This window comes from Apium graveolens, chromosome 2, assembly GCF_009905375.1.
Source record: "Apium graveolens cultivar Ventura chromosome 2, ASM990537v1, whole genome shotgun sequence".
NCBI classification, from domain to species: Eukaryota; Viridiplantae; Streptophyta; class Magnoliopsida; order Apiales; family Apiaceae; genus Apium; species Apium graveolens.
Window position 1 is genome coordinate 293,982,971 of NC_133648.1, and position 144,179 is coordinate 294,127,149.

The window sequence follows — 144,179 nt, forward strand, 5'->3', positions numbered from 1 at the left end:
CCCCTTGATCCATGAATTTTCTGTTATTTCTTTTATTAGTACCACTATTATTTCCTGATGCTCCCCCTGAATCAGTGTTCCCATTGTTATCAGTATTTGACTCATCAGAGTTTGAGGAAAATGAGTCTGATGATATTTCTACTGATGTTTCTTAAGTTGAATCACTTGTAGTAGTCTATGGATTTGAGTCATGTTGCTCCCCCTCAACATATGCTTCAGCGTTAAAAGAATTTCCATTATTTTGTGGAACATCAGAGCTTTGAGTGATATCAGGATTTATTGTATCAGGGTCAGGATTTAAAAGTTCAGCATGAGGTACTTCATTTTCAAATCTTAATTTGTCATGGTGATCTGCATCTTCTAGACTTGTTATCTTCTTGTCATCAAAAGATACATGTATAGATTCCATGACTGTTTTTGTTCTTTGACTGTAAACTCTGAAGGCTTTTGTGGACAATGGATATCCCACAAAAATTCCTTCATAAGCTTTTAGATCAAACTTGGTCAGTTGCTTCTGATGAGTTTTGAGAACAAAACACTTACAAAAAAAATATGAAAGTACTTCAAATTTGGCTTCTTTCCCTTCACCATCTCAAATGATGTTTTTCCATGCTTGTTGATCAAGGTTGCATTTTGTGTAAAGCAAGCAGTTTGCACAGCCTCAACCCAGAAGAAGGTAGGGAATTTTGCTTTTTCTAGCATGGTTTTTGCAGCTTCTATAAGAGTTCTATTCTTTCTTTCAATAACTCCATTTTGTTATGGAGTTCCAGGAGCATAAAACTCTTGTTTTATCCCCTTGAGTTTGTAGAACTCTTCCATAGAGCTATTCTTCAATTTATTTCCATTATCACTTCTGATGATCTTTACTTTGTATGTTGATCCTTTTTCTAGCCCCCTCACATGATCATGAAGAATGGATGGATATTCATCCTTGGTGTGCAGAAAATACACCCATGTGTTTCTTGTATATTCATCAACAATTACGAGTGCATACCTCTTCTTGGAAATTGACAAAACATTCACTGGACCAAAGAGATCAATATGAAGTAGATGATATGGTTCAAGAATGGAGGATTCAGTTTTAATCTTGAAAGATGTTATCTTTTTCTTGGCTTTCTGGCATGAATCACATAAGCCATCAATACTTGTGGAGACCCTGGCTTCATATAAACTACCATGTCTTACACCAGTCATTGCAATCTTTCCATTAGACTTACTGACAATTTCACAATGCTCCTCATAAAAATTGACATTGTAACCTCTATCACAGATTTGACTCACACTGATCAGATTATGCTTAAGTCTGTTAGGGCGAAAACACGCGCTAAAATTACACGCAAGTATACGCGTTCACAAGTAGTATAAGATATCAATCAGATTCATTCCCACAGAGACCGATTTAGGTTAACTTCAATTTATGCACTCATGCAACAATGGTATGGTTATCGCTCAATGCTAAGACAATAACAAGTTGAGATGTTTATAACTAAGATTAAACTAACATGCAATTAACTAAGAATAAGAGTGATTGAATTAACTATATGAGACACACATGGGATTCTAACTTCATTACTACTTCATTCAAAGTCATTGTTCTTAACCTTAGCATGTGATGGTGATGATAACTAATCAGATAACACGAAACTAGTAAACGCCAACTTTCGTTGCACGAATACCCTACTACTAGATATTCACAAAAGAGATGGAAGCTGAATAGATACCAATTATGTTGATCCTATATGTCTATAGAATTTGACAACATAAAGGTTTAATGAACAAGTTATCTATTATGATTACATAGGGCAAGTAAGATGGTTAAAATTATCTACGAATCATGCATAATAAATACATGAACCTATGCTAGCATGGCAAGTTTTAAATCTTTATATTCACTATCGCTTCAATAGAGATTAACACGCTATTTTATATGTTAGCTACACACATAAGACAGATAAACACAACCAATACTAGGATATCAATCAATCACCACACACCAAGATATTGAAACAAATTAACTATAGAAATCCATAGGTAAATCCGTTAGAACCCCACGATAACGATTAGTTCATAATCGAACTCATCATCACCATGGGTTCCAATGAAAACATGATATAAAATAATATAAGAGTATTAGGGTTCAAAGACAAATTGAAAACAAGCATCCAAGTATCATCTATATTAAAGAAAACAAAAGTCTTCTTCTCCGTAGCCATCTCGTGCTCTCTAGGTCTTCTTATTGTTCTCCCCCCGCTCCTTGTTGTTAAAAACTTCTTTTTATTGATATATATATAGGCTCCAGGATGACCAGGACTCTCAAAATCTTCAATTTCGACTAAAATCAGGATTCTGGTGCAGAAATGGGCGGGGACGCGCTACTTTAGCGCGGCTGCGCTGGAATAGTGATTTTTGGAGCGCAGGCGCGCTGGTTCTGGTGCGGCCGCGCTGGCCTTCAGGAAATTTTCTGACAATTCTTCTTTTGGCCGTATCTTGAGTTCTGCTCGTCAGAATTAGGCGATTCAACTGCCCACGCGAAGCTAAAAAGATTCTATACAACTTGAGAATGGCCTAGGCTTCCAATTATGATCTCTTTTCAGCATATTTCTTTGAAAAGCTCATTTCTTCATTAACTGATTCCTGAAATGTAATAACACAAGAACATATCAAAAATACCAACAACTTGTGTACAAAACACCAACTTAAGCTTGTAATGAAGCATTCTAAGTAGATATTAAATCCACTAATCACACCCCCAAACTTGAATCGATGCTTTTCCTCAAGCATCAACAGACTCAAAAACTATAAAACAAACCTAATGCATGAATGCAACTACGTGAATGCAACTAAATGATAATGCAATCGATCCCCTCAGAATAACCATAACCAACCAACAAGATAATGCCTTTGAGAATGCAATGACTCTAAACAGAGTTTGAATAAACTCCACAAACAAACTCACAAACCAGAATCGTGCGTGTATGGATGCTTAACATATATACTCTCGAAACTAGATCAATAATCATAACTTATCTTTCATCAAAACAATCACAAGTTTAAAAACAGAATAGACGTTAAACGCATAATGACTCTCAACAACTTATTTCTACTAGAGTTATACATGGATTCATGCTATTATTGAACACATAACAACATGCTTATTTCACCATGCAATGAGTGAGGTCCCACAAGACTTATGCAATAATACCCATGTAGCGAGCGTTAGGTTAGCGGATCCCAGAATATCAAAGCCTTAGGTCACTAGGCACAAAGTCCCCTAGAACTTAATTGCTCAAGTATTAAAGAGCTCACTCTTGATCAATTATGCATAAACACATATTTTTTTCTTTTTATTCTTTTTCTTTTTTCTTTTCAATGATTTCTGAATGAGTGTGTTTCGCTCCATCTCATTGAACCCTAGACTACTTATAAAAGTATGAGTTGACTACTAGCCATTTAACGCCTAGCCTTATTCACATTAGCAATGAAATCCAAGTTTTTCTCCAGTTTAAAAATTCAGTATTTTTTTTGTCATTAAGAGAATACCAAAAATTCTAAATATAACCAAGCGATTAAATCTCAACAAATAACAAATATGATCATGATCTAGCTCAAAAGAAATCCTATAAGACTTTGTGAAATTTTTTTCGGCATGCAAATCATTTCATTAGAACTTAAACAACCCTCTATTCATCATCAGTACACTCAAATCAACATCACCAATAAATCAGAAACAGCTTAACCTAAGGGATCATGTTATATGCATGCACATGCAACTATACGAACTCACATAAAAATAAACAAAAATGCAAACAAACATAATCTATATGAACAATCATGCAAAAATATGAATGAAATACAACTAAAAGTGCTACATGAATCTACATAAACACACACAAACTAATCATTATATTATCACCCCCAAACCTAAAATTTTCAATGTCCTCATTGAAGGTAATAATAAGGATACAAGGCATACCTAGTTAGCAGAAGGATCACCCTCTTCGGGTGGAGGATCAGGTGGCCAATCAACCTCGACACCAGTGTCTCAAAAAATAATATCAAGAGCATGTGTCAAATCTTTAGCAAAACGTCGGTGGATGTCATGCATGGCCTTAATACGCCGAATCTAGCAGTGGGTTGAGCTCAAGTGTGGGAGCTTCTTCAATCGAAGGTTCGAGACGCTCCTGAGAAATTTTCATCTCTGCTAACCCAAGAGAATCGAATGGCATATCCAACTTCCTCTTCCACGTTGGTGGATTCAAAACCCGCAGTTGCTCTGCTCCTTCTTCATCTTCAATAACTGATTCCCCTATGAAAGATCTCTCTAAGTTATATGACTTTGGCAATTGCTCAAGCTCCGAATTCACGACAGAGTCAACCCGCTCTACTTTAAAGCACCGCTCTTTATCTGTGGGTACCTTGAACACACTAAAAGTGACCTTCTGATCTTGAACCTTCATCGTAAGCTCTCCTTTTTGCACATCGATCATAGTTCGGCCTATAGCCAAGAATGGTCTTCCCAAGAAAATGGGAATCTTCTTATCTTCCTCAAAGTATAGAATGATAAAATCAGCAGGGAAGATGAGCTTATCCACCTTAACCAAGATATCCTCCACTACTTCTCGCGGATAAGTGATGGAACGATCAGGAAACTGCAAAGACATGTTCACGGGTTTTGGATCAGGTAGTCCAAGTTTCTTGAAAACTGACAAGGGCATCAGATTGATGCTAGCTCCCAAGTCACACAAACACTTGTCGAACGGCAGATTGCCAATGGTGCAAGGTATCGTGAAGGTCGCTGGATCTTTAAGCTTAGGGGGTAGTTTCTATTGCAACACAACACTACACTCTTCCGTTAGAGCAACGGTTTCCAACTTCTCAAGTTTTAGCTTCTGAGATAGAATACCCTTGAACTTAGCATAGCTCGACATCTGTTCTAGAGCTTCAGCAAAAGGTATGTTGATATGCAGCTTCTTGAAAACTTCCAAAAACTTGGTAAATTGCTTGTCAAACTTATGCTTTTGAAGCCTTTTAGGAAATAGAAGAGGTGGGTAAACCTGTTTATCCCCTGTATTACCCTCAGGAGGATTGCTTTCAACAGCTTTCTTCTTCTGTTCCACCTCAGCATCCTTTTGTACAACTTTTTCAGCTACAATCTCATTTTCGATTTGGCAAAGGTGCAGATGCACCTGCATTCTGGACAGAATTTTCAGACTCTTCTTCTCGCTGAATTTGGGGGCTTGTGATCTTTCCGGACCTCAAGGTGATGGCGTTCACCTGTTCGTTAACTTCCCTCTTTCCTGGATTGGCTTCTGTATCACTAGGAAGCGTTCCTGATGGTCAATTCAATAAGGCGTTAGCAATTTGCCCTATCTGGTTCTCCAGAGTCTTGATAAAAACAACCTGGTTTTGGCATATTTGAGCCTGGTTTTTGCACATAAGCCTCAACTCCTTCAATTCAGATTTTTAATTCGAAGATAGACCTGCACCTCTATGAGTTTGTTGTTGAAGTTGGAGTTGTTATCTTGGTGCATCTTGCGGTTGTTGAAAACCAGGAGGGTTGTAACATCCGGGACATAGCGTATAATTATCTTTATCAATAAATGATTATTATGTGATTATAATGTGAATTTTTGGTGAATTATCTAATGATTGATAATAATATTTGGATGTTTGTATATAATAAAATGTGAGTATGTTAATTTTGATTTGTCCAGAATAAAATATAGATAGTTGAGGTATTTTTCAAGTAACTTTTGGAGTGTTATATGATTTTATAATGATTTATGAATTTATTAATTATTTTCTAGAATAATTACAAAAATCTTTTATAATGCCGGGAATTGTCCAACTTCAACCATTTTTACGTTTTTACAACCCGAAACTCTTCCGAAAACTCCTTCCTAACCTATTATGGTAATTCCAGACATTTTCCGGGTTTTAACTTTTTCGATCGGATTACAGTTTAATCCGTGCGCGGCCCGGCGCAAGATTTTCGATATGATAATAATTTCGATAAATCAACAAAATCCGTATTTTCGAAAGACGGGATATTATTACATTATTTTCATATAAAGTGTTTTATTAGAAGCTCGGTTTGGATAATTATCCAATACGGGTATCAAATCGGTGCGTTTATGTAGTTACTTAGCGGCTAAGTAACCTATTTTTCGATCCAATACGATCCAACGGGTATTTTATAAAACTGTGGGACTATCAATTATTCAATATTTTTGCATTTTTTGGATTATTCATAATTTTTGGGAATTTTTGACATAATTTTTATATTTATTGGTTTAAAAATTATTCCCCGTTAATCAATAATTTTGGGCTAATTATTTTTATTAAATGATATAATTAGGCCCTAAATAATTTTGGGAGTATTATTTTTATAAATATAAATATCACTTATTTATTATTTAATTATAATTTTATTATATAAAAATCAGAAAAATAAACAAAAAAATCTGAAAAATTCTCTATAATTGTTCTTGGTGTTCTTGAGAATCAAAGCATGATTTTGAAGTAATCTGAAGAACTCGCGAATACAAGTATTTAATATAAGCTGACAATGTTAGCATCTAAACTAAAGAGGGAGATGTTTTGATTATGCAGGAAAGACGATGTATAGAGGGCATAAACCTCAATAATCTTTAACATATCTTCAATGCAAAGAAGCCAAAGATGTGACAGAGGATAGTTGGAGTTGATTAAAAATGAAAGTTATGCGATTAGCAATTATGTGAGTAAGGCTAAGGAAGTAGCTGTCAATGGGTTTTGATAGTTCGGTCGATAAGAATTCAAATAATTATAGAAAGCTTTTATTCCAGTATTAGCCTCAGAATAACTTATCTAGTAATAACCAATTCAGTACAATTAGAAAGCAGGAATCACTTATGTTAAGAAGAGACAATGAGTCATGAGAATGGAGAACTTGACTAGAAAGGAAAGTGGAATCAAAAGGATGATAAAGAAATTTTATAAGATTGTCCAGGATATAAGAAAGTTATGAACGCCAGGGTGCCAGAGCTAATGTAAGGCATAGAGTGAGACACCTATATTTGGAGATAGGAAATTCATTCAAATATTGTGATTAAATATGGAAATTTAAATGAAGGTATTGATTGACATGGCATAAGAATGGAAATAGACGGATATATAAGTAAATGTCATATTTATTGAAGAATCAAAGCCAACATGAGAGGGTGAACCTATTACTGCAACCTTTTCAAAAATGAGTATAGCTCATTAAGGAGCAATATAGAGAATCACTTGAAAACCAGAGATGAAGCAAGCGTTATTTAAATTATTAAGGATAGGTTAACTAAACCTAACCATCCTTTTATTAACGAATATGTTATCTAAGGAATAAGTTGATGTTGCTACAAGGATATTGTGGTGCGCTATCAGATTCAAGTATAGATTGGAATTGATCGATATTATTACTTAATCTAATATTGCTGGACATCAATAAAGTGAAGAATTTGAAGAAACATTTGTAAATTGAGATTGGAAATACATCCCAGGAATATTATTAAGGGGAAAAATCTCAAATTGGTCACTGAAGTGAAGCTATAATATCAAAAAATTGATTAATCTTAACGGGGTCTCAACCGTACCACTCTAGTAACCGATAATGACATCTCTGTTAGTTTGACCGGTTGACCAGACGGGAAGGTGACGTGGCTAACGTTTCTTGGACAGAATGGTTGTTAACGGCTCTTTCAGCAGCTGAGGTGGATTGTAACGTTATAATTAATTAAACACAGTTGTGTTCTCTTCTCTAACCCAATATATATATATATGTATATAACTACTTCTTCCTAATATCACAAGTTTTATTATAATAAACATGAGTACTTCTACCATGGAATCGAGCCAGAAAAGGGAGCAGAAATGGTGTTGGTGTGGTAAAAGAGCTAGGGTGAATACCTCATGGACTCACAATAACCCAGGAAGACGATTTTATACATGTGGTACAGTGAAGGTAATTGGAAAATTAATTAGAAATTATTCTTGTTTGTATACGTTTTTGTTCTTGAAATTTATATTTTTTGTTACTTCGAATTTTTTTAGGAAGTTGGTGCTGGATGCCATTTTTTCGAATGGTTTGATCAAGATTTCAGTGGAAGGGCATTTGATGTGATTACCCATTTAAATCACAGAAGATTATATTTGGAGGAAAAATTGAAGCTTGTGGAGGAAAATCTTGTAGAAAATGTTGAAAAAAAGAAGGCATTGAAAGAAGATGTCGTGATCTAATGGTGGAGAATAATAGCTTGAAGACACAGTTGAAAATTTGTGTGATTGTTTGTGTATTAATGTTTGCAGTGGTGTTAATGTGCAAGTAGATTAGTAGATGTAGAAGATGTGGTTGATGACTGGTAGGTGGATAAAATGAATGTGGTTGGTAGATGAATTTGATGAATGACTGCAAATGTCATGTATGTAATGAATATTTGAATGAACTCAAATGTGGTTTAATGAATATATGCCCCCTGTTTAATCATAAGTGCAAATGAACATGTGTAATATAAAAGCAGTAGCCCCTTTAAATTGCATAAGAAATGTCTTACAAAAGCATTTGGAACATAATCTCCAAAATAAAAGCATTTAGCTTACAAATTACCAAATAAATGGATTTAGCTTACAAATTACCATAATCTCCAAAAGACTTAAGGATGCAAGGGGTTCATAATACTAGTAATGATCCATAAATCACCTTATCTAACTCATAATGATCCACATACAAATCAATTCGACCTAAACCTCTATGTATCTCAACCATCTCTCTCACTGAAGTATCATCAAACAATAACCTTGTACCATTTTTCCATGTTTTTCCATCAGTTTTGAAGTACACTAACTCACTAGGGTGATACCTAAATTTACCAGCAAACTCATCCAAATGTCTAAAAGACAACAAATCAGTATCAAAATCCTCTAGGACATCAACTTCACCACCAACATACTTGACATTAGGAATAGGTGCAAAATCACCATGGTGGTGTATGTATAAATGCACCTTCGACATTGAACTGTAACATGCAAATAAATACAACAACTGAGCACGAAATGCATAATTTCAGATTAATCAAATTAAATAAGACAACATTACTTACAGATTCAGATTAAACTCAACAACATATATACGAACATTGTAAATCAAATATCAAAATGATATTACACATATATACCCAGATAACACAACAATCGAAGTTCAATATGCATACATAAGTGTTGTTGAGATTCGATTGAACATACCTCTTCAGTTTGAGACGATTTGAACCAACTCCGGGGGGTTTTCGCACTCGATTCTATATTTAGGGTTTCTCTCACACCTCAATTAAACTTCGATTGAACATATTAATCCCTAATTTGGTAATTTATGGGTCAATATAGTTTTATTTTTAATTGTTATTTTGTTATTTATTTTTCTTTTGTTTAATTTTTTAATTGTCGGCTCTGACTCACATTCCACGTAACACCACCGAGCCACTCTGTCCAAGAAACGTTAGCCACGTCACCTTCCCGTTTGGTCAACCGGTCAAACTAACAGAGATATCATTATCGGTTACTAGAGTGGTACGGTTGAGACCCCGATAAGATTAATCAATTTTTTGATACTATAGCTTCACTTCAGTGACCAATTTGAGATTTTTCCCTATTATTAAGTGACGAGGGCTAAACGAAATATCTAGTTACCCGACATGAAGAGAAAATGGGGGAAAATGCCAATTGAATCATTATTGATAGGTTATCCCAAATCTAGTCATTCTCTTTTATTAATGAACATCTTGTCCAATAAGTGGGTTAGTTGCTGCTTGAAGAAATGATGGTATGTCATCAGATCCAGGAATTGATTGTGAATGATCAATACTATTTGATTGGAGATTTGACAGAAATATTTAGAATACGGTGAATTATGTCGAACCAGTACAGTATATACCACTCCTAGATGAACGAGCATTAAGTAAGGCAGAACTAAAAAGGAAGAATTTGGCTAAACATTATTAAGTCAAGGGAGTCAAGTTATTTCAAGAATATGAGGCAAGACATAGATGTCAAAGACTTTCTGATAATATGACAAATAAATGAATAGACGTTATATATGACTAGACGTCAAGGAAGAGCATTGCAGTTAGCTTTGTATGAGAACTCCTCAGAACCAAAATAAATGATAATATGCGTTAGAATATGCGGGTGATACCTCCAGGTTAATAAATTTTCTCTATTCGATTGTGATTCAAGGAATTAAGATACGATGATACATTTATGCGTCAATCATATCCAGCCGAGATTCTCTCGTTAATTTTAATTCTGGAGTAATTTTGAAAATGTCAGAAATCAAATACATCAAGGCCTCAGTATATCATTTGCAAATGGAGAAGAAGAATAAGAGAACGATTAAAGAGCCTCGAATGCGATTGGAAGCGATTATAAACTAGGGTAATTGAACAAAGAAATATATGGGAATGAAGTTCAACAACCAGTAACTATTGGAAAGGGTTATGAGCATGAATTACTAGAATTAGAAAGAAAAGAAAATTTATATGCGTTATGTTGGTCCTTTTGAGACAGTAAAATAGGCAGGGTAAGTGTAAGGGAGTTGGCTTCACCGCCATATGTATAGCAGATTCATAGGATATTTATATGTGTATACTCAGGAAGAGTAATTTAGCTCCATTATATATAGAAGATGGAGATTTGAGTTGAGTTATACGGGCAACAAATAGAATATGATGTTAGCGAGAGGATGTTGAGGAATGATTGATATTGTACGTTACAGTTATGAAAAGTTGTAAGGTTGAAAGATTCACCTGAGAAAATGAAAGTGAGATACTTGAAAAGTATTAGTATTATTCTTTATTGTGATTCTGAGGATATAATCCTTTTAAGGGGAAAAATGTAAGATCCGGGACATAGCGTATAATTATCTTTATCAATAAATGATTATTGTGTGATTATAATGTGATTTTTTGGTAAATTATCTGATGATTGATAATAATATTTTGATGTTTTTATATAATAAAATGCGAGTATGTTAATTTTGATATGTCCATAATAAAATATAGATAGTTAAGGTATTTTTCTGGTAATTTTTGGAGTGTTATATGATTTTATAATGATTTATGAATTTATTAATTATTTTCCGAATAATTACAAAAATGTTTTATAAAGCTGGGAATTGTCCAACTTCAACCACTTTTACGTTTTTACAACCCAAAACTCTTCCGAAAACTCCTTCCTAACCGAATCTGGTAATTCCGGACATTTTCCGTGTTTTAACTTTTTCGATCCGGATTATAGTTTGATCTGTGCGCGGCTCGACGCAAAATTTTCGATATGATAATCATTTCGATAAATCAACAAAACCCGTATTTTTGAAAGACGGGATATTATTACATTATTTTCATATAAAGTATTTTATTAGAAGTCCAGTTTGGATAATTATCCAATACGGGTATCAAATCGGTTCATTTATGTAGTTACTTAGAGGCTAAGTAACCTATTTTTCGATCCAATACGATCCAACGGGTATTTTTATAAAACTGTGGGACTATCAAATATTCAATATTTTTGCATTTTTTGGATTACTCGTAAATTTTGGGATTTTTTGACATAATTTTTGTATTTATTGGATTAAAAATTATTTCCCGTTAATCAATAATTTTGGGCTAATTATTTTTATTAAATGATATAATTAGGCCCTAAATTATTTTGGGAGTATTATTTTTATAACTATAAATACCACTTATTTATTATTTAATTATTATTTTATTATATAAAAATCATAAAAATAAACAAAAAAATCTGAAAAATTCTCTGAAATTGTTCTTGGTGTTCTTGAGAATCAAAGCATGATTTTGAAGTGATCTAGAAAGTAAAATCATTGATGTTTGTAACCAAATCGAAGCTCTCGAGGAGCTCTACAAGATTATATCATCAAAAGGTACCTCAAATCAATAATTTTTAAAATTCGATTTTAGGGATTATGTTCGAAATTGGGGGTTTTTGATTTACGAATCGTTTGATGGTTTTGATACTTAAATAAGCTTTATTATTGAATTTGCAATCGTTTGGTATATAGAATTGATGATTATAACCCCTGAATGTACTAAATCGAGTTCTTGCTTTTAACCATTTTTAGTTTTTGATTTTCTGAGTCTTATGTTGTCTGTTAGATGAATATAATTATGTGAATGGATTGTAGATGTTAAGAGCTTAATTTTGGTACCAGAAACGTTCAATTTTGTAACACCCCCAGATCCGGGGTCGGGGATCCGAGTCGTCACGGTCTTTCATTCCACAATACCACTTCACTTACTTAATAAAAATAACCTTATGCTGTGACCCCACACTAACACACACCACAACCCGTTATAGTCTCAGAGATGAACATCAAAAAAAAAAATATAACCACAAGTAATTATATTCCACAATTATCTGCCAATACACCTTAAAAGGTTTTCTGAATAGATTTACATTTTATTTGCCATTATTACAATTCATATTATACATAAGTCTGGTACATCAAAAGTTGAAAGCCTAGCCTATTGGTAGTTCCTACCTCAGCTACAGCAGCATCAACGCTTCCAGAAGACTGCTGAACGTTTTCTAACCTCTTGCGAATCGGGAGCTTGGTCCGGTTCATCTTGTCTATCTGATGTTGTGTGATGAAAGAAAAAAGCAAGGGTGAGCAGCAAGCCCACCAAAATAATATGCATAATTATTTACAGTATATGAGTCTACTCATAATACTCATGAAAGTCTTGGTCAAAAGAAATGAACCAAGTTGATAACTTAATGCGATGAAGTCGCAAAATATTCAGTATATATATATATACATATATACTTTTCAAAATATTGGAAGTCCTCTTCCATGCATAATATACACAAAGTCCCAGTGTATGACTGTATATAAAAAATATCGTTGCAAGGTGATCTCATATATCTAACCTTGTCTCAACGTTTTTCTGAAAATCTTTGTCATTCATAAGACAATTATTAATTAGATATAAGTTTAAAAGATGAAGTTACCAAATACTTCACTACACTTATATCATTCCCAAATACTACTTGAACTACCACCGTTCAAGTTATAATCAATTTCAAAAGTTCATCCCACTGATGAGACCACAAGATAAGACTTGAATAGATTCAATCTTTGAAATATTATTGAATGAAAAAGTTATGAGATACTTTATTTAGTCCCGATATATATATCCACATATATATATCCCTTTAAACATTTCCTGGAACCTCTGTTATGCAAAGTATGAACGGAGTTTGAAACATCCAATGAATTTTGGAAAGGAAAAGAATTTTGGCATAAACCCGATATCTTGCTGATCAGGCAAAGATACCAATAAGTAACCTTTTCTACTAGTAGATGGACGAATTCCCCACTGGTCATCACCCTGGTCATAATTAAGACCTATGCTGGACTGCCACTCAGCCACTTATGCATTTGATGGACTCCCACTGAGCCACTTACACAATAATAGACCGTACCCCGGCCTGTCGCTTATGCCGACTCAATGAGAGGGGCTTACTTCCCGAACGTTGGGCAAGTAATCAATTCATTTACCAAATCTGCAACCTTGTTGCGAATATAAAATACACCACAGAGCCGGATTCCCCAGGTTTTGAGCGAGTATTTAAATCCCCTTTAAAAAGGAAGATCTTAAATATAAAAATGAGTTTTGGGATCCGCTCTGACTTTTAAAAATCATTTTGAAGACTCGAAAACACTTTAAAGAGTGTTTGGAGTAAGGCTGATTTAATGAAGTAAATCAGTCCCCAGAATATTAGAAAATATCTGAATATTATTAATTAAATAATATTCCCATAAAGAATAGTCTTTATAAAAATAATTGAAGTAGAAGTATTAAAATTTATACTTGAAACGAGTATTAAATAACCAAAGATATACTTATATGAAAGTATTATCTTTATTTGAATAATCGAAAATAAGTTTGATTATTGACATCTTATTCTTTAATAAAATAAAGAATATATCTCAGCAAATAATCGGAGTCATAGATCCTCAAATGAATATTCAATAATATTCAATAAATAAAATAAGCTGAGTCATAATACCTCGAATGAATATTATAAATAATATTCATTAAATAAAATAAAGGAGTCATACATCCTCAAATGAATATTCAAATAATATTCAATAAATAATATAAAAGAGTCATAAGCCCTCGAATAATATTCGAAATAATATTCAATAATAAAATAAAGTTTAAAATTATCGAATAAACCTTATTCGATTAATAGTTTGGAAAACTATAACCATATATATATATATATATATATATATATATATCCATATCCATATATACAAGATTACTCGGGATCCTCGACTCCCGGTTTTAGAAAATATTTTCACCTTTGGGTCCCTATACTAAGGGTATATGCTAGATACCGCTATCCTCTAGCATAGGTATCATCAACTGAACCAACAGATATATATTTCAAGAATATGAAACAGGCATGCATATATACCATATCACATGCTACAATATATCGCAAGAATTTGCTAAATAACCAACATGCATCTATCGCAAGATAATGCATATACAAGTGTATACATCACAACAACAGTATAACTGGTAGAAAACTTGCCTGAGCGACTGGGGTTACGAATGGCTCGGGACGAGTCTGATAACCTATAAACAACAAGTAAGTTGGAATTAAACCAAAGTCACTTGTTGTAACACCCCCAAATCCAAGGTCGTGAATTCGGGTCGTTACGATCACTTATTAATTAAATAATTCTCTTTTCACAATATTACTCGACCTTTTATTCAAACTCACATACACACAGGTTATATGCTTGGAAACATTATCAAATAAATCATTTCCACTTATCTACCTGACGGGGCTGGCGCACAAAAAGCCTACGGAACTCACGAGCGTTCCTTACCCGCCTACGGACAGCAGTCCTGGTCTGATCCATGCTGGTAGTCTGTTGTGATATGATATATAAAAGCAAGGGTGAGCATTAAAGCTCAGCAAGGTATATATCCCCATAATTAAGTATGTAAGGATAAATAAAACCAATAATTATACTTTGTATCTCCAAAGCGTTCTAAAAGTTTATATGCTTATCAAATTTATAATATTCTCAAAATCAACTACAATAGTATATCCACTGAATACTTGTATTCATCTCTTTCTCAAAATCATTTTATACTCGTACTCATTTTATTTCAAAATCTCAAGATGTTACTCGAACCAAGATTCTCAAATGGGTGTGATATATATTCATCAACATCCCAATTTAAAACTCAGCCTTATTGGCAGATTTCTCAAATGGATTTGATATATAATCATCAACATCCTTATTTAAACTCAGCCTTATCGGCAGATTTCTCAAATGGATTTGATATATAATCATCAACATCCTTATTTAAACTCAGCCTTATCAGCAGATTTCTCAAATGGATTTGATATATATTCATCAATATCCTTGTTTAAAACTCAGCCTTATCGGCTATCTGTTGTATATTTCACAATAGTTTTTCCAAAATGGAAGAAAGGGACTATACTGGAATAAACCACGTATCGGTGATCAGCCGAATACGAAATTTTCTCTACTAGTAGAAGGAATACAAACCTAGCCACCTTTGGGCTCATCAAGACACTACACGGTGGTTGCCCATTGTCGTGCAAGTCCGAAAGTCAATGGTCACATAGACCATATAACCGTACAATGCGCCACTCCGCGCTTGCATAATGCGCCACTCCGCGCCTGGTCACTGCCCGATACCACTCTGTGCCGGGCAGGCCACATTCCAGTCCCAAAACAGTTATATCTTTTGCTCAAAATCCTTTTTCGAAGGAATAGGTCGTTAAAAGTTGACCTGAAAATAAGATGTTTTATTCATCACTTTTAACTCAATTGATCTTTGGGAGTTGTCGGATCTTTGAATTTAAAATCATTTTCAAATCCCTATCTGTAGTAGGGTGACACGTATATTACTCACTTGTTCTTTATTGAACGAGGAAGCAAAACTCTTATGCTTCAAGACTAAGTTCCCTAAGGTTTTGATACGTTTCAAATGATTAATCTCTTTCAAGAGTTTTGAATAATTTAGAAAGTACCTTTGGAAATTATGTCTATTTTTAAATAAGTTTTTAGAAGTCCGAAGATATTAAAAATCTAAGGTCTCATAATTATATAAGAGGGATTTAATGAATTGATAAAATCTTAAGTACAAAGTATTTCTAATTAAGGTTCAATGAATTAATAAAAATCTTAAATACAAAATATTTTGTGAATAAGGTCCAACGAATGGAGACACCTTAATCAAATAATCAAAACATGATTTGGTATCCTATAATTGCTCTTTGAATAGTTAAATCTTTATTAAATAACGTGAAATTATTTATAAACTATTCAGTATATTTTTAAATACTTTTTGGATATTTAATAATCCCTTAAATATCGCTTTATAAAATAATCAATCAAGTAAGGGTGTCCCTTAAATGAATAAACCAATATTTCTCGAAGTTTAAGTCAAAATCTCAATCGTTCGCTTGATATATATATTACGCGAACGTACTTTATTTATCGAAATAGAAATCTTTCGCGTCCGGCTCTCTCCGGAATTAAATCGTTATTAAAATATCTTCAACTTCCATTATCATATATTATATTTGAAATACGTTTCAACTTCTCATACTCGTGTAAAACGAAATTTATTTTCGTAAACAATCGCATAATTCGTATGCATTGATATCATAGACAAGCATATATATATTTGAACTGTAAATCATGGCATCAATATCACAACAGTATATATATACCATGGATAGTATGAGATAGGGTTTCGAAAACTTGCCTCGAGTAATCGAAGTGGTATGGTCTCTGGTGTTTGGTTGGCGATCTATAAACAAAAACCAACGGTCTAAGTTAGTACGCGATTAACGTCTCGCTTTTATTAAGCAACTTTCGCAACTACTCAAGTATAACGAATCTCCGATCGTCACATTCTCAACACTTATATTCTCACTTTATAACATGGTCAGGTTTTGAAATCGATCGTTCGCTTTATAAAGTCCATTTCAAGTTTTAAGCTCGAACGTGAGAAAATGTTCGTCAAAACTAGGTTTTTTATGCGTTTCTCGCTTGCGCTCGCTTTACCAAAATATTTTTATAAAATCGAAAAATTAATATTTTCCCAAGATTCTTTTTGGACAGTCTTCTCTACTGTCATATCCATTTTTCATAATTTTTCCAGAATCTCAAAATTATTTTAAGTCCTTCAAAATCACCATGCAAGTGGACTTAAGTGCAGTTGGCTAATCGCAGAAATGTTTTACACTAAAACGACCATAACTCCTAAACCGTAAATCTCCTCATGATGATCTACACATGTATAGAAACTATAAAACAATATCTATCTAGTCATGGCCAGTGGTTTTCAAATTTTAACCATTTTCATGGCCGAATGTCTTGCAGAAAACAGATCAAGTACAAGAATGCCCAAACTCAATTTCTACTACTTGATCTTAACACAATCACTACCTATAACCATCATAAACACAAGTACTTCTCAAGATCCACCCACATGAACCTTATATGCTCTATCTAGTACCACATACATGGATTACAACTCAACATCTCAAGTCTTTAGCAAGAACATAATCAATACAAACTCAAACAAACACAATCCTTTGGATCTTAACACTACAACAAACATAACTCTTAAATCCAACCATAAAACCTTAAAGGGTTGAAAGTTATACCTTCTTGGATACTAGGAAGGTTAGTGCTAGGATTATTGAGGCATGGTTTTCTTAGAAAACACTTAGAAGGGCTAGATCCTTAAGAAACAAAACCAAGAAACAAGTTAAAATTTCGGAGTTACCTTTCAGCACCTCATTCAAACATTTTTATAAAATTGAAAAATATTAATTTGAGGCTGAAATTTGGTACGAAGCTTACCCATGATATAGAGAAGCTATGGTAAACATTTCATGATATTTGAATGAGTATATTTTGAGTTATGAATTTTTCTTTCTCCCTTGCTCAGAAAATCCGAACTGCTGGAATGAAAAATGGGAGAGCTTTAAGTGAGGGAAAAGTGGTTGTTTTCTTTTGTGGCTAAAGTGTGGGAGTGTATAATGAATATATGGGATGTATGCAGCAGATTTGACAATAATTTGGCAAAGGTATGGGTTGGTTTGATTGTGTGGTGAAGTGAGAAAAGGGAGAAGTATGGCTTGTGTACTTGTTTGTCTCCCATCACTATTCAACACTATTCCACTAACTATTCTAGTTAGCTTCTAATCATCTAGTTACACTCCTAACTACTAGTTAGGACTTGGTTATGCATGGCCAACTTGCATGGGATTTAATTTCTCATTCATTTATTTATCGTAAATGCAATCATCGTTCCATTCCGATAGTTTCCACGTATAACGACTTGTTTCGTAGCGATTTCTTTTATCGCTTATAATCCTATAACCAATTCCATTCCTTCTTTTGATCATAGAAATACCTTGATATATTATTTATTTCACGTAGTATTCCCGGTTCTACGACATTCTTTACGGATACGAAAACACGTAGTATAATTGTGAATCTTCGAATTCCGTCGGCTTTTACATTCACTTATTTTCCTCGATAAACAAGAATATGATCTCGGATTCTCAAAATTCCACTATTCATTTAATGATGATCCCCATACGTATTACTTAATTAGCTCAAGTTACTATTCACAAAAGTTTTAAAATATTACAAAAATCAGGGTTCTTACAGTCTCCCCCCCTTAAAAGGATTCCGTCCCGGAATCAACTCACAAATAGATGGGGGTACCTTTCTCGCAGGTGGCTCTCTAATTCCCAAGTCGACTCCTCGACCTTGGGATGTCTCAATAAGAATCTGAATAGCTTGACACTCTTGTCCCTGAGTATTTGCTCTTTTCAACCAATGATTTCAACTGGTTGCTCAATGTAGGACAGATCTAGTACTTACTCATGTTTCACTATATTCTTGGTATCCGCATTATACTTTCTCAACATTGGCACATGAAAAACACTATGAACCTGTTCAAGGTTTAGAGGTAAAGCCAATTCGTATGCCACGGTTCTATTTGTCACAAAATCTCAAAGGATCCATATATCGGGAACTCAACTTTCCTTTCTTTCCAAATCTCATCAGTCCTTCCCATGGTGACACTTTCAAAAATACCTGGTCACCCACTTCATACTCTCTGTCTTTTCGTGCTAAGTCGGCATATTTACGTTGTCGGTCTTGGGCTGCCGCTAAGCATCCTCTGATCAACTCAACTATGTCCCTCGTTCTTTACACCAAGTCGGGACCTAGTAACTTTCTTTCACCAACTTCATCCCAGTACAAGGGTGAATGGCACCTCCGACCATACAGCGCCTCATGTGGGGGCATTTCTATACTCGCATGATAACTATGATTGTAGGCAAACTCTATCAAAGATAGGTGTTCATCTCAATAACCTTAAAAATCAATTACAAAATTTCTCAACATGTACTCCAATGTCTGAATGATTCACTCACTTTGTCCATCGGTTTGGGGATGGTATACAATACTCACATTCAGTTTGGTTCATAAGCATTCCTGAAAGCTCCTCAAAAAAATCTGGAGTTGAATCGGGGATCTCTGTCAGATATGATAGCTACAGAGACTCCATGTCTTATCATAATTTCCTTGATGTATAGCTCTGCTAATCTATCCACCATGTAGGTTTTCTTGATTGGAAGAAAGTATGCTGACTTGGTCAGTCGATATATAATTACTCATATTGCATCACGGTTAGCCTTAGCTCGGGGAAATCCTACCACAGAATCCATGGCTATTTGTTCCCACTTTCACATAGGAATTCCTAAGGGTTGTAGGAGTCCCTTCGGTCGCTGATGTTCCACCTTCACTCTTTAACAGGTCAAACACTTACTGACCCAATTGGCCACGTCTCTTTTCATGTTGGGTCATCAATAATATTCCTTTGGATCTCGGTACATCTTGGTACCTCCAGGATGAATTGAATATCTAGAATTATGTCCTTCGCGTAAAATTTCATCTTTTAATTCTCGAACATTCAGAATCCAAATCCGGTTCGCATACCTCATAATTCCCTTCTCATCTTTCTCATATTTGACTTCTTCTCAGTCAAAGATTCTCGCTCTTCATTCGTCTTCTCTTCCTGATAATGTCCCATCTTTTCTAACAATTCCAGTTCTAATTTGATCTCAATTAGTCCATCAGTCCCTTTACCAGTGACTTCACCTCTATCTCCATCTCCTCGAGTTCTCTCACTAGTTCCTCCGGTGTTGTCAACATCTTGAGTCTCTCTTTACTACTAAGGGCATCGGCCACCACATTGGCCTTCCCTGGGTGATATAAAATCTCACCGACATAGTCTTTCATTAACTCTAACCATCTCCTCTATCTCCTGTTGAGTTCTTTCTGAGTAAATATATACTTAAGGCTCTTATGGTCAGTGTAGATCTCACAATTTTCTCTGTATGGATATTGTCTCCAATTTTTCAAAGCAAAACTATTACTGCTAATTCTAATTCATGAGTAGGGTATCTTACTTCATATTCCTTCAGCTGCCGTGAGGCATAAGCAACCATTTTCCCATGCCACATGAGCATGCATCATAATCCTTTATGTGACGCATCACTATAGATCACAAAATCACCCTTTCCATCGGGCAATGCCAGCACGAGGGTTGATACCAAACTTCTTTTCAATTCCTGAAAACTTTCCTCACATTTTTCATTCCACACAACCTTTTCCGTTTTGCAAGTAGGCCTAATCAAAGGTCCTGATATCTTAGCAAAATCCCGTACGAACCTCTCATAAAACTGGTTAATTCCCAAAAAGTTCCTACTTCCGTAGGTGTGGTTATTCTTTCTCATTGGAATACTGCCTCAACATTGGTAGGGTCAACTAACACTCCTTCACTGCTCATCAATTGTCCTAAGATCTGAACTTCATTTTTCCAGAATTTGTACCTTGAGAATTTGGCAAACAACTTTTCTCTTCTCAATGCTTCTACCACTATCCTCAGATATTCCGCATGTTCTTCTTCCGTTTTAGAATAGACTAAAATATTATCAATAAAAAAATAATGACGCACACGTCCAAATACTTTTTAAACACTCGATTCACAAAGTCCATGAAAGCTACTGGGGCATTCTTTAGCCCGAACGACGTCACCAAGAACTCATAATGTCCATACCTCGTGCGAAATACGGTATTTCTCCCCTGTTTTAATCTTCAGTTGGTGATATCCCATTCTTAGATCGATTTTCAAAAAGTGTACCACTCCTTCAAGTTGGTCAAATGAATCGTCAATTCTAGAGAGAGGGTATCTGTTCTTAATAGTCAGCTTATTCAGTTCCCTATACTATGTGCACAATCGCATACTACCGTCCTTCTTTTTGACAAACAACATTGGTGTGCCTCATGGTGACACATTAGGTCTCATCATTCCTTTATTCAACAGTTCTTGCAACTGTGAAGTCAATTCTTTCATTTCAACCGGGGCTAGCCTATATGGGGCTTTTTGAAACTGATGCCGTTCCTGATGCTAATTCGATAGCGAACTCTATCTCTCGGTCAGGTGATAATCCTGAAAGGTCTTTGGAAAACACATCCTCAAACTCGTGAAGAACTGGTATGTCACATACATCGGGGCTTCTCTCTTGGTACCCACCACGTATGCTAAATACGCTTTGCTATCTTTCCTTAATAATTGCTTTGCTTGAGCAATATTAAAAAATTTCTGGGTCTGACGCTAACCCTTAATCACAATTTTCTTGCCGTTAGGCATTCAGATTTTAACTTTCTTTCCTTTATAATCAATCTGAGCACCATTGCTCGACAACCAATCCTTTTTTAAGACCACACCAAATTCTCTCAGCCTAAAAGGAATTAAGTCCAACTTAAAGTCCTTCCCTCCTAGTTCCCACTTGCAGATTAGATGAATCTCATTAATTGGAACAACCTCTCGATTCACTATTTCTATTCGCAATAATTCTCGCGTTGGAATCACATTAAGTTTTAACTTGGCCAAAAATCTCGCAATATAAAATACTTAGTTGCTTCAGAATTAAACAGAATATTTGCAATAACCAAATTGAGTAAAAGGTTACCTGCTATCACGCCCTAGCTGGGTTGGGGCAGTTGCTAGAATAATGTCCTAGTTGGTTGCAATTAAAGCACCTCAGTAGCTATTTTCCCAATTACATACCCCAGGATGTTTCTCCCCACATGACTTATGATCCGGTAGGGGTGACCGAAACTGGTTATGAAACGTAGTCTTATATTGACCACCTCCCTGGACGATACTCTTGCTTACCGGTTCGCTAAAGCTATTTCCGCCAGCTACGGTAGTGGCGAACCTGGTACCCACTGCGGGTTGGGACACCACTCCCCTCTCAGTCCTAATCGGAAACTTCTGTTTATCGCTCTGCCGCCTTGGCTTCCGAACTCCTCTTCTTGCTCTCTTCCTCTTTTTGACTTTGCTCACTCTCTGCCTCTACAATCGAGGCCTTTTTGCACATAGTCTGTTATCTCAAGTAATGACACTCGATCCTGAATCCATTGTTTCAGCCCTTGCTGAAATCTCCTCGCCTTTTTCTCTTTCGTGTTCACAAACTCCGGCACGAATCTCGACAGTTCAATAAATTTGGCTTTGTACACAGCCACTGACATCTTATCTTACTTAATCTCTAGAAACTTCAACTCCATCTGAGCCTCCATAAACCTGGGAAATACTTTTCCCCATGTGATAATCACATCAGTCTCCAAGGTTCCTTTAGGTTCCCACTAATAATTTGCTTCTCCTTTTAACATATAACTGGTGAACACAGTCTTTTGCGTCTCTTCTATGGGCACTATCTCAAAGCTCTTTTCCATTTCTTTCAGCCAAGCTCTGGACTTAATAGGTTAGCAGTCCCTTGAAATTTCTGGGGGTTTTAACCACTTAAAGGCCTTAAAGACATTAGTAACTGGAACATGATCCACCTGGGTTGAGGGTGACAATTTAAATTCTCTCGAAGAAGATTCATAATTTGGTCCATGGGGTTTCCTCTCTGGCCTTCCCCCTCGTTAGTATCCATAGTTTCTTCTTCATTGTAATCCTCTAAGCCGAATTCATTATATTCGACTTCCTCGTGTTCTTGGTTATTTTGGTTTACCAATTCAGCAGGGTTTGCTCTAGTTTCCCAATATGTCGCGGTGGCATCGTTATGCTATTATAAAAGATCACCAATATAACATTATTCGCGTCTCTACTCATTATGTTAAAGTCGCTTAATAACTCACTTTGTCACAAATACATTCTTCATTCCTCTTTAGTTACTCGCAACGTTGTGCCCACGCACCTGATTTGATGCGTTAACAAAAGACGACATCCTGTCGAGAATATACACGTAGCTCCTAGTGACATCCCACTCTTGGAATTCTGCGTCAGACTTATTGGTCTTCTCCTCCAGTAGTTCGGAGCTTGCTGCGTTGATTGCAGGAGCATGAAACTTTTCAGAAATTATTCTGTCGATTCTCGCTTTCCGTGTCGAACCATAATGGCTTAACGGACGAAATGATTTCGTATTATCGCATAGCATTCTCATCATGGGACACGCTAAAATCTTCCTTATAGGACATAGATTCCTCAATGGTATAGCGAATACCCTTCTTGGTAGAATCGCTGTTCGTCATGTATTGAACCCTTATTATCGGAACAATACTTTCAACCAATTCAGGTAATGTAATAACCTTAATAGTAAAAGAATTAAGCATCTTGATTCTTGCCTAATATGTCTCCTCAAGGACACTCTATAAAGAGCTATGAGTGGCAAGACTCGGGTTTTCCAATCAACCTATGGTATTGGGGTATCGTCTTCATCCCGCTTTCTCCGGAGACTTAGCTCCACTTCTATATCAACATTATAAAAAAATCATGTACAATTTTCTCCTTTCCTCATTATGTCGATCTTAAACGATTCCATCAATTTCCGTATAACACTTCACATAAACACTTCAACATAACTCCTGGTAGTCCATCAACAAACTCTATTGGCTCAACCAATGGACTCTCTTTCGCATATAACTCTTAGCAATCTTTTCTCTGAGTGCTACAACTCATTCTCTTCCCTTAATGTTGGCTTTTCAATCGACTGTTAATAACTCAACCAATGCCTCAACTCTTAAGGCTAAGGTCCCCTTGGGTACTACCGTCGCGACTACTCCATAGTAATCCGACTACGAACTCGATGAGAGTTTTTGTTAACTTTTAGATCCTCAGTCTACCCATTTTACTCTTACTGCTTCCAAAACTTATAACCTTTGGCTCTGATACCATTTCTGTAACACCCCCAAATCCAAGGTCGTGAATTCGGGTCGTTACGATCACTTATTAATTAAATAATTCTCTTTTCACAATATTACTCGACCTTTTATTCAAACTCACATACACACAGGTTATATGCTTGGAAACATTATCAAATAAATCATTTCCACTTATCTACCTGACGGGGCTGGCGCACAAAAAGCCTACGGAACTCACGAGCGTTCCTTACCCGCCTACGGACAGCAGTCCTGGTCTGATCCATGCTGGTAGTCTGTTGTGATATGATATATAAAAGCAAGGGTGAGCATTAAAGCTCAGCAAGGTATATATCCCCATAATTAAGTATGTAAGGATAAATAAAACCAATAATTATACTTTGTATCTCCAAAGCGTTCTAAAAGTTTATATGCTTATCAAATTTATAATATTCTCAAAATCAACTACAATAGTATATCCACTGAATACTTGTATTCATCTCTTTCTCAAAATCATTTTATACTCGTACTCATTTTATTTCAAAATCTCAAGATGTTACTCGAACCAAGATTCTCAAATGGGTGTGATATATATTCATCAACATCCCAATTTAAAACTCAGCCTTATTGGCAGATTTCTCAAATGGATTTGATATATAATCATCAACATCCTTATTTAAACTCAGCCTTATCGGCAGATTTCTCAAATGGATTTGATATATAATCATCAACATCCTTATTTAAACTCAGCCTTATCAGCAGATTTCTCAAATGGATTTGATATATATTCATCAATATCCTTGTTTAAAACTCAGCCTTATCGGCTATCTGTTGTATATTTCACAATAGTTTTTCCAAAATGGAAGAAAGGGACTATACTGGAATAAACCACGTATCGGTGATCAGCCGAATACGAAATTTTCTCTACTAGTAGAAGGAATACAAACCTAGCCACCTTTGGGCTCATCAAGACACTACACGGTGGTTGCCCATTGTCGTGCAAGTCCGAAAGTCAATGGTCACATAGACCATATAACCGTACAATGCGCCACTCCGCGCTTGCATAATGCGCCACTCCGCGCCTGGTCACTGCCCGATACCACTCTGTGCCGGGCAGGCCACATTCCAGTCCCAAAACAGTTATATCTTTTGCTCAAAATCCTTTTTCGAAGGAATAGGTCGTTAAAAGTTGACCTGAAAATAAGATGTTTTATTCATCACTTTTAACTCAATTGATCTTTGGGAGTTGTCGGATCTTTGAATTTAAAATCATTTTCAAATCCCTATCTGTAGTAGGGTGACACGTATATTACTCACTTGTTCTTTATTGAACGAGGAAGCAAAACTCTTATGCTTCAAGACTAAGTTCCCTAAGGTTTTGATACGTTTCAAATGATTAATCTCTTTCAAGAGTTTTGAATAATTTAGAAAGTACCTTTGGAAATTATGTCTATTTTTAAATAAGTTTTTAGAAGTCCGAAGATATTAAAAATCTAAGGTCTCATAATTATATAAGAGGGATTTAATGAATTGATAAAATCTTAAGTACAAAGTATTTCTAATTAAGGTTCAATGAATTAATAAAAATCTTAAATACAAAATATTTTGTGAATAAGGTCCAACGAATGGAGACACCTTAATCAAATAATCAAAACATGATTTGGTATCCTATAATTGCTCTTTGAATAGTTAAATCTTTATTAAATAACGTGAAATTATTTATAAACTATTCAGTATATTTTTAAATACTTTTTGGATATTTAATAATCCCTTAAATATCGCTTTATAAAATAATCAATCAAGTAAGGGTGTCCCTTAAATGAATAAACCAATATTTCTCGAAGTTTAAGTCAAAATCTCAATCGTTCGCTTGATATATATATTACGCGAACGTACTTTATTTATCGAAATAGAAATCTTTCGCGTCCGGCTCTCTCCGGAATTAAATCGTTATTAAAATATCTTCAACTTCCATTATCATATATTATATTTGAAATACGTTTCAACTTCTCATACTCGTGTAAAACGAAATTTATTTTCGTAAACAATCGCATAATTCGTATGCATTGATATCATAGACAAGCATATATATATTTGAACTGTAAATCATGGCATCAATATCACAACAGTATATATATACCATGGATAGTATGAGATAGGGTTTCGAAAACTTGCCTCGAGTAATCGAAGTGGTATGGTCTCTGGTGTTTGGTTGGCGATCTATAAACAAAAACCAACGGTCTAAGTTAGTACGCGATTAACGTCTCGCTTTTATTAAGCAACTTTCGCAACTACTCAAGTATAACGAATCTCCGATCGTCACATTCTCAACACTTATATTCTCACTTTATAACATGGTCAGGTTTTGAAATCGATCGTTCGCTTTATAAAGTCCATTTCAAGTTTTAAGCTCGAACGTGAGAAAATGTTCGTCAAAACTAGGTTTTTTATGCGTTTCTCGCTTGCGCTCGCTTTACCAAAATATTTTTATAAAATCGAAAAATTAATATTTTCCCAAGATTCTTTTTGGACAGTCTTCTCTACTGTCATATCCATTTTTCATAATTTTTCCAGAATCTCAAAATTATTTTAAGTCCTTCAAAATCACCATGCAAGTGGACTTAAGTGCAGTTGGCTAATCGCAGAAATGTTTTACACTAAAACGACCATAACTCCTAAACCGTAAATCTCCTCATGATGATCTACACATGTATAGAAACTATAAAACAATATCTATCTAGTCATGGCCAGTGGTTTTCAAATTTTAACCATTTTCATGGCCGAAGGTCTTGCAGAAAACAGATCAAGTACAAGAATGCCCAAACTCAATTTCTACTACTTGATCTTAACACAATCACTACCTATAACCATCATAAACACAAGTACTTCTCAAGATCCACCCACATGAACCTTATATGCTCTATCTAGTACCACATACATGGATTACAACTCAACATCTCAAGTCTTTAGCAAGAACATAATCAATACAAACTCAAACAAACACAATCCTTTGGATCTTAACACTACAACAAACATAACTCTTAAATCCAACCATAAAACCTTAAAGGGTTGAAAGTTATACCTTCTTGGATACTAGGAAGGTTAGTGCTAGGATTATTGAGGCATGGTTTTCTTAGAAAACACTTAGAAGGGCTAGATCCTTAAGAAACAAAACCAAGAAACAAGTTAAAATTTCGGAGTTACCTTTCAGCACCTCATTCAAACATTTTTATAAAATTGAAAAATATTAATTTGAGGCTGAAATTTGGTACGAAGCTTACCCATGATATAGAGAAGCTATGGTAAACATTTCATGATATTTGAATGAGTATATTTTGAGTTATGAATTTTTCTTTCTCCCTTGCTCAGAAAATCCGAACTGCTGGAATGAAAAATGGGAGAGCTTTAAGTGAGGGAAAAGTGGTTGTTTTCTTTTGTGGCTAAAGTGTGGGAGTGTATAATGAATATATGGGATGTATGCAGCAGATTTGACAATAATTTGGCAAAGGTATGGGTTGGTTTGATTGTGTGGTGAAGTGAGAAAAGGGAGAAGTATGGCTTGTGTACTTGTTTGTCTCCCATCACTATTCAACACTATTCCACTAACTATTCTAGTTAGCTTCTAATCATCTAGTTACACTCCTAACTACTAGTTAGGACTTGGTTATGCATGGCCAACTTGCATGGGATTTAATTTCTCATTCATTTATTTATCGTAAATGCAATCATCGTTCCATTCCGATAGTTTCCACGTATAACGACTTGTTTCGTAGCGATTTCTTTTATCGCTTATAATCCTATAACCAATTCCATTCCTTCTTTTGATCATAGAAATACCTTGATATATTATTTATTTCACGTAGTATTCCCGGTTCTACGACATTCTTTACGGATACGAAAACACGTAGTATAATTGTGAATCTTCGAATTCCGTCGGCTTTTACATTCACTTATTTTCCTCGATAAACAAGAATATGATCTCGGATTCTCAAAATTCCACTATTCATTTAATGATGATCCCCATACGTATTACTTAATTAGCTCAAGTTACTATTCACAAAAGTTTTAAAATATTACAAAAATCAGGGTTCTTACACTTGTGAATCTATACTTTAACTAACTTAGACTCTAACGCTTGTTTTGCGCTCACTGATTCGCTTAAGTCACTCGGGTACCCTCGGCTCCACCATTTTTAATAATTTAACCTTTATGAGTTTTAAAGCGATTCCTTCGCGAGTGACTTACCAACTGCCTAAAACACTTACCATAAATGTTTCATGCATTAATTAACCCATTTTGGTCTTTAACCTACATTTCAAAGTAAGGCGAGGGAAAAAGTTTCGTTCGCGAAACGCCGTTACTTGAAACGGTCGTTTCTCCTAAACCGTAAATCGGAATCGAACGAACTACATATCAAAACGAAGCTCGTAACATGAGCTATCTAAACATGGCAGTGGTCACAATCTAGCAGGGGGTTCTCGGGTCCTAATGCTATGCACAAAAACAGTCCAAAGAAAATCGGACATTACGACGGCTATGTTTACGCGATTACCAATATTTATACCACTCCAATTCTTTACCAATTCACTACAAACCACCCAACCATCATCAATACATCAAACACAACTTATATCAAGGCAAAGTCAGTCCATAATCTCAAGGTTTTCCAACTTATTCAACCACAAACATGATCTACTAATCCATAACTTAAGATTCATTAACCATTAACCAAGATTCATATCCAAAATCACCACAAATCCAACCCAACTATCTAACATACATGGATCTTGCTATACATACATGGATATTTCTATATAGACATTAATCCATCCATAAACTCATCAAAACTCAAAGTTCAAACTATAAGTTAAAGGTGAAAGTTGTTTATACCTCCTTGAAGCTTCCTAACACAACCCAAGAGCTTTGAATGCCTAAAAGAACCTTGATCCTTGCTTGTATAACCTTAATCTTTCATAAAAATCCAAGAAAACTAAAGTTATTTCTTGAAGGTTACTATTCACCATCTTCTTCCTTGATTTATAGAAAAAGATTGGCTTGGAATTAGAAGTTTAAACTTATAGGAAGTATGTAACTATCCATGGGGAAGCTTAGATAATTACCTTGCTAAATAGTAAGTGGTGGAGCTTGGATCTTCAAATTTTAAGAAATGGGCCGAGAGCTAGCTTGGGAAGAAGATATTTTTGTGTTTTGTTTGATGAAAATGAAATGATTTGCTTGGTTGGTTGATTTTTGTGTTGTTTTTGGTTAATGACTTAATTAACCTTGATTTTGTGTGGTTATAATTCAACCACACTTCCTTCCCTTCTATGTCATGCTTGTGTCACCTTGCACATGTCATTATGCTCCCACTTGTCCACACCTTGTGGTTTGATGATGTCACAATCCCTGGCTTCTTGTACAAGCTTGTCTCTTGGTCACTTATTTGTTTTACGGTTCGCTTATCTTTCGTTCTCGTTTATCGTTTGAGGGATCATACCCGGGATCTTATTACTTAGGTTCCCTTAACCTTTCTCAATATATTATATTCCTTTTATGATCCTCTCCTATAATCCTTTAATTTCAATCCTTTTTATCATGTTACCTTATACTCAATTCTCTCCGTATCTTGTGGATTTCCGGGAAAAATCAAAGTGTTCGGAATTGGATTCTGACGATCTTTACATACACTTATATACCACATAGAGTACTAATAATATCCCATAAGATCAATAACAGAACCCCTACATAGCGTGGCATGAAAAGTTTTCTCGTTCAGCAAAAACACTATTCATAAGGGTTTCAAAATTTCTCAAAAATTGGGGTTATTACAGTCTCCCCTCCTTAAAAGGATTCCGTCCCGGAATCAGATAGAAAACAAATGGGGATACTCTCTTAGCATTGCACTTTCTAACTCTCGAGTAAATTTTCCCACATTGTGGTTCTACCATCAAACTCTTACTAGTTTGATAACCCTTCTCCTAAGCACTCGTTCCTTTTTACTCTATACCCTTCCTGGTTGCTCCATATAGGTTACGTCTAGTTGCATGTCTATGCGCTCATATGCCCCTATTTGTCTGGCATCCGAATTACACTTCCTTAACATTGATACGTGGAACACGTTATGAACTTGCTACAGGTTCGGGGTTAGGGCTAGCTCATATGCTAACTTCCCAAACGTCTTAATATATCCAAGGGTCCAACAAATTGTAGACTTAGCTTTCCTTTCTTTCCGAACCTCATCAATCCTTTCCAAGGGATACCTATATCATTACTAGGTCCCCTATTTCATACTCTTTATCCTTTCGTGTCAAATCAACATACTTATCATGTCCATCTTGGGCTACTACCAGCCGTCCTCTGATTAGATCTATCATATCCTTGGTCCTTTGGACTACTGCGGGTCCGAGCATCTTGCGCTCTACAACTTCATCCTAACATAAGGGAGATCGACATTGTCTTCCCTCAAGGATCTCATAAGGCGACATCTCGATAATGACATATGATCTATTGTCGTAAGATAACTCAATCCGAATTAAGTGATCATTCCAAATTCTTTCAAGTCTATTGCACAGACTCTCATTATTGCTTTTATCATTAGAACTTTTGCTTCTCAATACCCATTCTTTTCCAGTTCGTAATCGCTACTACCTTCCGTTCCTAATATTATACGGGTTATACTTTTGCTCGTTAGCGTTCTATAACCTTTTAATAACCACGTCAACCTTAGTATCACGAATGTGTTCCCATTCCGCATACTACCACCACTTTATTACTCCTTTTTCAGTTATTTCTATTTTCCAAAGTTTTGATCAATCAAATAGAAGTAAAGGAATTTGTTGAGAGATCACTATGATCATGAACACTTGTTATATTGCATAGTTAGTACAGAAGGTGGCCAGCCTTTAGTACTTGACAAGCAATTAAACAATAGCTGGTATCCTACTCGGCTTCTATCACACAGATAGATAGTCATTCGGCAATACCTCCCCTTTTGGAAGGGTTGTTCTTCTCAGCTTACATGAAATGAAAAGAAGAGAAAAGAACGAACTGAAGAGAATTGTATATATGAAAAAAATATACTGCCACAAAATATCTGGCTTGGAACCTACCTCTGAACTATAGAGGTTTGTCATAGGAGAACAAAACATATACGTATTTATATCAGCATCAAGCATTATAGCCTCGTATTTCCCATGCCTAAATATTTTCGCTATCCCGTCCATCATTCTATGGACCCACACTCTTCCTTGAGCTTATACATAATCACCTTTGAAACTCCCTCGACATCGAAAATCGAATCTGGGATCTCATTCTAGACATCATCGTTACTTGAATTTCTATGCTTGCACCGCAACCTTCCTCGTATAATAATACGACTCTCTATTGATAAGAAAGAATAATTATTCACTAGGTAGATACTCTACTTAATTAGTCTATCAATGATAACTTATACACTACCACTACCCGATTAGTGGTACTCAATCTCAACACCCATTCCAATACAACTCTCACGGTTGTAATCAACTCATTAATCGCAGAATCATTACTGCCTTACTATGGTCCACCACTGACCTACTGTAGTCATTCATTTTCCATGAAGTCTTAATAACTAACCATACGGAGTCCATACATCTCGTATCTAATTCTCCTAAGGAGTTAACATAACCACCAATCACAATTCATGAAGAACACTCCAAACTCTGACGTACTTTCATGACATGAAGCAGATAAAATTTGCAGAAGAGTTTCGCTCAAAGCAATGATAGCAGGTTAATACCATTCTTAATCATATGCCTTCAATAGAAGACTTAACTCAAAGGTTTGTTTAGTCCTTTTTGAACTATGGTCCTGGCTTATCTCAAGATAGTATCTTCTGAGATAGATAGCCCGCTCATGGCGATTACACGAATTAAACCTTTACTAACTACTATTACGGTTGGGTATTACACAGTCATCAGAAGGAATGTCAATCTTCCAAACCATAATACAACCTTCACAGTTTTAACCATCATCACTGTATTCCTTTGGCACAAGTGCCTATAATTATCCTCTTACCTTTAAAGTGTCGGCCACCTCTTTGGCCTTTCCTGATAGTACAATTTCCTTACAGTCAATGTCATTTTAACCACCTCCAAATAATTTTCTACCTCATTTCAATCACAGCTTATGTGAAGATGTATTCCTTAAAATCTGATGAGTAAAAAAAAAAATCACCATTTTTCCATAAGTTATTGCCTCAGTCTTTAGAGGTTAATCACTGTCACGACTGACTCTCAACTATACTTAGAACATCTTTTATCTTAAGTCCTAATTGCCTAGAACAATTTCAACCTTTACTGGTTTGATCCATACTTTCTCGTGGTTTAACACGTGCCCCACTTGGCATCATTATAATTACGTCATATTTCCTTTATCCCCATTTCCATTCTTGAGAATTTTGAATATTACCTTTTTCCTTATAAAACCTCTAAGGTTATCCTTCAATCGTTCCTCCTGTATTCCCTAGATACAGGGCATATCACAATACCATTTACTAATAGTAGAACCATTGTTTATATACTTCTGAAGAATTTCTCCACTGATCCTTAAAGGTTATTATTACCTTAATCCTTTCCAATTCATACTGTCAAAACTCATACTATCCCTATTAAGGGTGAAATGCCAACCTTTATGCATTCCCCTAGGATTCGTTTTAAGTTACCGATGTTCTATCCTTAATTCCACCTTTAAAAAGGTACAAGCATCCTTCCATGGATAAATAAAGTCATATATCCCTGATATGGGTATCTTATTCAATCATTCCCACCTCGATAGTAAATGCCTAATTTCACAATAACATCTGTATACAAAATGAGGTTAATCAAAATGGCCTCCAAAAGATAACAACGGTTATCCGCTTTTCTTGCCTAATCTGGTAACGATAACATGGATGTTCTGGAAGATATTGGTCGTGTTCAACGTGAACTTCTTCTTAATAATTCCTTATTTACTTTTGTTGTTTATCTCAACAGTCACCTCAATGTTGGGATATCTTTCATATCTGGCGTCTCCCTTTCTGGGTATCATGCCACCGGTCTTACATTTCACATTATTGAAGGTCACTTCCTTCATCCAATTTTTCCTGATTTCTTACTTTCTTGTCTCCTCAGTCTATCCGTGTCTCAATATTTATCCTTCGAACTATCTCAAGGTTTCCTCGAATCCTCCCAACTTAAAGGGGGTACAATATATGTATCTCTTATGCCTTCAACCATCAATTTTAACTCATGGTGGATCATCATCCTGACGATTACATACTTTTCTATTTCTATTGCTATGAGTCTTTAGGGTTTCCTCATACCCAACTCCCTTATCATTCCTCAAACTTTGTTGCCTTTATATTCTTTTCCACTTCAGTTTCTTTTTATTTTCCTTTCTCTTATCATTATTTCATGGACCAACACAACATAACATTGATTTCATACATCCCGTCATTCTGGATTCGTGTCCTCAGAACGAATCTTGATAACTTTTACAACTTAGATTCATAATTCATCATACTCGTCTGCCTTTGTTCTGTCTCTAAAGCTTTTACACTATCTCCATAACCTTGGAAAGTACTTTCTTAAAACAATTGACTGAACTTAAATCAGTTTATTCTAACCTCTGGCTCCGTGCCTTTCTTGGTCTTTCACCAGCGGGTGGTCTCTCTCTTAGGAGGGTAAGTGACAAAATAGTCTTTTGTGGTTCATCAATCATTTAGAATCTCAAATGATTCCTCTATTTCCTTTAGCCAGGCTATTGCCTCGACTGGGTCAACCTGTTCCTTGGAACTCTGAGAGCTTAACGACTTAAAGGTCATGAAGAATTTCCTACCGCATTGTTTCCTCAAGGTGGTGGTTGGGGATAATAGTCTAAGTTCTTTTAAGACAGGTCCATGAATTTCCGTATAGGAGTACCGTCTTGGGTCTCCTTATCTCGCTCGACTTTTGTTTCCTCAGTCTAAATGTTTCTTCCTACTCCCCATACTTGGAGTCATCTTTTAATTTAAAATCTTCATTTTCCACTTCATCATGTTATGGGTTCCTTTTTGTCTTGGTGGCAACCTCCCTGACTATCACGTTCAGGGTTTGCTCTAACTCTTATTCCTCAAACTAGCTTTCATCTAAGATTTCATCTTTAAGCTCTTAAACATTTGGAACCCAAATTCTATGGGAATACCTCATTATTCCCTTATCATCTCTCTCGGTATTAATCTCATATCTATTTGTTGGCTCTCTGCCTTCATTCATCACTTTTACTGGCACAATATGTTCTTTTCCAATAATTCGGGTTGTATTGCTATCTCAAACAGCTTTTCGGTACCGGCTCCGGTTACCTTCACTTTTATTTCCATTTTCTCAAAATCTCTTATAAACTCTCCAAAAGACATTATCATCTTGAGTCTCTCCTTTTTACTAAGGGCATCAGCCACCATATTGGCTTTCCCCGAATGATAAAGAATCTCCCAATCATTATTCTTGATTAGCTCTAACTGCCTCCTCTGGCATATATTGAGCTCTTTCTACGTAAAAAGGTACTAGAGCTCCTATGGTTTGTGTAAATCTTGCACTTCTCTCCATACAAGTAGTGCCTCCAATCTTTAGGGTAAAACTATTGCCACGAGCCTAAGCTCATGGGCGGTGATATCAAATTTCATATTACCTTAATTGTCTTGACGCAGACGCGATTATCTTGCTGTGCTAAGAAGCACCCTAATTCCTTATGCGAAGCGTCACTTACAAATCACAAAATCTCCTTTTCCATCCGGCAACGCCAGCATAGGGGCCATCACCAACCTCTGCTTCAGTTCTTGAAAGCTGTTCTCGCATTTCTCTGTCCATTCGAACTTCTCAGTCTTACGAGTAAGTCGCGTTAAAGGGGCTACTATCTTTACAAACTTGAACGAACCTCCGGTAGTGACCGACCAATCCTACCTCTGGTAGTTGACCTAACCATGGTCATCAATTCATCAGTGGCCCTTTATCCATTCTTGTCAGGATCCTCCATGGGATCCTCCTCAGCAACTATCCCTTCTAGGACAACATCCTTAATATCAACATCATCCGGTTCTGCATTAGGACACTCTATCGGATCCACAATCCGATCTCCAATTAGTAATAAAATATCATCGCGCTGTTGCTCCTCAACCTCAGGGTTCGGAGTCCCGCTACTCTATACGATAATGAACTACGCTTCTATCGCTACATTTATAAGGGTTCCCATAAGGGTTTTAACTGTCAGTACTACGTTAGGTAGTCCGACTATGAACTTGGCAAGAGTTCTTATTATCTTAGTGAACTTATTATCTTTACGTCCCATCATCTCTGAGGTTTATAACGCTTAGCTCTGATACCATTTCTGTAACACCCCCAGATCCGGGGTCGGGGATCCGAGTCGTCACGGTCTTTCATTCCACAATACCACTTCACTTACTTAATAAAAATAACCTTATGCTGTGACCCCAGACTAACACACACCACAACCCGTTATAGTCTCAGAGATGAACATCAAAAAAAAAATATAACCACAAGTAATTATATTCCACAATTATCTGCCAATACACCTTAAAAGGTTTTCTGAATAGATTTACATTTTATTTGCCATTATTACAATTCATATTATACATAAGTCTGGTACATCAAAAGTTGAAAGCCTAGCCTATTGGTAGTTCCTACCTCAGCTACAGCAGCATCAACGCTTCCAGAAGACTGCCGAACGTTTTCTAACCTCTTGCGAATCGGGAGCTTGGTCCAGTTCATCTTGTCTATCTGATGTTGTGTGATGAAAGAAAAAAGCAAGGGTGAGCAGCAAGCCCACCAAAATAATATGCATAATTATTTACAGTATATGAGTCTACTCATAATACTCATGAAAGTCTTGGTCAAAAGAAATGAACCAAGTTGATAACTTAATGCGATGAAGTCGCAAAATATTCAGTATATATATATATACATATATACTTTTCAAAATATTGGAAGTCCTCTTCCATGCATAATATACACAAAGTCCCAGTGTATGACTGTATATAAAAAATATCGTTGCAAGGTGATCTCATATATCTAACCTTGTCTCAACGTTTTTCTGAAAATCTTTGTCATTCATAAGACAATTATTAATTAGATATAAGTTTAAAAGATGAAGTTACCAAATACTTCACTACACTTATATCATTCCCAAATACTACTTGAACTACCACCGTTCAAGTTATAATCAATTTCAAAAGTTCATCCCACTGATGAGACCACAAGATAAGACTTGAATAGATTCAATCTTTGAAATATTATTGAATGAAAAAGTTATGAGATACTTTATTTAGTCCCGATATATATATATCCATATATATATATCCCTTTAAACATTTCCTGGAACCTCTGTTATGCAAAGTATGAACGGAGTTTGAAACATCCAATGAATTTTGGAAAGGAAAAGAATTTTGGCATAAACCCGATATCTTGCTGATCAGGCAAAGATACCAATAAGTAACCTTTTCTACTAGTAGATGGACGAATTCCCCACTGGTCATCACCCTGGTCATAATTAAGACCTATGCTGGACTGCCACTCAGCCACTTATGCATTTGATGGACTCCCACTGAGCCACTTACACAATAATAGACCGTACCCCGGCCTGTCGCTTATGCCGACTCAATGAGAGGGGCTTACTTCCCGAACGTTGGGCAAGTAATCAATTCATTTACCAAATCTGCAACCTTGTTGCGAATATAAAATACACCACAGAGCCGGATTCCCCAGGTTTTGAGCGAGTATTTAAATCCCCTTTAAAAAGGAAGATCTTAAATATAAAAATGAGTTTTGGGATCCGCTCTGACTTTTAAAAATCATTTTGAAGACTCGAAAACACTTTAAAGAGTGTTTGGAGTAAGGCTGATTTAATGAAGTAAATCAGTCCCCAGAATATTAGAAAATATCTGAATATTATTAATTAAATAATATTCCCATAAAGAATAGTCTTTATAAAAATAATTGAAGTAGAAGTATTAAAATTTATACTTGAAACGAGTATTAAATAACCAAAGATATACTTATATGAAAGTATTATCTTTATTTGAATAATCGAAAATAAGTTTGATTATTGACATCTTATTCTTTAATAAAATAAAGAATATATCTCAGCAAATAATCGGAGTCATAGATCCTCAAATGAATATTCAATAATATTCAATAAATAAAATAAGCTGAGTCATAATACCTCGAATGAATATTATAAATAATATTCATTAAATAAAATAAAGGAGTCATACATCCTCAAATGAATATTCAAATAATATTCAATAAATAATATAAAAGAGTCATAAGCCCTCGAATAATATTCGAAATAATATTCAATAATAAAATAAAGTTTAAAATTATCGAATAAACCTTATTCGATTAATAGTTTGGAAAACTATAACCATATATATATATATATATATATATATATATATCCATATCCATATATACAAGATTACTCGGGATCCTCGACTCCCGGTTTTAGAAAATATTTTCACCTTTGGGTCCCTATACTAAGGGTATATGCTAGATACCGCTATCCTCTAGCATAGGTATCATCAACTGAACCAACAGATATATATTTCAAGAATATGAAACAGGCATGCATATATACCATATCACATGCTACAATATATCGCAAGAATTTGCTAAATAACCAACATGCATCTATCGCAAGATAATGCATATACAAGTGTATACATCACAACAACAGTATAACTGGTAGAAAACTTGCCTGAGCGACTGGGGTTACGAATGGCTCGGGACGAGTCTGATAACCTATAAACAACAAGTAAGTTGGAATTAAACCAAAGTCACTTGTGAATCTATACTTTAACTAACTTAGACTCTAACGCTTGTTTTGCGCTCACTGATTCGCTTAAGTCACTCGGGTACCCTCGGCTCCACCATTTTTAATAATTTAACCTTTATGAGTTTTAAAGCGATTCCTTCGCGAGTGACTTACCAACTGCCTAAAACACTTACCATAAATGTTTCATGCATTAATTAACCCATTTTGGTCTTTAACCTACATTTCAAAGTAAGGCGAGGGAAAAAGTTTCGTTCGCGAAACGCCGTTACTTGAAACGGTCGTTTCTCCTAAACCGTAAATCGGAATCGAACGAACTACATATCAAAACGAAGCTCGTAACATGAGCTATCTAAACATGGCAGTGGTCACAATCTAGCAGGGGGTTCTCGGGTCCTAATGCTATGCACAAAAACAGTCCAAAGAAAATCGGACATTACGACGGCTATGTTTACGCGATTACCAATATTTATACCACTCCAATTCTTTACCAATTCACTACAAACCACCCAACCATCATCAATACATCAAACACAACTTATATCAAGGCAAAGTCAGTCCATAATCTCAAGGTTTTCCAACTTATTCAACCACAAACATGATCTACTAATCCATAACTTAAGATTCATTAACCATTAACCAAGATTCATATCCAAAATCACCACAAATCCAACCCAACTATCTAACATACATGGATCTTGCTATACATACATGGATATTTCTATATAGACATTAATCCATCCATAAACTCATCAAAACTCAAAGTTCAAACTATAAGTTAAAGGTGAAAGTTGTTTATACCTCCTTGAAGCTTCCTAACACAACCCAAGAGCTTTGAATGCCTAAAAGAACCTTGATCCTTGCTTGTATAACCTTAATCTTTCATAAAAATCCAAGAAAACTAAAGTTATTTCTTGAAGGGTACTATTCACCATCTTCTTCCTTGATTTATAGAAAAAGATTGGCTTGGAATTAGAAGCTTAAACTTATAGGAAGTATGTAACTATCCATGGGGAAGCTTAGATAATTACCTTGCTAAATAGTAAGTGGTGGAGCTTGGATCTTCAAATTTTAAGAAATGGGCCGAGAGCTAGCTTGGGAAGAAGATATTTTTGTGTTTTGTTTGATGAAAATGAAATGATTTGCTTGGTTGGTTGATTTTTGTGTTGTTTTTGGTTAATGACTTAATTAACCTTGATTTTGTGTGGTTATAATTCAACCACACTTCCTTCCCTTCTATGTCATGCTTGTGTCACCTTGCACATGTCATTATGCTCCCACTTGTCCACACCTTGTGGTTTGATGATGTCACAATCCCTGGCTTCTTGTACAAGCTTGTCTCTTGGTCACTTATTTGTTTTACGGTTCGCTTATCTTTCGTTCTCGTTTATCGTTTGAGGGATCATACCCGGGATCTTATTACTTAGGTTCCCTTAACCTTTCTCAATATATTATATTCCTTTTATGATCCTCTCCTATAATCCTTTAATTTCAATCCTTTTTATCATGTTACCTTATACTCAATTCTCTCCGTATCTTGTGGATTTCCGGGAAAAATCAAAGTGTTCGGAATTGGATTCTGACGATCTTTACATACACTTATATACCACATAGAGTACTAATAATATCCCATAAGATCAATAACAGAACCCCTACATAGCGTGGCATGAAAAGTTTTCTCGTTCAGCAAAAACACTATTCATAAGGGTTTCAAAATTTCTCAAAAATTGGGGTTATTACAAATTTGGTTCAATTTTTGTACAAATCTGAAATTTCGCCGGAGACGTTCGATTTTTGGTTGTTCTTGATCGGAAGTTTTGATTCTGGGGTGTTTTTGAATTGATTCTAGCATTATGAATTGCTGGAACAGTAAGGATTGTTCTGGTGTAAAAATCATGACGGGGAAATTACGTTCTTACCAGGATTCCTGACCGCCGGAATCGGCTGGGAGGTCGCCGGATTCCGCCATGGTTTCCGGCGATTTCTTCGCCTGTTCTTGGCAGGTCAAAGACCTGGTTTCTCACCCGGGAGATAACCCAACTTCGATCCATTTTTCCTCAAATCCCTTTTCTAAAAACTGTTTCCGTGAAATTCTTTTAAAAATTAATTCAAAATTCATTTTGAATTTCAGAAAAATTACTTTTAAATTCCAAAAACAATTTAGTTAATTATTTTAAATAACAAAAATGATTTTATAATGATTTATGAATTTATTAATTATTTTCTAAATAATTACAAAAATGTTTTATAAAGCCGAGAATCGTCCAACTTCAACCGTTTTTACGTTTTTACAACCCAAAACTCTTCCGAAAACTCCTTCTTAAACTAATCTGGTAATTCCGGACATTTTCCGTGTTTTGACTTTTTCCATCCGGAGTACGCTTTGACCCGTACGCGTCCTGGCACAAAATTTTCGATACGATAACCATTTCGATAACATTATCTTCGTATAAAGTGTTTTATAAGAATTCCGGTCTTGATAATTATCCAAAAATTTTAATAATTATCCAAAAGTTTTGATAATTATCCAAAACAGGTTGATACTTATCCAAAACATTATCCAATCCGATCATTTTTGCAGTTACTTAGCGGCTAAGTAACTTATTTTTCGATCTAACACGATCCAACACGTACTAATATTCTATAAATATAAATAGCCCTTTTCTTATTTCATTTTATTCGTATAACCATAATCACCAAGTAAAAACCGATAAAATACAGAGAAACCCCTAATTAATCGTCGCGTTCTTAAAAAACAAACTCACAAACGAAGGCGTTACCGAATTCAGAATCAAGCCAATATACCGATTTGAAGCTCTCAAAAAGCTCTTTCTGAATCAATCATCACTTTTGGTGCAGAAATCAAGGTTATTTTCTTATTTATTTATTTTAATTCGAAGAATTTAATGATTAAAAGAGGAATTTTTGATGTTGATGTTGTTTATGTGATTTGATGATTGTATCATGTAGATCTTTTCTTCCTGATCATTTTGGCATATTATATGATGAATTTGGAGTTGAATAACATATAGAAAAAGAGGTTTTATCTTCGGATTAATTGAATTAGGATTTATATAGTATGAATGTTCTTAATTGAAATTAGGCATTCTTTCGTTAGGGGTTATTAGTTGATTTGGATGATTGGGTTGTGTTCCTTGCTTGATTTGCAATCGATTGGTATATAGTAAGGCATCAAATGATTCCTTGATAGTACTCATTGAGTTCTTGAACTTTTCGCCATTTTTTATGAACTTTTAGCCGGATTTTGAATTCCAGGCAACGTTTGAATTGTTGGTGGGTTGATTTGAGTTCCTGGAGTGAAATAGAATGAAAACCCCATAAGAATCGAGTCCAACAAACCTGTTTTTGTCAAAATCGATCCTCGCCGGATTATTTTCCGGCCACCAGAATCTGCAGTTCATCCGACGGGTTCTCAGCTGTTGAGTGACCCGTTCGGGTCTATTTTGACCCGGGGTTTGACCCGGTTTTGATCCAAATTTTTCCAAAAACAATTCTCAAAACCTGTTTTTGCAATTCAGTCACTGAAGGTTCAGAATTTTACAAATGTTAGATTCCTGTTTATAAAACTTATAAAATGATATTACTGTTTATAATTTATTCTCAGATTTTGTTTTTAATTATTTTAAATTCCAAAATTCATTATTTTTAATTCTGAAAATTATTTTAATTCTAAAATAAATCTTAATTACTTAATTAATTAATTTTAGCTGATAATTAATTATTTAATTAGTCAATTAATTCAAATATTAATTGATTAATTAATTTAATTAGTTTTTAATTAGTTTTAATTGATTATTTAATTAGATTTAATTATTTATTTGGATTTAAAAATTCTAAAAAATAGTTTCGAGCTTTAAAATATTATTTTAAATTATTTTCAAGGCTCGATAATTATTATTAAATCATTTTAAAGTCAGATTCGGGTGTTCGAACCCTATTATTTAATTATAAAATGATTCAGAGACCCGTTTTAATTCCGGAAAATGTTCAAAAATTCGTATTAAATACCTGAAAAATTATTTTAACCCCGAATCTTCTTTAAAAAATTATTTAGATTGAATATCTTATGTGCTATGTGTTATATGTGATCCGATTGTTGTACAATATGACTGTATGTGCGTTGTTTGACGGTTTTTGCTGTAACTTTCAATCCGTACGTCGGATTAGGGTGAAACGAAGGGTAGATAAAAGCTTGTAACGAATAGAATTAGATGAGAAGTAGTATTGATAACTAAATGTGATGTTTAACAGAGGAGGAGAGACATAGAAAGGGAAAACAAGTGGTCAGTGAGTGGGAACCAATTGACAGTTCTAGTAAAGTAAAAGCGGATTAATAAGGCAAGTGTTTCTGCTCTTCCTTGTGGTATAATTGCAAGTATTCATAATCGGTCTTATTCTATATTGCAAGTACTTTGAAGTACTTAACCCTGAACCCTGATTTTTATTAATCTTGAGCCGCAAGCCTGATTTCTTGTAAATCATTGATTGTTGAATTCTCAGATACGAACCCCCACATACGATACTACTCCATAAATACATATCTACCACATACTGATTCTTGATATGAAATTGCTTAACATACAAACCTTTATGCCTTGTATAACAAAAGAGCAATCCTTGTAACCATTGCACCCTTGGTCTTCTACATTCTGATTCTTTCCCTGGATTGAAAATCAATCTTCCTGTTTACTTTGTTATACCTTCAGGATGTTGTGAATCACCCTATGCTTCAAGATAAATGTTGTTTATAATTTAGTTTATTGTTTTACATTGTTTATCATGTTGATATTATGGAATTGGATTATTTTTAAATATGGACTAGATTCGTGGTCGGATCGGATTCGTGGTCATAATAGGCCAATGTGTGCCTTGGATCCAGTATATAGAGCAAAACTGGGTCCTTGCTCGGGGTTAGTGCGTGACTGATCAGCAGCCTAACCTTGTTTTTTTTAAAAAAAAATTGAAAGTGAATATCCAATTCTAATTATTGTTTATCAGGAAACTTGATTCCTTATATCATTTCAACTGATCATTAGTAATCTCAGTGACTGTCATCATGACTTTCGGAGCTAGTTTGCTCACTCTTGCAAATCTGTTTATGTTCTTTTTCAGTTAAAAAAGAAATTGGTGGTAGCGAGGATCCCCAGACGAGTGCGCAAGCTAGGTTTTTAGGTTAAAATGGAATAAGCTAGCGGAAGATGTGTGGCTTAGTTTGTGTTAAAAGTTTGTAATAAAGTTTTACTTTAGTTGTAAGATAAATAAATTTGGGATTTAGTACGTTTGTAATAATAAGGTTGTGGCTTGTGGACATACTTTGAACTGTTGCGATCCGTGGATTATGGTAAGTAGGGTCATTGCATATATTATTATAATTATTATATAAACAGGTTTATATATGGTGTTTGTGTTGTGGACCCCGAATTTCTTACCCGGTTTTGGAGGGCGCCACAATAGCTGTTAGTTCTAGGACTTTCTTAGCCATTGGAAGTCATTCTGCTAGAGTTTCCCTTGACCATTGATAGTCACTTGATTAGCAGCTGATATGCTAATATATTTAGCAGTTGGTGATTCTCTTCATTTAGCAGTCGGAGATTCACTTCACTTAATATGAATTACATGGCATCGAATATTTACACTTAGACATCCTATTCTAGATTATCCATTGAGTCAACATGACTTCTGAATGAATAATTGCATTGATATATGTTTATTGAGTCCTCGGAGAAGATGTTATAATGACCACATCATTTGATGGGTTACTCATTCAATTTTTATCCCTTAGGATGGTTAGCAGTTGTTGGTTAAATTCTGTCTTAACATAATTATGCAAATATAGTTTTGTTTATCATCAAAATTTAGGCTTGATTCCTAACAATTTCCCCCAATTTATGACTAATAAAATAATAATCATAAATTACACCCTTGATATAACAAAACACATCCTGATAAATTACGCTTTAGGCGTGCATAATTGTGGTATGTTAAGCTGCTTAAAAATGAAAAGTACAAGGAGATAGTTTTGAGGAAAGATGTTACTCTAAAAATTGCTCCTTCGATCTGAGCATGTGTGAACATGTTATCTTTCAGATTTCTTTATAATTTGAAATTCCAATACGTCCTTTTAAAAAAGTTCCCTTCATCCTTTACTTTGACATGCTAGATTTCTAGTAAAAACTTTAAAGATTTAGACTTCTGGCAGTTGAAGTACAATTGCCAGTTTCTGCTAAATCTAAGCATAGTTCCATGTCATATCCTTCATTGATGAACTGAGATGGATGTTGTAAGCTACTACTTCTTATCTTGTGTTCATTAACTGCTATAGAATCAGTATGAGGTAAAATGTTACTTCTCAACTTCTTGGATCTTATTTGGATGAAGTTTGTCTTGAAAAAGCACTCATTAGTATTGGAAAGATACATGATTGAGTTATTTTCCTTAGTCTCCTTATCTGAAATAGAAAATTTGAAATTTTGAAGACTGATTTGTGTAGACCTTCATGTCCCCTTTTGAAGATAAGCTTGAAAAACTTTTTTTTCAGGATTGATAGGCGATACATTGAACATAATTGGATCCTCATTAATTTCAGTAGTTAATGAATCCTAATAATTGAACTTTCTTTTTTCCTTGTAGCTGTGCTTGTCCTTTTCATGGGATTTTATGACTTCTTATTGGCTTGAAGTTGTTATGCTGACTTTGTGGCCAATTGCAACTAGATACTGAATTGTTGATAATTGAATATTTTTACATGTCTTCAGCCTAAGCCAGTTCCGAGCTTCCAAGTGATGGAAAGATCTTCTCTTGAGCCATTAATCCTTTTTGTTGATGTACTATTTACCTTTTAATGAATTTTCGATGCCCCTTACTTCTTCTTATTTGAAGAGATTTTCAGGATATACCTACAGAGTTATCTTCAGCTCCTCCTCAACTAGAGATCTCTTGCTCCCCCTTAGTTGAACAACTCTATTAAATTTTATTCTTTGTATTGCTCCTGTTCTAGCTAGAGTTACCCCCCCCCCAAGCTAGAGCAGTGACTTCTGTAGATTGTTCCTTTAGAGTTGCTCCCCCTCAGTTGAGCTATGACTTCTGTCTTCTAAAAGCTTAAACTACTTAACTTACTTCTCCCCCTTTTTGTTAGCATCAATGGTTTAAAATAATAGTAGTTTCAAGAGTGTTTAATTCACTTTGAGGATTTGTAAAGATTGACTTTCTCAAATAAAACATTGAGTTTGTGCAGTTATAGTGTGACATCCTGGCTTGTACTTTGTATCTGTCTTCTGATGTAATCACTAAAGATGTTCATGAAGCATCCAGCTGTACCTGTAATTCACTCATGTTCTCTATTTTCTTGCATCAAGGGCTCCCCCCGGCTCACACATCCCACACCCTCACCATCACCTTCTAAGGTGGAACACTCATCTTTTACTTGCAAGGCTGAATGAACTGCTCTACCTCTCATTTAATCCTCTTCTTTTGCCTGCTTTAAAAAAAGTCTCTCACTCTCAGTGTTTACCTCCCCTCCCTCAGACCTAGGGGTGTTTAAAATGATTGTGTTTAGCAAACTGCACGGGATTTACAGACTATAATATTATCAACTGCTATGATATAGCTGTTGATACACAATTTGACTTGTAAATGGCTATGCCAGAGGACTAGCTATTTATAAACTAACACTTATCAACAACTGAACGATAGTCATTTATGAAGAGAAGAGAATAACAGTTTGAGAGTGTCATGGCAGTTGAAAGTTATGAGAACTGATTAACATTTGACAATACAGCTTTAATTGACTATGAATGAAATGAAAGACTGATGTTCCAATATATCATTCAGAGCATAGTGAACACCAGTTTTAAAATATGTCTTCATCATGAATTTAAGATTTACATCATTATTTTTTAGGTCTTGGTAAATACCCAACATTCAGGGGAAGACTAGATGAGCTGTTGGGTGTATTTGAGGAGATATTTTCATATTTGATGAGTTTGGGATGTGATTATTCATTAATAAGCATCACATCAATCTGAATTTATGAAAGGCATTGTCCCAAGAAATGAAATCGCTTCATGTTCTAAAATGAACCTTTGTACTCATATGAGGAATGATTCATAATCAAGGCATTCATGTGGTTGTGTGGATGTGTTCTTCATTTTCATGAAACTCCAGTACACTAGAGGGGATTTGAATGTATCTTCCACTTAGATAACATTCTCAAAAACCCTGGTCCCCTTTGGGAGGGACCACTCAAATGTGGATTTCCCAACTTGATAAATCAAGTTAGTTGAACTTATTATCTCAATACTTCAGTGAAGTATATCATAGACAACAGTTATGATGAGTGGATTTAAATGATTTTCCCTCAGAAATATCATTCTCATGCCATATAGCCATTGCAAGTCTACTTGCACCTAAAATATGTTGGATATCCAAGGTCTTCACTAAAGAGTGATGAAATTATTGTTTTTGATGTGGCATTATAAAGGTCTAACTCAGCATGTAGCCTCTAGACAAATCTTGAAGTGGATTCTAAGTTAGGAATCACAATGCAGGCATTGTGTTTCACGAATGTTTGGCTTAGCAATGAACCTGTTATATTGCTAATTTTAATGCAAGCAACTCAAACAAGTTAAGCTTCTTGATTGCAAAGAAAGTTTTGATCTTTAAAGAAGGTTTTAGTCAGAACTGAGTTTTGATAATATTTTTTAGAGGAAAGAAAAAGTTTCAAGTGATGAGCTTCTCAATTACAAATAACTGGTTCATATTGAACTCCGTTGGTTTGTGTGGTAACTGTTTGAGGCAAGTATAAATATTCATTCAAGACTATAGTATTTTTGAGGAAGGTAACTCGATAATGCACTTAAGAATTACATGTCAGTTGTATTGTCTCATAGAGGCTTCTGTATCACTCAACTCATATGATTTATTTTTCTGACTATTTTCTTTGTAATTCGATCACTTATGTTTTTGGAATTGAGATCAGAAAGTGGTTAATTACTTGTGGGATCCCTTAAAGTTACTGATTTAAGGTCAAGTTATTTACTTCTGGGAATATTAGTGAAAGTTGCTTGATCATCTTTATCTTAATTCTTTCATCAAACCGATCACCTGCAAATTTCTATCCACTGTTGACTAACAAACATTATTAGCGTTAGGGTTCTTCAGGAGAGTAGTCTCATTGACATGATATGCGAATTTTGAGAAGATTCAAATTCTAGAAAAATTATATTAGCAATGAGAAAAGCAAATAATCAAGAAGAGATTCAAATAGCGATGTACAGATAACCATAAATTTTATTCATAAAGAGCAGTTTACAATAAAAAGTTCTTTTTAAATAAACATTTTCATCCTAGTCAACCCCAGAATCTAGAGATCTAGGCTCTACTGTTGGAAGAGGATGAAGCACTTCCTTGATTGCCACTTCAAGTGGTAATTCTACGGGAATTGGCACGAGCAGTAATAAGAGCAGCAACAATAGCTTCTCTGGATTGCTTTTCTAAGATTGTTGTTTGGATGCAAGCCAGGACAAAATGCATTTCCTCATCTGAGATAGAACTGTCAAATATCATGCCATCAACTAAGAACTTGTTGATATCGTAAAGAAATATGATTTCCATTAAAGAAGGGAAGTAAAAGTTTAGAGTGGATGATGAAAGATGAGGTGATGAAAAATTAGGTATTTGAAGGCCAAGAAGACGCATGAATAAATTTTAAAAGTCATTGGTGCCATAAATACTTTATTGGGACTGTAAAAGTCTATTACAGAATACAATGAATAAGAGAAGGAAGTGAATACAATTCAGACTGAGGACCTGAGAAGTGTAGATATTGATGATAACCATGTAATATCCAAAATTTTATGAAAAGCATGACTTATTCATAAAGAATAATAAGTCAGTGGGATTAAAACACTATGCTTGTGCATATTATGTAAATACCATCATCTATGTAAATACCATCATCTAGACATATAGTTTAATATAAATACCATCATCTAGACATATAGTTTAAGAGGCGACTTAGATTGGGCGCTATGGCAACTCAGGATAAATTTGGTTGGCTAATTTATATGTCGAAAATAGTGAGCTGGGAGTTTAGATTGAAGTCCAAAAATGACAAAGGGATTAGTAAAAAATGTAGGCACATGTGTGAAACTTGGGGGCTGATTTATATATGTGATATATGTGTGTATATTTTTTAGGATATGCACAAGTGGGTTACTGAGTAACTATCTTGCAGTTGGGGCTCAAGAACTGGTAGAAAATTTCGAATTTGAAGGCATTCAAATTATGGAACTGCTTGTAACCGTCGATAGTTGGGGCTGTGTGGGAAACTGGCTCTAGTATATATCAATAGGCATTTTATGAATGTAATTTAAGTGTTATTCTGTATAAGTTCATATTGTATTCTGCACTTGTACTATATGTTAGGCAGTAGGCAAAGTCTATAAGCATTTCTTGGGATTGTATCCTTATATTGTTGGTCAATAAAAGGTTGAGCATCCAAACTCGTAAATCTGCTGTGTCTTTATATTTGCTTGGTAATTAGACATATTTACACTCACGATTGGTTCTTGTTGTATGTTGGTTCCATAACTATATCCGTTGTATTTTGGTTGCTGAGGTTGCTGGGCGACAATCTCTCGAGAAGGCTGACTACTTGGGCGTTACGGCGATCGAATAGTCCGTATGGATTTAGAAAATTTAGGATTAAAAATCTGACCCCCTCCCCTACACAATTCAACAGCCTACTGCCCTCCGATTCGTTGTCTTTTAAAATTTTCAAAATATGCGCATACAGATGATGCGAACATAACCCACGCTTACACTGCATGCGAGCTTCCTGGATAAAGGGGGCACGCCGCGCACCAATGGAATTATTTTGAACATCCCCTTATAAAATTGGTTATTCTTTAAAATAACAATTACATTGAGTGATTTTTCCAGACATATGTGAATAGTATAGCGGAGCTCCCTGATGCACTTAGCAGCTAAGTTATGCACTTAGATGGATAGTGTACATGAAAATCATTTTAAAAATGAAGCAAGTTATATTAAAATCTTATTTTAAAATACATATTTGTATAAATCTACAATTTTAATGTAAGATTAAATTATTAATTTATATATTATATGGATCTTATATATTTAACTAAGAAACTATTAATTTACAAATTCAGTAAATTATTTAATTAAAATTAAAGGGCCTGAATCGTGACTACAAAATTTTATTAGTTAATCAGAATTAAATTGTATTAAGTTACTATCTCGTGTCTTTTATTATTTGGGCGGTTGCTTTTTTTGTATTTAATAATTTTATCCTGATTTTTTCCTAGATACTTAGGGGGTGTTTGGTTGGGGTGAATGAAATGGATTGGGATGAGGAGATTTTAAGTGAAAAATGATTGAATTTTTTAAAATTTTAATTATTTTACCCATTCCATTCATAACCACCTACATTATCATTTAACACCCCAATTTGAGCTGGAATGCTCCATTCTTTACTAACCCCATTTTCTTCACAATTCTTATCATAACAATTCTGTCCATCTAATTTTTTTTTTCAAATATTCCCTCCAACTCCCACTTATTTCCTTTAATTACATCTATTCCATTCCATTCACCCCAACCAAACACAACCTTAACTCTTGCATGCGTGGTTGTAAAAATCGGTAATCGGTACTAATCGGTTTAGGTATTAATCGGCAAATCGGAGATTAACCGGAGGGATTAATCCAAACAAAAATCGGATAAATTTAAATATTTAATAATATTTAATATATTACCTTATCTACTATGAAATATATAATTCATAAATATTAATCAAATTTCAAAAATTAAGTTAATTAAATATTTTTTAAGAATCGAGAATTAATCGGGAATTTTTTAAAAAATTGGGAATTTTAATAACACCATTGCGTATTACCATTAAAAAAATTGTTTAATGTTGTGTTGTGTCGTGATAACTCCGGTGAGTGGGGCGGCTCCTTCCGGCGCCGTTCCTGGACCTTCTTACGGTCTTGCGGCGAGTGAGGTGTAGCTGCTGTGGGGTTTCTGCAAAATAACATCGGAGGGGGGTTTGAGCCCCGCGGAGCCTCAAGTGTGAGATTAAGAGCTTGTTTGGGGAAGATGAAGATAGATAGGGAAGGATAGGTGGTTGTGTGTGTATATGCTCGTGTGTAAGAGAATGTGTGTGTAAAATGTGTCTAACCCTTAAACACTTTCTCTTTGGGGTATATATAGCCCAAATGTAGGGTTTAAGGGTCGATACCTCTAGATCAGGGCCGTTCGTTGTTGGGGGCGGAGGACGCCTGGCTTGGGTAGATTGCATACACGTGTCTAGGTAAGGACCACCTTTAGGATGCACAAAGGGCATGCTGACACGTGTCGTGCTTGTTTGAGATATTAGTTGTGGATAGCAGTCACTGTCACGTGCCCACGTACCCCTCCTTGGTGGGTTATGGGGCATGCATGTGCTTTTTGAGACCCCCTATGGTCCGCCCTAGCTGGGATTAATCCTGCTTGGGAGGTGATCTTGGCCCTGGGTTGGGTCCTGAGCCTGGTTCTCTCCACTTTACTGCTTTGGGTGAGGGGGCGCTAGGTCCTCCAACTGAGCCTTCCTTACCCTAGACCTGGGTTGAGATCTAGCTGGGTTGCTTGCTGGGTTGCTAGCTGGGTTGCATATACCCTATCATTTGCCCCCCACTCCCTTATGTAGATTTTCTGGATAAGGGAATAGAGAAGTGTGGTAGAGGCCAATCTGGGTTCAGGTAGAAGAATGTTCTGGATCTTCCTTGTGCAGGATCTGGATCGTTCTGGATCCAGATAGGAATGATCTGGGTAGGAGGCTATTAATTCTGAAAAACTGGGGAAATTTGTAACGGTTTTTTTCCAGTTTTCCCTCATGATTTTGAATTATGGGGTAGTTAATTTTCCTTGAAACTCTCCCCATAATCATTATGTGTTAATATATATATATATATATGTGTATATTTGTAACCGAAGGAGTGGCCAGTGGTGTGCTGCCATATGGCAGTGCGGTTAATCCCTCCCTCTCACATATAAAAGCAGCCCCCTCTCTACTTTTCTTTCTTTGGTCTCTTCTTAAAATTTCAACAGCCTTTTTCTTTCTATCCTCTCAAAAACTTGAGTTCTCTTGAAGCTTCAAAGGGCTTGGATTCTTGATCTCCTGCCTCTTTTTCTTTGGTCCCCTCCGTTAAACTTGTAAGTTTCCTTCTCCATTATTTTTATTACGATTTAATTTATATTCGAGTTTTTGCATGATGCATGTATGTATATTCTTTCTCGAACTCGAAGTAGTGGGGATTTTTATTTTCGGGTTATTGTTTTTATTGTTGGTTGGTGTTTGTTTGTGTTTGTGTTTGGTTTTCATGTTTAGATCTGTAGGTTTTTGGCTATTTTAGGTTTGATTTTGGTTCGATTTTCCTGTTTTTTGCTTGTTTTTTCTAGGTTTTTTGGGGTTGTTCTTCGTATTCTTGATGAAAATGTATGTAAGTATAAGCAAGAAATATATGTTTTGGTTTTTGATTCTTGGGCAAACTGTTTGGAGGAAAGGGGGATTGGTTTTGATCCTGGTAGGGGGTGCATACCCCGGATCTATGTTGGTTTAGATGGTTGAAATTGCATGTGTACAATTGCATAGGTTTAAACCTAGGTTGTTTAGATCCGGGTTATACTTATAGGCCCGGGTTTTACCTTGTCTCGGAGTCTTTTAGTACTTGGCTAACATAGTAAATTGGTTGTTATTTTCCATTCTATTCCCTGATCAGTGTTGCCCCGACTTTTAGGGCCCCTACTGACAAGTAAAGGAATAAGGGCTCCCCAGGTTGGGCTTTTGTTAGGATTGGTGGCTGGGAGATATATCTTTTGATTTCTTCAAAAGCGCTTTGGAATTCCGGGTTCCAATTGACTTCCCTCTTGTTGGTTGCTCCTTTCAATAGGTCATCGAAAGGTAGGAATCTCTCGGCTAGTTTTGAGATGAATCTTCTAAGTGCTGCCAGGGACCTTGCTAGTTTCTGAACATCCTTCTTGAAAGGAATATGTCCTAAGTCCAATCATGTATTAGGATTTAGGAATAACTTTTATGTAATCTGTTTTGATTTCATTGATATTAATAAAGACTTGTTTTATTTTTATTACGGGCTTTATCTATTTAAGTGTTTAAATAAGATATACCATAGTTTAGAGTAAAACTTTTTATGGATTATGATGAGATCATAATAGTGAGACCTAAAAAGATGATAACTCTAAACTTAAATAGTTCCTGGTCATAGGATTACTAACTGGTAATTAATAATCCGCAAAGATCGGTACATACTATGCTTGCTTTATTATGAAGGATGTCTGTTCTCATAGACATTTGTGTGGTGACACTATAGCTAGTATGTAGGTGCTTATTATGGAATAAGTTCACTGAACATGACTAGCACAGCTGAACAACTGATGGAGTTCACTCACGTGTCAGCAGTTGTTCACATAGTGATAGTTGTACAAGTATCCTTAGACTTGAGGTCATCATAGTCATCTTGTGTACACTGAACTATGCTTTGGTTTAGTTTTTAGTCTCCAGGGACAATTATTAGGGCTCTTCTGGGTATAGGAATTTGTAAACGAAGATAGTGTATGATCAATAAAGGATCTACCCCTTCCAGTGAAGGAAGCGAATGTTCAAGGCTGATCCACTTATGCTAGTTCAGGAATCTCTGGCCAGAGTGAATGAAATTAGAAAGGAGTTTCTAATTTGCATAGAACTACGCATAGTAAATGGTATGCAAGTGATTGAATTAGATAGGCTTGACACGAGATCCATGCCTTGTATTTAATCGGGACATTGTAGGGTAGAAGGAGTTTATTGTACGGTAACTATTCACTGAATAGGTTCTTGGTATTCAAAGCAGTGAATTCATATTATCCGGATAGTCGCGATATGCTGAGAAGTATCCCTCACGATGTAGAATAAATATTATTAATTAATTAATCATATTTAATAAATTAGAGAATTTATATAAATAATGATAAAATAGTTTTATTATTATTTATTTCTACTACCGGCTTAATATTGAACCTACAGGGTCACACCATAAAAAGAGAATGATTTAATGGTGGAGGAATTAATTAATAATGGCTAAAAATTATTTATTTGTGAAATAAATAATTAATTGGAAAATTTAATAATTGATTAAATGAGATTTAATTGATTATAAATTAATTAAGAAAAGTTCTTAATATTATTAATTAAAGGATTTAATTTTTGGAAATTAAATCAAGAGAGAGAATTATTTCTAAAGTGTTTAGAAAAAGGGATAATGATTAAAAGGTGTTTTAATTATTAATGAGAATAATAAATGGGATAGTAATAATAATATTTATGGGAAAATTTCAGCTGAAAATTTTGCCTATAAATACACTATTATAGACCCTATTTTATTCTAACCCACAAAGAACCCGAAAACCCAAAAAGTTTGGAAAACCCAATTCTCTCCACCTCCTTCCTCCTCCTTAACATCGTTTTCTTGGTGGATACCGGTGGAGTGCTTCACACTTGAGGAACAACTGCTAAGGATCTCTGATCGTTGTCTTCGAATTATTTTAAAAGGTTAGATTCGATCCCTCGAATTTTTATTCACGATTTATATGCTTTTATTTGGATTTTGTATTTGTAAAAGTGTTTTGCCATGCCCCCGCTGCGTTAAAAATCCAACAGTGGTATCAGAGCATAGGTTGTATGCATATAGATCTGTGGTAACAATTTCAGAATTTTATGTGCTTGTATGAATTAATTATGATTTTTACAAGTTATATCATGGATTAATTTTGTCTGATGAGAAATCATTTCTCAGAATAATTTTGAATATTGATTTGGGTTCTACAAGTGTTGTAGATCGTCTGGGTATTTTTTTCATAATTTTATGATGTATAGATTTTTTATTATGAATTTTTGAAGTTATTGTAATTAAAATTCATAATTAAATAATCATATATATATATGAATTATAAGTATGTATGCATCTGCTGTATCTGCTGGTTTGTACTGCTGTTCTTTGTGGAATGCACGGATAAAGGACAAAGAAGGACGGCTGCACGGCGATCGAGGAAGCTGTTGATGGCTGCTGAAAAAAAAATAAAAAATAATAGGGGTGTCACGCATTCTGGGAATGCGTTACACACCTGTGACGCATTCACGGAATGCGTTACACCCTTAAATGGCTTAAAAGGTGTGTAACGCATCACCGGAATGCGTTACAGGGCTTGTAACGCGTTCCTGTAATGCGTTACAGCCCGACTATTTACATTAAAATTGATTTTCTGCGAGTTTCGTAACTCCGTTTTGGGCGTGCAATATACCGTTGGATTCGTTTTTCTGAGACGGATCTAATGGAGTGATCAATTTTAGTTTATATAAAAGTTTTGAAATGTTTATATTCCATGAAGTATTTTAAAGCTATTTTTGATCGTTTGAATTGATTTTAAATGCTTCATGTGATACATAGAGATGTATAATGCTTAGACTAATGTGCTAGATGATGTAACATGCCTACCTTGATGTTTATTCATATATGTGATATATGCTTAGTTTATCATGCGATGATAGATTTAGGTGAACTTAAATGAACATAAGGCGCTTGTTAGACAACCTAGTATAGTGAAATAGTTTCATAACCTTAATAACAATATTATGAATACAATCATGAGATTCTTGTGTTTGTAAAACACGTAATTGAATATGAATTTTCGATATGAGAGAAAGGATGATTCTGTCAACAATAGATTTCTATCTGTAAGAAAGGGTTATTAAGTGACGCCTCTTGACAATGCTCCACCCGATTTGGGAATCATCTGATTATTGATTATTGATTTGAAATATTTAATTTAAAAGGAAGAATCTCTTTATAATATGATTATGATTGTAATGAAATATAATCCCTCTAAAATTAAATAATATCAAGTAATAATTGGCCAATGACACAACGGGCTTGTGTCGGTCATAGCCTTCCAACATGGTAGAAAGTAGTTCTTATATTTGAATTATTATCGTTTCGTGCCACAGCCGAGGGCTTTGATTTCGAAATAAGAAATACTTGTCTATTACATAGAGATGTGTTCATTGAATAAGAATCTAAAGGTCGTTACGTGCCACAGCCGTGGGCCTTTGGGGACTGATTCAATTGTACGGAATGTTGGGTTAGACTTGACTTAGAATATTGAGTTTGTCGTGCCACAGCCGTGACTCAATTATTCAAGAGGCTAAAGTTTGATTAGGGAATAACATTAGATGTAATTGACAAGAGTTGTCTGCCTATTGAACATTACATGGCATTTCGTGCCACAGTCGGGGTTGTGTAATGGAATGTAGGATCCCTATTCCCACTAGCATTATGAATGCTTAATTTTTCACGTAGGGGGTTGAATAAATTAGATAAACTAGTGGGAGCCACTTATGAATAAAGACCCGATTCATATAGTGTTTTAAAATAAAATTGAATATTTGTTAAGTGTTGTTATGTGTTTATCATTTACAGATTTACTTTGTACGTTATGTCTTCTGCACTATCACTCAGGAGCATACTAGATGCTCACAAATTGACTGGTCCTAATTATGCTGACTGGCTTCGAAACTTGAGAATTGTTCTCAGGATTGAGAAGCTGGAATACGTGATTGACTCACCTAAGCCTACTGAACCTGCTAGTGATGCACACAATGATGAACATGTTGTGTATCGTAAGTGGATAGATGATGCAAATGTTGCTCAATGCATCATGCTAGCTTCCATGAACATTGAGCTACAGAAGCAACATGAGCATATGGATGCTCACACTATCCTCATGCATCTACAAGAGTTGTATGATGTGGCGGGGAGGACAGCTCGATATGAGATATCGAAGGAGCTGTTCGGTTGTAGGATGTCTGAGGGATCATCTGTGAATGACCATGTACTTAAGATGATCAATTTGATTGAACGTCTTGGACAACTTGGTTTTGTCATGGATGGGGAGCTGAGCCAAGACCTGGTCTTGCAATCGCTTCCGAGTTCGTTCTCGCAGTTTGTTGTGAACTCTCACATGAATAAGTTGGATGTCAGCCTGCCTGAACTCCACAACATGTTGAAGACTGCAGAATCGAATTTTCCCCCTAAGAAGAGTTCTGTTCTTCTAATTGGTGAAGGTTCCAATCCTAAGAAAAGGAAGAGGAACCCTTCCAAGAAGAAGAAAGTAGGTGAGAAAACGCCGATTCCACCAAAAGCTGAAGACCCCAAGAGCAAAGTTGTTTGCTTTTACTGTAACAAGGTGGGGCACTGGAAGAGGAACTGCAAGGTTTACCTTGCAGAAATGAAGAAGAAGAAGGGTAGTGAGACTACCGCTTCTGATTCAGGTATGTTCATGAAAGAAGTGAATATGTCATTAAATTAAATTTCTACTTGGGTATTAGATACCGCCTGTGGTTCTCAAATCTGCAATTTGTTGCAGGGATCAAGGAGAAGTAGGACTCTTGAGGAAGAGGAGGTGAATCTACTGATGGAAATGGAGCAAGAGTTACTGCTGTAGATGTAGAATCATTTCATTTACATAGGCCTATGGGCAAGACTATTGTTTTTAAAATAATTGTATTTTGTTCCCTCGATTGTGAGGAATATTATTCCCATGTTAGACTTGGCTGGATTTTCATTTATTATTGAGAATAATGAATGTTCTATTCTTAGAGATAATATTTTTTATGGATGTGGTGCTTTAAATAATGGTCTGTATATATGTGACATAATTTACTTCAGATTGAACAAACTAATAAAAGAAAAGGGATGATGAAAATCTCACTTCATTGTGGCACTGCAGTCTCCACTTAGTAGACATGGAGAGAGGGCTGCAGATTTGCTAGGAATGGTACACACAGTTGTATGTGGACCAATGTCTACGCAAGCCATGGGTGGATTTTCATACTTCATTACTTTCATAGATGATAGATCTAGATTCGGATATGTGTTTGATGAAACACAAGTCTGAAGCCTTTGAAAAGTTCAAAGAGTATAAGTATGAAGTGGAGAAACAAACCAAACATAGTATTATAATTCTTTGATTAGATCGAGGAGGTGAATACTTTAATGGAGTGTTTCTAGATTATCTCAAAGTAAATGGTATAGTCTCCCAGTGGACTCCTCCAGATTGGTATCTGAAAGGAGAAATCGAACTTTGTTAGACATAGTTCGGTCCATGATGAGCAATGCAAATCTTCCAGTATTCCTATGGGGTTATGCATTGGAAACCTCGGCATATTTACTGAATAAGGTGCTTTCCAAATCTGTTCCTCAAACTTCATATGAGATATGGAAAGAAAGGAAACCGAGTCTTAAACACGTTAAGATTTGGGGATGTCCAGCTTATGTCAAGTAAGTTGACCCAGATAAGCTGGAATATCGATCCATAAAATGTAGTTTTGTGGGATATCCTAAAGAGACTTTAGGGTATTACTTTTACACCGATCATCGGGTGTTTGTCTCCAGACATGCTACCTTCTTGGAAAAGGAGTTTATCCTTGAAGGAAACAGTGGGAGTAAAATTGAACTTGATGAAGTTCAAGAAGCACAAACTACTACAGATCGAGTTGAAACACCTGTTCTGACTGAACTACCTTTTGTGGAACAGCCCATTCATAGATTAGGGAGAGTGTCTCGCCAACCTGAGAGGTATTATGGCCTTGTCATTGAGAATGACAATGAGTTGTCGATCATTGATGATGATGACCCTGTGACCTATAATGAGGCTATGAGTAGTGTTGACTCAGAGAAATGGCATAGTGCCATGAAATCCGGAAAGAAATCTATGTATACGGGATACAAAAGAATGATTAGAGCAGATGGCCAGGTGGAGACCTTTAAGGCCAGGCTTGTGGCAAAAGAATTCAAACAAAGGCAATGGATTGACTTTGATGAAACCTTTTACCTGTAGCCCTGTTAAAATCAGTTCGAATTTTGCTTGCGAATGCTGCTTACTACGACTATGAGATCTGGCAATTAGCCAGATGGTTTTCTTTCCAAGAGAAATGAAAACCTAGTGTGTAAGCTGCTGCGAACCATATGTGGTTTAAAGCAGGCTTCTCGAAAGATGGAACATTCATTTTGATGAGACAATCAAAGAGTTTGATTTTATCAAAAATGAAGATGAACCATGCGTCTACAAAAGGGTTAGTGGGAGCGCGGTAATATTTCCTGTATTGTATTGAAATAGAGTCGACACACATAACAACATAGCAGACCCACTCACAAAGCTACTTTATGAAAGTCACTTTGATCGTCATAAAGACAAGATGGGTATTAGATACCAGAGTGATTGGCTTTAGTACAAGTGGGAGATTGAAAGGAATATGTCCTAAGTCCAATCATGTATTAGGATTTATGAATAACTTTTATGTAATCTGTTTTGATTTCATTGATATTAATAAAGACTTGTTTTGTTTATATTACGGGCTTTATCTATTTAAGTGTTTAAATAAGATATACCATAGTTTAGAGTAAAACTTTTTATGGATTATGATGAGATCATAATAGTGAGACCTAAAAAGATGTTAACTCTAAACTTAAATAGTTCCTGGTCATAGGATTATTAACTGGTAATTAATAATCCGCAAAGATCGGTACATACTATGCTTGCTTCATTATGAAGGATGTCTGTTCTCATAGACATTTGTGTGGTGACACTATAGCTAGTATGTAGGTGCTTATTATGGAATAAGTTCACTGAACATGACTCGCACAGCTGAACAACTGATGGAGTTCACTCACGTGTCAGCAGTTGTTCACATAGTGATAGTTGTACAAGTATCCTTAGACTTGAGGTCATCATAGTCATCTTGTGTACACTGAACTATGCTTTGGTTTAGTTCTTAGTCTCCAGGGACAATTATTAGGGCTCTTCTGGGTATAGGAATTTGTACACGAAGATAGTGTATGATCAATAAAGGATCTACCCCTTCCATTGAAGGAAGCGAATGTTCAAGGCTGATCCACTTATGCTAGTTCAGGAATCTCTGGCCAGAGTGAATGAAATTAGAAAGGAGTTTCTAATTTGCATAGAACTACGCATAGTAAATGGTAAGCAAGTGATTGAATTAGATAGGCTTGACACGAGATCCATGCCTTGTATTTAATCGGGACATTGTAGGGTAGAAGAAGTTTATTGTACGGTAATTATTCACTGAATAGGTTCTTGGTATTCTAAGCAGTAAATTCATATTATCCGGATAGTCGCGATATGCTGAGAAGTATCCCTCACGATGTAGAATAAATATGATTAATTAATTAATCATATTTAATAAATTAGAGAATTTATATAAATAATGATAAAATAGTTTTATTATTATTTATTTCTACTACCGGCTTAATATTGAACCTACAGGGTCACACCATAAAAAGAGAATGATTTAATGGTGGAGGAATTAATTAATAATGGCTAATAATTATTTATTTATGAAATAAATAATTAATTGGCAAATTTAATAATTGATTAAATGAGATTTAATTGATTATAAATTAATTTAGAAAAGTTCTTAATATTATTAATTAAAGGATTTAATTTTTGGAAATTAAATCAAGAGAGAGAATTATTTCTAAAGTGTTTAGAAAAAGGATTAATGATTAAAAGGTGTTTTAATTATTAATGAGAATAATAAATGGGATAATAATAATAATATTTATGGGAAAATTTCAGCTGAAAATTTTGCCTATAAATACACTATTATAAACCCTATTTTATTCTAACCCACAAAGAACCCGAAAACCCAAAAAGTTTGGAAAACCCAATTCTCTCCACCTCCTTCCTCCTCCTTAACATCGTTTTCTTGGTGGATACCGGTGGAGTGCTTCACACTTGAGGAACAACTGCTAAGGATCTCTGATCGTTGTCTCCGAATTATTTTAAAAGGTTAGATTCGATCCCTCGAGTTTTTATTCACGATTTATATGCTTTTATTTGGATTTTGTATGTGTAAAAGTGTTTTGCCATGCCCCCGCTGCGTTAAAAATCCAACACTTCTGGGTCCTAGGAGGCTTTATCTCCTAGATTACTTTTTTCTTCTCTAGGTTGGCTTCAATTCCCCGGTTGTTGATCATGAATCCTAGAAATTTTCCAGCCCCCACTCCAAATATGCGTTTTTTCGGATTCAACTTTAGTGAGTATTTCCTTAAGTTGTTAAAGCATTCTCTTAAATCTTCGATGTGACCTGGGATGCTTGTTGACTGTGCAATCATGTCGTCAACATAGGACTCTAAGTTTCTTCCAAGCCGGGTCTTGAAGATTTTGTTCATTCCTCTCTGGTAGGTTGAGTCTGCATTCGTCAATCCGAAAGGCAGCATGACATAGGCGTAGACTATTCTGTGGGTGATGAATGCTGTCTTCTGGATATCTTTCAGATTCATCTTGATCTGGTTGTACCCTGATAAGACATCCATGAAGCGTAGCATTAGATGCTCAGATATGGCGTCTATCAGTTGATCAATATTTGGAAGGGGGTAGGGATCCTTTGGGCATGCACTATTCAAGTTGGTGTAGTCAACACACATTTTCCAATTTCCATTTGCTTTCTTCACCATTACCACATTAGCCAACCATTCCGGGTATTTGACTTCGCATATAATCCCAGCTTTGAGTAGTTTCTCAACCTCTTCATCTATTACTTTCTGCCTCTCTGGGGCAAAATTTCTTCAATTTTGCTTAACTGGTTTCCTGTCTGGGACATCCAAGCTATGCATTGTTATGGATTCATGCAGCCCAGGCATGTCTCTCGGGCTCCAGGCGAATATATCAGCGTACCTTCGGAGCAATGACAGCAGGTCTTCTCTGAAGATAGTTTCAAGTCCGGATCCTATATTTACCTTCTTAGAAGGATCGCTTTCATCGATCAAAATTGTTCAGTTTCTACTGCAGCTTCGACCTTGGCTTGATCCGGGTTTGATACCAATTGCTAGATCCAGGATTCTGAATTCTTCTTCATATAGATTTGACAGTGGGATGTCATCTTTTCTTGGCTGTTTTCCCTTACTTCATTCATTTCGGGGTTGGTTGCTTGCATAGTAGGATTTCCCTGGGTGAGAGTGGGGTTTGATTCAATCTCTATTATGGCTTGGTTGCTTTCTTGGACTCCCGACCCTGGCTTGGTTGCATTTGGATCCATGTTAGATTCTATGACTTGTACTTCTCTTCTCGCGTCATCCCTTAAGGGTGGGCAGTGTTTCTCAGTATTCTGATGCTTTCGAAGTACTGTGGCCTTCCTCTTATTGTCTTGGTGAGTTTCATCCATGACCAGGGCCTGGCTATAACATCATTACGCAACTTCATAATCTCCTTTAACTTCTCATATCCCCGTTGGAGTAGGGAATTTGATTTTCAGGTGTGATATAGAGGTGATTGCTTGTATCCTGGTTAGGGCTGAGCGACCAATTATTCCGTTGTAGGATGAGGGAGTGTTGATTACATAGAATTTTATCACATGGGTGACATGGTTTGGAGCTGATCCAAATATGACTGGTAGGTATAAGGTTCCCTGGATCGGGACCAAGTTATTCCTGAACCCATATAGGGGATCCTCCCGGCATTCATTTGAGCGCACACTCCCTAGTCTCATGTTATCCATAGTATGCTTGAATAGGATGTTAACCGAAGAGCCGTTGTCTATCAGCATCCTCCTCACCTCGTTGTCAAAGATATCCAGTATGACCACCAAAGCTTCATTGTGATTAGGATTGACTCCTTCATAGTCCTTGCTGCTGAATGAAATTATCATCTCCGGGTAGGATTGGATAGAGAATACCTTATCGCTTGAGTCCGGGCTTCAGGGATGTGAGTGAGAACCTTCTAGGACCACATTCACTATATTCTTCCCTTTTCTTGATCTTTCTTCTTTCTGGTGGGTATCCCGGGAGACGTACTGATTTAGGTTACCCTTCTTGACTTGCTCTTCGATGAAGTATATGAGAGATAGACAATTCTCAGTTTTGTGCCCATGCGTTTTATGATAGTCACATTGTCTATTGTAAGGTCGGCTCTCCGGGGGAGTCTGCATAGGCTTCGGTGGGTAGTAAAATGGTTTGTCTTTGATTTTTTTCAAACTTTCCTCCCTGGTCTTGTTGAGGGGTGTCCAATCTGGCTCTTTCCTAGGCTCCCTGGCTTGCCTAGTTGGCCCGAGGTCGCTTTTAGATTATGTCATAGGACCAAATCTCTAAAATATTGGAGTGTTATGCACCACATTGGTATGTTGGCTTTGCTTGAACTTTTTGTCCTGATGGTAACCCCCTTTCGGTCGGTCATCAGAGTTCTTGCTCCTGGATCCCTCGTTCTGGGTCATCCTCATAGCCTGGAGCACATCTGTTTCTTTGATGAATCTGGTTGCCATAGAGTGGGCAGCAGCTAGGATCTGTGGTTCCTTGTTGATCAATTCTATAATGTACCTCTCATTGTGTTATGGATCCAGGTTCCTTCGAAATATGCTTAGTGCCTCCCGCTCATCTAACTTTGAGATCTTATTGATTGCTTCCTGGAACCGCCTCATATAGGCTGAGAGAGTTTCGTTGTCATACTGGCATATAATTTCGAGATGGCACATGTGCAGCTCATGTGTCTTGTTTGCTCGGAACCTCCTAAGGAAAGCCCCTCGAAACTCTTTCCTGCTTTGGATGCTTCGGGAGGGGATCCTACTAAACCATCTCTGACCCCCCCCCCTTGAGAGTCGATGCGAAGAACCTGGACTTTGTTAAGTCGTTGTAGTAGTATATATGCGCAATTTGCTCGAAGTAATTTAAGTGTTCTTCTGGATCCCCCAATCCATCAAAAGAACCGAAGTTGTAATGCTTGAGGTTTTTCTGTCGAGGAATGGCTTCTAGAGAATGGCTGAAGGTGTTAGAGTTTCCCCAACCTCAATTCCAGAATCTTTCTCCATCTTTCGTTGGAGTTCATAACTCATATCTTTGAGGTCCTTCTGCTCCTCCTCATCATCATCAGAAATGACCTCGGGGGTGGGGTCCCTCCGGGTCCTCTTGGCCTTGACTAGGAGCCTCTCCTCTTCTAGATGCATTATTTTTTGATTTTTTTGTTCTAGCTTTGCTTCTTCTTCTCTTCTTATCTGTTTCCTCATTTCTTCCAACTTCTTCTTCCTGGTCGCTTCTGTCTCTTTCTTACTTTGCTCTTTTTGATTCATTTTCCCCTTGACCCTGATTCGGTCGAAGACAGACCTCCTGGATTGCTGGGAGTCTCCGGACTCTTCTTGATCATCCTCTTGTTCAAATTCTAGCTGAGCCTGGGCTTGTTCTTCCCTGTAGAGTTTGATTGCTTCGGCCAATTCATTGCTTGTTAGATTGGTCATATGCTCCTCAGCCACTGGAATAGTGGTATACTTATACTGATTTGGCTCAATGAGGTTTCTAGAATCCCGGGATGTTACTATCCTTTCAATGATCGGGGTATGTTGTGTCAATGGTTGCTCCTGGGGGGTCTCCCGGTCGCCCCCAGGGTCTTGAACCTGAGAGTGGTCCTGGTCCTGGACCTGGGTACTAGCGGAGAGTCTACCAACCATACTCTTTCCTGCTCTTGCCATTATCTCAAGTGTCCAAACAACAATTGACCAAGATTTGAAGCTAAAAATGTAGATCTAAGGTTACTTTTTGAAGATAGCAAAAAAAAAATCAGAACAACACCAAGCAAACTTTTGGGGCTTTGCTAACAATATTGTTGAAAAAATATAGCAGGGTCTAAAACATGAAGACAATATGCAAGCTAAAGCAGATCGGGGTTTGAAAATAACCAAAACTATATGTAGCACACACAAACGTGGCTTAAAAACAAGCGAAACTGAGCTCACACAAATGTGGCCTAAAATAACGAGCACACACAAACATGGCTTATATAAAGAACATTCATAGTTAAGAGAAGGTATGGTTGCTTGTGTTCTTACAGGTTAGAGAAATGGACTCTTTTAAGAGTTTGTTGATGAAGATGAATCCAAGGGCACCGAGACCCAAGGATGGAGAGCCCCTCCTTCTAGCGCCAAATGATAACTCCAGTAAGTGGGGTGGCTCCTTCTAGCGTCGTTCCTGGACTTTCTTACAGAGAGTGAGGTGTAGCTGTTGTGGGGTGTCTGCAAAAAAATACCGGGGGGGGGGGGGTTTGAGCCCCGCGACGCCTCCGGTGTGAAAGTAAGAGCTTGTTTGGGGAAGATGAAGATAGATAGGGCAAGAGAGGTGGTTTTGTGTGTGTATATGCTCGTGTGTAAAAGAGTATGTGTGTAAAATGTGTCTAACCCTTAAACCCTTTCTCTTTGGGGTACATATAGGCCAAAGGTAGGGTTTAAGGGTTGGTACATCTAGATCAGGGCCGTTCGTTGTTGGGGCCGGAGGACGCCTAGTTTGGGTAGATTGTATACACGTGTCTAGGAAAGGACCACCTTTAGGATGCACCAAGGGCATGCTGACACGCGTCGTTCTTGTCTGAGATGTTAGTTGTGGATAGCTGTCACCGTCACGTGCCCACGTACCCCTCCTTGGTGGGTTGTGGGGCATGCCTGTGCTTGTTGAGACCCCCCTCTGGTCCGCCCTAGCTGGGATGGATCCTGGTTGGGAGGTAATCCTGGCCCTGGTTTGGATCTCGAGCCTGGGTCTCTCCACTTTGCTGATTTGGATGAGAGGGGGCTTGTTCCACTAACTGAGTTTGCCTCACCTTATACCTGGGTTGGGATCTAGCTGGATTGCTCGCTGGGTTGCATATACCCTATCATGTCGTTTCTCATCATATAATATTCAAATCTCAAGAAAACTTAACTTTTACCTTTGATAATTGATACACTTATTTTTACAGGTGAGTAAAAGTAATTTTCAGTTAAAATAAGAAGACATTTTATATGGGTAATCAAAACAAATATAAATTATGTAATATTTTTATTTAACAAACCCCAACTATCCAACCTTATATTTCGTATTCGATTTAGGGGTATTATCGGCCTTTTTAATTTGTGATAAATTTTATTTAATTATTTTCTGCTTTATTTCTATTATTTTTAATATATTTCCCTCTTTATTGAGAGTATGTCCCCAATAACGGGGATTTTTTTAATCTTTTTTTATAGGTTTGTTAGTATTTTACGAGAGTTTGATTGTGTTTTGTTTCTCTCTATTTGCGAGAGTTTATTCGTATTTTAATTTCTGAGATTGGAGTTCTGCAAGACGTTCATTATAATGATTCTTTGAAAAAACTGTGTATGATATCACGGTTATAATCAATTTTGGGACATGTTCTGAAAAATCAGATATATGCGATTCTCACGGCTACACAAAATTGTTACATTGTGTCTTCAAGAAAAGCAAGCATTGGTCTTGATTAGTTGTTTGTCCATAGAAAAATATGATACGCAGAAATGCTATCGCCCAGGATCGAACTGGGGACCTTTTGCGTGTAAAGCAAACGTGATAACCACTACACCACGACAGCAACATTGTTGTAGAACCCTTTTTAAACAATAGATTAGTTCAGCATCTGCATAATAATATCCTTGAAAAACATAATAAAAAAAAACAAGGAGGACTAGTATTATGATTTGATGGTGTTGGCAGGTGCTTAATCTGAAGATCCTAAAAGCAGGAGGGGGAACATCTGCACCAAGAAAATGCCAGAAATGAAATTGTGGTCAAGTAAGTACTAACAATTAATTAAATCAGAGACTAACAACAAGTAAATGGTGTAGTCCCGGTTTTGTTTATCACCACACAAAGCTGCCCACTTCTTTTTGTTTTTGTTTCAACCTACCACCTCTTGTCTTATTTTTATTGGCTTAAATTCTTTCTATTTCATTTTTCTTCGTAAATTAGTAGTCATGTCTTTTTTATTTAATTATCTTTGATTACTTTAATTTCCTTGATTACAGTCATCCTATGATATTTTATTTATATACTTCACATACTACTTTTAATTATCTTTATTCTACTTTAATTAATGTCTTCATGTGATTCGTTAACCTTGTGTTCCCGAATATAAGAAGATAAAATAAGAGAAAATTACGCTTTTTGTTTCTCAAAAAATTATCAAAATATCTCTTTTTAAATATATTTTTGCCCAAATACACCATACTGGAATATCGGATGATACATTTCAATAGAATATCAGGATGATACTTCTTTATCACTAGTGTACCGTGACTGATACTCCGTGTCAGTAGAGTATCGACCCATATATTTCTTTGATACTCCTTTATCAGTATCCCACTGAAAATAGAATATTTGCTGGATATTTTGGGCAGTTTAAAATTCTGGTGGTTATTTTGGGCGATTGTTATTTAAAAATGATCATTTAGATATTCCACCATTTTCTTTCTCTCCCGATCACCCCAAAATTGAGCAAAAAAAAATTAAAATTAAAATAAAGAAAAATTCTTTTCTAATCTTTAAATTTCTTTCTTTCTTTTTTTTAAAAAAAAAATAATTATTCGGGAACAAGCGGAATATATTAATTCTTTCTATTTTTTTCATTTCTAAAACACATTTTTATATTTCACACCACTAAATTTTTAATCCACATAATATAATTTGAATTTAAGTGTTCGATTCATGTTAATCATAAAATAGACACCCTCTTAAATGATTTTATATCATTCTTGAAATATGTCAAGGAAACAGTAGGCGTAATTTCACGTCACTAAATTGTTAATTTAAATGCCATGAGTTAATCTAAATACTACTTCTGACGTACCAAAATGCATGCACCAAATATGTTAAAGTGTATAAAAATTATAATTAGGCATATTATTTTTTTTAAAAAATTTGAATTAGAATTTGATATGGATACTTTTATTCAGAAAAATAATTAAAAAGAATTATAAATTTATCCAGTTTATTTATCTTAAATTAAATTACGTGAAAAAACTAAAAAAATATTTTTTGGAACAGAGGCAGTATGTTTTAAGTTTTTAGATTATAGGTAACCTGACATTAATCATATAGGGTTAAATTCTATGAAGACCACTTTTTTTGTTGAGACCTTGGAGACCACTTATGTTCTGCAAGTTAAATATTGCATAAAAACATTGCAAAACATATAATTTTGCGAATCATGCTCTACAAAGATCCTTATTTTATTCAAAATCTTGAATATCATATATGTACTGCATATAAAAATATTTTATTCTGCAAAACATGTTAAGTTTGCGGAACATACACATTCTATTTATTAAATTTAAATGATCTTCAATAATTTTAATGAATTAGTGATACTCGTAAAACATATTTCACAAAATAATATATTTTATAGTGTTTTGATTGCAGAACATACGTGGTCTTCAAAGTCTCCGATAAAAACGTGTTCTCCGTAAAATTATCGTATATGATTTCATTTAATTTTTGAAATGGGGAGAAGACGTCCGCGTCAAACTACTAGGGCAGCTCCACCAAACTTGGCCAAATGACATTCCACAATTATAGTGTGATGGTACTACAACTTGCTACTATTTCTCATCTACTCTTATTTCTGTTATTACACTTCTCTTTCTCTTTCATGCAAAACTATTTCTTTTTCAAAATCATTCAACTCTCATGAACCACACAAATACCATGAAGGGCAATCAAGAAAATGCGAAAAAGAAAAATATGTCAATTAAACTAGTAGCAGGAGGTGGTGGCCTTGCCGGAATAATCTTGCTAGGCGGAGCACTTGCACTGGTCACAACATTTGCATTTGGAAGAAAACCAAAATCAAATAAGCAGAAGGATTCATCAAACAATTCTGTAGAGAAGGCTGATCATAAATTAGTTGTAGCGGAAGGCCTTTCTTTTCTTGTACCGGATTCTTTGTCACCTCATCTCAGTGATCATTCTTCCAGGTTTGAGGCTTAAATGTAATGTTAACTTGATAATCTTTAAAATTGTACATAAAAGTGGGATTTTGTCATGTCTTGTTTGTCACCAGCAATGTAACAGAAGACACTCAAGATGAAGTCTCCACGCACATTTTGTTGGTAACTCTTTCACTTTGTATCATATTGGAAAGCTTAATTCACTTGATGACTAATATATTCCTCTTTACACACCAACATCACATACATATTTAGTTCAATTACTATACACATTTTAAATCACGGTAGATCAAGATCATTTAACATCAACATAACGACACGTGTTTGATAATTTTTTAACAATTTCTTTTTTAATTTTTGCCATTTCAGGACGAGAGCAGTGAAACTGATGTTGGAAATGATGAAGAGATGGATATTTCGGGAAAGGAAAGGATTAATGTTTTATATGGTGAATCCACCATCTATAGACAAGAGTTTATGTTCCCAGTTCCGGTTGCTGATAGCTCGTTGCCCCTGAAGCCAGAGGAGGTAAGTAATATGAAAGACTTCGTAGAGAAAGTTGAAGTAAGGAAAGTCAATGAAGAATCTGCGACAACTGATTGTAATCAGGTAGGTGATTCATATAATGATCGGCAAGTTCCTCTAAGATTTGATGGAAGTAACCGAGAACTGGTTAAGGCGGCTGATACTGATGATCAGCTTGGATTAGATGGAAAAACACCTGAGCAAGGGGAAGTATCTGATGGAAACGGAAAGACTATAACTGAAAGCAAGGAAATACTTGTTGAGGGAGCTCAGTCTAATCAACCAGGAAGCCATGATGACTCTCATCAGCTTGCGGCTGAATGTCATGAAAATGGAGGGAATATTCTCCAGAAAAGGAAAGAACCGATTGAAGCAGCTGCGAGGGATCAGACCAGACTAGATCAGATGCCACATATGGGAGGGGAAGAATGTGATCATGATGCTGGGATCATTAATGAGAAAGGTGAAGAATTGATTGGGGAAGTTGTTGCTGCAAATGGGATGATTCTAAGTGAAGAATTAGAGGCCACCACCATGAATGGAGATCAAGATATTCACTGTTCTGATGGGGTAGTGCTCATTAGAAATGAAACTGAAACTTGTAATTCAAACAAACCAGAATTGTTGTTGCAACTGATAGACAGTTCTGAAGAACACTTGGTTGTTATAGATACAAAGATATTGAAAGAAGATGAAGCAAATGCGCCAGCAATGCAGGGAGATCATGGCAAAGTTAAAGACAGGGAACAAACGCAATTGGTTGTAGCAAATGGAGAAAACAAAGAGTACTACAATACTTATAGACAAAATACCAAAGATAAATTTGAGGAAGCAGGTGAGATTCCAGTAGAAAACAACCAACATATGCAATCATGGCAGGAATGCCAAAAGATCCATGTCAATGAGGATCAAGAGATCAATGCATTTCAAAGTAATGATTTCCAAGGACACGAATTCTCCTTCGTACCACTTGATAGCCCATCTCTTGTCAAACCCGGAAAACTGCACAAGCACGATTTTGCAGAAACGGTTCTGCACGTGGAAGTCAACAGCCCTATGGAAAAGGATGGATTAGCCGAGGAAGTCTTTTCCTATCAGATTATGTTGGAAGACAAGCCCTCAATTCAGTCAGCAGAAAATGATGAAATGCATATCCGTGATGATGGCAGGGACAATGCTGCTGCCAAAGTCGAGAAAACACTGAAAAAGAGTCTCGTGGATATTGCTCAGCCAACAAACTTGATTGAAGAAGAGGATAATAATGATGACAGCAAAGAGGAGGAGGAAGCAGTTGAGATAATCCGAAGAGAGTACTTTGAAGGAGGAAAGAATCTGCAAATGGCACAAGAAGATCATGACAATACTGATAGCATTGACAGAGAAGAATATGCTAATGACTGTGACGAAGGAGACGTAGAAGATGACAGTGATGAAGATGACATTGACAATGACACAGAAGAAGAAGATAATGTTGAAGAAGTTGAGGAAAGTTCAGAAACAACAGGAGACTCCTCTCTGGACTCGAACACAGAGGCTATCTGGCCAGATGAGCCGGTGCTAGAATTTTCGAAGAAAGTAAATGATATGCAGGCTAATAACCTCAACATTAAGGAAATAGTAGAAAAAGATAGCTATGTTGGGTTCAACAGCCATAAGCTAGAAGGCGACGATGGAGACAGTTTTATGATGGCTTATAGTACTGAGAAGTTATCACCAGATACCACAACATTGAAACAGCCACCAAACCTGAAATTTTGGTTTTTGTCATTACTGGTGCCTTTTCTACTCCTACTCTGGCTTTCCTCGTCTCAACTAAGCTACTTCACTTCCTTCCACTATCATCTCGAGTGACTAGTTTTTTGGTTTCCATTAGGTAGCTATAAGCAAAATGAGTTATTTTGTTATATGCACAAGTTAAATCAATAATATAATCGAGACCTTCCTTTATAAAGTTACACTTACAAACTTGTTATCTTGTTACATGCTCTATGATGGCTGAACATCAAGTCCAAAGAAGCGCTTGTTTTGTGAACTGGATGTATCTAACGTGAGAGTTTGGATTAACAGTATATCTAAACAGTCTTAAAATCACCCGTCTCTTTGATACCCAATAAATTTCCAACTGAAAGTAGCATAAACACCATGCTGATTTCCTGAAATATTTACTTGCTAGAATAACTACAAAATTTTGTTGCCATAAATAAATTTTAATCTTTTCAGGCTGATAGTAAATTTTCTAATGATAGGAATACCTTAAACATCCAACTTAGTTTTAGAAATACCTAATACTCCATCCGTCCCTTTAGTTGTCGCATTTGCAAAATACACATTTTAAAAAAATTTATATAACTTATAATTATTTAAACCCTAATTATTCTATTAAATGTTGAGTTAGATGTGTGTATTTTAGTCGTAAAGTTAAACATTAAAAATAGGAATGTAGGGGTAGACATGGAAATACTTGGTAAAAATGCATTGGAATAGGAATGAGACAACTATTTAGGGACAATTTTTTTTCCAAATGTGACAAATATAAAGAGATGGAGGGAGCATAAATTTATATTTTTTAAGATGCCCGATTAATGTCCTCACCAATTGAACACATTCGGCATTTAGGACATCTGCCAGGATAATCGGGCTGATAAAGAAACATGACCAACACAAGTCACGTGTAAAAGATCTTTAACACCTGTGTATGTTATACTAAAACTTGCAGGTATCTTACCTGTACATGTATACTCCATACTATCACTCCTCTCAATATATACATTCCTCCCACCCCACCTTTGATCATTGCCTTAATATTTATTTCGTTGTTTTCGACCTATACAAAACAACTATGCAACTCAAAAAAAAAATTAATCTCATTTTCAGAGGACAAAACTGCATACCAAGCATATGCTAGCATGGTGAAGATCTAACAATTTATTAACATTCTCGAATCTGTTGATTTTCTGTTGTGCCGGGCCAGCTACAACCCGTTGACCATCCCACGACACCAAGAATTAAGTCTACTTTTGAACAAAGGCTTACCTGCATAGTGATATATGTCAAAGGCAATAATAATATACATCACGTTATACATGCAGTATGCTATGCTTACCAGACTGTCCAGGTTTGCTTCAATCTGAAATAAAATGACAGACATTCCTCTTCCCCTGTCAACCTCGGCCTGAAAACTCCAAAAGGAATTATTAAACTTCAGAAACTTCAAAAGAAAATCAAAAATGATTCGTGGTACTTCCTAGTAATGTTACTCACCACACAAGAGCATATTGTGATGCCAATATCAGCCAACAAAACTGTAATGTCCGCCATCATGCCTGGAAAATCGAATTAAAAAAACCAGAGAAAATTAAAAATTTGTAGAGCATCACGGTCTGTATCTATCTCAATGCAATTTATCAGGGTATTAAAACATGTTTGGCATAATATCAGAACTTCCTAAAACCACTTACAAGCCAGAGCATGAACTTACCTCTTCGATCTATACACACCACACAGAACCACTGGACAGAGTGCCCTTCAAGTTTGTCCCAGGATGCAACTTTGGAAGCTCGCCAGTTTTCCAAACCAGGCAGTACTTCCTTATACATCGGAATATTAGCAAGTATCATTTCAGCGACACCATTTCCTTGTGATAACAACTCTCCTTTGGCCTTTAGACTCACATGCTGCATATGTTTGCTATGGTTTCCATTCAACTTGGGAACTTTGACATTGCCATTTTCAATTTTAAAAACGTCTTCCTCACTTAATTTTGAAGAGGAAAATTTCATCACATTCCTTAAAATTTTTTCCCATGTAAATTTACTCCCTTTGGAATAGTCTGAAACTTCTTCTACACAATCCTCCTCTTCAGAATCAGCAACAAATTCGCTTACGGAGTCTGCTGTTAACTCGGATGCAGATAAAGCAGCCTGCTCTTTTAAAAACTAAATTGAAACAACTTATATTAGTACAGAGGCAGGGTACAAATTTATCTATATTCAAAATCTATTGACAACCTTACTTTCATTATCTTGTGTCTTGCACTACGTGTTTTTGCATGCTTTAGCCACTGCTTATGCCTCTGGAAAGCAGATTTGCTAGAGAGCGCCTGTAAAAAGCAGCTTGTTAGCTATACAAAGACTTTGCTATTAAAGAATATGCCTGATATAAGGTGCCATCCCACTATTGAGACATGCTTTCACCAAGCCATAATGAGAGATCAGAATAACTAAAACATTTATTCAGCAAGCTGTTTACAACCACAAACATTCGAACGAAATGAGCTATCCCTTGAGTTTTAAACATCATGTAGTTTCATTTAATTTTTTTTCTAAACAAGGCTTTCCAAATGAAAGAATGGATTAGAGATACTTTGTTTTTATCACATTACTTTCTCACTTTATTGATTTAAGGTTGATAATTTGCTTCCATAAAATAAATAGGCAGCACTTCAATGTTTACTTTTTGTTTGCGTTGAGGTGTTGTCATAACTCATCTAGCGCGGTTTCCAGCCCTTAAGGGTAAACTCAACCATGAGTCAGATTTACATGAAAGTAAAAAAGTCCTTCTGGTCTTTAGAATAGTTATAATATTATAATATAGACAACACATGAAGACATAAGGATACACAAAACCCTACCCGTTTGGGGACCAAGACCTGTTATCAGTTACCATGGAAACAGGACAGGAAGATTTTTTTTGATTTATGAAAAAAAGGATGGCAGAAGAAACTCACATTATAAGTTATTACTTCCACCACCTCAGCATTTACAAGTGCATGTGAAGGAGAAACAAGATTACCGTTCACCTGAAAAAGGACAAAGACTTGTAATGATACTCTATTAGTCAACGATAAAACCCTTTCCCGTATAAAGGAATAATACCTTTGCCGCCACCATTTTGTTACCAATTTCAGTGTGTATCATGTATGCATAGTCAATGACAGTTGCTCCCTTGGGGAGATTTTTAATCTGTAAATTAAACAAAACAGATCAGTTGGTCGCAAGCCAAGGGTCAAAGAAAAAAATTCCCTACATGTTAAACAATATTAGTCTTTTTACCTCTCCTCTCGGTGTAAATACAAAGACACGGCTACCTAAAAGGTCTCTGGTAATGGTGTCTACAAACTCCCTCGAGCTCATGTTTCCTACAAACTCTTCTTGCCATTCTCTGATTGCGTTGAGCCAACCAATCTGGAAGGAGAAAAAAGGAGATGATTATGTAAAGCTCTAGATGACAGGAAATCTTTTGAATAAGATAAACATAAAATACCAAGCATTTATATATTATACCCTGAGAGCAACACTTGCGTTGTTGAGACTAACTGTTTTACTTCTTAAACTTCTACAATTTGGAATAGTATGTTTTACTAAGCCATTAACAAATACTTTTCCACTGTAATGGGCAGCAATTCCCCTCTCTGCTATCAAATCCATTTCTTCAGTCCTTATCTACCAACCACATATCAACCAACATAGAAATAAACTCGTAAATATGTCCAAAGATGCATGGAAAACTAAAACGAGTAAATTTAAACCAAGCAATCCATTTCTCACGACCTGAGGGAATAGACGGTACCTGAACCTCTAGCCGAAACATGCTCTCATACAAAAATGGAATTACAATCGTATGAAGACTTTGATAACCATTCGGTTTTGGGGTTGCAATGTAGTCTTTCATCTGTTACAAAAGTTTAACTAAATTCCCTATTAATTTATAAAAGCAGTATGAAGAGAATGTCGCTATAAATACAAGTACGAAAGGTGCTAGGAGCGAGATACCCACAGCTCGAGGTATTGGGGTCCAGATTCCATGTACCAGACCAAGGACATGATAACAAATCTGGAAAACGAAAAATGATGATGTGAGAACTGAGAACTTTAAGACACGGAATAAAATACGAACAAGCTTACATTAACTTGGTTTCCTTTTCCAATGAACTACAGGTAAGGAACAAGTTTGGACCTGGGCTATGATTTACCTGATGCGCACTACACAAAGGCCCAACACCTATGCATGGCTTTGGCTTTATAATGATCCGAAGCTGGTTATTAAAATATGATACATATCATAAGTGAAAGGAATCATACCAAATTTCTAAAAACAGCCATAGAACTCAGGTATATTACAACTAACCTGTGCTATCTGATTAACCTCATAAATGGAACCTTTAGATTTGAGTACAGCTTTATAGATACTGCAATAATTCAAAGTAAAGAGTTCTTGATGCTTAAGGAATCTTCCTAAAAACCTTAGAAATAGATATATTGCACTCTAGAGAAGGCAATAGATAATATATGAATATATTCTACTCACACTTGAAAGAGCACACAACACATAATACATTTTTGCATAGTTATATTTCTGGAGTTCGAAATACTGCGACAATCAATACTAGGTTGATAACAGGTGTGCTCATATTTATGCCCTACACAAGAACATGTCTCAATTTTAATAAAATGATGATTGATATGAGACATACGCCCAAATAAAAATGTGTCAAGCCCAAATAAAAATGTGTCTTGAACGAACTTGACGAATGCAAAACGTAATATTAATCCTATGTTAACAACCTTTAACGCGTTATCTTAGTTTGCAAGGTTAAAAAACTTCTTCATAAGTTAGAATTCTTATAAAAGTCATTCAAACATATTACACGAATGCGTTAATGTGCTGCACATGACAAACAATATTTTAGAAACCAATATACAAAAATCAAAGGAAGTCAACAACAATATAGAGTCTTATGTTCTGGATTTATCGACAACACTTGATAATAAAGTTTTCCATGATATTGCATTTAGTCTTTTTAAAAAGAAGAACAAACTGAGTCGTTACAGATTGACATTGTCCACCACTAAATTTAAAACAGGCATATCACTGCTACCGATGACTACTTTGTATGCTGAGAATTTAGTAAAATCATTAATAGCAACTACCTGAGTCCATAGACAAGTATGGTCTAGTGCAGCTAAAACCTCTAAAATCTAACACATACAAAATGCATGAGCTGGGGCAAAATACAACAGCTCGGAAGGTAATAGAACTAAAATATTAAAGGGAAATAAAGCAGTCCCTGATTACCTGTATGGCTCCTTACAGGCAGACCGAACTTCAGTTTTAATTGTCATCATGTCTAAGAATTGATCATCCTCGATCTTCTTAATCAAAATTTTATTTGCCTAATACAAAGAGAAGAGTCTAATTAGCAGCTGACTGACGTTATTACATACTTGTACATTCTTTCTCAAGAAATGATGATTTTGTTTACGGCACATAGTCAGTTTACAATGACAAAATATTTAAAAATGTGACAACTTGACTTCATACCAATGTGGAAACCAGAAGGATAAACAGAGTGTATGTACCTCTATGAGTTCCTTCTCATGTTCTTTGAGTAGTTCAGCAGCTCTTCTCTTGATCTTAGCATAGTCTTGAGCATTTGTGTACATAAAGGACAGGTTTTCAAGTTCAGACTGAATAAAACAATGGTTAATACAATTATCAGATTATAAAAATAATCATAATCATCTGAAAAGTACAGGCGGAGCAGATGGTAACCAATTCAGAAGAAGCTCATTTGAAATTATGAACACAAAGTAATTTTGTTTCAGGTGACTGGCTGCTTGTTGGAAGGATACTAATTATTTACGAATTGAATATGCACAATATACAGTTTTTGCGATGTATATATTCTTATTACCTAGCATCTCATGTCACTGGAGAATCTAAGTGTATTTACAGACACAAATTCCGTTACATCAATAAACACACTCTGCCTTTTTTACCTAAATGTCAAGATGCTACAAACATATATTTCAACCACATTTAAAACTTACACAAATTATTATACAAACAGTGGCATCATCTTCTATGGTACGCATCTAGGTTACTTCAGGAATAAGCAATGAATTATATGATATACCAAGAATAATTAGTCGATATTATTCCCAAGAAAAAGTGTATAATCAAGCTCCATCACGTGGGAGATTGCATGACTTAAATTGGAGTACAAAACCCTAGTATTAACACCTGATGGACTAAGGCCAGTTAACACTTGGGCTTATTTAAAAAACCCTACATAAAAATAAACTACTAGCTACTAGCACCACATATAAAACATAGAAACAAATTATTTTAATTCTTTTTTAACTAAATACATATAAACTGTTTAAAAACATAAATAAATCTTTTCCACTTCTGTTCCTCATCAACTTCTGCTCTTCAAAAATAATTAACTTTCAAAATAAGAACTCCATACAAAGAGAGTGCGACACAATTTCAATATATAGATTGATAGTATGAAAATATCACAAAATCCCAGGCTCCTAAGATATAAAATTATGGAAGTAGACAACTTACCTTGATCTGGTGCATTCCCAGCAATTTTGCTAAAGGTGCAAAGACCTGTAAAGTCTCCATTGCAATACTGGACTGGACACAATATATGATGTTAAAAAGCAAACAAAATTACATTGTCGTATACAATATTTTGCACGAAATTGAAAAAAAAAAGATAATATATTAGAATGCTACGTCAAAGTTTAAACAACCTGCTTATGTGGTGGCATATGTGAAAGAGTCCGCATGTTGTGTAATCTGTCAGCCAATTTTACAATAATGACACGAACCTGAAACAGTGTAACGTTAAATTCACATGTAGCTGCTGGCATGAACATTCTGTACACAATTATATGCATATATTACCTCTTGAGTCATAGCTAAAAACATTTGTCGCAGGTCATCTGCTTTCACATCTTGCACTGAATCACCGTCATTCTTACATTTGAGTTTTCCCAGCTTAGATACCTTAATTACCAGATAAAAAATAGTGTCATCAGATATACAGCAACAATGTCACATAAAGTAAATGATCCAGCAGAATTTATCTGATCCCTTCTCTTGCCACATTTTTAGTTTTATTTATATAACTCTTTAATTCAGAACACTTTTTAAAAAGAGAAAAATCCTTTTAAATTGTCCAACTACCCCGTCATTTATCATCTCATAAGAATGTAGATCACACATTTCTTACTATCCTTAAACTCAATCGTATTTCAACCACTAATTTTCTGACATTCACATTTAGGCTTCACCACTCACGATCATTCATATTGATACAACTCATTTTATAGAAAATTTTGGACTATATCAAATGCAACACTGCTTTGTAATAACCGACATGGTCATCCTTGTCATAACAGAAGGCACAGAGTAACATAAAGACAAATACCTTAGTCTCTCCTTCAACAATGTGGCGAACAGTTTCACCAAATTCCTTATCTATCCTTTCAAATGTGACAACATTCGTGTCCTCAACCGTATCATGCAATAAACCAGCTGCAATTGATTCCCAATCCAATTCCTGGAAGGTACCATAATCTGAGTTAAGGTTTAAAAATCTGAAGCAATGCAGATTTCATAATCCTTGAGATGCTAACACATATAAAGTGCAGCATTCATCATTAAGCAAAACTCACTAGTTCTCCTAGTATCCGTGCAACTTCAACCGGGTGAATGATGAAGGGCTCCCCACTGCGTCTTTTTTGACCATCATGTGCTTCAAAAGCCAGCTGTAAACGTAAACAAGAAAAATTTGTTGAGTGTTGCTTACAATATATATTTTCTTATCTCTTCTATCAGATACTCTTACATCAAGTTATAAGTAATTAAAAAATCTACGAAGCAATAATAAGAAAATGAATATGAGTCATTGCAAGGTGCTGGATAACTATGACAAGCTTACATTTAAAGCACTGTGAACTAATATCAATTCCTCTGGTGGAAGATATGATATAGCAGGCATAAGCTCCTGGGCAACCAGCAAACAAAAGTTAGTATTTACCTGTTTCAATTCAACTTCATATCACAAAAAACATCAATACATGTGTTACTGTGTAGCAAAATCTTGTCGGCGACATTAAATCTAGCAATTAGTTTTTGGCTGCATACAAAAATTTAATCTTTACAAGGAACTGCTTCCTCCATCCTAGTGTATTAAGCATCTTACTTTTGCCGCATATTTAGGCATAACATATAAATATATATATACAGACATATATATATATACTTATGAAATTTTTTGCGACTCTCATTCTGTATAAAATTTCTTATTTTGATTTTTTATACGAAATATATATTCGCCTTGAAGCCCTTGCAAATAGTCGAGGGCTCACATTAATTTGAATAACTTAAACATTTGCTTGTAAAGTTTCTTGCACCTTCACACCCTGAAGATGACAGATTATAGCATATATTTCAGAAGGAAATATTTCAAAAGAGCAACTTCAGAAGATTCCAGTATTTACATACTGGCTTAATATGGTGTGTTTTGCACAAGTATATAAGTATTCTAGTAATCTGCTTAATAGTAGGTTGGGTCATCATTGTATCATCTACAAAACCAGTACCAGTGTATACCAGAATCAAGAACAACTTAAAGCCTCTTAATCAAAGTATCAAAGACCTCTGGCTATCATGGTAATATAAGAGCCAAGATGTTTATCAAAATTAAAAAACCTGTGACAATGACATCACTTTAAATTGCAACCTAAGGGAAAATAGAGCAAACAGCTTCTTTCACTTCTTGTACTTGAGGAAAGAAAGAGACTCGCTGTGGAGTATGGTCAGACTGATTTATCTTTATCCTTGAAAGGTGTATATGTTAACTCATTATTTTTTCCTCACGATCTTGAGTTCTCGACTAAAAGATTTGAATTGACAACTTAGGAGATAACATTCATACTGCATGGTAAAAAAAAAAAGTACACTAGAATGGAAGAGGCAGGAAGAACTGAGCAATTACAAACATTTACATGTTCCAAAATGCCCATATGCCATGTCATAGGAACTAACTATACAATAATAATCTTAGTCGGTTTTAATCAATTAATATAATTTGTTATTGTTGTTAAGATGGACTGCAGGCAATATTACTCTATACCTCCCACAAACTATCTGGAGAAACTTGGTTATAGCTTTGTGATGATTCTGATGTAGAACAGCATGTCTTCCACTTTTCATTGGAATGATGACTGCTACTAGATTTTAAGACACCTTGTTGAGAAACAAAATATGAAGCTTCAGATGACAGCCATCCTCCCAAGTCACTGGACTCACATTTCTGACACAAATATAAATGAAAAACTACTGTTAGTGAGGATCCTAGAAACGTCTTTCACATGTATAAGAATAAGCCATACAAAATTGAAATGCACGCGTTTTATAAAGCCGGTAAATGTGCTCGTGGTCAAGATAATAGTATGCAGTCACTGATTAAACTTCAATGTAATCCTACAAAATGTCTCAATCAAGACTATTTTGGAAAGCAGTGTTCTTATTTTCATGCAAATGCAAACACAACTCAATTATCGATAAACTTAGGATCCCAAATGTTTTGATAATCAAGATCATCATTCTAACTAGTTCATGAATGATTTCCAAGACACTGTACCTCTGAGATTTTATCTAATTTATAGGGCCTTGTAATAAAAAAACAAGAAAAATGAAATGCCAATTTAAAATGTACACCCTGTTACGCGATGTTCAACTATCTACTTGCTATCCGCTAAGTGATCAAACCACGGAAACAAATTCAGTATGAAATATTAAAGTAAGGGTATGGGCAGACTTTCTACTAACTTGTGAACCTGACGCAACTTGTAATCCAAAATTCATCAGCAAACTTTTTATTAGCCGAAGCTGCGATTTCAAAATTTTATACTTTATAATTTAGCAGATAAACAGAAAAACTACATAAACCACTCATTTTTAATTCTAAACTACGCGATGCTAGAAATATGAACTAAAACAAAAGAACACGGACATAACATGAAAAATACCTTAATTCCGAATTTTCTTCCCCTGGGGGAAACCGAAGAATGTGCAGTGGTAGCAAGAAATCCAGTTAAAGCCCGAGGAGCTTTCGACGCACAATAAGTAAAACTACAATCATATTTTCCATTCCCCTCTCCTTTCCTAAACTTACATATATTCACACATTCAACTGAAACTGCACCACATAATTTCCACATCAAAAAAATATAAATTCACTGAAATTAAAACAAAAATATATAGAAAAAACGTAGATTAAAACAAAGTAAAAATATACCTGACATTGCCATTTCTACTTGTAAGCATCGGAACAACTTGCTCTCATTTCATCAAAATTAACATCAAACACTAGGATTATACACACAAAATTCTATATTTATATAGCTTAGAAAGAATTGAATCACCTTAATTATCAATTCCACTCACATAAATATTCAAACGCAAATTTTTATATACATATATATAGAGAGAGAGAGAGAGAAAGAGAAAGAGAGAGAGTATGTATATTAAATTGGGTGAGAAATTAGGGCAAAAATCGAAGGAAGCTGGAGAGAAGGGTGAAGAGATAATCTAGAGAGAGAAAGAGTGTTTAGAGAGATAGAGGGAAGAGGATAGATGTATAATTTAGGGAAGACCACATAAAAATCAAATATTTATTTGTTTCACTCAAAATTATACAGGTGATGATATAATTTTATTTGTTAGTACATTTTCTATGATGGTGGTGGTATAAATTGGAATATTCAGATCCGATGTGCTAATCCCAAAAATTCAAAACAAAATGAAAATCAGATGTGCGACGCTTCAGAGAATTAGTGTTTTACATGACCAACCAGAACTTAACACGTACGCAATTACATAACGGTGCCGCAGTTGATGTACCCAAAAAGTCGAATACGAGATCCGATCCAATAAATTTCGGGAAAAAGTCCGGAAAGCCAAATATGGAAAAGGCTCTCAGCCCAACTCACGTTTTTAAGATGAACCTTTTTAAAAAAAAAAATGACCTAAACCAAAATTTGAAAATTTTAATTCAATCCGAAACCCGAAAAATCCCAATTCAAAAAATTCGGATAAAAGTCCAGCCTCTAAATACGGGGATAAAAATTCAACTTTTTATATAATATTTAAGAATACATACTATTTTTAAAATCAATTTATATTATTAAAATTAATCGAGTTATATTTGGTTGGTTTGCTGATTTGATACGGTAAACAACAATCTTTAGGCTCTAAAATTAATAAGTGAGACCCGTTAATATAATATATAAAAAAAATATTATTTATTTCGGTATCTAAATTACTTTCTCTCATAATCAAGATATTTCTTCCGTCAATATCGGAATAAATCACATGTCCATGTACAAAATATAAATTAGTATTTAATAACTAAATAAAAAAGTCTAAAGAAAAGTCTTGTTCAAACCGTATATACATAAATATACATAATTATGTGCTTGTGTGAATAGGATTTTGTGAGTATTGTGATATGTGAAACTGTGTTATGTGTGGAATTGTGTGTATTTGTGTACTCGGATGGATGATGTGATGTGTCTGTGTATTCAAACTTTATTCAATTAAATTACCAAAACATATTCCCCCAAATTTTACAGAGTATAATTTGTAATTGTATGTACTCTCTACTTATTTAACATAATATATAATTAGGAAAAAACCTATGGCGTTTCACAAATTAATGGCGTTTCGAATCAGTTTCATCTCTCGCCAAACCTGAAGAGAATGAAAGTGAAAAACGTAAATACTCTTCGGTTAAATGAGCATAACTGATTTTCTTTTAAAAAAGAACATATATACAATCTATTTTTTGTAGTTTCCGATCTCCGTCTCACATTTAGGGATGACAATTGGGTCGATCGAAACGGGTTTTGCAAAATTCAAACCCGAACCCGATTATTTTTGTCAAACCCGAACCCGAACCCGAACCCAGAAAAATCCGAACCACTACCAAATTGCACCTTAATTTGCACAAACTCTGGTGAAAAATTACTATGATCTAATTTGAGCAAAGTGCTCATAAATATGACGATATTGAAATTTTTGGGGTTGAATTAGAGGGTTCAGAGAAGAAACTGGATCGTATTTCTGCGAATAAAATTGTTAGTGTATTAATGCAACAATATTAACCTTTAGTATACTTATATTGAACATGCTTGCTAAAAACATATTTCAACGACTTTAATGCGATAGTTTATAAAAAGTATAATTTTTTAGTACTAATATTAGTAATATATTATATTATATTACTACTTATAAAATATAAAATATTATTTATATATTAACACAGATTTTGGATCGTGTTCGGGTCGGAACGGAACGGGTTTCAGTTTTCGGGTCTGGTTCGGAACGGTATGCCTTAAACCTAAACCCGACCCGAAAATGATTCGGGTTTAAAAATCAAACCCGAACCCGAATCCAAACCCGAAATATTCGGGTTCGGTAAAACTCGATCGGATCGGTATGGATCGGGTATCCTTCGGTTCGGTATAAATTGTCATCCGTACTCACATTTCACTACATGCCACCCACAAACGATAACAATATCGTGAAGGGTATTGGTATTCATGGATTGTTTCGGAATAAAATGAAGAATGGAGTGATGATTCCAAATAACAATCCCAGACAGTTTAAAATCAATACGAAACGAGCTAAAATTTATTGTGCATTTGCATCATATATGTACTCGGCTAAAATAAAGTGTGACTATGTGTGTCTTTTTTTGAAAAGTTGTTGGAGCAGTTCAAAAGGACCATCCGGATATCTATTCCAAGATGAAACAGATCTGGCTATCGACGAATCACACAACAAATATGGAAATGCTATGGTGCAAAGAGCTTGTTAAACACAATGATTTAGACTATGCCTATGGTTAATATAAGTTGATTAACTATATATACGTTAATTTATACGTAAAACATTACCAATTTACATAACATTGTTAATTTAACTCAACAAATGAATGATAAGATGTAATCGAATAAGTACAAGTTTGTAATTGATAGTGTGTATATAATAAAGACTATCTTAATATTACATATAAAGTAAAATTAATACAACGGTAATTTAAGTTGACTTTAACAACTAAATGTTAGTTTTTAAAATATATATTGAGGTTGATGTCATATCATTGTCGATATTATAATTCATCAACTAAGATTGATTTGATCCGCCTAATTTTTAATTCATTCAAAAAACTCCTGATATAATTGATCATTCTCAATTTCATAACATATTTTTTTTCTTATCACACAATACTAATACACCTTGGCCTTGGGGGCGTTTAACTTCAACCATACCACCTTGATGTAATATATGACATCTTTTTTCATTTTCTCAATCCATATAATTGATAGATTAACAAAAGTATACACCATTTTGAATATCTCGATAAATTACATGCATTATCTAGTATAATCGTAAAGAAATGGACTTAGGTCCACCATAATAATATTTTGTCCGTTTCAAAAAATATTTAGTGTTTTTTGTTGGAGTCTCAATATACGTCCTTATTCTGAAGTACATATCTTGAATTACGCTCACATACATCTGTGACATTATTATATCTTATAGAATTATATATATAACTTTACGAGGAACAATATCATGTGATTTCTATAGGAATGTGAATAAATTATCCTGACTGTCAACCTTCGGGGGATGAAATTAAATTGATGTCATACAACTTTACATTCCATACTTTCTCATAGTTTAATAAAATGGTTTCATAATTTTGTAACACGATATTAATTTTTAAACACTCTAAGATATATATTAATTTTTAAACAAATATTTAGCAAATAATTAAGTGAATATATGTTATGCTTGACCTTATATTTTACATCATTTTTTTCAAAATTAACTATATAAATAATAATAACTATGTAAACATATTACATATAGTTTTTTTTAAAATATAATTTAATACCTAAAGTCTAATTTAATCTTATATAAATAATATAAGATGGTAAATTTATAATCTGTGAGCATTTATTGATAAATGCAAAAATGTTTATATTGAGTCCTCTACATTTTGGTAGATTATAGTGCTTGAATTGATTATGTCTGATATTTTGTGGTATAGGATGGAGGATTCAAGAAAATTGAGAAAGGATCCATGTTTTTGATGATTTTGGAGTTCATGCATTTTCAAGGTTAACATATTTATAAGACGTGGGCATGTCTTATCTCGGTGGATATTTTCAAGGCTAACATATTTATAAGGAGTGGGCACGACTTATCTTAGTGGATATTTTCAAGGCTAACATATTTATAAGGTGTATGCACACCTTACAGCTTGTCAACAATTGGAAGAGTCCAACTACCATAAAATAACTCTTATTTCACTTGTATTATAGATATATTTGTCAGGAACCAGATTAGAAAAAACACACGCTACTTTTGGGATCATCTAGGTTTTCATATCAAGAGCATATCATTTTCAAAGCCATGTGTGGCTAATTCTCTAAGATCTAGTCAAGAAAAATTCAAGGTTTTGATGCAACAATTGTGAGGTCTAATTTAAGTTTAATCGTTTCATATTTCTTGGGTATTTTATATATTCTCCATATTTCATGTCATTATTATTGTGAATGATTGAGTAAAGTGCACGTTCTTTGATTGTTCATAATAGTATACAACTATTTAGAATTATCAAATCCGTAATTGTTTAACTAATTCTAATATAAGAAGTAACTAGTAACGTTGGTTATGTACAAGTAATTTATTGTTGTTTTGGGAGTATATATTATCTAGTCTAAATTAATTCATCGTATATGTTTGTTTGCTAGAATTGGTCGTCTTTCTAACTCTTAATGTTGTTGGTGAATTAAATCTTATGATCGCATATGAGGTTGTTTACTAATAAGAGAAATAACCATTAGGTCATACCTTGGTTATTAAGAAACAAAATAAAGATATGAAGTTAGGTCATACCAACAACCATAACTAGTTTATTTGAGAAAGTGTGAAGTGTTCCTTGCATCAATGATCAATTGTTGAATCATTACCGAGTTAATTCCTTTGGCCGGATTGTTCTACATTCTTACTCTCAACACTTTTTAGTTATTTATTCTTGTTCTTATTAGTTTAATAAGAATTCAAACCCCCCCCCCATTTTAGTTTTATATAAGTAATTATTACCAATCTCTTAGGTTCGATCCAGCTCACTACTATACACGGTTATTTTGAGTAGAAATTATTTTTGGTGATTTCGACACCCATCAAATTTTGGTGCTGCTTTCGGGGATTGGTGTCTATTGATTTATTTCAATTTTTTTGTATCCTTATTTTCTTTAACTTTATATTTCTAGATCTTCTCGTACAGGTGAACTCCAATACGATCCTCAAATTGAGAAGACAGCTCATAGATTGAGAAAAGAAACTGAGCCCCGTAAGAAAAGAGAAAAATCAACTTTATCTCCTGATTAAAGCAAGAACTTGATATTACCAATTCATCTGTTGACTCTAGTACATAAAGTGAATCACAAGAAGAAATAATGGGCTAACTCTGCACAAGACAATCAGACTCTTGAGGACTTGGGAGCTCCAGAATTGAATCAACAACCATTTTGCATTCAATATCCTGATATTAATGTAAGTTTTGAGTTAAAATATGGTCTTATACACTTACTTCCTACTTTTCGTGGTCTTTCAGGTGATGACCCTTACAAACATCTCAAGAAAAATTTCATGTGGTGTGCTCAAGTATGAAACCACAAGGTATCACGGAGAAACAAATTAAATTACGAGCCTTCCCTTTTTTATTGGCCGACAAAGCAATGATTGGCTATTCTACCTGCCTTCTGGTTCTATAAAAATATGGAATGAATTGATTAAGTTGTCGCTTGATTAATTCTTCCTCACCTCACGTGCTATCAATATCAGGAAAGTTATCATAGGTATACGACAATTTAGTGGAGAAACTTTGTACGGGTATTGAGTGAGGTTCAAACAAATTATTGCTAGTTGTCCTCAACATCATATTTCAGAACAACTACTCATTTAGTACTTCTATGACGGATTGTTACCTCTGGATAGAAATCTGATAGATTCTTCAAGTGGGGGTGTGTTAGCAAAGAAAACACCCGCTCAAGAAAAGAAGTTAATTTCAGACATAGCTACCAATTTTCAACGATTCGGCACCAGAATGGGTTGTCCTCAAAAGCAAAAGAATGAGGTAAAAATTTCTTGTATTGATCAAAGGTTGGACAAGGTTACATCTCTCATGGAGAATATAGTTCAGGGTCATGTACAACAAGTGAAAGCATGTGGCATTTGTGCCATGTTGCGACATCATGTTGATGTGTCCTACATTGTATAAAGAATAATTTGAGCAAACAAATACAGTGGAAGGATTTACAAGTCCACCTCAAAGGAAATTTGAAATTATGGAAATAACTATAATCGAGGTTGAAGGGATCATCCCAATTTCAATTATGGTCCACGTCAAAATTCAGTCACAATATCAGCATAGAGCTCCGACCTTGCTAACTGCGCAAGCACCTGCTAAACCATGCATGTTTATTGAAGATATTGTGAAATCTCTTGCAACTAGTACCCAACAGTTCCAACAATATACAAAATCAAGCATTCAAAATTTGGAATATTAAGTGAGACAATTGGCCACATCCTTGAGTAAACTGGAATCTCATAGCTCAAGTAGATTGCAATCACAAAGAATTCCATATCCTAAATAGAATGCTAGTGCAATCACTTTGAGGAATGGAAAAGAACTGAGAAACCAATATCTAAACATGAAAAAGAGCAAGAGAAATAAATTGTGTCACAAGATGCCATAGAAAAAGAGCAGAAAAGGGAAAAACTGAGCCAGTTGTGATACCTCCTCCATTTCCTAGCAGATTTGCAAAGTCTAAAAAAGAGGAACATGAAAAGGAGATTCTTGAGACATTCAGAAAAGTTGAGGTAAATATCCCACTTCTTGATGCCATTAAACAGGTACCCCATTATGCAAAATTCCTGAAAGAATTATGCTCATCTAAGAAAAAGCTTTATGGTAATGAGAAGGTTCATATGAGTGAGAATGTATCAGCTGTGATACAAAAAAATTACCTCCCAAATGCAGGAATCCTGGTATGTTTACTATCCCATGTAAGATTGGTGATGTTCAAATTGGTAAAACGATGTTGGATTTAGGTGCTTCTATAAATGTCATGCCTCTTTCTTTTTTTGAAATGTTAAATGTTGGTAAATTGAAAGAAACGACGATGATATTGGAACTTGCTGACCAATCTAATGCATAGCCTGAAGGGTTTTAGAAGATATATTAGTAAAAGTCGATAATTTAATCTTTCCGGGAGATTTTTGATGTTGTTGACATGGGAAAAGATGATTTTCTTACTTCTGCCCCTATCTTATCGGGACGACCATTTCTTAAAACATTTAGGAGTAAATAGATGTTTATGATGGAACACTTAATATGTAATTTGATGGTGAAATTATAAAATTTAAAATTAATGATGCCATAAAATATCCTAGTGATGATCATTCTATTTTTGGTATAGATATTATTGACCCTTTAGTGCAAAAAACTTTTGAGCTCAATAATGGTGATGTACTGCAAGTTGCTCTAAAAAACAAACATTTGCAAGGAACAACATAAAGGATTTGATCTTAACACTGAATTAAAAGACAAAATTTCTGAACTCAACTTTCAGTGTTTTATTGAACATAATATGGCTTACATTAATTTGTCTAGATCTGATACTGAACTTCTTCCTTCCATTGTGCAGGCATCGAAATTGGAATTAAAGAAACTTCCAAAACATTCGAAATACACATTTTTGGGAGAAAATTAAATACTTCTAGTGATCATCTCGAATAAACTAGATCCCACACAAGAAGAAAAGCTGATTCGAGTGCTTAAAGATCACAAAGGGGCCATGGGATGGATCATAGCTGATATTAAAGGAATTAGTCCCTCCACGTGCATGCATAAAATCTTGTTGGAGAAAGACTCAAAACCTACAATCGAAGTACAACGTCGATTGAACCCACCTATGATGGAAGTGGTAAAGAAAGAAATCCAGAAACTGTTGGATGCGGGTATAATCTATCCCATTTTAGATAGTAAGTGGGTAAGACCAACACAAGTGGTACCAAAGAAAATAGGTATTACAGTTGTTGAAAATTCGAATGGTGAAATGGTGCCCACCCGAGTTTAAAATGAGTGGCGTGTTTGTGTTGATTATAGAAAATTGAATATTTAAACTAGAAAAGATCATTTTCATCTCCCATTAATTGATCAAATACTTGAAAGGCTAGCATGTATGGCTTACTACTGTTGTCTTGATGGTTATTCATGTTTTCACCAAATTCTTGTAGCTCCGCAGGATGAGGAGAAATATAACGCCCCTAAATCTGGGGTCAAAGGATTTTGTCGTCACGATGAAACTTCAATCCAAAATAACCAGTTTAATGATAAAGAATTACCAGAAGTTAAAATATAGCATATATAACCCCAAATAATCCAAGATCTTTTAGGTTACAGTTCTAGAAACAAGAATTCCAAATTCCACAAATATTTTTCACTTTCTTTTAAAAGTACTTTCAACAATTCCAAATCTCAAAACTTAACCCGCTAGTTTAACTTTGAAAAGAAGTATTCTAGATCAAATTATACAATAACACAACTAACATACATTTGAAAACAACTCTACATAGTAGAACTTACTCTAGTTCTGCAACCATGGACCAGTCATCTTCCAAAAGCTTATTTCTTTACTTTTCTTGAACTACGCAGCTAAACAACACAAGTTACTTCTCACTGGAGGTAATATTTAAAACATGCAAGTATGAGTGAAAGAAATGCCCAACAAGTTCAGTATAACATATTTATGGTCTTTTGATAGAAAACTAACATCTGCAATATAAAAGAACATTTATAAATGTGATTGCCGAAGCAGAAATTAAGTTAGGAATCCAATTATTGTTTCCTCAACCATATTCAAAACCATTTTGATATGTTTGAGAAAAATACTTCAGCAATAATTTGAATCTCATTAAATATCCGAATTTGTAAAACAATGTTTACGGGAATATCATAAATAACAATATCAAACAGTAATTATGAACTGAATCATAAACTTTATATCAACTCTATTCAAAATCCCAATCTTGATATCAATACTCATTTTGATGTCAACGTCAACTTAGATATCAATACTAATCTTAGATGCTCGCAACATCCCATATTGAAGTCAACATCAATCATAGATATCAATACCACTTTTTGATATTAATAGCAAATTAAATATCAACATCAATCATAACTCTATCTCACAGTTTATCCAAAACAGAAACACTTGATAAATCATTTATCTCATGATTATCAACAATATTTTAGAAACAATAATATAACAATTTAGACTGGAATCAATATTGACGGTATGTTGCCGCTGGCGATCAGTCGCGGAGCAACACCAGTATGCCGAAGCATATCCAACCAAACAAAGGGGCACACATTGTCCTAACAAGGTATTATAATTAAATATAATACATAGCTCACACTGGACCACCGTCACTTCCTCTTATGCACTCATTCAATTTTAAATTTTTTAAGAAAGGAGCCGAATAAATCGACGTCCTTAATAATTCAGTTCCCCAATTTCAAATAGTCAGTAATAATCTCAAAATTACTATATTCTTTTCAAAGCATAAATCATTTATCTATTCTGAATTTAAAATAGGGAACACTTGTTTAATTTAAAACTCAGCATCTGGATGTGTAAAAACTTCTAACTATTCTGAACATAGAATAGTGAAAGAAGTACTTGCATAATCAGACTTTAATATTTGATATGTAAAATATTTAACTATTCTGAAATTAGAATAGATGATTCATACTTGCATAATCATAACTAAGCAGTTTGATATGTTAAACATTGAACTATTCTGGAAATAGAATAGTATAGAAAAACTTGCCTTTAATTTTTAGCAGTTAAGCACACTCACGATAACACAACTATTTTTTCATTCTATCTCAAGATATAACCGTCTTTTATTTCACTAATCTTTTAATTTGTTGCTTCCGTGATGGATGCAAGCCTGATACATAGTACTAATCCATTTCATTCTTTATCCAACATATGATTCTGATCGACTCGTACGATCCATATCTATAATTAAAAGATATCACTTTAATTGTCTACGCGATAATTACTTGACGAACTACTCGTCAAAAACTCTGTTGTCTATCCATATGATAGCCAATACAAAAAGAAAAAAAATTACACATGCAATTCACACACCATGCAGGCACATAGTTCACATAACATGTAATCAGATAATTCATGCAACAAATAATTCAGATCATCATAACATGCAACTCGGTATGTTTAAAACTGAAATCAAGTCGAAAATACGATTTTTCAATAAATACGTGACTCAGAAAAGTTTACAAAACAATCGACCTTTTCATACAAAAGAACTTAGGTCTCGAAATTATTTTTAATAGAAACACAATATTTTTCTGAGTCTAGACGTGTTCGTTTCGTATTAATCGGACAAATGGTCTTTTTATTACAAATAAAATAAGAATAATTTAATTATAATAATATTAATTGATTATTCAATACCATTATATATTTTTAAAAGCTCAAAATAATTTCAAAACCTTATTTGATTTGATTTAATTATAATTTATTATATTTCATTTAACTATTTAAAAAATAAAATAAAATGATTTTAATGAATTAATCAATAAATTAAATTATAAATAATTAATCAAAATAAATTATAATAAATTAAACAATTTATGATTTTTGGGAATTATTAAAGAATATAATTTTCTGGAATTAAAATAATTCATTCAATTATTTAGAAATAATTAACTAAATTAATTTTAAATAAACAAATAAATTTTTTGAATTTAAAAAGATTTTTTGATTTATTTTTTAAATATGAATAAGAAACGGGTCATAACTAGTAGCAAAACGGGTTGGGACCAGGTCAATCGGATCGCCAAGAACCGTCGGTCGAAACCCAGAATCCGGCGGCCTTTGACAACTCCGGCGAGCTCAATTTTGCAGCCAAACGACTTGAATTCATTCATTTTCTAGTCCCAACCAACACCACAACACTCCAGGAACTTACACACTACGGTATCTATCCCAAACAAGTTGAAATTCATATTGTTTGGCCAAAATTGCCATTAAACCCGGCGACAGAGCTCAACAATCCGATGAACAATCAATTCCAACAAATAATGAACAAAGCTGAACAATTTATACGTGAAATTAAAGCTGACAACGTATCCAATCTTTTCATATTATTATAACCCCAAAACAATTAGCATGTAAATCTGAAAAAGAAAAATAAAATCGATACAAATCCAAGAACTCGACCCATTAATCTAGAAATAGAATCACATAATTATACATGTCAATCGATTATAAATAACATGGTAAAGCTATACAAATCAACAAAACAAGCCAAAAATGCTTCAACCACAGAGCCCTAATTTTGACATAAATTCTAAATTTTGAAACTGAAATTTAACAATCGTGGGGAAGATTTGATGGTATAAACAGATAGAACATATAAATCTGAGCGTTTTGGTTACTCATACGATGAATTTAGTGCTCCCTATCACTTTCAAATTAAGCTCTGATTCTCACAAAACTCAAGAACAACCAAAAACAATTTTAGAGGATTTTTTAATTTTTCTGAAAAATAAAAATAAATATCCGAGTTTTCTAAATTTTAATAAATCTGAAAATTATATATAATAACGAAAACAATACCCCTAAAATTATTTGGGGCCTAACTAAATCATTTAATATAGATATTTAGCCCAAAATTAATAATTAACCAGGGAATAATTTTTAATTAAATATATATAAAATTTATGTTAAAATTCCCCAAAAATTATAAATATTCCAAAAATTCAAAGACATTGAATATTCGACATATCTTTGATTTTATAAAAATAAAAACACGGTTTTTTGGGCTTCGACATTCCGGTCGGGTCCCGGTCCGATCATCATTTGGATACAGTGTTAGATATATTTGATAATATCATGTGTAATATAATTTGTGTTTAGTTTTCAGATCTTAACTAACAGGACAAATCAGTACTTAACTGGAAATCAGCACTTATACTGAAGACAAAACTTAAGATATCAGAACTTAAGTTATCAGAACTTAAGTTATCAGAAGATATTTATCAGGAGATAATATCAGGACTTAAGGAGACTTTCAGATAAGGCAGGCGGCTGATTGAAAGGAAAGAAGATCGAGACTAAGACAGAAAGAAATATGCATGAAGAAAGAATTCTATGAAGAATAGAATACTTGGAAGAAAAGATAACTAGTTGATATATTTTAGGAAGCAGAATTATATTCCATATCAATTAGTACATTATCTTGTAATTGTGTAGTAGATAAACACAGGCGTAGGGTTTACACTATAAGTGTTATCATAATCGAAGATATTATTCATTGTAACCCTAGAAGCTCTCGTGATAATTTGTTCATCACTGAGAGAGGACAGTTCCATATTGTAATAGAGTGTATTGTGTTGAATAAAATATGTTTTCTGTTACTTGAGTTCTTATATTCGATTTGATTGTAGTAAACACTATATTCAACCCCCTTCTACAATGTGTGTGACCTAACAAGTGGTATCAGAGCAGATCTGTTAACACACATACAATTTAAGATCCAAAAACAATCATGTCTGAAACAGAAACTCCAACCAAGCCCACCAAAACTAAAGAACCTCCAAAAACCATAACCCATAGTCGATATGAAAATATAAGAGTTCCCATGTTGAAACCTTCTGAGTATTCCATATGGAAAGTGAAGATGGCTATGTTTTTGGAAGCTACAAATCCAGAATATCTTGACAGGATTAATGAAGGACCACATATGCCAACCAAACTCTCTGTGGAAGTTGCAGGTCAGCCAGCAAAGTCTGTACCAAAGGAGAAAAGTGATTACACTGCTGAAGATATCTCATCGATTGTAAAGGATGAAAGGTAAGACGCTTGTTGCATAGTGCCATTGATAATGTCATGTCAAACAGGGTAATTCAATGCAAGACTGCAAAAGATATATGGGATGCTTTGGAAATAAGGTGTCAGGGAACTGCTTCAATTAAGAAGAACAGGAAGACAATACTCAGTCAAGAGTATGAGCACTTTGACTCAAAGCCTAATGAGTCATTAACTGATTTATATGACAGATTTGTCAAACTCTTGAATGATTTGTCACTAGTTGACAAAGAGTATGATATTGAAGATTCAAATCTTATATTCCTGTTAGCTCTTCCTGAAAGATGGGATTTGAAGGCCGTAATAATAAAAGACAACTATAATCTTGATGAAACAACTCTTGATGAAATTTATGGGATGCTCAAGACTCATGAACTTGAGATGGAACAAAGAAGCAAGAGGAATGGAATAAAGTCAAGGACAAATGCCTTTGTGGCTGAGGAGGAAAGTCCCAAAGTTGCTGTCTCAAAGAAAGGCAAGGGAAAGGCTCTTATCACAAAGTCTGATACTGAGTCATCAAGTTCTGATAGTGATGATGACTCAGAAACTGAAAGTATACCTGAGATGGACCCTGATGAAGAGATGATGAAGCTGTGTGCTCTTATGATGAAAGGAATCGCAAAGATTGCATACAGGAAATTCAGGAGAGGAAAGAAGTTTTACAGGAAAGGTGCAAGTTCTGATAAGAAAGGTTTCAGAAAATCTGAAGGCAAAGGAGGAAAGTCTAACAGAGGAGATTACTCAAATGTTAAATGCTACAACTGTGGTGAGAAAGGCCATATATCTCCTGATTGCAGAAAAGGGAAGAGTGACAAAGGCAAGGCTCTTGTCATAAAGAAGAAAAGCTGGTCAGATGCTTCAGTTTCTGAGGATGAGGAAAACTATGCCTTGATGGCAAATGCTGATAGCAGTTCTGATACTGCTGACTTAAAGGTACCTCAAACTACTTATGCCTTTCATACTGATGATATTACTGAGTTGAGAAGATATCTTAAAACCATGTTCATTAGTTATAAAGATCAAACTTTAACATGTGAAAGATTAACTTCTGAAAATCTTGCTTATAAAAAAGAGGAATGATTATTTAGAAAAAAGAGTTAGTCATGTTCCATCAAACTCAGAAAGATAGAGATGATGCCTTTTATGTTAGGGATGAAGTGCTAAAAATGAATGAATCTCTAAAACCTGAGTTAGAAAAGGAAAGAGAGATTATCAGGACTTGGACTAACTCTGGTAAAGCAACTCAGGATATTCTTAGTAGTGGAAACTGGAAAGAGGGCTTAGGTTATGGAGATGATAAGAACAGTAAGGGAACTGTAGAAACTGAGCCTATAGTTGTTAAATAAAAACCAAAGGTAAATCCTGCTAAGTTTGTAACTGCAAAGTCTGATATTGAGAAATCAGAATTTAAGGAGAAATTAACTTCTGACAAACCTAAACTGGATAAGCCAACTGAAGTTAACATAGGCTTAATGACTAAGAAGCAACTTAAGCATAAGCTGAAAGATGTTAAAAATGTAAACAAGGTAAAGCCACCTAGGAAAAATAGGAATGGAAAGGAAGGTGTGAAAAAAGTAACAATTATAAGCCTGTTCCTAATGCTCCTAGAAAAACATGTCATAACTATGGAAATTCTAACCATCTGGCTTCTTTTTGCAGGAAGAATAAGAATATAAACTCCTTACCTTCAAAATCAGGAGTTAAGAGTCAGTCTGTTAGATATAAGCCACAAAATCCTTATTTTCATTATGGTAGTTTATGGCATTCCATTTATACTTATAAGGAATATCATAGTTTGTACTATGATTATTATCAAATAAAACCTTCTATAAAGAAAGTTAACATTATTCCTTCTAGTGTAAGTTCTGATGCAAAGTCTGATATTGCAAATTCTGATAAGAAAACTGTTAACATAAACTCTGATGCTAAATCCGCTGCAAATGTTAACAAACTTAATAAGGCCAAAGGATCCAAGCAAGTCTGGGTCCTTAAAACTAATCATTAGTGGTCTTTGTGATAGCAGGGCAACAGGAAAAACATTCTAGTTCTGGACAGTGGATGTTCAGGACATATGACTGGAAATAAAGACATGCTATCAGACTTTGTGGAGAAAGCTGGCCCAGGTGTTTCTTATGGAGATGACAACATGGGAAAAACTCTGGGATATGGCAATATCAATCTTGGGAATGTCATCATTGAAAAAGTAGCTCTGGTCTCAGGACTTAAACATAATCTGCTGAGTGTTAGTCAAATCTGTGACAGAGGTTATCATGTGGATTTCTTTGAAGAATATTATGAAGTTGTAAGCAAGTCTACATGCAAAGTTGTTCTGAAATGAAACAGACATGGTAACATTTATGAAGCCAAGCGTTCAACAAGTACTGATGGTTCTGCAATCTGTCTGATAAGTAGAGCATCAATTGAAGAAAGCTGGAATTGGCACAAGAAACTCTCTCATTTAAATTTCAACAATATAAATGAACTAGTCAAGAAAGATCTTGTGAGAGGACTGCTGAAATTAGTATTTGCTCCTGATGGCCTTTGTGATTCATGTAAGAAGGCAAAACAAAAAAAATCTTCATTCAAGAGCAAGACTGAATCATCAATTCTTGAGCCTTATCACCTACTACATGTTGATCTATTTGGTCCAGTGAATGTCATGTCTATTGCAAAAAAGAAATATGCTATGGTCATAGTGGATGAGTTCACCGGATACACATGGGTGTATTTCTTGCACACAAAAAGTGAAACTTCATCTATCTTGATTGATCATGTCAAACATCTGGATAAATTGGTCAAAGACTCTATGAAAATCATAAGGAGTGATAATAGCACCGAGTTCAAGAATTTGATTATGAAAGAGTTCTGCAAAAACCATGGAATAAAGCAGGAATTCTCTGCTCCTAGAACTCCACAGCAAAATGGAGTTGTTGAAAGAAAGAATAGAACACTTATTGAAGCTGCACGAACTATGCTTGATGAAGCAAAGTTGCCAACCTACTTTTGGGCTGAAGCTGTACAGACTACTTGTTTTACTCAGAATGCTACACTCATTAACAAGCATGGAAAAACACCATATGAGATGGTGAAGAAAAAGAAGCCAAATCTGAAGTATTTTCATGTATTTGGATGCAAGTGTTTTGTTCTTAAGACTCATCTCGAACAGCTATCCAAATTTGATCTAAAAGCTGATGAAGGAATTTTTGTTGGATATCCACTTTCCACAAAACCCTTCAGAGTCTACAATTTAAGAACAAGGATTGTCATGGAATCTATCAATGTCTCTTTTGATGATAAGAAGATTACTGGACTTGAAGATTTCAATGATCATGATCAGCTGAGATTTGAAAATGAAGTTTTAAATTCTGATTTCATAAATCCTGACAGTCTAAATCCTGATACTGTAAACTCTGATGGATTAAACTCTGATGTTATTGAAACTGGGTGACTACGCCAAAGGAAGATGCACCTGTGCAGGGGGAGCATACTGAAGATACAACCACATCTCAAGAAGCATCAGAACCTACAACAGGCTCCTCAAGTTCTGATGGGCCAAGTTCTGATAATTCTGGAAACTCATGTTCTGATATTTGTGGAAACTCAAATTCTGAAGGATCCAACTCAGAGAGCATAATTTCAGGGGGAGCATCAGAAAATGTTGATGGAGACAACATGGATCATGGGGGAGCATCCAGTTCTAGAGATAACCTTCCTTCTGCAAGGAAGTAGACTAAAGCACATACACCTAACTTAATTATTAGAAATCCTAATGCAGGTGTCAGAACTAGAACAACTACATCAAATGAACGTCTCTATCATTCTTTTCTTTCTCAGACTGAACCAAAGAAAGTGGAAGAAGCTCTTCAAGATGCTAATTGGGTGCAAGCAATGCAGGAAGAGTTAAATAAATTTGAAAGAAATAAAGTCTGGACCCTAGTGCCAAGACCAAAGAACAAGTCTGTTGTTGGTACAAAGTGGGTGTTCAGAAACAAAACTGATAGTGATGGCATAATTACAAGGAATAAAGTAAGGCTGGTTGCAAAAGGATACTCTCAACATGAGGGAATTGATTATGATGAAACATTTGCACCAGTTGCTAGATTGGAAGCCATAAGGATATTTTTGGCTTATGCTGCTCATAAGAAGTTTAAAGTCTTTCAAATGGATGTGAAAAGTGCTTTTCTCAATGGAGAATTGGAAGAGAAGGTATATGTTAAACAACATCCAGGCTTTGTAGATCCCAAATTTCCCAATCATGTCTACATGCTTGATAAAGCACTTTATGGCCTTAAGCAAGCTCCAAGAGCATGGTATGAGACTTTAGCTCAGTTTCTTCTGGAAAGTAGATTTAACAGAGGGACTATTGACAAAACCTTATTCATCTCAACCATGGAAAGGACTTACTTTTGGTATAAATATATGTTGATGATATCATTTTTGGTTCTACAAATGACAGACTTTGTAAGAAGTTTGCCAAGCTGATGCAGTCAAGATATCAAATGAGTATGATGAGAGAACTTAACTATTTTCTGGGCCTTCAAGTCAAGCAGAATGAAGAAGGAACTTTTATTTGTCAATCGAAGTACACCAGAAATTTGTTGAAGAAATTTGGAATGCAAGATTGTTCAAGTGCATCCACTCCTATGGCCACTGCAACAAAGTTGGATAAAGATACTAGTAGATCAGTAGATATTACTGATTACAGAGGTATGATTGGCTCTCTACTCTATCTAACTGCAAGTAGACCTGATATCATGTATGCTACCTATCTTTGTGCAAGATTTCAAGCAGATCCAAGAGAACCTCACTTAACAGCTGTGAAAAGAATTTTCAAGTACCTTAAGGGTACAACTGATATGGGATTGTGGTATCCTAGAGAATCAGCCTTTAAGCTAATAGGTTACTCAGATGCAGATTTTGCAGGATGCAAAATTGACAGGAAAAGCACAAGTGGAAGCTGCCAATTTTTTGGAGGCAGATTGGTTTCTTGGTTTAGCAAGAAACAGAAGTTAATTTCCACATCAAGTGCAGAAGCAGAATACATTGCTGCCATAAGCTGTTGTGCACAGATTCTTTGGATGAAGAATCAGTTACTGGATTATGGGTTAGAATTTTCTAAAATCCCTATTTACTGTGATAATCAAAGTGATATTGTTATGACAGGTAATCCAGTTCAACACTCAATGACAAAGCACATCAGCATTAGGTACCACTTCATAAGGGAACATATGGATGAAGGTACAGTGGAATTGCATTTTGTTCCAACAGATCAACAACTAGCAGATATCTTCAGAAAACCACTGTGTGAAGCTACTTTTACAAGACTGGTAAATGAACTTGGAATGGTTTCAGGTTCTTTCTCTAAATCTGCCTAGTTTATGTTCTGATACATCAGACTTTATGATCAGTATTTACAGATATTACTATCTTTGTGTATTCTGTGCTTAAATTGAAATTTGCTTAAGTATTGATTGTTGTCTGATGTGAATTTCTAAACTCTGATAGTGATATGAATGTTTCTGTGACTATTCAATCCAATGAGGATAACTGTGCTAGATGCTGACCTAGTAGTCTTTAATATACTAAAGATCCCATATTTGAAGTAATTGTTTATGTGGAAATCATTTAACACAAGCAAATTCTGATATTGAGCTTAGTCAAAGTTTACTTTGTGTATCTTATTACTAAGTCAAAAACTAGAATAGTGCTTCTTATCTGTTAAGTTCTGACGTTTGTAAATCTGATGGATGTATTAAGTGCTGATAAGCCTCACTTATCAAAAGAAAAAGAAAAGAAATAAAAATCAGGTACTCCTTTGAGATCTAGAGTAAAAATGTGGAAAGGAAGATCCAAGTGCATTGCTGGTATTAAGTAATATGCATTAGAAAAGCAAAAAAAAATTATTGGTGACTTTTCACACTCTATGATTACTGGAGAAATACTCTGATAGCAGCATAAATTCTTTTAAGCAGTCATGACTCACTTACACTGAGAAGCCACTGTAAAATGGAATTTCAAAAGATGCATAAAATGAGCACAAAACAGTTGAGTTTGGACTCATGCATGAACTCATTCTAAAGTAGACTTCAGAATAATGACAGATTTTGAGCAAAGTTCTTAGTTATGCCTTATTTCTAAGATGTACTGAAGTGAATCAGACTTTACTTTTTGTCTGATATTTAGCTTAATGCACACACATACACTCCATATGAATGATGAAAATTACTGTGGTGATAAATGTTGTTTTAGATGAACAGTTTATGTGTCAGATTGCATAAATTCTGAGGACAAGTTCTGATGATTAAGTTCTGATGTAACCATATCAGTATTTGTGTGAAGAATTACAGGAATAATCATTCATTTTTCGAGTTAAGGAGCCATATTCTGATGACTTTTAAATTCTGATAATAATCAAGTTCTGATGCTGACATGGCAATATTTATTTACTTGATTTATTTTTGGTCATTACTTGAATGATAATATTTTTACAGAATATTGGTTAATGTGAGATAAAACAGTCATAATCATTATGGGTTAGTGGTTAGCGTGTATGTCTTGAAAACCTGCATGCGCACAGTAATTGTTATTATATCCCATGCCCATTAACTCTGGCTTTAGATCTTTTACTAACTATTATTATTACACATCAGTCTAGGGAGTCGAGGGGTTATTATTTTTACTTGTAATTTTTAACCAGTCCTCGCGTCCCTTGATATTCTATTGGCTATTTAAACCGACTATTCATTCCAGCCAAAACATCTTTCATTTTCTCACAAACTCACTCTCTTTCATTCACATCAACAAAAATGGCACATTTTAGTTGGTATTACTCTTATGGCACAGAAACTGTGACTATCTTTCGCAATGGAATTCCGATTTCATATCCTATCAACAACATTCCATATGTCATCTGGATTCAACTTCCAGAGAATATTAAAAATGATCCATTGTCTTTCCAAAGAGAAGCTCATCTTCGTATTCTTAAACAGCAGGAGCAAATCATTCGTAGGAAGAAGAATTAATTGTCATCCATCTGTTTCTCTTCACCATCAGCTTTGTCAGGATTCTTAGACTAGGACTAAGGCTGTTGATGTTAGGAATCGTAGAATAGGACTATCTTGTAATTTTTTGCATGTAATTGATAAATTTCATGAAATGTAATCATCTGATATATCAATGAAATTTTCTTTAATTGCAAGATTTGTTCCTTGTTTCTCAAATTATGTGACTGTGCATGTTTAATTGCAATTTATTAATTTTTACTTCATCAATTTTTAATTTTATTTTGTGATGAATGTTTTGATTAAATTCTGTTGATTTGAGAAAACAACTGAGGGACAGGTTTCCATATCAGAACCTGTTGTTGTAGAAGCTGAGAAGGTCTCTTCTCAGAAAGATACTATAACTGGGAGTTCTAGGCCCCTCAAAAGGCTTAGAAAGTTAAACTCTGATGATAAAGTTCCTACAGTGTCTCCACCTTTGAAGAAATTAAAGAAACAGAGAGCTCACAGGGACATAGTTGAGTCAGATTCAGAGGATGTAGTGGAAGCAGCTAAGGAAGGGGATCAGGAATCTCTGATCTCAATAGAATCAATTGTTATTAAATCATTTCCTTCTGCACAACCAGAAACTGTACAAGACAGAATACCTACACCTCCTATGTCACCTATAGTTGATCCAGTACATACTAAAGAACCAGGTACAAGTGCTGAAATTGATATTCATAACTTGGTTGTGCCTGAGGTTTTGTACTTGGAAGCTCCACCAATTCAACTCACTCCACCAACAACATCAATTTTGGATGTTGATAAGAACCTGGCTGCAGATCAGAATTTAGAGGATGATGTTGAAGCATTTATAGCCTCACATACTGCTATTTTATCAGAGGATGCTGATACTGCAGGATCTACAAGTTTTGATGCTGCTAATGAAGATATTACTGGTGAAGTTGCTGCTAATTTAGATGCTAATATAGCTGGTTCATCAGGACATTCACCTCAACAAACAGTTAATAAAGCTGATTTAGTCAAGAAGTTTGTTATAGGGGAAGCACCAGTACCTTGGAGTGAAACTCCTAGAGGAAATGAGTGGACTAAGGTATGGAACACAGTTAGTTTTGTTCCTTCTGAAAAGATTCTTGCTGAGCATCTGGCAAAAGCTGATAAAATACTGATAAATGATAATTTCAAGGCACAGCTGAGAGTTACTGCATTGAGTACTAGGCACCTTTAGGGTCAACACTCAACAACTAATGCCAAGGTGAATAAAATTCAAAAAACCTTGATCCAGCAAGATATGAATGTGAAACTTGAAAATAACAGATTTTTCAAGCCAGCCTTTGACAGAATTGCCTACATTGAGAAAACTCAAGAGAAGCAACAAACTCAGATTGATGAAATTCTAAAAAATCAAGCTTCTCAACAAACTAAACTCAATGAGATCCAATCCTCAGTGGAATTGCTTGTCTCTTTTCTCTTACCTGCTGATGCCAAAAAGGGGGAGAAAGTGATTAAGTCCAAATGCAAATCTATTCAGACACTGAAGGGAAATGATGATGGAAATGATGACCAGGGAAACTCTGATAAGGGTAGAGGTCAAGGTCAAGGCAAAGGATTTTCATCAAGTAAAGCTAGAATTACAAGTCAAGGAACAAGTTCTGATATTGGGAGAAGAATAAGTTCTGATACTGATAAAAGGATAAGTTCTGGTGAACATTTGGAACTTGATGAAGAAATTTCAAAGGAGTTATTTCTTAAAAAAAATCCAGGAATGGACTTTGAGAGTCTAAAGGAAGAAGAAGCTAGACTCAAAGCAGAAGGTATCAAGACAAAATCTAAAGCTTCTGTTGTTGAAAAGAAATTTCCAAAGCCTAAGGGTATTGTGATAAAGGAAAGAACAAATTCTGAGGCAACCAAAGCCAAATCACAAGTGGAAATTGATCCAAGGTCCAAGGGCAAAGAAAAAGTTGATGAACCTATAAAGGTTTATATGCCAGTCATGGATGAAGAAATAACTGATGATGAAGAAGCTGCTAGTCTTACTCTGATGTAAAAGAAGATTTTTCAAACAACCTCTGACATGGCTCATGTTGTTCAGAGTCAAGACTTAGTAAGATCTGATATAACAATGAAGCAAGCAACCTCTGACATAGCTCAAGTTGGCTTGATATCAGAAGTTAAGGAAACCTCTGACATTGCTCATGTTAAACCTTCAAAGATACTCCTACCGGGATTCACCAAAGCTAAACAGACTCAATCTTTGAAGACTGCAACAAGTGGTTTTGAAGCAAGAGTTGTTACAGGAAAAAAAGTAAGAGATAAATCTGGATTGGGTAGTTCTGATGAAAGAAGAATACATAACACTACCAATGATCCAACTTTCTTAAGTGAACTAGGTGTTGGAACAACTCCTGAAATATTGAATCGACTTGAATCTGTATAAATGGTTTACCACACCTTTTTGAAAGAACATATCTTGTTATATTTTATGATAGATGGAAGGGTATACGATATTAGGCAGAATGCTATACCACTGAAGTATTTTAAGGAATTGGAACATGTTCTATTCCTACTTCAAGTGAAAGAAAGATTAACAGATAGTGCTGCATGTTATTTAAAGTCACAAATTCAAAGACAGAAGAAGCTTTACTCTGTAAAGTCTGACAACACATACTGTCCCAATTACAGAGATCACAAAGGTGATATTGTCGAAATGAAGCCTAACTCTGCTAAGATCATAACTACTTTTCTGGGTTATAAGGCTGTGGAATTCAATTTAGAGTCTGACAAGGCATATCTGATCAGACTAGATCAGGAGATAAGAAAAGCTAAGATAAATGATCTCATAACAGCTATTTTTCAAACTGATGAAAATACAGCTGAATTGATAAATGCTAAAAGGAGGATGATCAATGAACTTGAATATGCTGAGAGATGTCTTTTGAAGAATTATCTCAGAACAACTCCCGACATCAAAGAGATCAGACATTGAAGCCAAGTCAAAGATCTATAACTGCTTAAATTCTGAAGTGTATACAGACTGATTCATAATATACCCAAACAAGAGGCGAATAATATCACTCCTAAAATAGGAGAGTTAAATCCTTTCTAGATCATTCATATTTCTTATATGATTCATAATATACCCAATATACACTTTTATCATCACCCGGTCAAAGGTAACTTTTAATACAACCAAAGTATATTAATTCTCATATAGAAATATAATGATTTCAAGTCTAAAGATCAATACATCATTATTACTGTGAGAATTACTTATGACACAATAGACATGTAGAATCTCATATTGGGTCTTCCAACACCATGTATATAATACATGTGTGCCTGTGTTTTGACTTTAGTATCACTATACCTATGATCAATGAGATGTGATCATCGATCAACATTCACACTAGTCTTAATGCATTATTATTGTCCCTTAATAAAAATACACGACTAGGGATCTTTAGGAATATCGATACTATTCTCATAATCTCATTTCTAAGTCACGTAATTAGAGATATAAAATTACATATCATATTCCAAGGACATTTATAAATCTAACATCTTATCGCTGAAAATAAAGATATAATAAATTACTAAAGAATAATCCATATAATCTGAATTAATAATCCAAATGTTTCATAATATAAACATAATAGTGTTGTCTCTAGGGCACAAACACTAACAATCTTCCACTTGCACTAGAGCCAATCACCCATATATCTAATACCCATGGAACTAGTATGACCTTCATGCTTTTGCTGCGAAAAAGCCTTAGTCAGTGGATCTGCAACATTATCATCAGTATGCACTTTACATATATGTATATCTCCTCTTTCATTAATCTCTCGAAGGAGGTGATATCTCCTAAGTATATGCTTTGCCCGGGAATGGGACCTTGGTTCTTTAGCCTGTACGATGGCTCCATTATTATCACAGTAAAGATCAACTGGATCTGTGATCGATGGAACCACACCAAGTCCCGTTATGAATTTTCGTATCCAAACAGCCTCTTTGGCTGCTTCACTGGCAGCAATATACTCAGCTTCCATTGTAGAATTAGCTACTGTCTCTTGCTTTGAACTCTTCCAGCTTACAGCACCTCCATTAAGGCAAAACACAAAACCTGACTGAGATATTGAATCATCTCTGTCTGTCTGAAAGCTGGCATCAGTGTAACCCTTTACAACCAACTTATCATCTCCTCCATACACCAAGAATGAATCTTTAGTCCTTTTCAAGTACTTAAGAATATTCTTGACTGCTGTCCAGTGACCCTCGCCAGGATTAGACTGGTATCCGCTCGTCATGCTCAAGGCATACGAAACATCAGGTCGAATACATATCATCGTATACATTATAGATCCAATTGCCGAAGCATATGGAACTTTGTTCATACGGCCCTTATCATCTAATGATTTAGGGCAGTTATCTTTTGAGATCAATATCCCATGAGACATTGGGACATATCCTCTTTTTGCCTCTTAAATCTCGAAACGATGCAACACTTTGTCAATATATGTACTCTGACTTAGGACGATTAATTTCCTTGACCTATCTCTATAGATCTTGATCCCTAATATATAGGTAGCATCACCTAAGTCCTTCATCGAGAAACTATTTTCCAACCAAGTCTTAACAGCCTGTAGAGAAGGTATGTCATTCCCTATTAGTAATATGTCATCTACATATAGTACTAGGAATGCCACGTGGCTCCCACTAACCTTCTTGTAAACACATGGTTCATCTTCATTTTGAATAAAGCCAAATTCTTTAACTGTTTCATCAAAATAATGATTCCATTTCCTTGAGGCTTGCTTCAATCCATAAATAGATCGAAGCAACTTACAGACCATCTTAGCAAACTTGGGATCGACAAAACCCTCAGGTTGTATCATGTATACATCCTCTTCAAGGCTCCCATTTAAGAAAGCAGTTTTGACATCCATTTGCCAAATCTCATATTCGTAGTAAGCAGCTATTGCTAGCAAAATCCTGATGGACTTGACCATAGAAACTGGTGAAAAGGTCTCATCATAGTTTATACCATGAACTTATTTGAAACCTTTTGCCACCAGTCGCACTTTATAGGTCTGTACTTTACCATCCATGTCATTTTTCTTCTTGAAAACCCACTTGCACCCTATAGGTTTTACCCCTTCAGGTGGATCAACTAAAGTCCATACTTTATTTTGATACATGGATTCCATTTCGAATTTCATGTCCTCTAGCCATCTCTCGGAGTCTGGACTGTTCATAGCATCTTGGTAGGTAAGAGGCTCATCATTATCTATGAGCATTACATCATCATCTTGAGTCAAGAGAAATCCATAATATCTCTCTGGCCCATGACGAGCCCTACTAGATCTACGAACAACCTGTGTTTCCGGAGCAGGAATATCTTGATGTACTTCCTGCCCATTTTCCAACTCTGGTTCAATATTGTTTTGTACAACTCGATCTTCATCGAGATCTATAGTCCTCCCACTAATTTTCTTTGCAAGTAACTCTCTTTCAAGAAATACAGCGGTTCGAGCAACCAACACTTTGTTCTCGGTAGGATTATAGAAACTATACCCTTTAGTTTCTTCAGGATATCCCACAAAATAACATTTATCCAATTTTGGTCCCAGCTTATCAGATACCAAGCATTTTACAAACGCTTTGCATCCCCATACTTTCATACAAGACATGCTGTGACGTTTCTCAGTCCATATCTCATATGGAGTCCTTTGAACCGATTTAGTTGGAACTCGGTTTAGTGTATATACAGCCGTTTCTAGATTATAACCCCAGAAACTTATTGGAAGATCTGCTAGACTTATCATCGATCGCACCATGTCCAATAAGGTACGATTCCTCCTCTCAGAAATTCCATTCCATTGAGGCGTTCCAGGAGGAGTAAGTTATTATACGATACCACACTCCTTCAAAAAACCTTTAAACTCGAGGCTTAAGTATTCTCCTCCACGATCTGATCGTAGAACTTTTATACTTTCCCCTGTTTGCTTTTCCACTTCAGCCTTGTATTCTTTGAACTTTTCAAAAGAATCGGATTTTTCTTCAAAAGATACACATATCCATATCTACTGAAATCATCAGTAAAAGTAATAAAGTAGTAAAAGCCACCTCTTGCCATCATACACATTGGACCACATACATCACTATGTATAAGTCCTAATCATTCGGTGGCCCCTTTCACCTTGTCCGGTAAAATGAGCTTTAGCCATTTTGCCAATGAGACAAGATTTGCATTCTTCGTATGATTCAAAATCAAACTTATCCAAGTAACCATCTTTATGTAATTTGGAAATGCGTTTCTCATTTATGTGACCTAAACGACAATGCCAAAGGTATGTTTGATTTGAGTCTTTCATCTTAATACGTTTATTATCATTATTTATGTTATAGACAATAGTATCTATATCAAGAACATATAAACCATTAAACAAACGTGCAATCCCGTAGGTAACATTATTGAATGAAAAGGAATAACTATTGTTCTGAATCAAAAATGAAAAATCTTTCTTGTCCAAACAAGAAACCGAAATAATATTTCTGCAAATCGCAGGCACGTAAAAACAGTTATCTAGTTCTAAAATAAGCCCAGTAGGAAATGATAAACGATAAGTCCCTACAGCTAAAGCAGCAACCTTTGCTCCATTGCCAACCCATAGGTCGACTTCTGCCTTAGCCAATGTCCTACTTCCCTGCAGTTCCTGCACATTTATACAAATGTGAGAACCACATCCAGTATCTAATACCCAAGATGTAGAAGTAGACAAATTGACTTCAATAACATAAATACCTGAATCAGAAGGAGAAGCAGTAACAACAACCTTCTTCTTCTTCAGATCCTCCAAATAAGCATGACAGTTCCTCTTCCAATGACCTGGTTTTTTGCAATAGTGACAATCACCAACATTTGGAACACCACCTTTAGGCTTCAAAGCCTTGGTCGGATCAGGTTTCAGATTGGCATTCGATTTATATCCCATCTTCCTCTTGCCTTTCTGTTAGATATATTTGATAATGTCATGGCTAATATGATTTATGTTTAGTTTTCAGATCTTACTTAACAGGATAAATCAATACTTAACTGGGAATCAGTACTTATACTGGAAGTCAGGACTTAAGGATATCAGTACTTATATTATCAGGAGATAATCATCAGAAGTTGGATATCAGAACTTAAGTGCTGAAGGACGATCAGATAAGGAAAGTAGCTGATTAAAGGAAAGAAGATCGAGATAAACATAAGAAGAGATATGCATGAAGGAGTTCCGTGAAAAATGGAATACTTGGAAGAAAAGATATCTGATTGATATATTTTAGGAAGCAGAATTATATTCCATATCAATTAGCGATTATCTTGTAACTGTGTAGTATATAAACACAGACATAGGGTTTACACTATAAGTGTTATCATATTCGAGAAGATTATTCATTGTAACCCTAGCAGCTCTCGTGATATTTGTTCATCACTGAGAGGTAACAGTTCCATACTGTAACAAAGTTTATTGTTTCAATAAAGTTTGTTTTATGTTACTCAAGATATTAAAGTTCGATTTGATTGTATTACACACTGTATTCACCCCCTCTACAGTGTGTGTGACCTAACAAGTGGTATCAGAGCCTATCTGTTAACACCCAAACAGTTAAAGATCCAAACACAATCATGTTTGACACAGAAACTCCAACTAAGGCTACCAAAACTGAAGAACCTCCAAAGACACAAATTCAAAGTCGGTATGAAACCATCAGAGTTCCCATACTGAGACCATCTGAATATGCCATATGGAAGGTGAGGATGACCATGTTTCTGGAAGCTACAGATCCAGAATATCTTGATAGAATCAAGGAAGGGCCTCACAAACCAACCAAGCTCGCTGTTGCAGTTGCAGGTGAAGCAGCAAAAACCGTACCAAAGGAAAAGAGTGATTATATTGCTGAAGATATCGTATCAATTGGTAAGGATGCTAAGGTACGACACTTACTGCATAGTGCCATTGATAATGTAATGTCAAACAGGGTAATAAACTGCAAGACTGCTAAAGAGATATGGGATGCTCTGGAAATAAGGTGTCTAGGAACTGATACGATTAAAAAGAACAGGAAGACAATACTCACTCAAGAGTGAACACTTTAATTCAAAGGCTAATGAATCATTGACTGATTTATATGATAGATTTGTCAAACTCTTGAATGATCTGTCACTGTTTAATAAGGAGTATGATCTTGAAGATTCAAACCTTAAATTCCTGTTAGCTCTTCCTGAATGTTGGGATTTGAAGGCAACAACAATAAGAGACAATTACAATCTTGATGAAACAACTCTTGATGAAATTTATGGAATGCTCAAGACGCATGAACTTGAGATGGAACAAAGAAGCAAGAGAAAAGGAGGAAAGTCAAGAACAGTTGCTCTTAAGGCTGAAGAAGAATCCCCCAAGGCAGCTACCTCAAGGAAAGACAAGGGTAAAGCTCTTTTCACAAAGTCTGATACTGAGTCATCAAGTTCTGAAAGTGATGATGACTCAGATTCTGAAAGCTTGCCTGAGACTGATGCTGATGAGGAGATGATGAAGCTGTGTGCTCTTATGATGAAAGGGATCACAAAGATTGCATACAGGAAGTTCAGGAAGGGAAAGAAGTTTTCTAGGAAAGGCATAAGTTCTGATAAGAAGAATTTCAGAAGATCTGAAGGCAGAGGAGGAAAGTCTGATAGAGGAGATTATACCAATGTCAAATGCTATAACTGTGGTGAGAAAGGCCACATATCTCCTGATTGCAAGAAGGTAAAGGGTGACAAAGGCAAGACTCTTGTCACAAAGCAGGAAAGCTGGACAGACACCTCAGACTCTGAAAGTGAGGAGAACTATACGTTGATGGCAAATGCTGATAAAGAAAGTGCTGATAGCAGTTCTGAAGCTGCTGAAACAAAGGTACCTCAGACTACTTATGCTTTTCATACTGATGATATTAATGAGTTGAGAAGATATCTTAAAACCATGTTTTTTAGTTATAGAGATCAAACTTTCACATGTGAAAGATTAACTTCTGAAAATCTTGCTTTTAAGAAAAGAAATGATTTCTTTGAAAAAGAGTTAGTTATGTTCCATCAAACTCAGAAGGATAGAGATGATGCTCTATATGTTAGGGATGAAGTGCTAAAAATGAATGAATCTCTAAAAACCGAGTTAGAAAAGGAAAGAGATATAATCAGGACTTGGACTAACTCTGGCAGAACAACTCAAAATTTTCTAAGTAGTGAAAATTGGAAAGAGGGCTTAGGTTATGGAAAGGATAAGAATGATAAAGGAACTGTAGAAATTAAGCCTGTTGTTAAGCAAAAGCCAAAGTTAAAACCTGTTAAGTTTGTAACTGAAAAGTCTGATAATGATAAATCAGAAGTTAGAGAGAGATTAACTTCTGACAAACTAAAACAGGAAAAGACAGCTGAAGTAAACATAGGCTTAATGACTAAGAAGCAGCTTAAGCATAAGCTGAAAGATGTTAAGAATGCAAACAAGGTAAAATCACCTAGAAAAAATAGGAATGGAAAGGAAGGTGTGAATAAAAGTAATATTTATAAACCTGTTCCTGATACTCCTAGGAAAATATGTCATAACTGTGGAAGTTCTAACCATCTAGCTTCTTTTTGCAGGAAGAATAAGAACATTAACTCCTTACCTTCAAAATCAGGAGTTAAGAGTCAGTCTGTTAGATATAAACCACAAAATCCTTGTTTTCATTGTGGTAGTTTATGGCATTCCATTTATACTTGTAAGGAATATCATAGTTTGTACTATGATTATTATAAATTAAAACCTTCTTTGAAGAAAGTTTCCATTGTTCCATCTAGTGTAAATTCTGATTCAAAGACAGATAGTGTAAGTTCTGATAAGAAAAATGTTAACATAAACTCTGATGCTAAATCCGCTGCAAATGTTAACAAACTTAAAAAGGCCAAAGGATCCAAGCAAGTCCGGGTCCTTAAAACTAATAATTAGTGGTCTTTGTGATTGCAGGGCAACAGGAAAAATATTCTAGTTCTGGACAGTGGATGTTCAGGACATATGACTGGAAATAAAGCCCTGCTATCAAACTTTGTGGAGAAAGCTGGCCCAAGTGTTTCTTATGGAGATGGCAACATTGGAAAAACATTGGGATATGGCAATATCAATCTTGGGAATGTCATCATTAAAGAAGTAGCTCTGGTCTCAGGACTTAAACACAATCTGCTGAGTATAAGTCAAATCTGTGATAGAGGTTATCATGTTGATTTCTTTGAAGAACACTGTGAAGTTGTGAGTAAATCCAAAGGTAAAGTTGTTCTAAAAGGATACAGGCGTGGTAACATTTATGAAACTAAGCTTTCAACAAGTACTGATGGTTCTGCAATCTGTCTAATGAGTAGAGCATCAATTGAAGAAAGCTGGAATTGGCACAAGAAACTCTCTAATTTAAATTTCAACAATATAAATGAACTGGTCAAGAAAGATCTTGTGAGAGGACTGCCAAAGTCAGTATTTGCTCCTGATGGCCTCTGTGATTCTTGTCAGAAGGCCAAACAAAGAAAATCTTCATTCAAGAGCAAAACTGAATCATCAATTCTTGAGCCTTATCATCTACTGCATGTTGATCTATTTGGTCCAGTAAATGTCATGTCTATTGCAAAGAAGAAATATGCATTGGTCATAGTGGATGAGTTCATTAGATACACATGGGTGTATTTCTTGCACACAAAAAGTGAAACTGCATCTATCTTGATTGATCATGTCAAACATCTGGATAAATTGGTCAAAGATTCTGTGAAAACCTTAAGGAGTGATAATGGCACTGAGTTCAAGAATTTGATAATAGAAGAGTTCTGCAAAAACCATGGAATAAAGTAGGAATTTTCTGCTCGTGGAACTCCACAGCAAAATGGAGTTGTTTAAAGGAAGAATAGAACTCTCATTGAAGCTGCACGTACAATGCTTGAAGAAGCAAAGCTTCCAACCTATTTCTGGGCTGAAGCTGTGCAGACTGCTTGTTTTACTCAAAATGCAACACTTATTAACAAGCAAGGAAAAACACCATATGAGATGGTGAAGAAAAAGAAGCCAAATCTGAAGTACTTTCATGTATTTGGATGCAAGTGTTTTGTTCTCAAGACTCATCTTGAACAACTATCCAAGTTTGATCTAAAAGCTGATGAAGGAATATTTGTTGGATATCCACTTTCCACAAAAGCCTTCAAAGTCTATAATTTGAGAACAAAAGTGGTCATGGAATCTATCAATGTCTCCTTTGATGACAAAAAGATTACTGGTCTTGAAGACTTTATTGACCATGATCAGCTGAGATTTGAAAATGAAGACTCAAATTCTGATACTGAAAATCCTGACAGTCTAAGTCCTGATACTGTAAACTCTGATGGATTAAACTCTGATGTTATTAAATCTGTGGTGACTACGCCAAAGGTAGATGCACCTATGGAGGGGGAGCATACTCAAGATCTTACCACATCTCAAGAAACATCAGAACATACATCTGGCTCTTCAAGTTCTGATTCGTCAAGTTCTGATAAGCCAAGTTCTGATAGTGCTGAAAATCTAAATTCTGAAGAATCCAAATCAGAGAGCATAGTTTCAGGGGGAGCAGCAGAAAATGAAAATGAAGGCAACATGGATTGTGGGGGAGCATCCAGTTCTAGAGAAAACCTTCCATCTGCAAGGAAGTGGACTAAATCACATACACCTGATTTGATAATTAGAAATCCTGATACAAGTGTCAGAAGTAGAACAGGTACTTCAAACGAATGTCTTTATAATTCTTTTATCTCTCAGACTGAGCCAAAGAAAGTGGAAGAAGCTCTTCAAGATGCTGATTGGGTGCAAGCAATGCAGGAAGACTTAAATGAATTTGAAAGAAACAAAGTCTGGACCCTAGTGCCAAGATCAAAGAATAGATCTGTTGTTGGTACAAAGTGGGTATTCAGAAACAAAACTGACAGTGATGGCATAATTACAAGGAATAAGGCAAGGCTGGTTGCAAAAGGATATTCTCAACATGAGGGAATTGATTATGATGAAACATTTGCACCAGTTGCTAGGTTAGAAGCCATAAGGATATTTATGGCTTATGCTGCTCACAAAAAGTTTACTGTCTTTCAAATGGATGTGAATAGTGCTTTTCTCAATGGAGAATTGGAGGAGGAAGTATATGTTGAACAACCTCCAGGCTTTGTAGACTCCAAACATCCAGATAATGTCTACAGGCTTGATAAAGCACTTTATGGACTTAAGCAAGCTCCTAGAGTATGGTATGACACTTTAGCTCAGTTTCTTCTGGAAAGTGGATTCAACAGAGGAACAATAGACAAAACACTGTTCTACCTCAACCATGGAAAGGACTTACTTCTGGTCCAGATTTATATTGATGATATCATTTTTGGGTCTACAAATGACAGACTTTGCAAGAAGTTTGCCAAACTGATGCAGTCAAGGTATCAGATGAGTATGATGGGGGAACTTAGCTATTTTCTGGGCCTTCAAGTCAAGAAGAATGAAGAAGGAACCTTTATTTGTCAAACTAAGTACACCGGAAATTTGCTGAAGAAATTTGGAATGCAAGATTGTTCAAGTGCATCCACTCCCATGGCCACTGCAATAAAACTGGATAAGGATACTGGTAAATCAGTAGATATTACTGATTACAGAGGTATGATTGGCTCTCTACACTATCTAACTGCTAGTAGACCTGATACCATGTATGCTACCTGTCTCTGTGCAAGATTTCAAGCAGATCCAAGAGAACCTCACTTAACAGCTGTGAAAAGAATTTCTAAGTATCTTAAAGGAACAGCTGATCTGGGATTGTGGTTTCCTAGAGAATCAGATTTTAAACTAATAGGTTACTCAGATGCAGATTTTGCAGGTTGCAAAATTGACAGGAAAAGCACAAGTGGAAGCTGCCAATTTCTTGGAGGCAGATTGGTTTCTTGGTTCAGTAAGAAACAAAAGTCAATTTCCACATCAACTGCAGAAGCAGAGTATATTGCTGCATGAAGCTGTTGTGCACAGATTTTTTGGATGAAGAATCAGTTACTGGATTATGGGTTAACATATTTCAAAATCCCTATTTACTGTGATAATCAAAGTGCTATTGCTATGACAGGTAATCCAGTTCAACACTCTATGACAAAGCACATCAGCATCATGTACCACTTCATCAGGGAACATGTAGATGAAGGTACAGTGGAATTGCACTTTGTTCCAACAGATCAACAACTAGCAGATATCTTCACAAAACCATTGTGTGAAGCCACTTTTACAAGATTGATAAATGAACTTGGAATGGTTTCAGGTTCTTTCTCTAAATCTGCTTAGTCTTGTTCTGTTATATCAGACCTTATGATCAGTATTTACAGAATTTTAACTCTTTGTGTATTCTGTGCTTAATTGACAAATGTGTTTAAGTACTGACTATTGTCTGATATATGTTTCTAAACTTTGATAAGTGATATGTCTGTTTAAGTAACTATTCAATCCTATGAGGATAACTGTGCTAGATGCTGACCTAGTAGTCTTCAATAAACAAATGATCCCATGTAAGAAGTAATTATTTCTGTGGAAATCTATTGACACAAGCAAATTCTGATAATTGAGCTTAGTTGAGTTTACTTTGTTTATCTTATTACTAAGTCACAAATTAGAATAATGCTACTCATCTGTTAAGTTCTAATACTAGTAAATCTGCTGAATGCACTAAGTGCTGATAAACCTCACTTATCAAAAGAAAAAGCAAAAGGATCAAAGAATAAAATCAGGTACTCCTTTGAGATCTAGAGTAAAAATGTGGAAGGGACGACCCAAGTGCATTGCTGGTATTAAGTAAATATGCTTTAGAAAAGCAAAATATTTTCTTGGTGACTTTTCACACTCTATGATTACTGGAGAAATACTCTGATAATAGCATAAATTCTGATAAGCAGTCGTGACTCACTTACACTGAGAAGCCACTGTGAAATGGAATTTAAAAAGATGCATAAAATTAGCATAAAATAGTTGAGGTGGACTCAAACATGAACTTATTCAACAGTAGGTTTCAGAAAAATGACAGCTCTTTAGCAAAGTTTTAGTTATGCCTTATTTCTAAGATGTACTGAAGTGAATTAGACTTTACTCTTTGTCTGTCATTTAGCTTAATGCACACACTAATCACTCCATATGAATGATGAAAATTACTGTGGTGGTCTATGTTGTTTTAGATAAACAGTCATTGTGTCACTTTGCACAAATTTTGAGGACAAGTTCTGGTTACATGTTCTGATGATTAAGTTCTGAAGAATATAACTCAGAACTTGTATGAGGGCTTACTAAGATAGGCATTCCTTTTTCGAGTTAAGAAATTATGTTCTGATGGTTGTTAAGTTCTGATATAAGTCTAAGTTATGATATTACAGTCTAATTCTTTACTTGACTTATCTATGGATAAAATTTGATAACAGTCTCGGTTCAAACTAGAATATGTTGAAGTGGAAGATTAATAGTCACTATGGTTAGGGTTAATGGTATTCGTACTTGAACAGTCAATTTTTACTTGCTTCTTGTGCGCATTAAACCATGTTTTCTCTTTCCAATGAATGTTTTTCTTTTTCCAAGTCTAGGGAGACGAGGTAGACTTAATTCTACCTGTCAGCATTAAATTCCTTTGCGTCTCCTGACATTCTCTTGCCTATATAAGCAACCACTTCACATCAACCTTCCCATCAAATCCTTTCTCACAAACTCATCTTACCTTCATCCTTTATCTTTCAAAAACACCATGGTCAGATACAACATGTCTTTGAACTATGAAACATTCAATATGGAGCTAAGCTATGCCGATTGGCAGTAGGAATGGCACGTCACTGCCATTCCTGATGAAATATGGGACTCTATCCCACATGAGGTACTCACTCACCTCCTGTTCTTCTATATGGATTACCATCGCCATCTGGAGCGATTGGAGGAGGAAAGGCTGGAAGCTCTCCGCCAGCAAGAGCGAATCATTCGACTCGCCATTCTGTTTGTCGAGAGTAGGAAGAAGAAATGATTTATTTTCTTCTTCCTATTTTTCTTCATCATCAGCCTTGCCCTGCTTCTTGAGCTAGGACTAAGGCTGTTGATGTTAGGTTTAGCAGCTTAGGGAAATCTTGTACTAGTACTGATGTAATTTCAATTTCATGAATGTATTCACTTGATATATTAATGAAATTTGTTTTTGTTTGAAGATTTTGTCTCTAAGTTCTTTTGTAATGCATTGATAAATCCTGATACATAGTCATATTTTGATGACCATATAACTTCTGTTTTAATTTAAGTTCTGATTTTCCTTTATCAGTACTTACTCATCTGATTTATCTTGGTTATTTTCACTTGATTTATTTTCAGAATATTAATGATGCAGTGAAAAATAATTAAATAAGTGGGAACAGTTTCAATTTTGAATTAAAATTGTTTCACCTTGATTAATGGAATATCTGGGTAAGTGGAACGGTTTTTCCTTGAAAATAGGCAAGTGGGCAAGTAATGATTACTGTTTTCTCGCGCCCAGTAACTATCCGTTATTACTGCATGTCTGACAGGTGTCCAACGGTAACATTTTTTTTTCAGAATATAAAAATGACAGAGAGAGGATTTTTTAATCTTTTATTTCCTTTCATACTTTTTCTCTCTACCTGCTTTTACTCTCTCTCTCTTCTTCTCACATTGGTTTTCATACAGACATTTTATCAAACACCTAACAGGCACGCTTAAATCTCAATTTTTCACATGGCACCTAAGGATTTAATCATTGATGGAGCTAAGTTTGTTCCAAACAACTATGCTGCAATTCTTGATCATGCTGAAGCTCCATCTGAATTGCATTTTGTGCAAGATCTTCTTGCACACAGTGAGATTGGGTATGCATTGACCCAGCCTTCAGTCTTTTCAAGCCAACAAGTTCTGACATTTTGGCGGACTGGGCACTTTGATGATGGTGGTAAACATGGCACTCCTAGTATTGTTTTTGAAGTGGGTGATTCTTCATATGCAGTCACTCCTGGTACAATACGCAAGGCTCTACATCTCCCAGAAGGATGTACCTTTTCAATTCCAGAGGAATCAGCTCTTCAGGAGTTAATGGCCAATTTGGGGTATGAACAGAGTTTGACAAAACTTGGGCAGTTGAAACGGGCTCATATCAGAAGAGAATGGAGCTTCTTCTTCGACTGCATCACTAAAGCTTTTGGGAACAAATGTTCGAATTTTGATGCTATCCCAATTTTGAGTCAGTACATCGGGTATGCTATTATAAACCACACTCATTTTGATTTTGCAACTGGTATAATTGGTTTTATTGGGGATAGGATGACAGAGGATAGGAATGTTGTGTACTTTGTTAGATTCTGTCAACTTATATATACTTTTTGTACTGATGAACCTCAATTAGTCAGTTCCTCAACTCCACCTTTTAAAGTTGCAAAACGCTACTTTAATGACCTGGTAAATGCTGACACTAAGAAATCAGTGGTTAGACCTTTACAGATTCCTCAGTCTGTAAAATAGATCTTAGTAAATACTGATCCTGATACTTATAGATCTGTTTATTCTGATGTCCAACCAACAACAACCTCCCAAAAATCACAATAACCATCAGCACCTACCACACATTCTACTCAACCAACCCTCAGACAATATATCAAATCCTATCTCTCCACTTCACAGACAGTTCAACCCTCATCATCAACACCTACTGTGAAGCCTTCATCTTCCAAACCAAAGAGGACAAAGACTGTTTCTAAAACACTTCAGAAGAAAAGGAAGATTGCTTTGAGAGATGAATCTGATACTGAGGAACATGTTCCTTCTTCAGAACCTGTTATTGAAGAAGCTGAGAAAGTGACTTCTCAGAAGGATTCTGGAATTGGGGGATCTAGGCTTCTCAAGAGGCTTAGAAGAATGACTGTTCCTGAAACTCCCAAGCAATCCAAATCTACAAAGAGATACAATAAACAGAGGGCAAATAGGCCAGTTTCAGATGATGAAGAGGAAGCAGCTAAGGAAGGGGATCAGGAATCTCTGATCTCATAAGAAAAGGAATTTGCTAAAGTTACTTCTTCTCCATCAACTCCATCTAAGGAAGCTGTTTCTGAAAAGGTCATCATACCATCTGTATCTCCTGTTGATCCAGGCACAAGTGCTGATATTGATGTTCAAAACTTGGTTGTGCCTGAAGTAATTCTCTTAGAAGCTCCAACATCAACTAATCCTTCAACAACACCTGTTACTGATGCTATTCAAACTCTAGAGTTATCTGCTACACCTTCTCTGCATCTAGATGCTGATGATCAGACTTTAGGTGAGCATCAGGATATGGCTGTTGATCAGAACTTAGAACCAGATCAGTAATTAGAGGATGCTAAAGCCTCCATTGCTACTTACAATGTTGTTTTATCAGAGGAACTGATTCTGTAAGTTCTGATGCTGTAAATGCTGGAGATACTGGTGATGTTGCTCCAACTGCAGATGCTGATGAAGCAGGTCCTTCAGGACATGCTTCTCAACAAACTATTCTTAAGTCTGAACTTGATAAGAAGTTTGTTACCAGAGAAGCACCAGTGCCTTGGAGTGAAACTCCTGCAGGACAGGAGTGGACTAAGGAATGGAACTCAGTTTCCTGTGTTTCAAATGAAAAGCATCTTGCTGAGCACTTGACTAAAGCTGATGAAATGTTAAATTCTGATGATTTCAAAACCCAGCTTAGAGTCACTGCATTGAGTACTAAACATCTACAAGGTCTTCATTCAACTACTCATGCAGAGCTACACAAGATTTAGGGAGAATTTATCAAACAGGAACAAGTTCAAAAGATTGATAAGAAAAAGTTCTTTCAACCTACCTTTGACAGGATTGCTTATATTGAGAAGACTCAAGATACTCAACAAGCTCAGATTGATGATATTCTGAAAAATCAAGCTTCTCAGCAATTACAACTTAATGAAATCCAAGCCTCAGTGGAATTGTTTGTCTCCCTTCTACTACCTGCTGATGCCAAAAAGGGGGAGAAAGTAATTAAGTCCAAATGCAAGACTGACAAGACACTGAAAGGGAAGGATGATGAAAAGGATGATCTAGGAAACTCTGGAACGGGTAGAGGTCATAGTCAAGGTAGAGGGTTCACTTCAAGAAAAGCTGCAATCACAAGTCACAGGACAAGTTCTGATACTGGGAAAAGAATAAGTTCTGCTACTAGTAAAAGGATAAGTTCTGATGAACTTTTAGATCTTGATGAGGAAATGTCAAGATAATTATTTCTTCAGGAAAATCCAGGAATGGACTTGGAGAGTTAATGGAAGAAGAAGCCAGACTTAAATCATAGAAAGTCACATCTAAATCTGAAGCTTCTGGTAAAAAGCCACTTCCAAAACTCAAAGGCATTTTGATAATGTCATGGCTAATATGATTTATGTTTAGTTTTCAGATCTTACTTAATAGGACAAATCAATACTTAACTGGGAATCAGTACTTATACTGGAAGTCAGGACTTAAGAATATCAGTACTTATATTATAAGGAGATAATCATCAGAAGTTGGATATCAGAACTTAAGTGCTGAAGGACGATCAGATAAGGAAAGTAGCTGATTAAAGGAAAGAAGATCGAGATAAACATAAGAAGAGATATGCATGAAGAAGGAGTTCCGTGAAGAATGGAATACTTGGAAGAAAAGATATCTGATTGATATATTTTAGGAAGCAGAATTATATTCCATATCAATTAGCGATTATCTTGTAACTGTGTAGTATATAAACACAGACATAGGGTTTACACTATAAGTGTTATCATATTCGAGAAGATTATTCATTGTATCCCTAGCAGCTCTCATGATATTTGTTCATCACTGAGAGGTAACAGTTCCATACTGTAACAGAGTTTATTGTTTCAATAAAGTTTGTTTTCTGTTACTCAAGATATTAAAGTTCGATTTGATTGTATTACACACTGTATTCACCCCATCTACAGTGTGTGTGACCTAACACTTTCCATTTATCCTTTCCTTTGGCCTTCTCCTTATTCACCATCAACATGGGAGCAGGGGATGTCTTCTGAACATTGGTCTCAGCAGTTTTAAATATAGCCAACAGTTCGGTGGGGTTCTTATCTATCTCATTCATATCGTAATTCATCACAAATTGAGAATAACTGCTATTTAAAGATTGCAAAATTAGGTCAATCTGGTGCTCCACATCAATCAGGGCACCTAACTTGGCAAGGTACTCAATATACCCAATCATCCTTAGAACATGCGGTCCAACCGGATCACGTTCTCCCTGCTTACATGCATGCAACGATTTGAAAGTATCAAACCTCTCCTGACGAACCTGTCCTTCAAATATATGTTTAAGGTGCTCAATCATATCATAAGAATCCATATTCTCATGTTGTTTCTGAAGTTCAATACTCATGGTCGCTAACATGAGACATTGAACATCCGTGTTATCATCGATATGTTTCCGATAAACATTATGATGAGCACGTGATGCTCCTTCAGTGAGAGGTGCAGGGCGAGGGATATCTATGACATAGAGCTTGCGCTCTTATTTGAGGACAATCCTCAAGTTCCTCTGCCAGTCAAGGAAGTTTGTTCCTGTCAGCTTGTCCTTCTCAAGGACTGATCGCACAGAGAAGTTGTTTAAATTGATTGCAATTGATATATACAATGTTTAAAATGCATAAGATAAATTAGTTAGAGATGATTATTCAATTATGTTCAAGTGATTATCATATATATTCAAAATACATATCTCCCACTATTTTATCAAATTAATAGCCCTAGCTATTAATTCGGAAAGAGTATCTTCTATATACTTTCTAGTGAGCCAAGATCCAAATTTTCACAACGTTTTAGTTCAGCTTTGGCTTTACTCCTAAAACACGATTCAATAAGGTAGACGACATTTGTCAATTATATCAACTGTATAACTCTTGGATAGTTTAGTGGAACAACATTTATTCTTATTTATCCAATAAATCTCACCAAACTCTGCCTCTAAGTTCACAATCCTATTGTGGTAACTTAGTTAAGTTAAAACCCAAAGGTCTAAAATTATCATATACTTCAACACGCCGTCCCACGATAGATGGGAGTACTTCGCTCTGGCGAACCCACTCCTTATCGATCTAGGGGTTAACGCGTTGGACATATTGGAAGGCATCTAAATAATTTAATATAAACATTAGGGTTTTGTTAGTATTATAACGATCATGATCCCATCATAAAGAGATTCCCAATTTTTCCTTGAATAAAATACTTCAAATCAATACTCGTCAATGGTTTGATTTCCAGGTAGTGGTGGAGTCACATCAGTCACGCTTAAAACCCACAGCCTTACAAGTTCTATGAACCCATTGTTGACAAAATCGCCCCATGTCGGAAATAAAGAAGATTCGTATTTCATTTCGTGTTTCATAAACACGAGAATCTCATAATCATTTGTAAATTTTAAAATCTTGAGTCGTTACAGATTTCATCTTGTTTAGGCATGGCATGGGTGACGTATCTAATACATACATTCATGCATGATTAATTTAATTAAAGCATGCATCATTAACTATTCTATACATATATTCATACATCAATATGTAAAGTGCAATAAAGTAAATGTATTTGGTTATGGCCCCATCCTATTTGGATCTTTATCAAGCTCATGATAAAGATCAAGGTCAATCTAATATGGTGATGGAAATAAATACAACTACTTATTACATAAGTCTTCTTCTTTGTTTAGACTTCTTGTATGCCTCGTCTTCTTCTTTGTTTAGACTCCTTGTATGTCTCGTCTTCTTCTTTGAATCACCTCCATTGGATAGCCTTCTTGAGTCTTCAATTACATTACATGATTGAAAGTAAAACTAATCTAATGAACTTACAAGAATAACTCGAGTTACATTTGAGATTTATGATTACAAAGATTGACGACATGCAAGTCGTATTTAAAACCAAAACCAAAACCATTACACTAAGGTGGAAAGGCCATAACCATCCACCATGCTCATACAACACATAAAAGCAGGTTAAAACACATAATCTGATCTTAACATATCATATTATCCATGATCTAATCATAAAAAAATATGACAAAAATCAGAAAAATAAGAATCAAATCAGAAAAACAAGAATCACTGTTTACGGGCAGTAAACGACGTTAAATGCCTTACAGACGAGTCATTGATAGCAAAAGCTATCAGTTTTGTTCAGAGGCTCGTTTACCTATGGAATCAGGTATTCGGTTGCGTAAATCGGACACCAGACCCAGATTTTAGCAAATCTGCAGCAACCAATTCAGAATCCGTATCTAATATGATTCTCATAATTAGAATAAACATAAATCATGTATATATCAGTATATATACAGATTACATAATCATCTTATGATTATACAACTCACATGAATATCATATATTCAAAACCATACATATACAAGCATATTATATCAACATCAAATCATGGCGAATCACGTACATGCTCATATATCGAAAACGGTTAAACACATAAACGAATTAAAAACTTTTCACAAATAGCTCTGATTCCATTGAAGGGTTTTTAACAAATAAACGCAACGAAAACGTAAATTTAATTCTTAAAAAATCAAAACCCTCCGCAGGATCCATGCGAAAAATAATATTTAATTCGTAGTTTAGTATGTTTACCTTAAGAAGCTTTACGTTAATGGAAAGATGGAGGTCTTGAATGATCACCACGTAGCCCGTCGCTGGAACGATCTACACCTTGAAGGTATCCACATGAATGATCGCCCGGAGGATGGGTGTGTACTAGCACGTTCTTGAGGCCACCTTCTTGCCCTCTCTATCTCTCTTCAAGCTGCTAGGGTTTATGTTTTATCAAATAAAACATGTAACCCTAATTCTATTAGAAAAAGATATTATATAGGCAAGAGCTAATAGGCCTCCAATCCTAAACTTAATTTTAGAGTTATTATTATTATTAAATTCAAAATTCTAATTATTGTATTATTAAGTCTCATTTAATCATCCAATAACTTAATTTCGGATTTAATATTAAATTCGAATTTCCTATTTATTTAATTAATTAAGTCACACTTAATTAATAATAAATAATTCGAATTACTTATATTTAATTTAAATCCATATTTAAATTAAATAATCCTCCAATCATTCTTTGTGCGACCCTTTAGGTTATTATTACGTTGGCAACAATTTTAAATCTAATTTAAAATCATAAACAAAGAGCGGCATCTAGTAATACATCATTATTACCCAAGTAATAATAATTAAATCGGTGATCGATTAAACCTTTTATGTATAATGTACAATGTACTATAATCCTTTTAACCCTATATTATAGATTAAACTCGAGGCATGTTATGTGTCGTCCTCTTCGTAATTTAATCCAGGTTTCCTTGATCGATGAGTAGACTATAACATCAAATCAACATTTGAGCATGGCCATGTATTTCATAGTCTAACTCAAACAAGAGGCGAATAATATCACTCCTAAAATAGGAGGGTTAAATCCTTTCTAGATCATTCATATTTCTCATATGATTCATAATATACCCAATATACACTTTTATCATCACCCGGTCAAAGGTAACTTTTAATGCAACCAAAGTATATTAATTCTCATATAGAAATATAATGATTTCAAGTCTAAGGACCAATACATCATTATCACTGTGAGAATTACTTATGACACAACAGACATGTAGAATCTCACATTGGGTCTTCCAGCACCATGTATATAATACATGCGCCTGTATTTTGACTTTAGTATCACTATACCTATGATCAATGAGATGCGATCATCAGTCAACATTTACACTAGTCTTAATGCATTATTATTGTCCCTTAATAATAATACTCGACCAGGGATCTTTAGGAATATCGATACTATTCTCATAATCTTATTTCTAAGTCACGTACTTAGAGATATAAAATTACATATCATATTCCAAGGACATTTATTAATCTAACATCTTATCACAGAAAATAAAGATATAATAAATTACTAAAGAATAATCCATATAATCAGAATTAATAATCCAAATGTTTCATAATATAAACATAATAGTGTTGTCTCTAGGGCACAAACACTAACAATCTCCCACTTGCACTAGAGCCAATCACCCATATATCTAATACCCATGGAACTAGTATGACCTTCGTGCTTTTGCTGTGACACAGCCTTAGTCAGTGGGTCTGCAACATTATCATCAGTATGCACTTTACATATATGTATATCTCCTCTTTCATTAATCTCTCAAAGCAGGTGATATCTCCTAAGTATATGCTTTGCCCAGGAATGGGACCTTGGTTCTATAGCCTGCGCGATGGCTCCATTATTATCACAGTAAAGATCAACTGGATATGTGATCGATGGAACCACACCAAGTCCTGTTATGAATTTTCGTATCTAAACAGCCTCTTTAGCTGCTTCACTGACATCAATATACTCAGCTTCCATTGTAGAATCAGCTACTGTCTCTTGCTTTGAACTCTTCCAGCTTACAACACCTCCATTAAGGAAAAACACAAAACCTGACTGAGATACTGAATCGTCTCTGTCTGTCTGAAAGCTGGCATCAGTGTAACCCTTTACAACCAGCTTATCATCTCCTCCATACACCAAAAATGAATCTTTAGTCCTTTTGAAGTACTTAAGAATATTCTTGACTGCTGTCCAGTGACCCTCGCCAGGATTAGACTGGTATCTGCTCGTCATGCTCAAGGCATACGAAACATCAGGTCGAGTACATATCATCGCATACATTATAGATCCAATTGCCGAAGCATATAGAACTTTGCTCATACGGCCCTTATCATCTAATGATTTAGGGCAGTTGTCTTTTGAGATCAATATCCCATGAGACATTGGGACATATCCTCTTTTTGCCTCTTGCATCCCGAAATGATGCAACACTTTATCAATGTATGTACTCTGACTTAGGCAGATTAATTTCCTTGATCTATCTCTATAGATCTTGATCCCTAATATATAGGTAGCATCACCTAAGTCCTTCATCGAGAAACTATTTCCCAACCAAGTCTTAACAGCCTGTAGAGAAGGTATGTCATTCCCTATTAGTAATATGTCATCTACATATAGTACTAGGAATGCCACGTGGCTTCCACTAACCTTCTTGTAAACACATGGTTCATCTTCATTTTGAATAAAGCCAAATTCTTTGACTGTTTCATCAAAACGACGATTCCATCTCCTTGAGGCTTGCTTCAATCCATAAATAGATCGAAGCAACTTACAGACCATCTTAGCAAACTTGGGATCGACAAAACCCTCAGGCTGTATCATGTATACATCCTCTTCAAGGCTCCCATTTAAGAAAGCAGTTTTGACATCCATTTGCCAAATCTCATAGTCGTAGTAAGCAGCTATTGCTAGCAAAATCCTGATGGACTTGACCATAGCAACTGGTAAAAAGGTCTCATTATAGTCTATACCATGAACTTGTTTGAAACCTTTTGCCATCAGTTGCGCTTTATAGGTCTGTACTTTACCATCCAAGTCAGTTTTCTTCTTGAAAACCCACTTGCACCCTATAGGTTTTACCCCTTCAGGTGGATCAACTAAAGTCCATACTTTATTTTGATACATGGATTCCAATTCGGATTTCATGGCCTCTAGCCATCTCTCGGAGTCTGGACTGTTCATAGCATCTTGGTAAGTAAGAGGCTCATCATTATCTATGAGCATTACATCATCATCTTGAGTCAAAAGAAATCCATAATATCTCTCTGGCTCATGACGAGCCCTACTAGATCTATGAACAACCTGTGTTTCCGGAGCAGGAATATCTTGATGTACTTCCTGCCCATTTTCCAACTCTGGTTCAATATTAATTTGTACAACTCCATCTTCATCGAGATCTATAGTCCTCCCACTATTTTTTTTGAAAGTAACTCTCTTTCAAGAAATACAGCGGTTCGAGCAACCAACACTTTATTCTCGGTAGGATTATAGAAACTATACCCTTTAGTTTCTTCAGGATATCCCACAAAATAACATTTATCCGATTTTGATCCAAGCTTGTCAGATACCAAGTGTTTCATAAATGCTTCACATCCCCATACTTTCATAAAAGACATGCTGTGACGTTTCTCAGTCCATATCTCATATAGAGTCTTTTGAACCGATTTAGTTGGAGCTCGGTTTAGTGTATATGCAGCCGTTTCTAGAGCATAACCCCAGAAACTTATTGGAAGATCTGCTAGACTCATCATCGATCGCACCATGTCCAACAAGGTATGATTTCTCCTCTCAGAAATTCCATTCCATTGAGGCGTTGCAGGAGGAGTAAGTTGTGATACAATACCACACTCCTTCAAGAAACCTTTAAACTCGAGGCTTAAGTATTCTCCTCCACGATCTAATCGTAGAACTTTTATACTTTCCCCTATTTGCTTTTCCACTTCAGCCTTGTATTCTTTGAACTTTTTAAAAGAATCGGATTTTTCTTCAAAAGATACACATATCCATATCTACTGAAATCATCAGTAAAAGTAATGAAGTAGTAAAAGCCACCTCTTGCCATCGTACGCATTGGACCACATACATCACTATGTATAAGTCCTAATCATTCGATGGCCCTTTCACCTTGTCCGGTAAAAGGAGCTTTAGCCATTTTGCCAATGAGACAAGATTTGCATTCTTCGTATGATTCAAAATCAAACTTATCCAAGTAACTATCTTTATGTAATTTGGAAATGCGTTTCTCATTTATATGACCTAAACGACAATGCCAAAGGTATGTTTGATTTGAGTCTTTCATCTCATACGTTTATTATCATTATTTATGTTATAGACAAGAGTATCTATATCAAGAACATATAAACCATTAAACAAACGTGCAATCTCGTAGGTAACATTATTGAATGAAAAGGAACAACTATTGTTCTGAATCAAAAATGAAAAACCTTTCTTGTCCAAACAAGAAATCGAAATAATATTTCTGCAAATCGCAGGCACGTAAAAACAGTTATATAGTTCTAAAATAAGCCCAATGGGCAACGATAAACAATAAGTCCCTACAGCTAAAGCAGCAACCTTTGCTCCATTGCCAACCCGTAGGTCGACTTCTCCCTTAGCCAATGTCCTACTTCCCTGCAGTTCCTGCACATTTATACAAATGTGAGAACGACATCCAGTATATAATACCCAAGATTTAGAAGTAGACAAATTGACTTCAATAACATAAATACCTAAATCAGAAGCAGAAGCAGTAACAACAGCCTTGTTCTTCTTCTTCTTCTTCAGATCCTCCTAATAAGCATGATAGTTCCTCTTCCAATGACCTGGTTTCTTGCAATAGTGACAATCACCAACCTTTGGAACACCACCTTTAGGCTTCAAAGCCTTGGTCGGATCAGGTTTCGGATTGGCATTCGATTTAGATCCCATCTTCCTCTTGCCTTTCCATTTACCCTTTCCTTTGGCCTTCCCCTTATTCACCATCAACATGGGAGCAAGGGATGTCTTCTGAACGTTGGTCTCAGCAGTTTTCAATATAGCCAACAGTTCGGTGGGGTTCTTATCTATCTCATTCATATCGTAATTCATCACAAATTGAGAATAACTGCTGTTTAAAGATTGCAAAATTAGGTCAATCTGGTGCTCCACATCAATCGGGGCACCTAACTTGGCAAGGTACTCAATATACCCAATCATCCTTAGAAAATGCGGTCCAACCGGATCTCGTTCTCCCTACTTACATGCATGCAATGATTTGAAAGTATCAAACCTCTCCTGACGAGCCTGTCCTTCAAACATACGTTTAAGGTGCTCAATCATATCATAAGAATCCATATTCTCATGTTGTTTCTGAAGTTCAGCACTCATGGTCGCTAACATGAGACATTGAACATCCACGTCATCATCGATATGTTTCCGATTAACATTATGTTGAACACGTGATGCTCCTTCAGTGAGAGGTGCAGGGCGAGGGATATCTATGACATAGAGCTTGCGCTCTTGTTTGAGGAGAATCCTCAAGTTCCTCTGCCAGTCAAGGAAGTTTGTTCCTGTCAGCTTGTCCTTCTCAAGGACAGATCGCACAGAGAAGTTGTTTGAATTGATATATACAATGTTTAAAATGCATAATATAAACTAGTTTACAGATGATTATTAAATTATGTTCAAGTGATTATTCATATATATTCAAAATATATATCTCCCACTATTTTATCAAATTAATAGCCCTAACTATTAATTCAGAAAGAGTATCTTCTATATACTTTCTAGTGAGCCAAGATCCAAATTTTCACAACATTTTAGTTCAGCTTTGGCTTTACCCCTAAAACACGATTCAATAAGGTAGACGATATTTGTCAATTATATCAACTGTATAACTCTTGGATAGTTTAGTGGAACAACATTTATTCTTATTTATCCAATAAATCTCACCAAACTCTATGCCTCTAAGTTCACAATCCTATTGTGGTAACTTAGTTAAGTTAAAACCCAAAGGTCTAAAATTATCATATACTTCAACACGCCGTCCCACGATAGATGGGAGTACTTCGCTCTGGCGAACCCACTCCTTATCGATCTAGAGGTTAACGCGTTGGACATATTGGAAGGCATCTAAATAACTTAATATAAACATTAAGGTTTTGTCAGTATTATAACGATCATGATCCCATCATAAAGAGATTCCCAATTTTTCCTTGAATAAAATACTTCAAATCAATACTCGTCAATGGTTTGATTTCCAGGTAGTGGAGGAGTCACATCGATCTCGCTTAAAACCCACAGCCTTACAAGTTCTATGAACCCGTTGTTGACAAAATCGCCCCATGTCGGAAATAAAGAAGATTCGTATTTCATTCTGTGTTTCATAAACACGAGAATCTCATAATCATTTGTAAATTTTAAAATCTTGAGTCGTTACAGATTTTATCTTGTTTAGGCATGGCATGGGTGACGTATCTAATACATACATTCATGCATGATTAATTTAATTAAAGCATGCATCATTAACTATTCTATAGATACATTCATACATCAATATGTAAAGTGCAATAAAGTAAATGTGTTTGGTTATGGCCCCATCCTATTTGATCTTTATCAAGCTCATGATAAAGATCAAGGTCAATCTAATGTGGTGATGAAAATAAATACAACTACTTATTACATAAGTCTTCTTCTTTGTTTAGACTTCTTGTATGCCTCGTCTTCTTCTTTGTTTAGACTCCTTGTATGTCTCGTCTTCTTCTTTGAATCACCTCCATTGGATAGCCTTCTTGAGTCTTCAATTACATTACATGATTGAAAGTAAAACTAATCTAATGAACTTACAAGAATAACTTGAGTTACATTTGAGATTTATGATTACAAAGATTGATGACATGCAAGTCGTATTTAAAACCAAAACCAAAACCATTACACTAAGGTCGAAAGGCCATAACCATCCACCATGCTCATACAACACATAAAAGCAGGTTAAAACATATAATCTGATCTTAACATATCATATTATCCATGATCTAATCATAAAAAAAAATATGACAAAAATCAGAAAAATAAGAATCAAATCAGAAAAACAAGAATCACTATTTACGGGCAGTAAACGACATCAAACGCCTTATAGATGAGTCATTGATAGCAAAAGCTATCAGTTTTGTTCAGAGGCTCGTTTACCTAAGGAATCAGGTATTCGGTTGCGTAAATCGGACACCAGACCTAGATCTCAGCATATCTGCAGCAACCAATTCAGAATCCGTATCTAATACGATTCTCATAATTAGAATAAACATAAATCATGTATATATCAGTATATATACAGATTACATAATCATCTTATGATTATACAAGTCATATGAATATCATATATTCAAAACCATACATATACAAGCATATTATATCAACATCAAATCATGGCGAATCACGTACATGCTCATATATCGAAAACGGTTAAACACATAAATGAATTAAAAACTTTTCACAAGTAGCTCTGATTCCATTGAAGGGTTTTTAGCAAATAAACGCAACGAAAACTTAAATTTAATTCTTAAAAAATCGAAACCCTCCGCAGGATCCATGCAAAAAATAATATTTAATTCGTAGTTTAGTATGTTTACCTTAAGAAGATTTACGTTAATGGAAAGATGGAGGTCTTGAATGATCACCACGTAGCCCGTCACTGGAACGATCTACACCTTGAAGGTATCCACATGAATGATCGCCCGAAGGACGGGTGTGTACTAGCACGTTCTTGAGGCCACCTTCTTGCTCTCTCTATCTCTCTTCAAGCTGCTAGGGTTTATGTTTTATCAAATAAAACATGTAACCCTAATTCTATTAGAAAAAGATATTATATAGGCAAGAGCTAATGGGCCTCCAACCCTAAACTTAATTTTAGAGTTATTATTATTCTTAAATTCAAAATTCTAATTATTCTATTATTAAGTCTCACTTAATCATCTAATAACTTAATTTTGGATTTAATATTAAATTCGAATTTCCTATTTATTTAATTAATTAAGTCACATTTAATTAATAATAAATAATTCGAATTACTTACATTTAATTTAAATCCATATTTAAACTTAAATAATCCTCCAATCATTCTTTGTGCGACCCTTTAGGTTATTATTACGTTGGCAACAATTTTAAATCTAATTGAAAATCATAAACAATGAGCGACATCTAGTAATACATCATTATTACCCAAGTAATAATAATTAAATCAGTGATCGATTAAACCTTTTGTGTATAATGTACAATGTACTATAATATTTTTAACCATATGTTATAGATTAAACTCGAGGCATGTTATGTGTCCTCCTCTTCATAATTTAATCCAGGTTTCCTTGATCGATGAGTAAACTATAACATCAAATCAACATTTGAGCATGGCCTTGTATTTCATAGTCTAACTCAAACAAGAGGCGAATAATATCACTCGTAAAATAGGAGGGTTAAATCCTTTCTAGATCATTCATATTTCTCATATGATTCATAATATACCCAATATACACTTTTATCATCACCCGGTCAAAGGTAACTTTTAATGCAACCAAAGTATATTAATTCTCATATAGAAATATAATGATTTCAAGTATAAGGACCAATACATCATTATCACTGTGAGAATTACTTATGACACAACAGACATGTAGAATCTCACATTGGGTCTTCCAGCACCATGTATATAATACATGTGCTTGTGTTTTGACTTTAGTATCACTATACCTATGATCAATGAGATGCGATCATCAGTCAACATTCACACTAGACTTAATGCATTATTATTGTCCCTTAATAATAATACTCGACCAGGGATCTTTAGGAATATCGATACTATTCTCATAATCTCATTTCTAAGTCACATACTTAGAGATATAAAATTATATATCATAATCCAAGAACATTTATTAATCTAACATCTTATCGCAGAAAATAAAGATATAATAAATTACTAAAGAATAATCCATATAATTAGAATTAATAATCCAAATGTTTCATAATATAAACATAATAGTGTTGTCTCTAGGGCACAAACACTAACAATCTCCCACTTGCACTAGAGCCAATCACCCATATATCTAATACCTATGGAACTAGTATGACCTTCGTGCTTTTGCTGCGACAAAGCCTTAGTCAGTGGGTCTGCAACATTATCATCAGTATGCACTTTACATATATGTATATCTCCTCTTTCATTAAACTCTCGAAGGAGGTGATATCTCCTAAGTATATGCTTTGCCCGGGAATGGGACCTTGGTTCTTTAGCCTGCGCGATGGCTCCATTATTATCACAGTAAAGATCAACTAGATCTGTGATCGATGGAACCACACCAAGTCCTGTTATGAATTTTCATATCCAAACAGCCTCTTTAGTTGCTTCACTGGCAGCAATATACTCAACTTCCATTGTAGAATCAGCTACTGTCTCTTACTTTGAACTCTTCCAACTTACAGCACCTCCATTAAGGAAAAACACAAAACCTGACTGAGATACTGAATCGTCTCTGTCTGTCTGAAAGCTGGCGTCATTGTAACCCTTTACAACCAGCTTATCATCTCCTCCATACACCAAAAATGAATCTTTAGTCCTTTTCAAGTACTTAAGAAAATTATTGACTGCTGTCCAGTGACCGTCGCCAGGATTAGACTGATATCTGCTCGTCATGCCCAAGGCATACAAAACATCAGGTCGAGTACATATCATCACATATATTATAGATTCAATTGCCGAAGCATATGGAACTTTGCTCGTACGGCCCTTATCATCTAATGATTTAGGGCAGTTGTCTTTTGAGATCAATATCCCATGAGACATTGGGACATATCCTCTTTTTGCCTCTTGCATCCCGAAATGATGCAACACTTTGTCAATGTATGTACTCTGACTTAGGCCGATTAATTTCCTTGATCTATCTCTATAGATCTTGATCCCTAATATATAGGTAGCATCACCTAAGTCCTTCATCGAGAAACTATTTCCCAACTAAGTTTTAACAGCCTGTAGAGAAGGTATGTCATTCCCTATTAGTAATATGTCATCTACATATAGTACTAGGAATGCCACGTGGCTCCCACTAACCTTCTTGTAAACACATGGTTCATCTTCATTTTAAATAAAGCCAAATTCTTTGACTGTTTCATCAAAACGACGATTCCATCTCCTTGAGGCTTGCTTCAATCCATAAATAGATCGAAGTAACTTACAGACCATCTTAGTAAACTTGGGATCGATAAAACCCAATAGATTGACAAATGCTTCGCATCCCCATACTTTCAAAAAGACATGATGTGACATTTCTCAGTCCATATCTCATATGGAGTCTTTTGAACCGATTTAGTTGGAACTCGGTTTAGTGTATATGCAGCCGTTTCTAGAGCATAACCCCAGAAACTTATTGGAAGATCTGCTAGACTCATCATCGATCGTACCATGTCCAACAAGGTACAATTTCTCCTCTCAGAAATTCCATTCCATTGAGGCGTTGCAGGAGGAGTAAGTTGTGATACGATGTCACACTCCTTCAAGAAACCTTTAAACTCGAGGCTTAAGTATTCTCCTCCACGATCTGATCGTAGAACTTTTATACTTTCCCCTGTTTGCTTTTCCACTTCAGCCTTGTATTCTTTGAACTTTTCAAAAGAATCGGATTTGTTCTTCAAAAGATACACATATCCATATCTACTGAAATCATCAGTAAAAGTAATGAAATAGTAAAAACCACCTCTTGCCATCGTACGCATTGGACCACATACATCACTATGTATAAGTCCTAATCATTCGGTGGCCCTTTCACCTTGTCCGGTAAAAGGAGCTTTAGCCATTTTTCCAATGAGAAAAGATTTGCATTCTTCGTATGATTCAAAATCAAACTTATCCAAGTAACCATCTTTATGTAATTTGGAAATGCGTTTCTCATTTATGTGACCTAAACGATAATGCCAAAGGTATGTTTGATTTGAGTCTTTCATCTTAATACGTTTATTATCATTATTTATGTTATAGACAGGAGTATCTATATCAAGAACATATAAACCATTAAACAAACGTGCAATCCTGTAGGTAACATTATTGAATGAAAAGGAACAACTATTGTTCTGAATCAAAAATGAAAAACCTTTCTTGTCCAAACAAGAAACTGAAATAATATTTCTGCAAATCGCAGGCACGTAAAAACAGTTATCTAGTTCTAAAATAAGCCCAGTGGGCAACGATAAACGATAAGTCCCTACAGCTAAAGCAACAACCTTTGCTCCATTACCAACCCGTAGGTCGACTTCTCCCTTAGCCAATGTCCTACTTCCCTGCACTTCCTGCACATTTATACAAATGCGAGAACCACATCCAGTATCTAATACCCAAGATGTAGAAGTAGACAAATTGACTTCAATAACATAAATACCTGAATTAGAAGCAGTAAAAATAGCCTTCTTCTTCTTCAGATCCTCCAAATAAGCATGACAGTTCCTCTTCCACTGACCTGGTTTCTTGCAATAGTGACAATCACCAACCTTTGGAATACCACCTTTAGGCTTCAAAGCCTTGGTCGGATCAGGTTTCGGATTGGCATTCAATTTAGATCCCATCTTCCTCTTGCCTTTCCATTTACCCTTTCCTTTGGCCTTCCCCTTATTCACCATCAACATGGGAGCAGGGGATGTCTTCTGAACGTTGGTCTTAGCAGTTTTCAACATAGCCAACAGTTCGGTGGGGTTCTTATCTATCTCATTCATATTGTAATTCATCACAAATTGAGAATAACTGCTGTTTAAAGATTACAAAATTAGGTCAATCTGGTGCTCCACAGCAATCGGGGCACCTAACTTGGCAAGGTACTCAATATACCCAATCATCCTCAGAACATGCGGTCTAACCGGATCACGTTCTCCCTGCTTACATGCATGTAACGATTTGAAATTATCAAACCTCTCCTGACGAGCCTGTCCTTCAAACATACGTTTAAGGTGCTCAATCATATCATAAGAATCCATATTCTCATGTTGTTTCTGAAGTTCAACACTCATGGTCGCTAACATGAGATATTGAACATCCGTGTCATCATCGATATGTTTCCGATAAACATTATGTTGAGCACGGGATGCTCCTTCAGTGAGAGGTGCAGGGCGAGGGATATCTATGACATAGAGCTTGCGCTCTTGTTTGAGGAGAATCCTCAAGTTCCTCTGCCAGTCAAGGAAGTTTGTTCCTGTCAGCTTGTCCTTCTCAAGGACTGATCGCACAGAGAAGTTGTTTGAATTGATTGCCATGTGATATCTACAATGTTTAAAATGCATAAGATAAATTAGTTTACAAATAATTATTAAATTATGTTCAAGTGATTATTCATATATATTCAAAATATATATCTCCCATTATTTTATGAAATTAATAGCCCTAACTATTAATTTAGAAAGAGTATCTTCTATATACTTTCTAGTGAGCCAAGATCCAAATTTTCACAACATTTTAGTTCAGCTTTGGCTTTACTCCTAAAACATGATTCAATAAGGTAGACTACATTTGTCAATTATATATCAACTGTATAACTCTTGGATAGTTTAGTGGAACAATATTTATTCTTATTTATCCAATAAATCTCACCAAACTCTATGCCTCTAAGTTCACAATCCTATTGTTGTAACTTAGTTAAGTTAAAACCCAGAGGTCTAAAAGTATCATATACTTCAACACGCCGTCCCACGATAGATGGGAGTACTTCGCTCTGGCGTACCCATTCCTTATCGATCTAGGGGTTAACGCGTTGGACATATTGGAAGGCATCTAAATAACTTAATATAAACATTAGGGTTTTGTTAGTATTATAACGATCATGATCCCATCATAAAGAGATTCCCAATTTTTCCTTGAATAAAATACTTCAAATCAATACTCGTCAATGGTTTAATTTCCAGGTAGTGGAGGAGTCACATCGGTCTCGCTTAAAACCCACAGCCTTACAAGTTTTATGAACCCGTTGTGCGACCCTATAGGTTATTATTACGTTGGCAACAAATTTTAAATCTAATTTAAAATCGTAAACAATGAGCGGCATCTAGTAATACATCATTGCTACCCAAGAAATAATAATTGAATCGGTGATCGATTAAACCTTTTGTGAATAATGTACAATGTAATATAATCCCTTTAACCAAATATTATAGATTAAACTAGAGGCATGTTATGTGTCATCCTCATAATAGTTTAATCCTGGTTTCCTTGATCAATGAGTAGACTATAATATCAAATCAATATTTGAGCATGACCACGCATATAGTCTAGCTCACACAAGAGACCAATAATATCACTCCTAAAATAGGAGGGTTAAATCCCATCTAGATCATTCATATTTCTCATATGATTCATAATATACCCAATGTCCACTTTTATCATTACCCGATCAATGAAAACTTTTAATAAAATCAATGTATATTAATTCTTGTATAGAAATATAATGACTTCAGGTCTAAGGACCATTACATCATTATCACTGTGAGAATTACTTATGACACAACAGACATGTAGAATCTCACATTGGGTCTGTCCAGCACCATGTACATATACATCTGCCTGTGTTTTTGACTTTAGTATCATCATACCTATGATCAATGAGATGTGATCATCAGTCAACAAACACACTAGTCTTAATGCATTATTATTGTCCCTTAATAATAATACTCGACTAGGGACCTTTAGGAATATTGATACTATTCTCATAATCTCATTTCTAAGTCACATACTTAGAGATATAGAATTGCATATCATATTTCAAGGACATTTATTAATATAACATTTATATCGTAGTAAATTAAGAATAATAAATTATAAAGGGAATAATCGATTGAACATAAACATTAATAATCCTAATGTCTTAAACTAAAACATCATAGTGTTGTCTCTAGGGCACAAACACTAACAATCTCCCACTTGCACTAGAGCCAATCACCCATGTATCTAATACTCATGGAACTAGTATAACGATCATGCTTCCGTTGCGACAAAGCCTTAGCCAGTGGGTCTGCAATACTATCATTACTATGCACTTTATATTTATATCTCCTTATTCATTAATCTCATTAATAAGGCGATATTTCCTAAGGACATGCCTAAACAGTCTCCATGGTTGTTTCAAAAAATATCAATATATTCGGCTTCCATAGAATCATCAATGTTCTTGCTGTGAACTATTCAAGCTAACATCACTTATATTTAGACAAAACACAAACCAGACATAGACACATAATCATCCTTGTCTATCGAAAAATTAGGTTAAGAAACTGGTATCAGTGTAACCCTTTACAACCAATTCTCTATCTTCTCCATACACCAAAAATAAATCTTTAGTACTCTTTAAGTACTTAAGAATATTCTTGACAACTATCCAGTGACCCTCACCTGGATTAGACTGGTATTTATTCATCATGCTCAAAGCATACGAAGTATCAGGATACGTACATATCATTGCATACATTATAGATCCAATTGCTGAAGCATATGGAGTTTTTCTAAGACGACCCTTATCATCTAATGATTTAGGGCAGTTATCCTATGAGATCACTATCCCATGAGACATCGGGACATATCCTCTCTTTGCCTCCTGTATCCTAAAATGATGCAATATTTTATCAATGTATGTACTCCGACTAGGTCGATTAATATTTTCAATCTATCTCTATAGATCTTGATCCCTAATATATAGGTAGCATCACCAAAGTCTTTCACCGAGAAACTATTTCTCAACCAAGTCTTAACAGCCTATAGAGAAGGTATGTCATTCCTTATTTGTTATATGTCATATATATAATACTAGGAATGTCACATGGCTCCCACTAACCTTCTTGTAAACACATGGTTCATCTCCATTTTGAATAAACCAAATTCTTTGACCATTTCATAAAAATGAATATTCATTCTCCTTGAGGCTTGCTTCAATCTATAAATAGATAGAACAACTTACAAACTATCTTAGCAAACTTTGGATCGACAAAACCCTCAAGTTGTATCATATATACATCCTCTTCAAGGCTCCCATATAAGAAAGCAGTTTTGACATCCATTTGCCAAATTTCATAGTCAAAGCAAGCAACTATTGCTAACATAATCCTGATGGACTTGACCATGATAACTGGTAAAACAGTCTCATCATAGTCTATACCATGAATTTGTTTGAAACCTTTTGCCACTAGTCGCACCTTATAGGTCTGTACTTTACCATCCATGTCAGTTTTCTTCTAGAAAATCTACTTGCACCCTATAAGTTTTACCCATTTGAGTGGATCAATTAAAGTCAATACTTTATTTTGATACATGGATTCCATCTCGGACTCATGGCCTTCAGCCATCTCTCGGAGTCTGAACTGTTCATAGCATCTTGGTAGATGAGAGGCTTATCATTATCCGTAAGCATCACATCACCATCTTGAGTCAAAAGAAATTCATAATTTCTCCCGGGCTCATGGTGAATCCTACTAGATCTACAAATAACTTGTGTTTCCTAAACATGATTACTTTCAACATTTTGATGTACATCCTGATCTTATTCCAACTTTGGTTCAATGTTATCATGTGATTCTCGATCTTCATCGAGATGTATTATCCTCCCACTGATTTTCTTAGAAAGTAGTTTTCCCTCAAGAAATACAGCGGCCCGAGCAACAAACACTTTGTTCTCGAAAGGATTATAAAACTATACCCTAGTCTCACTTGGATATCCCACAAAATAACATCTATCTAATTTTGGTCCCGAGCTTGTCAGAGGATAAACGTTTTACAAACGCTTCACATCCCCAAATTTTCATAAATGACATGCTATGAAATTCATCACTCTATATCTCATACGGAGTATTTTGAACCGCTTTAGTCGAAACTTGGTTAAGTGTATATGCAGCCGTTTCTAGAGCATAACCCTAGAAACTGAATGGAAGATCCACTTGACTCATCATCGATCACACTATGTCCAACAAGATACGATTTCTCCTCTCAGAATGTCTATTCCATTGAGGTGTTCCAGAAGGAGTAAGTTATGATACACTATCACACTCCTTCATAAAAACTCTTGAAATTGAGGTTTAAGTATTCTCCTCCACGATCTGATCGTAAAACTATTATACTTTTTTCTTGTTTGCTTTTCTACATCAGCCTAATATTCTTTGAACATTTTAAAAGAATCGGATTTGTTCTTTATAAGAACCACGTATCCATATCTACTGAAATCATTAGTAAATGTTATGAAGTAGTATTAGCCTCTCATTACCATCATACGTATTCGACCACATACATCATTATGTATAAGTCATAATCGTTTAGTGGCCCTTTCACCTGATCAGGTAAAAGAAGCTTTAGTCATTTTTCCAATGAGACAAAGTTCGCATCTTCCGTATGATTCAAAATCAAACTTATCCAAGTACCCATCTATATATAACTCAGAAATGCGTTTCTCATTAATATGGCTTAACGACAATACTAGAGGTAATGTTTGATTTGAGTCAACTTAGAACATATAAATTGTTAACTATTTGTGCAACATTATAAGTCTTATCATTGAAATTGAATAAACTATTATTTATTTAATTAAAATGAAAACCTTTCTTGTCCTGACAAGAAATTAACTTAATGTATCCGCTAAAGGCAGGCACGTAATAACAATTTATCAAGTTCCCAATCTCGCCTTATGGGCAAAATTAGGTATCGAGTTCCTTCAACTAGAGCTATAACTTTTGCTCCAATTCTAACCCTATACCTGAAGCTTGACCATTGCTAGTCTTCTTCTTTAGATCTTCCAAATAAGCTCGATAATTTAACTTCCATTCATCTAGTTATTTCCATAGAAATGATAATCATATCCTTTAGCAACACCACTATTAGGCTTCAAAAGCCCTTTGGGATTGGACTTTGCTTTGGCACCGAATAAGATCAAATCTTCACCTTGCCTGTCCACTTTCCTTTCCCATTTGCATTCCATGTGTACATCATCAATATGGACGTAATTCATGCCTTTACCGTGTTATTTTCAGCAGTTCTAAACATGCTTAACAACTCAGTGAGTGTTTTGTCTATCTCATTCCTTTTGTTCTTAACAAACTGAGAATATAAGTTGTTCAAAGATCATTTGATCAAATCAAGCTGAGTCTCTAGACCATTCTTGAAACCCAAAATATCAAGGTACATATGCCTATCACCTTTAGAACATGTGGTCCAACCATATATGATTCTACCATTAATGAAAAAGTATGGTGCCTTAATATTATCAAATCTTTCTGAAGAGCCTATCCTTCAAACATCTTTTGAAGGTGCTCAATCATATCATAAGCATCATTATGCTCTTGTTGCTTCTAAAGCTCAGCACTCATAATTACAAGCATGCGACATGAAACATCAGTTGCATAATTAATTTAGTTTTGGTAAGCATTTGTTTTGCACATGTTTCATTCTCAGCTAGAAGAAATAAGGGAGGGGTTTGAGTGACATCCTTGAATCCGAGGACAATCCTCAAGTTCCCATGTTAATCGAAGAAATTATTTCATGTCAACTTTTCCTTCTCAAGAACTATTACATAGAGAAGTTATTTATGTTATTTGTCATTTGATATCTATAATATTAAAGTGCATAAAATGACTTAGTCTACAGATGATCATTAAATTTTGTTCAAGTGATTATTTATATATATATATTCACAATATATATATATATATATATATATCTCCCACTATTTTTATCAAATCAATAGCCCTAACTATTAATTCAGAAAAAATATCTTCTATATCCTTTCTAGTGAGCCAAGATCCATATTTCACCACGCGTTAGGTCAGCCTTGGCTTTTCTCCTAAAACATGATTATTTAGGTAGATAACATTTGTCAATTATATCAACTATATAACTCTTGGATAGCTTGATGGAACAACATTTGTTCATATTTATCTAATAAATCTTGCCAAACTCTATGCCTCTAAGTTCACAATCCTATTGTGGTAACTTAGTTAAGTCAAACCCAATAGTCAAAAGTATCAATATACTTCAACATATCTCCCACGATAGATGGGAGTACTTTGCCTTTGCGAACCCACTCCTTATCGATCTAGGGTTAACGCATTAGACTTATTGGAAGACATTCCATCAACTTAATATTAACTTTAGGGTTTTGTTAATTTTAAAATGACCATGATCTCATCATAAAGAGATTCCCAATTTTTCCTTGAATAAAATACTTCAAATCAATATTCATCAATGGTTTGATTTCCAGGTAGTGAGGGAGCCACAACGGTCTCGCTTAAAACCCACAACCTTACAAGTTCAATGAACTCGCTTTTGACAAAATCGCCCCATGTCAGAAATAAAGAAAATTTGTATTTTATTCTGTGTTTCATAAACACGAGAATCTCATAATCGTTTGTTCATTTTAAAATCTTGAATCGTTACAGATTTTATCTTGTTTAGCAAGCATGGCATGGGTGTCGTATCTAATACATACATCCTTAATCTAATTAAGCATGCATCTTTATAAACTACTCTACACATACATTCATCATATGCGCATATATATGTAAAGTGCAATAAATAAACGTGGTTGGTTATGGCTTCATCCTATGTGATCTTTATCAAGCTAATGACAAAGATCTAGGTCAATTTAAGGTGGAATATAAATACAGGCTAACTATTACATGTCTTCTTTCTTGTATTGCTTCCTTGGATGGCCTCCGTGTGGGATTACTCTTGATCTTCAAATCTTCATGTCTTCATGTACATTACAAGAATGAAATATGAAAACTAATCTAATAAACTTACAAGAAGAACTCGAGTTACATTCGAGATTTAATAATTACAAGATTACACGACATGCAAGCCGTATTTAAAAAAACCAAAACCATTAACCTAAGGTCATAAGCCATAACCATCCACCATGCTCAATTAACACAAAATAATATGTTAAAACACATAATCTGATCTTAACATATCATAGCCATCATGATCTAATCATAAAAACCAAATATTGAAAAAATCAGAAAATTCGAAATTAAATCTGATAACATTAAATCGCAGATTACATGGCCTAAACGACGTCAAACGCCTTACAGATCAGTCGATGATAGATTTAGCTATCAGTTACGTTCAGATGCTCGATTTCATATGAAATAGCGTATTCGTTCGCCAAAATCAGATACCAGACACATATTTCAGCAAATCCGCTGCATCCGATTTAGAATCGTATCAAATACGAATCTTATAATAAGAACAAACACAAAACATGTATATATCAGTATATATACATATTATATAATCATCATATGATTATATAACTCTCATGAATATCATATATTCAAAACACATATATATATATGCATATATAAACATAACAACATGTAAAACATACAAAATCGCATACATAACAGTCATGGAATATTGTATACATGTTATCATCATAAAACCAGTAAATACATAAATGAATTACACACTTTTCGTAAGTAGAGCACATAAACGCAACAGAAACAGTAATTAAAAAACGTAAAATCAGAATTTTCGAAATCCACCGCAGGATTTATGCAAAAAACATATATTTAATTTGTAGATCAGATTGTTTACCTTAAGAAGCTTTACCAATTGGTTGATTAATGGAGATCCAAAGCTTGTTCAATCACCACGCATCCCGCTCTCGTGATCTACGCTCTATCGGTATCCACACGAATGCTTGAACTCAAGGATTGAATGTGTACTAGCACAAACTCGTTTCTTCTTGCTCTCTCCATCTTCTCCCTTGGTGGCTAGGGTTTTTTTAGTAAAAGTCTTTTGCACCCCAAAAATCAGCCACACAAGAGATATTATATGGAGAGTAGAAAAATGAATTATAACTCTTAACTAATTAAGAGTTATTATTAATTCGAAATTCCTATTTATAATATAATTAAGTCTCACTTAATTATTTAACAAATAAATTTCATAATTAATATTAGTAAATTCGAATATCGATATTTATCTAATTAATTAAGTCATACTTAATTAATATTATAAATAATTCGAATTACTTTAATATAATTTAAATCCAATTTAAATTAAATTATCCATCAAGCATTCTTAGTGTGCGACACTATAGGTTATTATTACGTTGGCAAAGAATTTTAAATCTAATTTAAAAGCGTAAACAATGAGCGTCATCTAGTAATACATCATTGCTACCTAAGTAATAATAATTGAATCGGTGATCGATTAAACCTTTTGTGAATAATGTACAATGTAATATAATCCCTTTAACCAAATATTATAGATTAAACTAGAGGCATGTTATGTCTCATCCTCATCATAGTTTAATCCTGGTTTCCTTAATCAATGAGTAGACTATCATATCAAATCAATATTTGAGCATGACAACGCATTTCATAGTCTAGCTCACACAAGAGGCCAATAATATCACTCCTAAAATAGGAGGGTTAAATCCCATCTGGATCATTCATATTTCTCATACGATTGATAATATACCCAATGTCCACTTTTATCATTACCCGGTCAAGGAAAACTTTTAATGAAATCAATGTATATTAATTCTCGTATAGGAAATGACTTCAGGTCTAAGGACCATTACATCATTATCAATGTGAGAATTATTTATGACACAACAGACATATAGAATCTCACATTGGATCTGTCCAGCACCATGTACATAAACATCTGCCTGTGTTTTTGACTTTAGTATCATCATACCTATGATCAATGAGATGTGATCATCAGTCAACAAACACACCAGTCTTAATGCATTATTATTGTCCCTTAATAATAATACTCGACTAGGGACCTTTAGGAATATTGATACTATTATCATAATCTCATTTCTAAGTCACGTACTTAGAGATATAGAATTGCATATCATATTCCAAGGACATTTATTAATCTAACATTTATATCGCAGTAAATTAAGTATTAATAAATTATAAAGGGAATAATCGATAGAACATAAACATTAATAATCCTAATGTCTTAAACTAAAACATCATAGTGTTGTCTCTAGGGCACAAACACTAACAATAGTTGGAAGGAATGTATAAGTTGGATCAGATATAGTGGGTTATTTGTCGGTTTCATGTCGGAATCGAATGAATTTGAATTTATTATTATTTTGGGTTGTAATATATTTAATCTGGTTGGTAGGTGTAATCTTGTCTCAAACTTAATCATGTTTAGTAGTTGTAATATTGTCTCAAATTTAACCATGTTTAGATCCTGTTAGTATTTACTCAGGGTTTATTATATCTTCTGTTATTATATTAGTTTAATGGTGTGTGGGTCCTCATTTACTAACCCCGAGATTGAGGGCATCACAAGTTGGTATCAGAGCTACAGGATCTAGTCCCTGAGACAAGTTAGGATAAAAGGGTATTTGGGTATATATATTGCGAGAGTGTTCAATTCATATAGAGTTGAGTTAGACTATTAGGTATAGTCTAAGTAAAGTGATTAGGTCAATGTAGCGACTAGAGTTAGGGTGTGGAGTCAGTTGAAGTCTTATTTAACCCTAATACTATTTATTGGCTGTTGTTTTTATTTTATCTCAAGACCCTAGTAGTGGTTGCGATTCAGACTCTGAGAAAAGTTTGCCTGGTTCCCCAGTGGACTCTATTCCATCCCCTTCAACGGAGACCCTGTATGTTAGTTCAGACCCTGAGGAAGACCCATATGAGAGCAGTGAGGACCCTATACATGTTTCTCCCCTGAGACTAGATCCAGAGACCCCAGCCCCTAAGCGAGAGTCTGCTATGCCTATGCTTGTGCCTATCAGTGTTGGTGGCAAGTTGGCCCAGGATCGATATTTTATTTACTCCTATATTCCTGAGTTCGGAGCTTTGGTGGATAGACTAGCTCATGAGTCTAGGCAGCAGACGTCGGTGGTCGAGGATTGTTCGCACTAAAATACACGCGAAAATACACGCAAGCGCACGCGATCATAAGTACTATAAGATATAAGTCAAGTTCGTTCCCACAGAGACCGTTTTAGGTTAATTTTAAATTATGCACTTATGCAACAATGTATGGTTATCGTTCAATGCTAAGATAATAAAAAATTGAATTTTGATTAACTAAGAAATTATGCTATCAACATTAACAAAAAGAATTACGATTGAATTACTTATATGAGAATAAACATGGGATTCTAACTTTATTAAATACTTCATTCAAAGTTATGTTCTTAACCCTAGCATGTGATGGTGATGACAACTAATCAAATAACACGAAATTAGTATACGCCAACTTTCGTTGTACGTATACCCTAC

General features: G+C 35.1%; 2 protein-coding genes, 2 long non-coding RNA genes and 1 other non-coding gene across 7 annotated transcripts; 1 reads left to right on the forward strand and 4 right to left on the reverse strand.

Annotated features, from left to right (window-relative positions):
• Positions 1-14,666: 14,666 nt before the first annotated feature.
• On the reverse strand, positions 14,667-18,096 carry LOC141706350 (uncharacterized). The gene is made up of 3 exons (XR_012568775.1): positions 17,764-18,096; positions 16,857-16,901; positions 14,667-14,977 (listed from the first exon to the last, which is right to left on the reverse strand). It is a non-coding gene; the product is annotated as an uncharacterized LOC141706350 (long non-coding RNA).
• Positions 18,097-24,405: 6,309 nt separating this feature from the next.
• Positions 24,406-27,743, reverse strand: LOC141706351 (uncharacterized). The gene is made up of 3 exons (XR_012568776.1): positions 27,411-27,743; positions 26,504-26,548; positions 24,406-24,624 (listed from the first exon to the last, which is right to left on the reverse strand). It is a non-coding gene; the product is annotated as an uncharacterized LOC141706351 (long non-coding RNA).
• Positions 27,744-65,589: 37,846 nt separating this feature from the next.
• On the reverse strand, positions 65,590-65,662 carry TRNAV-UAC (transfer RNA valine (anticodon UAC)). Its single transcript has one exon. It is a non-coding gene; the product is annotated as a tRNA-Val (tRNA).
• Positions 65,663-67,648: 1,986 nt separating this feature from the next.
• Positions 67,649-70,554, forward strand: LOC141708605 (uncharacterized). 2 transcript variants are annotated; one of them, XM_074512312.1, is made up of 3 exons: positions 67,649-68,042; positions 68,129-68,177; positions 68,385-70,554. In XM_074512312.1, exons 1-3 carry the CDS (start codon positions 67,756-67,758, stop codon positions 70,389-70,391), a joined length of 2,343 nt encoding a protein of 780 aa, XP_074368413.1. In that variant the 5' UTR covers positions 67,649-67,755; the 3' UTR covers positions 70,392-70,554. The 2 variants fall into 2 exon arrangements, with proteins under 2 accessions (XP_074368413.1, XP_074368414.1); XM_074512313.1 differs by lacking the exon at positions 68,129-68,177 and having other exon boundaries at positions 67,904-68,042; positions 68,385-70,551.
• Positions 70,555-71,210: 656 nt separating this feature from the next.
• On the reverse strand, positions 71,211-81,005 carry LOC141708607 (putative GTP diphosphokinase RSH1, chloroplastic). Of its 2 annotated transcripts, XM_074512314.1 has the most exons (25): positions 80,641-81,005; positions 80,372-80,541; positions 80,172-80,231; positions 79,474-79,653; positions 78,277-78,342; positions 78,011-78,103; positions 77,764-77,895; positions 77,238-77,339; positions 77,084-77,161; positions 76,893-76,964; positions 75,899-76,006; positions 75,615-75,712; positions 74,667-74,727; positions 74,512-74,574; positions 74,316-74,372; positions 74,109-74,210; positions 73,823-73,981; positions 73,592-73,723; positions 73,415-73,501; positions 73,267-73,338; positions 72,553-72,639; positions 72,019-72,475; positions 71,802-71,863; positions 71,644-71,712; positions 71,211-71,573 (listed from the first exon to the last, which is right to left on the reverse strand). In XM_074512314.1, exons 1-25 carry the CDS (start codon positions 80,651-80,653, stop codon positions 71,469-71,471), a joined length of 2,685 nt encoding a protein of 894 aa, XP_074368415.1. In that variant the 5' UTR covers positions 80,654-81,005; the 3' UTR covers positions 71,211-71,468. The 2 variants fall into 2 exon arrangements, with proteins under 2 accessions (XP_074368415.1, XP_074368416.1); XM_074512315.1 differs by lacking the exon at positions 80,172-80,231 and having other exon boundaries at positions 80,641-81,003.
• Positions 81,006-144,179: the final 63,174 nt, after the last annotated feature.

Excerpts from the sequence above, each read along its gene's own strand:
- LOC141708605 (XM_074512312.1), top strand. The coding sequence starts at position 67,756 with ATGAACCACACAAATACCATGAAGGGCAATCAAGAAAATGCGAAAAAG. Across the intron at positions 68,043-68,128 it reads CTCAGTGATCATTCTTCCAG|CAATGTAACAGAAGACACTC; the intron begins GTTTGAGGCTTA and ends GTTTGTCACCAG. Across the intron at positions 68,178-68,384 it reads TCTCCACGCACATTTTGTTG|GACGAGAGCAGTGAAACTGA; the intron begins GTAACTCTTTCA and ends TTGCCATTTCAG.
- LOC141708607 (XM_074512314.1), bottom strand. Across the intron at positions 78,343-79,473 it reads CTCCAGATAGTTTGTGGGAG|GAGCTTATGCCTGCTATATC; the intron begins GTATAGAGTAAT and ends CTGGTTGCCCAG. Across the intron at positions 77,896-78,010 it reads CACGGATACTAGGAGAACTA|GAATTGGATTGGGAATCAAT; the intron begins GTGAGTTTTGCT and ends GGTACCTTCCAG.